This window comes from Thalia democratica, chromosome 5 (genome assembly GCF_965202585.1).
Source record: "Thalia democratica chromosome 5, ktThaDemo2.hap1.1, whole genome shotgun sequence".
Lineage (NCBI taxonomy): Eukaryota > Metazoa > Chordata > Thaliacea > Salpida > Salpidae > Thalia > Thalia democratica.
The window spans coordinates 57339355-57481727 of record NC_139169.1 but is presented as its reverse complement, the minus strand read 5'-3'; the positions used below and the strand labels follow the sequence as shown (position 1 = coordinate 57481727).

Below are 142373 nucleotides of genomic sequence, written 5' to 3'. Positions count from 1 at the left end.
TTTTAAGACAGTGGTATAAGAAAAATTTTACTTTTGTAAAAATTTTTTAGTTCTAATAAAACTTATTTTATTTTTTTAGATTTTACAATAATTATAACAAGTGTTTTTTAAGACGCTTTAAAACTCTAAATAATTTATATTTACTAAAAATAAATTATATTAACCTTTATACCAAGGGTCGTTTATTTCAAGGGTCGTAATGCGAACAGCAAAACAAAAATAAAACCCTCTATGTACTTTTCAGCCAAAAGAACAAAAAATTAAGAATAAAAAAAATTGTATGCGATAAAATATTACAACTAGCTGTTAGTTTAATAATTGTTAACTAATTAGACCTTATCATTGCTTATATCATTACATATACTATATAAAATAGTACTCTTCGTTTATTAATTAAATTAACTTTAAAAATTACGGCACTCACAAAACTTTATTCCATAAATAATACAAATTTTTGTTAAAGACTCGCACGTTACTTATAAAAGTCTACCGATCCCTAGTTTCTACTATATGTATATATGTCCTTAAATTTATAATCATCAACAGGTGTAAAATATGACTCTAGTAAAAAGTATATAGAAACTTAATATAATTTTTATATTTATGAAACAAGTTTATTTTCTTACTTCTTATTCTAGTTTAAAAGGTCTTAGGAAAGTTTTAATTTTATAAATTAATAAAAAAAACTTATATAGTTTCACGCCATTGAAAATATATTTTATACTTTGTGTTTTTTAATAAGTTTTGTTGTTCTAACTATTTGAAGATCATAAAATTTTTATTTTTTCATTGTTAAACTAGGTAATAACTTTTTGCATAATTAAAATAATATTTATTTTTAAATTTGAAACTTATGTTGTGATATAATTTTTAAACGATAAAGATTTTTAAATAAAGTTGTAAAACAATATTAGCATTTTAAGACAAAATTTATTTTTATTTTTATCAATTAAGTTAATTTTATTTAAGCTAAAAACATGTAGCTTATGTAAGAAAGTTGTACAAATGATATTAATCTATCGTTGATTCTAAAGCTTTTTGTTAATGATTTTTTAAAAGTATTTATACTTTATTTGGAAAAATGTATTGTAATTAGTTCTTAGAGTTTGTAATTTAATTTCAAGTAGTATAAACACAACTAATCAACAGAGAAAATATTTTATGCTGTAAGTTACCTTTAACACTTGTTCAAGTTTTAAATATTTTTTACAATTTTAATCTACTCGTACAACAATTTATTACATTTACAGAAAATTACTTTATAAACCTAAAATTTATTATATGTAAAAACCATTTTCATATAGCTCTATCGTTACTAAGCTTTATGATTGAATAGTAAAGTTAGTTGCTATTAATCAAATAATATGCTTAAAATAAACTTTAGTGTATAAAAAATAAATTTAATCCTAAACCCTTACATTAAAAAGTATAATAACTAAAATTTAAATAAATCAAAAATGTAAAATCATTTAATAATTTCCAAATATATTAAAAAAAAAGAGAGTAATCGATCATTTAAAATAAAGGAATGCACATAACATCAAAAATATTAACTGATCTTTATTCGATCACGCTCCAGTATTACTGCAGTTGAACTATTATCATTTTTAATTATCATACAAACAAGCCTAGCGCAGAGTCGCCCTTACAAGCGATACTTACCCGTAAATATAATTAACAGTTCTATCCTGTTTTTGATGAAATCTATGATATATCATCCTATCGATTTATCTAGTTATTTAATTTTACTACGTGCCTTAGTGGTGTTGAAATAAATGGTGATTCCCCTCTTTTTTCCCCGCCACCAGACCGGCTGGCCGCTTATACCTAGGAGTTTCTTTGTTTATTTAGTACTATCTAAGTAAATGGTTTAGTTAGCAAACAAATATTTCTATTTAGGTGTAATAACAACATTTTAGCTTACTTGTTTTACTAAGTTTAATAAGGATAAATAAATAAAGAACAGTTGATTTTTACAAGTACATATAATCAAAATTAAAACCTTAAATAAAAACTTAGGTTAGGATACTACATATTATCAATTTAATTTAATTTAAGTAAAAACCTAAAATATGTAAAAAATTAAAATTCTAATTCTGGTAAACTATTTAATACTTATTCGCTGACTTTAGTCCTCTAAAAATTACTCACAGCAGCATTTTTGTGTGTTTTCACCACTCATGATAGAATTTATTTATGAAGAAATACAAAACATACTTTTTATCTTATCGACGTTGAACTTTTCGTCTTTGCAACACAAGGAGGTCAACTCACACACTTACTAATAACTTTGTAGTTAATTGTAAATAGTATACATAAAAAAGTTTAATGAAAGTAATAAATAGGTTCTTTACAGATGTGATGTTATATGTAGATCAATACTAAGAGTTTAAAAAGAAACTAAATTTGAAATTTTACAATATTAGTTGTATACTTTCCTTTTTTTTTTTATTCTACACATAAGGGATTTTTTCTGTTTTAAATTTCTAACATATAGATGAATGCAATAAATGCTCTACATCGTACATCAAAAATTAAACAATTTAATTTTACAGATAAGTTAATATATTTACTTTAGGTCTTTTAAAATTTGCAAAACTAAAAAAGGAAAAGACATTTTTTGATGAAAATTTAAACGATACAAAATTAGATATTTTAAAATTTCACATTGTAAGTTGAAGAAAAACATAATTGTTTTTATTTAGTTTATTTGTTTTTGTTTTACGTTCATTATTTTAAACAATCTAAAAATAAAGTTAGTCATATGATAACAATAAAAACTCTCACTTCAGTTGTCGCAGCTTGCCTGCTTTTCTTCAAACATAGCTAAAGTTCAATCAAGTTTCTAAAACTGTTATTTGTAAGTAGGTAAAGAAACAAAAATAAACTTAACCCGAATTAGCACTTTAGTTAATTTTTGTCTAACTACTTGAAAGGTACAATTTAAAAACTTGTTTTTATTATAATTAAACATTTTGTAAAAAAACAATATTTAATGATTCAATAAACAATTAAAAATTTTATCATTATAATTTTTTATATAGATATAACCAAATACCAAATTAAAAAACAAAAAGTTAAAATCCTTCCTTCATATATCTAAACTTCGCAATTTAGCAGATTTTAACGTCTTCGTAAAATTAGCGAGGCACAAAAGTATTACAAAAGTTAAGTTTTTTGTATGCAATAGTACATACACAGCTTTGATTGTTAATCTGAACTAGTTATTAAACAAACAAACAGACACTATCGTTTTTTTTTAAGCAATTATAAATAAATCTTTTTATACTTTATTGTATTAATAAAACATTCTTAAAAAGCAGTCGCATAATTTCTATAAATGGTCTTTAAAACTAGAATATTTTATCAATGTATTACCGTTTTTTGTTTGAGTTATATGAAGCTCTAAAATTGTTTTCTTTTATTTTTAAAGTAAAATAAAATAATTTTATCTATCAATAAAAAACATCAGGAGTTTAGAAAAAAGCTTTAATTTAGATAATTGTGATACATAACTAAAAATTTAAAACTTATGTCTTTTTCTTTAAAAAAATTCTAAACAAAAGAAAGTTGTCTAATTAACTTTTTAGAATAAAAACAACATTTTAACTCCCATTAACTCACATGAAGTTAGATTAGGTGTACTTAAACATCATATGATGTAAGCTCTCTCATTTTTGATAAAACTTTTTTTTCGAGCTCAAAGATAAGTGATAACACATTTTGTTTGCAGTTTTTAGAAAATTTTAAGTTTGTGAACTCTGTTGTCTATTGTGTTTTAACTTTATACTGTTTTGTTTTAATAAAAGCACTATTAATATTTTTGCTTGGTTTTCAGCTAAACAAATTAAACTGTAAGATTAAGATTATGAAGTTTTTGTACTTCTTTAGTTTATTTTTTATCAAGGTTCGGTGTTAATTAGCTACTTCGTTAAAACTGTTATTAGTTTGAAAAAAAAGCTTGTAGAATATATTAGTTACAAAACTTGAAAATTAAAACGTCATAATTTGAATAAAAACTGTTTTTAAAAATGTAAATTCTTTTCAACAACATTTTCACGGTAACTGCAAATGTGATTTTTTTATGAAGTATATTTTATATTTCAGTTTTCATGCAATATTAAAATAACTTTTTTAGATTGTGAAGCTTTTTTTGATAAGTTTTATCTTATGTTTTTAATGTTTTATATTTGTATGTACAAAGTGTATCTATCTGCAAATATAGCAGTTATTTGTCTTTTGCTTAAATAAATCAATATGCCCTTGCAAACTTGATTGATATTGCAAACAAGATGTTTACCATATTAGTTGTCGTTATCACATGAACTTATTGTACATATACTTTTTTAATTTACAAAAAAAAAAGTTAAATTTATTTTAGTGTAAATTGTACAAAAATACAAAAGTCCATAACTAAATATAAAAAAAATTATGTAAAAATTAAATCAGATGATTTTTATTTCTTTCTAAAAAACTAAATTATAGTTTTATAAGCTTTTTTTTTTCATCATTTTTTAAACAAATTTTTATTAATAACATCATATATAATTATTTTCTAAATTCTTTTTAGTTTAAAATTGTTAAATTTTACTGATTAACAGTTAAAATTTAAAAATATTTATCTCAGTTCAAAAAAAAATTCGTTATACATTTACATGCATGCATTATATTATATGTTATACCACTTTAGATTATGCTATCAACATTTTAACCATAGTTAGTTTTTTTTTAGTTTATTGAACGACAAAAGAAAAAGCGCTCAAAAAGTTTGGTCCCAAGACCTTAAAATAGCTGCCTATTTTATAAAGTTTATTTTTATGACTTACTCATTTTTTTTGTTTTTTTATTGATACTTTAAGAACTGTTTTTCTTTAATGATTAGTTTAAATAATTTAATTTTTAATTAAGCTCTTTTTTTATTAGAAAATAAAATTTGTTAGCACACTAAATTAACGAAAATTGGTTAGAAAACACTTTTAAAATGTTTGTTGTTTACTTTTGCTTATTTTGTAGTACTTTTGTTTTTTTCTAAATGCATGTGACCAATTGAAAAGTTATATTGAAGGTTTATTGCTTTTCAAAATTTGACCATGATAGAGCAAATAAGGTAAATGACATAAAAATAAGTAAAAAAATACAATTTTAAATTAGTTTAAAATTGTTGCTTAGCAAAAAGTAAACTATCTTTTATATCTTAATTTATAAGACATAAGTTTTAGAACATTCTGCAGGATTTTGTTTTTATTGATATATAAGAGTAAAAGAAAATAAATCAGATTTGTAAGTTTTTGTTTTACTTTAAGAAATAAATCATAATAAATATTTTCAAACACAAACAGCTCTAATGTTTTTTTGGAAAAGTTAGTCTGATACAATCAAGTACTCAAAATTAATACCATCAAAGGTAAGATCAATTATCAAAAAAATAAATGAGAAAAAATTTGAGGCAGTTTCTATACAGTAGTGCATACCACATTACTTAGCAATTTATTGACATAAAGTATGTTTAGTATTGTTTAATTGTCATTTATAGCAGTTTTTTATAAATTATAAAAAAATTACTTTTCGAAAATTTATAAGTAGGTTTCTTTATATTAACTTTTTTGTATGACTTTCATCACAGTTTTTCAATTGTCTCTGTTTTATGTTTAAAATATCTGAATAAATTATCTATTTTTGCTAACGATTGTTTGATAGGTCTAAAAATACGTAACTGTGTTTTTAATGAATGACATCTTGGAAAAAAAGAAAATTTTCATAAATAAATAATGACTTTTTACACGGCAACTATAGACTAAACTTATTTTCAGAACTTTTATTTTTATTTTTCATAAGATAGGTTGTTTTGTAAATAATTTTTTAAGCATAAAACTACTACTTTTAATTTTTAATCATGTGATTAGTTTTGAGTTCTATTAATGTTGGTTATAAAATTAACAATAGCTTCTTTTATTTGCTTTTTCTAGAACTTTGTTGTTAAAAATAAAAAAAGTTATAAAAAATTCTAATTTTTACTAAATAAAATATATATTGTTTGAAAAAATTTTTACTAAATCTAAAATTTAAATCTTTTGCGAATGGTCTTAAAGAAAACTTTTATTTAGATGTATATTACTAGTATGAAGAATTTACTTATACTTTTTGGATGTTGTCTTCTTGGCAGACTTGCAATTGCAACATCTGCTATGCTAGAAGGTAATATTGTTTTTAAATAAAATAAATTTAGCAAAAATAAAACTTAGCATTTAAGTTAGAACTATAGTTTTTTTTTACTAAGTAAAATTTTACTTTTTTAAGAAAAATATTTTCATAATTACAACAAACATGATTGCAAAAAGCTTATGCAATATTTTAAACTATCTTTATTTTCAAGTGGTCCATATAAAACATGATACTGGAAATTACAAGATGTCATTCTGGCAGGCTTACGAAGCTTGCCAAGCAGAAGGCTGGGCTCTAACAACTCCCGAAGAACTCAAAAGTCTTCACAAAGACGGGTTTATTTTTGTTTAATTATAAATTATATAGTTGTTTTTTTTTGACTAAGAATAACAATAGTTTACCAAATTAAATTACTAAAAGGTACAGTGTAAAAAAATACTTTTACAAACCTTAGTATTACAAAAAGCATGTTTTAAGTTATTTCCTTAGTTCAAAATAAGAACATCTGAAAACCGCATTGTTAATGGTAGTACCTTAACATTTTTCAAAAGATATAGCGAATGTTCTTGCGGATGGTTAGCAGATCACACGGCGAGGTATCCCGTGATTGCAAGCGATTCTGCTGCATGCGGTATCAAAGCAGGTGTTCACACGTGTGACTGGCAAGATACCTACAATGCGTACTGCACAAAATGTTTGTTTGAACTTATTTTAATTAGTTATTACAACAAAGCTGATAAAACTTTAGTCTGAAGTTTTATATAGAATATAGAGTTTATCGTAATAGCAAACTTTATTTAAAGCGATCATCAGCAACCGAACTATAATTATTTGTGTTTTATTAAGAGTTGTTTAGTGAGTGATGATCCATTTAGGTGAAATGCTGTATGCATTAATATGAAAAATATGCTATACTTTAAAATCATAATAGTTTTAACTACTTTATATATGTAGTACTTATAAACAAAGTTTTTTTTTAAACTTGTTTTGTTTTACTTTTAACCTAATTCAACTTTTTTTAAATATTTTAAAGCAATAATAAGCATTTTTTTTTTTTTATCATATATCTATAAAAACTTGCAGCGTAAACTACACAAATTGATTTAACTCCCTGACAATAATTAGTTTTCAAGCCTGTTCTGGCAAGTATTTTAAACGAAGTACTCAAACTAAAACTTTATCAGATGCACCGTTGAAGAAATGCACCGAACCACTCGGAATTGAGAAGGGAGACCTGCCACAATCGAGTTTCGCGGGTTCTTCGGTCAACAAGGCGTGGTGGGGTGAGGTATGGCAGCCGTGGAAGGCGAAGCTGAACAACAACGGTTTGGTCAACGCTTGGATGCCTTATCACGATGACAGAAATCAGTATTTGCAGGTTTGAACGAGATGTTTAAAGTTTTCGTAAAATCGATTGTACTGGTATTTACTTAAATTTTCGCTAGAAGTATATGTTTAAGTTATAGATTTTTTTGGTTTATTGATTTAAATTTTCTTAGTAGAATATTAAAGTAGAATAAGTATACAGTACAGTTTTACCTACAATGTTATTTTCATATTAATTTTTTTTTAATCTTCTTCTACGTTATCTTCTATATTGTTATAAAAACAAAAATTTGATTTATAACGTTTTTATTTTTTAACTTCATGCAATAAAAAACTTTTAATGAAAATCCTACTTGTTTTCAACCACTTGTTTAAGAGTAATGGTAAGCAGAGTTTTATGGCCAACAACATAATGTTTTGCTAGAAAAAAGCTTGTGTTTAACAAACAAGACCGAGAACTTTTTTATAACAAACATTTTAAAATGTGCTCGTAATGTGATTTCAGTATACAGTTATGCTTATAACCATTTCATTATAACTTTGCTAATAAAAAGTTGTTGTTTTTATACTAAAAAATTCAAAGTTTATTTACGGAGCCAGCAAATATATATTTTTTAATAAATCCGGTCCATGAAAGATTTTTTTTTTGATAAATCTTTCCCGCCGACTAAAAAGCTTTCCCATCACCGTTTTAGAGTACCATATTTTTTTACTGAAATAAACTTAAACATGACTGACTCAAAAAAATTAAAGATAAGCTTCGACGAAGTGATGGATATTACTGGAATAATAACACAAGGTGCCAGCAGGTACACAAAGTGGCAGTATGTTACCAAGTTCAGAGTCCACTACAACAGGTACGATAACGGATGGATTCCTTACAATGATAACCAGGTTTTCAGATTTTTTAATTAACAAACAAATTTTTTTTAAACATTTTGATAAAGTAAAAAAACAAAGTGTTTTTTAAATTATCTTAAAGTCTTGCATACAATTTACTATTATTCAATTTGAGTGTTTTTAAACATTTCGTGTGTTCTAAAAGTATTTATAAACTTGTGAAATTCATTTTTTCAATGAGTAAACAAGAATAAAGTATTTATTTAAAGTATCTAGTAATATTATTAAAAGTTTATTTTTCAAAGTTGATTATTTGTACTTACCTACTTTTTTTTTTTTGAGGTCAATAGTCTAGACATATTAGTTCCAAAGCATCATAACATTTTTAATTTTGAGAAACTTAAAAACTTTTAAAGAAATAAAAAAGATGATAATAAATGATGTTATATAAATAGTATACGATAATGCGACACAGAGTGTCGTAAAGTGTAACTTGACCGAAAACTTGACACATAATAAAGTTTTGAAGATACGTATAATGTTGTGTACTTTTTACATTCTAGATAACATTAAAAGCTCTCGACCTAAATATAAGGACATTATCAGTCATGTTTAAGTTCATTTCTATTTGAATAATATTTTATTCAACTGATAATCTCGTTTGATTAGGTTCAAGCGAGTGAAACATTGTATTATTAATAAAATTTAAAATTTTGAATTGATAATAAATAAAATAAAGTTTTAAAATTTCAACAAGTACTATAATTATCTATAAACAAAGTACTAACTATTATTAATTTTCACTTTTTTAATATTTTAGCTACAATAGTATCGAAAACATCTTTTGTTTACTTAGCTAATATAAATAAACTGTAAAAACTTTTTTTTTTAATCACTTATTCAACACTAAAAAAGTTGAGTCTATCAAAATCAGCGACAAGTTATAGCTTTTTCTCTAAATTTGTTTCTTTTATGTTTACGAGTCCATTAAATACTATAAAATAAGGAGTATTTAAGAATGATAACAACATGTATAGATGTATATGTTTTTTTAAAGATATTCGAGGGTAACAGTGACAACAACGGCTTGGTTCGCAACTGGTTCAACCCTTCTATTAAGACGACCGCCATTAGAATTTACCCTTACGAATGGGTGAAACACATTACATTGAGGTTGGTTTTGTTTCAATATTTTATTTTACATAGTTTTACACAGTTTTAGACTTTGGTATGTGATTAAGAATGTTTTTATTTATTTATTAGAAGAAGTCAGATTTATAAAAAACAATATTATACTAAGAAAAAAATTAAACTTCATTTCATAGTCCCAAGATCATTACAAGATCGTTCACAAATCTGAAGAAAAATGTAATATTTTTCTACATGTAAATATAGTATACTTTTGGTACAGGTCATGCAATATTACGGGCAACTTTAGTACTCTAATATTAGTACTCTAAAAACCTTTAACGCAAAATAGTAAGAAGTTAAGAGTAGAAAATTTTGTTTTAACCTTTTAAAATAATTAAAACAAAAAGTTTATGAAAATAAAATTAAACAAATCACTAAAACTACTTTAGTACTTTTCAAGATAGATTATCTCTGTAAAGTTTTAATAGATAAGTAGACAGCTTTATCGACAAAAAATCAATTTAACTTCGTTTAGGATTTGGTATGTAATTATATCAAATAATTTTAATTTTTCAAATATCTAAAGATGATTAGGAATAACTAAATGATGCATAGTTTAGGCAAAAGCCCTCTTTTATATAAATAAAACGCTATAAAACTTTACGTATTTTAGTTCAAAATACATGTAAGCTAAAGGAGTATGTGATAGTTATATTTTTTAATTGAAAATAACTTAATCTAAAATAGTTACTAAAAAACGTGAACAAAAAGTTTGTTTGCTGTTTTTTATTTTTTATGTAATATAAAAACTAACAGTTGTTTTTTGTGTAAATTTTTAATTTACTTGTTTAGTTACAATTGGCACACTAATCTGCGAAAAAATAATGTGTATGCCTTATATTTATTGCCTTATTAACTAAAAAGTTCAAAATGGAATTCAAATAAAATTAATAAAAGTAATTAAACTGCTAAGCACTTTCTTTCAAGCAGCTAATTGAAAACATCTTTACAAATTAACTAACAATTTTATTTGATAATTGGTACTTAGAATTTTCCTTTGTAGTTTTAAACAGTGTAAAAGTTTATCGCAACGTTTGTTTCTTTAAATGCAATAAACACTTGTACTAAGTAAGTTTCTTTTTTTTTATTGTGCTACAGTATATTATATCAAACTACTTTTCTTTTACATAAACTTACTTTTTTAGCATACAGAAATACTTTTTTTGATGTTTTTGATCAACTTAAGAACTCAAATATATTTTATTTTAAGATTTAAATTTGCTAAAAAAGATAACTTTGTTTTGCTGTTTTATACATACACTTTTCCAAAATTAAACTTAAAAAATGTAACATGCTATTTTAAATAGCTTTATTAAGTTTTAAAAATAAAATTAAAATCAAGTAACATAAAAAAAAAAAAATTTATAGAGTTGAACTGTTCGGTTGCGACCCCTCAGTAGGCGAGGAAGAGGAAAGAAAACAAAGAATTGACAAACTGACCAACGGTAGCCTTTATTAATGTTACTGTTGATTTTCTAAGCACTTCCTACTCATAATTATTACTGTATAAAATTATTAAAACAAAAATTTTGTATATGTTTATGTTTTTCAAAAATAATTAAGCATATAATTAGTTTTAAACAAAGTTTTTGTATATGTTTACGTTTTTCAAAATTAATTAAGCATATAGCTAGTTTTAAGAAAAGCTTATATTGCAACTAATAAAATGTTTAGTTTTCGTTTTTGTCAATAAACTAATTATGGGTGTCTTGCGAAACACATGTACTATTTCAGCAATTATACACCTGTTTTTTATGGCTCACTGAGCATAAAAAAAGCATTCAAAAAACTAACTTTCAAAGTTCAAAGCAAACTAATTAAAGACGATATGTAAGCTAACAAGTAAATTGAGAAAGAAAAAACTAAAGTCAATAATAAAAGATCGTTAAATATCAAACTAACTAAGGTTTGCATAAAAAAAGCATTCCAAATGATAAATTTTAAAATTGAACGAAAGCTAATTAAAGACGATATGTAGGCTAACAAGTAAATTCAGCAACAAAAAAAAATTAAGTCAATAGTAAAAGATGATTAAATATAAAAATAATTTAGGTATATAAGCAATAAAAAAACCTTAATAATACTTATATTGATTTTAAATCTTACTATTTTTAAGTTTATTCTAAAATTTTAAAGAAAAAAAAACATAAATATTTTTCGTTATATTTTCTTTACTTTAAAACAAATTACTTTCTTTAACGTTGTTTTATTTATCAAGAAAAGTACCTTAAAGTATGAAAAACAATATTTATTTTATCTTTTTGATCATTACTTATAAATATAGTTTTTATAACTTGATAGGTTAAATGTACATTTTTTCAATATTTTTTTAGATAACTGAAAATAATGCCAACTAGTTTATTTAAATGTATTTTATTTCAATTTTATAACAAGTTTTTGTAAATAAGATGTTAATGTCAAATTAATCGCGCAAAATAACATTTATAATAAACCATAGTAAATTTCTAATATAACTAGAACTACTTGACTAAAAAAGTATAAAATTACTCACTTTAATATAATACTTCTATTAATAAGACTCATATAGAAAAATTTTTTTAATAAAAAATAGTTTAAGTATTTAAAAAGGTTACTTACAGATAATCTTAGTAGACTATACAAGTTTTTGTAAAAATTATATGTTTTAGATATATTTTTAATATTATTATAATTTGTATTTAAAGTATGTTTTAAAAAATATTACGTACTTATGTTAAAAATAATTTATCATTTGAAAAAACGAACTTACATCCCTAATTAAATTTCATCAATTTATATTTTATCTTTATCTTAAATGTCTTTGTATCTTTTTAGTTATTAAAACTATCGGAATATTTACACTACTTATTAAATTTTTTTAAAACAATATCATTAAACAAAAACTACATCACAATTCATGAAGTAATTTTTGATAAAAGCGATATTACGATGAACTTTAACATTATATTTTATCTTATTAAAAGTTTAAAGTTGCAATTAGCAAAACTTAAAAAGTAACTGAAATTTAAAACTTTATTATTTAGCTATTTAACAGTAAACAAAATTATAAACTCAAAAGAGTAATAAAAATTACGGCGTTTTTACAAAAATAAATTATTTATTTAAGCAGAGTGAAAGAAAAAAATCTTTAAATTCATGATTGATATGTAACTGTAAGATAAAAAGTTGAAACTAAGAATGGATTAATTTAACTCAAAACATTTAAACAGACATAAAGTTTGTAAGGGCCAGAGTCTTTTAACTTTTTCTAAGTTTAAGTCAAATATTTTACTTTATTTATCTTCATAATAAGTTAAGTCAAAGAAACTAATACTTACATAAGGTTCGTTAAAATAATTCTTGTTATATTGTTTGTTTCTTGTTTTATTGTATCACAATTTTTTTGTTAACTAAACAGTTTTAATAGTAAAAGTATATAGTAGTTTTGCAAAAAACAATTTAATTTTTGTGAGCGATAGTTTTCTAATGATTAATTGTGTATGGAAGAGAACTCCAATTAACTAATTTTGTGGATAAAAGTAAAATATATAAACTCGAAATTGGCAATTTTATCAACAACCACATGGCCGAGCGCTTTAAAGCGCCGGATGTATATTTATCAGGTAAGAGACCCAAGTTCAAATCCGCGCAGAGGCACATTATCATTAAATTAATTAATAGTAAATTTTTCTCAAGTAAAGTTTAGTTTTTTTTTAAATATAAAATTATTTTTCTCAAAAACTCAACAACTTCTTTCAACTTATAATTACAAAATATTGTTGATTATATGTTTGTAACTGTATGACTGTTGAAAAAAGTTTTTTTGAATTAGCTAAAAACTTTTTTACAAAAAATCAAAAAGTTACAACCACAACACAATAGAAACTTAAAAATTAAGGAATACATTGAGAGCGACCATGTTAGATCTGTTGAAAATTTATAATAAAACTATAGGAGGGTAAAGGTTTTTTTTACAAAAGTTGAGACATAGGGGGGTGTGCTTTTATATTTGAAGAAAAGGCCATAGGGTGATCAATAACTTAAAAAAAAAAATTGGCTTTAATATGAAAGCTTTAAGCACTAATAAATGCCTACTTTTTTTAAGAATTTAAAAATATCTTAAAAAAAAAAACAGGTAAACTCAAGGAAGTTTAAGATCAAGGGATGTTTCTAGTCTATTATTTGTTAACTTAAAACATTTTTGAAAAAAACCATCAGGTGACAACTGTTCAATAGCTTGCAACTCGTCCGCAATGTTATTTAACCTTCTAAACTTATTTTGATTAGTCTTATTATCATTAAAGGAACATTTTCTTTTCATATTATTTACTTGTTGCGTGTCCCTAAAAGTATTAGGGTTGTTAAGGAAAATTTTTGAGGGAGCAAGATCTTTATTTTTATAAAATATTTTTTGCTGGTCATGTATATTGTAACAAGTACATGTGGGTTTTTTACCAATGAACTGAATCAGTTTGTGTGTGCTTGTGTGAAAAATGTGCATTTCATACTGATTATTACAAATTGGTTTATAAAATTTATAGTAAAATTTAACAATATTTTCATTAGTTTCATTAACAGGTATTAAATTTGATTTTTTTACACGAAGTACTGAATAAATATTAGTTTCAGTATTATGAAAAACTTTAAATTTGGAATTATCAGTTCTCACACTTTTCCAGACACAAACTATATGCTTATGATCAAAATTATTTAATGTAATAAAATATTTGTTACATAAATCAGTACTTAAAATTTCATCTAAATCAAATAATTTTTTGCAATTTAAAATTAGACCCAAAGCTTCCTTAGGCTTAAATCTCAAAAATGAAATGTTGTGCATTGGGTTACTACTACTGGGAAGTAACGGTGAAAGACAGACATTTTCTAGAGGGTTTTGAGCTATTAAGTTATTATTAACAGTAGTACTTGTGGAAATAGATGTTATAGCTGGACTTAATGCAGGCGATGAAAAATTAGTTATAGAAGGTTCTACATTTTGGTTAGTGCACTGGGAAACTGTTTGAAACAAATTATCATTACCTATGTTAATAGTTAGGGGATTGTTAGTTAAGGTTTCAGGGGATGGTAAAAGAGAATAAGAAGTACTAGAAGAAGAAGAAGAAATTAAAGGTTCTACAGAGTTTTTAGTTATTACATTTTGGTTCTCAGTGCACTAGGAAACTGTTTTAAACAAATTATTATTGCTTAAGTTACAAGATGAATTAGGAGATTGTGAAAGAAAAGAAAGATAAGAAGAGGTAGAACGAGAGTCACTTACTTGTACTTCTGCAGCACTTAGAAGTATCTTAAGAGCTTCTAATATGTCTGGCCTCTGCTTCATTTCATAAAGCAATAAACCACAGGATGTACTTTGAATAGATTAAAAAAAATCTAGTACATTTTTGGACATAGCATCATTCTGTAAAATTAAAAAATACTTAATTTCTAAACTAAACGTAATTCAAACTAGTTTTATAAACAAATGTAGGTAAAACTTCTAAAAAAGAATGGGAAATACTTTATAATTATCAAAACAAAAAACTTAACTAATGCTCTATCTGCAAAGAAAAAAAAATCTATCTGACTTTAGATTATAGCACAGAAAAATAAACTCTTCATTCATTCTTATTTATTAAATCTTTAAGTACATATAAAAAACTAACCATATTTGTTTTTTAGCTGTTTTTTTGAATACTTTAAAATAAAGCTGTAAACATAGAATTATACTCAAAAAAGCTTAGTATTTAACAACAAAAGTAACTTATGCTTCTCAAAGAAAAAACTACTAAGTTTCAAAACAAATTGAAGTTAATATTCTACAAAAACTGCAAGTAAACTTTTGTGTAAACTAAAAATTTCAAAAAAAATTAAGGGCATAGGGAGGGGGTCCACCTTGATTTTTACAAGTTGATCTTATTTTATAGAGTTTTATCTGATTATTTGCAGGGTTTTTTTAATTTTAAGAAAAAAAATTATTAAAAAAAACCACCTACTTTTTTGTTTTTTTTTCATCTCAAAATTTTATTTTTTAATATTTTTAAAATCGCAACATTCAAAGTCTTTTAAACTATAAAAGCAACATTTCCTGAAAATTTGAGGTCTCTAGCTTAAAAAATGAAGGAGGAGATAGATTTTTAGTGATTTCAAGATATATTAGTTTTTGTTTGTGCCTCCCATTAGGAACCTCGGTCACCAATTGATCGCCTATATCTCAAAAATTACTTTGAACTTTATAAATATGTAAAAAGCATCTTGTAGCTTGTATAAAACTCTTTAAAATAAGATCAAGTTGTGAAAAAGGTGATTTACCCCCCTATGCCCTTAAACTATCTAGCTAGTATACTAAGCTTTTATTCTTAAAATAATTTTTTTTTAGACAATTTAATAGTATTAATACCCATGCTTTATAGTCAAAGGGGGGTCCTATCCAGTTTTTGACAAACATTTATTATTTGTTTTAACTTAGCTACTTGACATATTTTTCTAATATTTATAAATTTCTTAGGGTTGCCACTCTTTAAGTCAAAACATATTCCCTGAGTGACCAGAAACTTCTCTGAGTAACCTAAATTTCCTTGAGTTTCCCTGAGTTGTTTTAAATCTTGAAAAAATCAAAGAACTAGCCGCAAGGCTAAAAAACTTCTAAATAAGCATTTATAGAAAAATAAAACTATTTTTTTGATTAAGTATAGAAACTGGATTTACTAAATCTCATTCTAGATCCAAAAAAAAGTTTTCCTGATATTTATATATATATTTAAAACTTTCCTGAGTTTCCCTGATATTTTCTTTAATTTAAAAATTCCCTCAGTTTTCTTGAGTGTGTGGCAACCCTAATTTGTCTTTTTGCTTGTTTTCAAGTTTTTTTTTCTAAAAATTTGAGATATAAATCAACTGAAGACCATCTTGTTTAAACTTTGATTTGTATATATTTTTTACTCATATTATCATTTTATATCATATCATCTCATATAATATATTTTATATCTAAATTATATTTCATTGTACTAAATAAACAAAAATTGTGAACTTCAATGTTTTATATGGCTTGAGTAAAAAATTACAGGTTTTTTTAGGTTTTTTTGGCTGATATTTTTATTCACAATTTAAATTTCTAGGTTTTCTGGTAAAAATACAAACTTCTTTTTTAAAGTTAGATAAAAGTCCAATTTTTTTTCATTTCACATTTTAAGTTGTTTCACAATTTAGCTTGCCTTAGATGTCATTAGTGCAATTCTAAAACATTGCTATTTCATGCTCAGTGAGCCATAAAAAACAGGTGCATAATTGCTGAAATAGTACATGTGTTTGGCAAGACACCCACTAATTATGACGTTTTATACAAATTGAAAAAGATATTCATTAAGATTGTAAACATATTTTTCTTGTAATTTATTTTAATATAAGTTGATTAAAAATAAGCATTTTCGATCTAATTAAGTTCTGTATGTAGTTTGGTACTTTTAAGATGTTGAGTTTAAACTTTCATAAATATTTATTAAATATTTTAAGTTTTTTTTTTTTATGTTGTAAGTTGTAATAAACATTGGAAAGTTTGATACAAGAAAAATTTCGTCAAAAAAGTTAGATAAAATCGATAATGTTGTTTCGATACTAAAATTTAAGCTAGTTCAATAAGCTTAAATAATTTTATTAACTATAGCTTCATCATATAATCAAAAACTAACTTTTTTTAAGTTTGTTAAAAATTTGTTAAAAAGAAATTAAAATATTATTTGTTAATTAAGACTTATACAAATAATAAACTTAGATATAGTCAACAGCGGTTAGTCTGTATCTATACCAGGGTTTCCCAAAGTGGGCGATATCGCCCCCCTGGGGGCGATTTTAGTATTTTGGGGGGCGATAATTAGTAAGGGGGCGAAAGGGTGGGCGATAACTAGTAGTTAGACTAAGAAATAAAACTATACAGGGTTGCCAATTTACCTGGAAACCTTGAAAAACCTAGAATTTGACAATTTAAGCAAAAAAAAACCTGGAAAAAATCTGGAATTTTTAACAATTTTAACATATTAAGTAGTAAAATTTAGATTTGACACAAAAAAGCTATCATATAGATAAAAGTATGGATCCCTTCAAGGCAAATACTTTTGAAGTAAACGACTTACAGGAAACCTTTTCAGACTTACAAACTGACCTTGAACTTAAAGTAAATTCTTCCAAAGAACGATATGAAAGCTTTTGGACTCAACAAAAACTAAGGCAAAAGTATCCAATCATTTTAGAGGAATTTAGATTGTTCTTTAAAGCTTTTCCTTGTGGCTATGTTGTTGAGAAAGCTTTCAGTTCAGTTACCAACATCTTGAGCAAAAGGTCTAATCTAGATATATATAAAGGAGGTGACTTAAGGCTCTATTTTACTAATTAAGAATCAGATTAGAAAAACTTGCAAGCAGTCATATTCCTCATCCTTCACATTATATTAGACTTCAGTAGCATACATTATTTTATGAAAGTTTTTTAATTTTATTTGATCTTTTGAAGTATTTCTTATTTAACCTGGTTTGTATTGTATCTAATTAGTCTTTTTATAATAACAACTTCATTAAGCTATTTATTCTACAACAGGTTTGCATAATGAATAAATATTATTTACTGTAGACTTCCTCTTGAGTTCGCACTTTTTACCCAAAAAAAAGTGCAAATTTATATTTTCTTAAATTTACCTAAAGTAAAGTCTATTACTAACTAAATATTAATAAAACAAAAAATATATAATATTTAATAGCTTATATAGATCTTTTTTTTTTAATGAAAGTTTGTTTTATGTTTTAGTGGATTTCATGTTTATTCATAACATCATTGCATATAACATATTGAAATTTGTCATTTTGTAAAAAAAAATATGGTAATAATTTTTTGAGTTTGCACTTTTTGATTTTTTTCAAAGTGCGAACTCAAGCGGAAGTCTACTATATTTATTAAATGGTTTATGTTATAAAGATTTTAATAATTTTATTTTGACCTGGTTAATTTTGTAGTTGATATTCGTTGTTTTACATTACACTAAAAATTTTTATAGCATAGTGGTTAAAATATTTGTTTGAAAGACCTTTATTTGACAGGTTTTTGTTATTACTAGTTTAATCTGTATACAACTTATATCACTATAAAACTATTATCTGATTGTAATATTTTGACAACCATTAAAGTTTTTATTTCTAAAAAGATTTTTTTGGTTTTAAAAGAGTATAAATTTGAGGTCTCTATTTGAAATGACTTCTCCTTTTCCATTTAAAAGTTTCTTAAACACAATTTTATTTTCCAACTTGATATATTATTGTTCAAAAGTTTATTATAACATAAGGAGTTTTAAACTATTAATACAACTGTTTTTTGTTTTATCTGAATTCAATATATATTAGCAATTAGAATATACTTAGTTTATTTTAATACTTCAACACTAGCTTTTAGTTTTTCACTATTTTCCTCTGTTAAATTATTGTAGGATAATAGCTTGAAAAAAAAAACTTTTTAAACAGAATTAAATAAGCCATCAAAAAGACTGCTACAGTTACAAAACAAAATTTTAACCTAGTTAAAAGTTTTTTTTAATTGATTACTTTCTGTTCACAGAATTAACTGTAAAACATCGGATTTTTTTCAGAATTTAAATAAAGAAAAAAATTTGTTAGAATTAAGGTTTAGTTCCCTAAAGATTATTCCAAGTCAAATGCTATTTCATGGTATTCTACTACGAAACAAATAGTTTAAAAAGTTAAAAATTAAAATTTATAACTTTACAATTAACTTGCTTACAATATATCTTAGCATTGAAATTAGTAAATTTACTGCATTAACTGAAGCTGTGATGAAACCACTTTTCATGTGAGATAATCAACCAGTCGGTCAAACTTCCTTTAACTAGATCAGAAATAATGTTTTAATATTTATTTCATTATAAGTAAAATAAACTGTTAATTCTTTTAGAGTTTTTAAATCTCTGGTATAGATATTTTAAAAAAGCCTATTTATAAAGTAATTTAAGTATTTTGTGCGGCTTAAATAAGTTACTTAGTATTAACTTCTAAATTTCCGAAATTCGTTATATGAGATATTATCAAAATGTCAGGTTTAAGTTAAGATTTCAGGTGGGTAACGTACGGCTCAGATCCAGTCGCAGATCCAGTCGAATTTCGACCCGCTAAGTAAATTGAAAACTACTTGTGCAAAATAAATAAAATTTAGTTTTATGATAATTAATATTTTCATATACGCTTTCATTTCGTTTTCAGTTCACAAAAGTATTTCCTAGATCACAATAATACTAAATCATTTTATTACAATTTTGCTCGAGTTTTTTAATTTTCTTATTTGTAATTTTTCTAAATCATGCAGCCCGCAATTACTTTTTCTAACGAGTTGAAAATAGAAAATATTTTTTAGTAAATATGAATTGCTGACTACAAAAGTTGTCAACCACTGACCTAAAAGTTTCAATAGTTTCAAAACAGATCATATTTAAACAGGTTTGATTACAGATTACTCAAGGCTTTTTAATAATTAAGTATTTTAATACACTTTACTTGACTTCTAAGAAAATTACTGTAAAATTATTTTCTCAAGTCCTGTAAACTACTTTGAACACAAAAGTGCGTGCATAAGAAGTACAAGACTAAATTACATTTCGAACACAACTTTTTTTAGCTCAAAAGTTTGTACTCAAAAGAAAAACTACTTTGTAAAATCGTGGGGGGCGATTTTTTTTTCAAGTTACTGAAAAGGGGGCAATTTAGTAAATGAGTTTGGGAAACCCTGTTCTATACAATGAATTAAATTACCGAACTTGTTTTTACTACAACAATAACTTGGGAAAATTTAATACACGTTCTACAAAAGAATCACATCTACAGATATGTTTCTTAATGTGTGTAAAAAATAAATTTACCAGAAGCTAGTCATTCAACTATGCTTGAATTGTTTTTTAAACCACAAATAATTTTAATATATTAAAAATAAAAACATTACAGAATTTCAATAATATAAAGAAATTGTAAGATTTTATGAAGCGTAAAAAGTATAACTTTAAGAATTAAATAAGCCAAAAATTGTATTTTCATATTTGTTTAAAACTGAACACAAATTCTATAAATGACTTCTACAAGTTTAAATAGTTATTATAACAAAAGTTACAAAGTAGAAGAATCACTAAAGAACTAAAACTACAAAAGAGTATACATGAAAAAACTGAAAAGTAGTTGAAGCAAATTGTTTTAATAAAAGGTTACTTTGCCTTCTTAAGTGTTCTTAACAATCAATTAGCCTGAATGGTTTTATTTCGGAAAACTTTATATGTAAAACCAATTGCTATCTAGGTTAAAAAATATAATTTAAACACGTTTATCTTTTATTTGTGAAAAGTTTTGAAAATAAATACACAAAACTTTTGACCAGTAGCCCTATTTTTTTTAAAAAGCTTATGTTTTTGACATGTCTTACAATTTAAAAAGACTTATTACACTTTTAAAACTTTTAAGACTTTTAGTGATAAAATTTAATTAAGTTACGTAATTAATCAATAAATTTTTTGGATAACAAAATTAAACTAAAAGAAAAGTTTTCTGTGTTTTTTATTTAACAATAATAAATAATAAACTAGTCGTTAATTAAATTAAAGTTACAAAATGTTATAAATTTAGTTACGAAAAACAAAAGTGTTTAGCTAAATCAAGTTGTTTAACTATTTTTTTATTACTGTTCATTAAACGAAAAAAGCACTAAAATATTTGGCTGTAAGACCTAGTGTACAAAAAAACTTTCAGTTATCGATTTGTACACACTCGGATACATTTTAACATCTTGTCCAGGACAAGACTAATAACCAAGTCATGATCTGAATGAATTTCCTTGACAGTCGGATTCAGCCCATGATAAAAGTTTACCGTTTCTTGATTAAGGCTTTGTTAAATTACAAAACTTGCTTAAGTTAAAAAACAACAATTAAAGTTTAGAACATGAAAACAAATAGAAATACACGAACTTTATTTTTTAACAGCTCTGTTTAATTTAGAACCAATGAATTCAAAACATAAAAAAATATAATTAAACATAATAAAGTAATAAAAACTAAATACAAAAATAAAACCATAGTTTGAGTTTAAACTCGAAAAGAAAGGCTTAATTTTGGTACTTGTCAACCCTAAGTACCTTTATACTCTGCAAAATAGAGGGGTGTTTAAAAAGTATAGCTTTTTTGTTATACACAAAAATTGCCTTTTTGAGACGAAGAATTTACCAGAAAATTAGTTTAATAATAACATGTTTTATTTAAACGATTTACCATCAAAATATTATACTTTACTTACATGTTTTTAACGAAATACAATATTTTTGAAAATTTTTATGTTGCAATTGAACTGATCAAAAACTGTTATACAGTTTTGAAACTTAAAAATACTTATTATACAAAAAAATATTTTGTTGTTTAATTTTTGTATTACACATAATAAGTATCTAGTAGGTGTTACTATTTTACTGCAAAATGTCAGTCATCTATACTAAACGTATCCTTAACTAAGTAAGGGAGCCTTAACTAACAATTCTCCTAAAAGCATAATCTTTTTTATTTTTAAGTTACTTCTCTGCGTAATCAACTTGCGTGCTTAGAAAATAAAAATTTTGAACAAATTATTTGGAAATAAATTACTAGGATCACCAGAAATTGTAAGTTTGTGATTCAGAACATCATAGAATTAAATTTTTTATGTCATCGATGAAAGTACCGCAATTAGACGCTATATCAGAACCGTCTGTCATTCAAATGCCTACTCAAAACATTTAACAAATGTCAAAGATTTTAAAACCGCTTTGTAAAATTCTAACCACACCACATTTTTTGTCGCATGAAACAACAATAATTATGACGTTTTCAGTTACTATTACTTGATTTACCAATCGCAATCATGTACTTAAAAGCTAAATATGAAACATGTAATGACTTATTCTGAAAAAGCCGAAAATTTCATTTAATCATTAAGTTAAAATCATTGTAGATTTACTTTTATTTTTGAGGAAGTTGTCGTTGAAAAATTATTGAAGACGTACTAAATGTTCAAAAATCAGATTTTACAGTAAGGCAGCAAATCTAAAAAAAATAGTTATGTTGCTTAACTAAAAACCTTCTAAGAAGAAAAAAGAAAGGAAAAGATCTAATTCTCAATAAAATAAAGAATAATTCAATTATGTATTTTTCTTTGTAGATAAAACAGAACTATTTGCTAAACATCGTTGGTATTTACAAGAGAAGGACTTATTTTGTTGAATATTTGAGCGGATAACAAGTTCAAAATAAATTTAGCGCTTTTTGTAAAACAGCATGGACCTAGTAAAATAGTAAACTTACGAAGATTATCTTAATTGAAAAAAAAATCTATAAATTATAAAAGTGTATATGAAATATGTTTTCAAAGTATTTATAAACAGATATTGTGACATAAAAAACTTTTTTTTTAATTATTTACTAGTGTTTTTTTTTTTGATTTATTTTCTTAAAGCACCAGAGAAGTAAAAAATCAAGTTGATTGAGTCAAAAATTTGGTTAGTTTTTTAAATTTTTCATTGGGAAAACACAGTACCCTTATTTTAAAAATATTCAAACCCTTATTTTGTCAAGCAGTTACAATCTATGTGTAGAGTTGAGTACTCTTGCAAGAAGTTTTTCAAAAATAAAATTGTTGATCTGACAAAAGAAATAAGTTGAATGGTAAATAGTAAGAAAACATTTTTACAACTAAGGTTATATCACTTGAAGAAAAATGAAATAAAAACTTTTTTTAGACTAAATTTTTTTCTTTCAAAATTTCAAAAATAACTTAGTTTGTTATTATAATACTCGCTTAACGATGATTATGCATAACTTTGTAACATAAAATTGTTAAAAGATTATCAACTTTCAAAAGCATGAACGTTCATACATCATAACATATCAGCCAAACAAATAACTAAAAATAATTCCGCTCACAGCAGAGGCAGTCAAAGCCGCGCCCCCTTTCCACGCGATGTCTTCAAAGTTCTCCCAAAGTTCTCGCTTCTTCATTTCAGCGTCCAACCAAGCTCGGAACTTGCCGACGTCGGCCGCCTGGCCCGGCGACTCCTCACTGCACTTGTCCGCCATTTCCTCGCACGACGCCTGATGAATTCCGACGACGACTTCTTTTCCGTCTCGAACTTGCACAACTGGCGATCCAGAGTCGCCGCAAGCCGCCATCGAGCAGCCGTCGCATCCTTGGTGGCATCCGTAGCAGAGGTGGTGGTCTCCGTCGAAATCTTCTTCGAAATGCTCCTCGCAGACACCGTCGGGAAGCACGAAAGCTTTTCCTTTGCGGGCGACGTCCGTTTCAATGTTCACCCCGTCGTCGTCCAACCCAACACTACCCCACCCCACAACCGCGCACTCCTTGTACTCTTCGGCGTTCCAGCCCTCATGCACGAGATTGGCCGGCTGAACTCGCTCGCTCATCTGCAGGGGACTTTTTCCCAGAAAGATCAGAGCAACGTCGTATTGGTCGGCCGCTTCTCGGTACTTTTCGTGCCGGATTACAGCCGAAATGTCCACCAACTTTTTCTGAGCGAACCCTCCGACGGCCTTTCTGTTTTTGGCGCCCGCCAGAACCGTTATGGCGTCGGGCGGGTAGCTTTTCCCGCGGCGGACTTCGCTGTCGAAATTGTGGGCGCAGCTCAGGACCCATTTGCGCGAGACGATGACCCCGCCCCCTAGATACGTCTCCGGTTGCGTCCCGTCGAACTTGAACTCCATTTCGATGTAGACTAAGTATTTGAACTCGCCCTCTTCTGCCGCCACGGCTCCCACCATTTGGCACGCTGCTGTTCGGAAGAGCACGGACAAAATAAACATAATCAATAAGCTGTTTGAATTCATTTAGATAGGTGTGCATTCTATTTGGGATCTTCTTGCAGTACATTTTTGTAAGATTTTTACAAAAAAATTTCAGTATACGAATGACGTAATTAAGTGATCAAACTAGCGTTGATTGAATATTTTTTCCGTTAAAAAACGATCTTATGACTAAAATTATTGAATGACTGCTATAACAAGTTGGAAATTTGTGTTACGAATAGGTACCAAGGGTAGTGCGTGGTGACTCTAGGACAGCTTAAACTTGACTCCCTTGAATGTGTTGTATTTTGTACTTTATGGTGCAATGCAGTTACTTTAACACTGAAAAAATGACACATTAAGGTTTAAGAGAACTGTACTTAATACAGTTTACGTTTCTTCGCAACCGTTATGACGTCATTATGCTTTTCCACTTCTAGGCAGAATTATACAAAAAATGCTCAATTTTGAATTTTACTTCAAAATGATTTTACTGAGTTATTTTTCTCATTCAAATTGCTTAACAATGCCCGAGCTGCCATACATGTAAGTGTGTGAATTTTTCAGTTTTCAAGAAATCTGTTATTTTATAGCATTATAAAGTTTAAAAAATTTAATTTTGTTTAGATCAGCGGTTCTTAACCTTTTTTTCGTATTTTACCCCTTTATGGAAGGTATTTACTAAATTTGCTCCTAATATACAAAAAAAATATACTGCATTTAATTTACATAAACTTTACATGTTTAAAAAAAAAATTAGGATCAAGTACATCACTACTTTTTGGTTGCACTCAATCTGTGAACAAAAAATAATGTTTCGGCACACTTAAACTAATTTTTTTTGATAAACTTTATTAATTTTCACACAATACATATCACCATTGAATAGAAAACACACCTAACTCACTAGGGTCTATATGTTATCATCACAAAATCTTCATTTTAGCAATACTTACAATCCGAAAATATTAAAGGTAAGCATAGGTTAGTATTGCTAGAATTACTAGTGATCTACCGAATCCAGTATCAGGATACGGTCGGATGCTAATTTGAAAATAATATACGGATCCTAATTTAAATTATATATCCGGGTCCTAATTTTTGGAACCGGTAGATCACTGAATTAACTTATTCTCCTCAGTTCCTTTGGTTATACATACTAGATATAACGGAAAACTTCAAACTTACACTAGACTAGATAATCTGGAATTAACAATTAAGAGGGAAAAAATCTTAGGCGTATTATAGGAGTTATGAAACTTACACTAGATATTGCGGGAATATTTTGAAAATACATAGCCGATAGATCCGTTTAGATACTAATTCAAAACTAATGTTCAGATCTGGCCGGATCCTAATTTCAAAATAAGATAAGGATCCGGTAGATCACTATAAATTACTTACAACATCAATAAAACATGTTTAACTACATAAATATTTTTTTAAGTAGCACGTTATAAAAAATAAGTTGTTCAAAATATAAAGTTAAGAGAAAAAACATAATCAGTATAAACAGTATTTTTTTAAGCAATATCACCTTACCATAGATAAAGGGATTGACTAGGGGAGTAAAATTTAAATAAGAATGTGTAACTACGTAAAAAAATTATGTTAAATGGAGGTTTTAATAACTTAATTACTACTTTAAATATTAAAAAATTACTTAGGAAAATATTTAAAAAACTTATAGTATAAAAACAAATTTACATTAACTTACGTATAACTGTTGTTATAAACACTAATAATACTTTTTAAAGCTATATACCATTTGCAACTTAGTATTTACTAGAGATTACTCTTTTTTTTTCACAAACGTTTTCAAAGCTATACGAGTTTCATTTTCAAGTGGTAAATGTTAAATGAATTAAAAATTTTTTGGTTTGTAAAAATTTGTTTCTTTTATCTGTTCAATATTTTTAATTTTGTAAAAGCTGCTCGACTTTGCAACTCAATTAATTTGAGTTGATACTCCTCTAATACATTGATACACACTACATTGAAAAATAATTACTAGATAATTGTTTAAAAATTTCCAAGTTATAGCATCTGTTAATAAACTCAATGAAAAGCTACTACATTTTCATAGTTTAAAAAAAAGTCAGCGGTCAAAGGTGCACGAATGTTTCGAAAATCAAAGGAAGTTTTACGATGGCATCCTTTACCACTGCCAACAAGGCACAAACATATTTTGCTTTGTATACTTTTTGTTTTACAGTACCTAGCGCAGAGTTATTAAAACTTTGTTTTATTCAACAAACTTTTTTTTTTGCCAACCTGCTTTTAATATAAATTTAAAATACCACAATTGGTTTAGCTAAACAGTTTTTTACGAAAACTAACCTTACCTGTTTCAGATTCTTCTTCTAAATTTCTTTCATTTTTTAGACTCATCTGCGTTTTTATAAAATTATAGTTCGCAGCTCTTTTAACTTGTTTAAAGTTACCTACGTTTACAAAAAACACTCTATTTAAAAACGCGTATTTAAAAGTTTCATTACGTTTCAAAAAAATAATACAGATGATGTGTATAGCAAACTAGAGTACGACTGAAAAACTGGAAACAAACTTTTTAGATTATTTGTTTAGTTTACTTAGATTATTTGTTTTTACTTAAATTGCTTGCTGTTTTAAAAAATCTTAAATTAGAAATTTGTTACAATTTACAAATAACTAATCAGACTTTTTTAGTTTTACTTATGAAAGCGATTTTTAAATAAAAATTATATATTCAAAAAAAAGTTTTATTTCATTTTTATAGTATATTAAACCTTTTTATAAAGTTTATTTTAAGGCAACTTATATTACAGTAACCTCTCGCTTATTTACGCACATTGTGTCCACAGAAAAAGTGCGTAAAGATACGAGAGATCGTAAAGATACGAGAGGTACCAAATATGCTTACTATAATGGCTGTTTTTTAATATTGTTTCTAGTTAAAAGCAGACTGAGGACTTTTCCAGTTATAACAATTTGTTTACTTAATTTATAAATATGAAAACAAAAGCTAAAACTATATATATAAAAAAAAGGATTTAATTTTATATAAAATTATAATAGTTGTAGAAAAATTTTACTAATTTTGATAATAAGTAGATTTAATCTTTATATTTACTTATATCTGACCTGTTTGATACTTAACACTTGTGTTCTATTCTACTCAGAAAATTGCTGTGCAAGGCAAGTGTTACAGAAGAAATTAGAATAAATAAAAAACGTTAAATGAAAATTAGTTATATGTTTACTAAAAAGAAACAATTGAGATTTGTGTTGAGTGTAAACTCTGTTTTTATTAAGTATCACTGCTACTTTTTGCGAGGAAGTTTCATTAGATATCTTTTTTAGATGTTTATTCATATATAGGGCAAGAGTACTGTGTTATTTATTTGTGTTACAAACTCTCATTATTTCATTATACTTTCATTATTTAACACAGTCATATTTCTTTCAGAATTTTAATTTAATCTCTTATTGCTAACAAAATTTCTAATATACTGAGGTATAACTGAATGTTTATCAATAAGATAAGGAACATAAGTTTATAAAATATAAGATATAGAGATGTGAGTTAGTATTTAAAAACATATTTTACATTAAAAATTTACAACAAACCTAAATTGTGCAATATTAAAGAAAACTAAAATTTTCATTGTTAGAATTTTTTAGAATTCTAAAATGCGTAACTAAACGAAAGTTCGTAACGTCACGAGTGCGTAAAGATGCGAGAGGTTACTGTATTAGTATGTCGAATATAGTTTAAATCTTTCATAAAAGTCGGTGTTAAAAACAAAAACTTAAATGTTGTTCTATTTTTATTAATTTAATTAGTTTTACTTTTGAATAACATACTAAAAAGATATAACAAAAAATGAAACAAACACAAAACAGTTTTGCATGCTATTAAAATATTAAATTAATTTTTTTTATCTAATTACTCTTTTAGTTACTTTTCTTACTCACCAGTTTTACTGAGTTCTTTTATGTCATTTTAAAATAATTACCAAAAAGTGTTTCCTAATTAGTTTTGTTTCTCAAATGTTGTTAAAACTTTTATTATAAATTAACTGAATTCATTCATATGGTTTAAAGTTAGATTATGTTTTGATTTTAACACATCATATATAGTTTTCACAACTATTTATATTAATTTTTCTTTCAACACTCTTTCAAAAAAGAAATTAAACTTAATTTTTAGCTGATGTTAAATCTTATACATTTGACTATGATTTTTTTATAAGTAAATATGTTTCAAATCCAACTTTTTTTTTTGATGTGACTGTAAAAGTAATTTAAGTTGCAGTATTTTAAGTTTCAATAAGTTTTGAAGATAATTTTAGATAAAGTAAGTATGATCTACAAATAATTTGTTAATTAACTTTGAGTAACTGATGTTAATGTTGTATTAAAATAAACTATTGGTAACTAAACTATTCTTTATTTTATACTACTGAGTTTTTTTTAAGTTAAATACTTTAAGTATCTTCATGGTAGCAATCTAAACACTTATTACAATTCTTCAGCCTTGTATTCTTATCAAAATGTCTTCATGCAATGACGTCACAAAAAGCACTGACTCGTACCCGGATGCTGAAAACCTTTCTCGATCTTCGACGAGTCGCAACACATTATCCAGGGAAGTTCTTCAATCTTTCGTCCGTAACGCATCCGAACGAAGATCTCAGCTTTCACCTTGGGAAAATGTCCTGCGTCGTCAAAGCCCGCGGTCTCTTCAGATCAACCCTGACGGTTCACCTCTTCCGCCTCCTCGCAACCCCGACAAACCAATCGAGCAGGTCTTCAACGCGTTGAAATCGGTTGTTTCGAACCTCGGCGAACAGCTGCGCCACATCGATCGAACTGGCGAGAGTCACTATGCGGAAGAAAACCGCAATTATGTTATTGATTATCTGAAGAAGCGGGATGAGAGTACAGTATTGTATCAACAAAGCGTTGATAGGAAATTTGGAGAAATTTCGGCTGCCGTTGAAAATCTTACGGAGCTTGTTCGTAATCAGCGCTCAACGATCAGTATCAACGAGTTAAATCAACAAACCTATCAGCCAAATAATCAATTTTTGTTTCCACTTGTCATGTTTTCTGTTTCAGTTGCGTACTTTTTAGTGTTTAAAAAAGTTTCAGTTAAATAAGTTTATATATCAAACTATACATCTTTAAGTTTAGTATGAACAGTGTGTAAATTTTTTAACGTATAGATTTACTTTTTGGCTAAATTATGTTTTTACAATCCAACAAAAAATAAAAGTATACACGCTTTTCTTTTTTGGAACTTGTTTTATATTTTTTGATATGGATGCACATCACGTTGTGTAAACATTTGTAAATATTTTAATTTAAAAACTTGTTTAATAAAGTTTAAATGTTAAGCAAGTGAAGTTTATATATAAAAATTTATAAATTTTCAAGTATTACTTAAAATTTTTAGAATTAACATTTCAGTATGTTTAACAACTAAGTATATGATTTATTTATTAAAACAACTGTAAATGCAAAAGTGCAAATTAAGTATTTATTTACTACCAAACTTGAGTAAAAAAAGCGATCTTGTCAAGAACAATAAAATAGTAAACTGCACTAATTAGTTGGTAGTAAGTAGAATTCTTAGTTTGCAACTGTATATTTAAATAATTGCTTTACGTTACAATAAATTGCGCAATATTGTTTAGTAAAGATAAAAACTATTAAAAAAACTATATATAAATATATGATTAACTAAAGACTCAGATCACAGATAGGTTTTAAAAGTAATAAAACATCATAATTATTATGATTGTTGATATTATTTACGTAACTTACTTAAAAATCTAAAGAGGGACTCGTAATCTGAAATAGAAGTAACGTTGTCCTATAACAAATTTATGTTATTTATTATAGTGTAATATTATTCTTAACTATAGATTAATAACAAGTTGTGAAAAACAAAAATTGTGAAAAAAAATAATACTTTATATAGATGATTTTAGTTTAATTTCTAGTTGTATAAAACTATCATTTTGTAATTTAACTTTTAAATAGTTATAATTTTTATGAAACTTTGTGAAACTGGTCCGCAAAAAAATCACCTACCTTAACTAATAATTTAATTTTCACAAAATATAATTAAGCAAGTTTTTTAGTAGAAACATTTAAAAATTTAGTTTAAACACACAAACCTTTTGTTAATCTTAATATGTACAAGTGTTAAAAGCATTTGACAATCTAGTAGGTTTTAAATATAATTAATTAAACCTTTTTTTCTGAACTTAACAATAATAATTGATTAATTCATTGGTTTTAAATAGATTTATGGAAATTGTATATTTGATTCGCGACCGGTTTCGGTGGCAAGAGATTGCGACCTTGAGCATTCTGAGCCTTGAGCTTACTGTTCTTAGCGTTATAAGCCTTAAGCATTCTGAGCGACCTTGAGCAAATTGAGCATTCCTTTTTAACTATACACTCTTTGGTTTTAAACATTTAAATCCACAGTAAACTATTAAAACCATAGTTAGCATAAAGTAAATAGTTTAAACTCAGTGAAGCGTAGTATTTTTTAATAATGAAGGAACACTAAACGTTAGTAATTTAATTCTAGTGATTCAAAATAATTTTGGAAACTTAACATACGTTTAACCAAAGTAACATTTATTCAAAAGTATAGAATAATACTTTTCAAATTTTACTTCAAACATTGAACATATTTTAATAATTCGTAGAAATATTTAATTTACACTCTAGTTGCACATCTAGTTAATTACTTAATTGACACTCTAGTGGCACAGCGCATATGCACTTAAGCCCGCTTTATTAGGTCTCAACAGCGGTATCTTGCGACTATGCCTTCCTGATTCTTCCTTATAAGGAAGAAACCGGTTTTAGATTTTCTTGTATACTTTTGTTGACGGCCGTGTGGTAAAATGCACTATTTGTTATATTACTTGGTTTTTAACAGTTAGTTCTTGATAAAAAATATATTTTTCAAGGTTAGCTGTCAAACTTTTAATATTTTTTTAATAATAATTTTTGTTACTTATTTTTTTATCTTTATTTTTACTATCACTGTTACCTCTCCTAACCCTTACCCCCAGTCAGTAAGTTTTTGTTTTTTTGGTTTTTTATTAATTTATTTTTTAGTTTTTTGTTTTTATTTTTTTATTTTTTTTCACTCTCGGGCAAAATTTACTCTTTGTCTTCGTGCAATTTGGTAACCTCGTGCAATTTTGACCCGTTCCAATTTTTCAATAGTCGAGATAACCAATAGTCGACTCGTGAACTTCTTCAATATGAAATTACTTGAAAATTCCAAGAACATGATTAAATATTCTACTAGCTAATTAACTTTAAAATAGGAATTGAAATTTTCAAATTGAATTGAAAAAGAAGTATTGAATAAACAGACAACTTAATAGTATTGATTTTAAAGTTTTCATTTGTAGACTTTATTTTGACTCTAATTTAAGCTGTTTTTTTTTTCTTTTGTAAAAATTATATATATCTAAAAAAAGTCATGATTTAGATAGTCTATTCTTAGTCTGAAATCTGAATAAATGTTACATTTATAAAAAATCTATTATTCAGATTTCGGAACTCAATACGATAGAAAAAAAATTCTCAAAATACTTGGTCCTAGGATCTGGTTCACGAAGAACCTTTCGGTTATCGGGTCGCACAACGCACACCACGGATACCTTTTAAAGGGTTACATGACTATTCAAATTCTGACAACTCAAATTCCGACAACTCAAATTCCGACAATTCAAATTCCGACAACTCAAATACGACAATTCAAATTCCGACAACTCAAATTCCGACAATTCAAATTCCGACAACTCAAACTCCGACAATTCAAACTACGACAGTTCAAACTCGGACAATTTAAATTCGGTCATTTTAAATTTGGACAACTCAAATTCCGACGACTCAAATTCGGACAATTCAAATTCCGATAACTCAAATTCGGACAATTCAAATTCCGATAACTCAACTTCGGACAATTCAAATTCCGATAACTCAACTTCGGACAATTCAAACTGCGACAACTCAAGCTCGGACAATTCAAAGTACGACAATTCAAATTCGGACAACTTAAATTCCGACAATTCGAATTCTTACCATCCAAACTCTAACATTTCACATTTTTAAACTCTATTGTGGCAATTTATATTTCGATAATTTAAATTCGGACAATTAAAATTCGAACAATTCAAATTCCGGTAACTTAAACTCCAACATTTCAAACCTGACAATTTTATTTTTGACAATTCTAATGCCGACAACTAAAGCTCCGATAAACAAAACCAACACTATAAAATAAAGTTTCAAGGTTTATTTATTTTTATAGCAGGTAACCTCGTGTTAGTTTTTGCTATAAAAGCTTTTACAGCATTGACTGTTTAATTTATTATTATTTTAAAAATCAAAGTAAAATCAAAGTAAAACTATTTTTTATAAAAAGTTTAACAATAAGAATTTATTTTTATTTCAACTTTTGGTTGTTTACCTCCATACTTGTCGTTTTTAGACGATGTGTTTTGAAATTTGTTAAGTTTTGTTTTTTAGTCTTCAAGATGTTATGTTGGCTATTAATCTTCTTCTGTTATAGAGTAGGGTTTGGCAACGTATGGCCGCGGGCCGGATTCGGCCCTAAGAGTAATATGACCGGCCCACTAAAGTCATCATTACAAAACTTTTTATACACTTTGTATCATAGTTTCACACATAAAAAAACTGTATAAATTTGACTTGAAAGAAACATATTTTGAAAATTGAATTTTATTATATGTATAGTGATAAAAGACCATTTTTGTTGTAATATTTTGTTTAAATCAAAATCAGAGGTAATATTTTTTCTTATATTAAACCAATCTAAGAGACGTGCTTGGTTATATATAAGCGGTCCTGGCGGTTACTGACTATAACGCGCTAATAAAATGATATCTTTAGGTAGTTCTACTCTACTTTTTAGATTAATCTCGTTAATTAATAAAGTAGGTATATAAAATACTAATTGGACTAATACTATTAATCTAATAGGTTATAAGTGTTGATTAAACCTAAGTATCTGTTTATTGCAATAGTTTTACAAAGCAGTTAGATTACTTAAACTACAATTTATTGAAGTAGGTTTATAAGATTGTTAGAAAGCTTAAACTACTTGTAAAATGAAATCGATTCTATAAGTTTAGATTTAGACTGTATTTACAATGAATAAATGTGCGATAAACTACAACAAAATGTACTAACAAAATAGTTCGATAAGAAACACTTCGGTTTAACAGCCGAAGCGTAGAAAAAAAGAAATATTATGGATTAATATTGTGTCGTAAGACATTTTAGTAATTTAAAATTTTTATGAAATAAAGTATTACACTAAAATCAATAATATTTCTTAGTATTTAAAAATAATAATGTTTTTAAAATCTAATATTTTATTATTCAGAGATACTTACAACGACTAAATTTAATATCCCTTAATTTTTGTTAATAAAAAAGTAATAATTTATCAAGTAACTGTGGTTTTTTTAATACAAACAATAATTGTTTGACTTAGACTGATTTGAGTATTTGTTTTATAACGAAACAATACTTTTTAATTACATAACTAAATCAAATTGACATCCCCATAAGCATAACCACTATAAAAAAGTACTAAAAACGTATTCCCAAAAGTTTATAAACATTAAATTTTGAAATAAATAATTATGAAATATAATGCTTATTTTAAGAAAAGTTTGACTATAAAGTTGTATATCATTAAAGAATACAAACATTTTCAGTTTAGAATGTTGATAAAGATACTTATTTAAATCTTATTATCTAATTATGTTAGCATAAGAAAATAAAATAATAATGATATGGTAAAAAAGTTTTATCAATTTCAGCTATAAGATATCAAAACACAGTATTGTAATACTCGTTTTAATTTTTGCAATCAGAACTCGGGTTTTGGTCTTGTCACCGTGACTCGGTTCTCAACTTCTTATTATTGACTACAATGCATAAGTCTAGTTAGATTGGTAGAATAATATTGTAGAATTTACTTTTTTAAAATTATTACAGAACTATACAACAGTTTATTTATCTATTCAAATGTAAAGATTTTTTTTAATGTTCAGGTAAAATTATTAAATAAAATAAAAATTACACTTTAAGCACAAAATACTAATAGAATTAAACGTTAAAGTGTTTCAGCGTTTTATATTTTTACTTTTTACTATAGAGGTTGTTATTTATCATTCAAATAAGCACATGCTTGCTATTAGTATTGTTGGTCTCCTTTTATAAATTAATTTAAATTTATATAAGCTTATTAGTTCTTATGTAACTAACTAAACAAGTCTTTAAGTAAATTTTCAAACAAAAAATTCACTTAATATTTTTTAGCTTGCTTTTCTTTCATTTCGTTTAATTAATTGTTTTATTACTAAAGATTTAGATATTTGAATAATAAAAAAATTTGTCTAATAGCTCGTAAAAAACTTTATAAGTATATAGTGTACAACTCGATAACCAAAAAGCTCCTTTGTACCCCAGGTCTTTAGACCAAACTTTTTGAGCGCTTTTTTTATCGTTCATTAAACAATGTTAACAATGATAATTTATTTAATTACAAAAAAAAATATACATATCTTTTAAGATTACTTAATTTCTATGTTTAAAATTATTCAAAATTTTTTAAATAATATCTATATAGTACTTTATCTCAAATATAATATTATTTCTAATTGTTTGTTTATTATTTAAAAAAAAAAAAAATTTTTTTTAGGTAAAAAAATAATTCTATAAAAACTTTAAAATCTCAAATCTAAAAAGCAACGTTTGATAAAATTTATAATTTTCATTACATAATTTATTGTAACATATGTGTACATTTTAGTCTTCTTATTTAAATAGTTCAATTGTCGTAGTTTAAGTTATCCGAATTTGAGTTGTCGTAGTTTGGATTGTCCAAATTTGAGTTGTCGGAATTTAAATTGTCCGAGTTTGAGTTGTCGGAATTCGAATTGTCTGAATTTGAGTTGTCGGAATTTGAATTGTCGGAATTTGAGTTGTCGGAATTTGAATTGTCTGAATTTGAGTTGTCGGAATTTTAATTGTCGGAATTTGGACTGTCCAAATTTGAGTTGTCGGAATTTGAATTGTCGGAATTTGAATTGTTGAGCTTGAGTTGTCGGAATTTGAGTTGTCGGAATTTGAGTTGTCAGAATTTGAATAGTCGTGCACCCCTTTTAAAGTCCTTGTCCAGGAGAAAAAACTCCATGAACTTTATGATAAAAAAATACTTGTTTAAAAGTAAATTATTAAATATATTGATTTTAATTTAGGCTAAAATTTTTTAATGTTTTTTTCACTAATTTTGAATAAGTTTAATTTAATTAATATGTTGTGTAATGGGTGTATGATTTTTAAGGTTTGTGTTCTAGCTTTATAATTTTTTTCGTTTAATTGCTGAATCATTTTATACTTTTTCTATGTGAAACGCTTACATGATTTTATTTTAAGGCAAAGACCAACTCATAACTACAAATTGTGTGGGTTTTCTTATGCTTAAATAAAACAAATATAATACAAAAATTGTTAATAAATTTATTCTGATCAAATCAAACCAGTTAGATATGCTAAATAATTAATAAAAATCCAATATTATTCAATTTTGTTTAATGGATCTGATTATTTGTTTGTTTGATCTCAGATTTATTATTTTACTCTTTTTGTTATTTCCTTAAGTTTGCAGTTTCAACAAATTAAGTCACTTTTACAGATGTAAAATTGAGTTAAATTTTTGTCTTATAGTTTTTCTCAGTTTAATTGTAGCATAGGGTCTACCTGACAATATTTCCAAAACTTGCTAGTTGACACATACACAACAAAAGTATTAAAGACAGTTAGAAAAAATAATCATTATAGTTACTATCTTTATAAAATTAATAATATTAATTTGAAGAAAAATAAACAGTGAAGTTTTCAATAAAACTAACAATAACTATAGGCTGTTTTGAAATCTTAACTAAGTATACAATGTGCATTAAAACATTGTCCAAAACAGACAAAAATTTAAACAAATTATAAGAAAACTTCAACTTTAAATTTATTTTTCCTACAATTTTCTTTTTATAATAGTTTGAAAGGCTTTTCTTCCAAGAATATTGTTCAAAAACATCAAAAATTTGCTATTTTATTCAAAAAACCTACTTATAAAATTTTAATTTAAACTTGTCTATAAAAGCCTCAAATCAATTGACAATTAAGAAGGTTGCTAGTTCAAATCCTAGTGATTAAGGATTAAAACAAAATTTGTAAAAAAAAATTTAAGCACTAATAGCTAATAAAATAGATTGTTAAAAATAAAATAAAGTTTACATGTTTTTCCACAGTATCCATATATTTTTTGAAAAGTTAGAGACCATATAAGCTAAATCAAGGTGACCACTAAACCTGAAATCATGAAAAAACCTGGATTTATATTTTTTTTGATAAATCCCAGAATTTTGAACGAAAGTCTCTAAAAAAGGAATTTTGATTAATTTTTAAAAGTTAAATTAGATAATTATATAATTTTAGTTTTAAACAAAAAATCTATCATGTAGATAAAAAATTGTCATCACCAAGTTAAATGATAATCAAAATTAAACCACTATTTGAAATACATATGTAAAGTAGCTTTACAGTATCTTTTTAATGTTTTTATACATTTTATCACAGTTTTTAACCTTAAATTAAAACTTAAACTAAACTTAAAACCATGTACTTTCTAAAACCTGGAAGAAATTCAGAATTTCTCAAAAACCAGAGGCCACCTTGTAAGTTCAAAAAAAATTAAAATTAGATAAAAATAACATTAAAGTACTAGAGAAAATTTTAATTATATTAAAATAATGCTAAAATTAGATTTTAAGTATGTTCTATTTATTCTAATAAGTGTTGAGGTCTTTAGAAAAGTTTCAATTAAAATTATATAAGCCGATTTATTGGTTAAATCATTAAATATTTAAACATTTTTAAACAATTTCCCTGAAAAGAATATTTTATACATCAGAGGGTTGCCACTTTACCTGGAATTTGACAATTTAGACAAAAAAACCTGGATTTTGGGAAATTTTGAAATAAACCTAAAAAACATGGAATTTTGAACAAAAATCACTAAAAAAACATGGAATTTTCACTTGTTCACTACAGGGTTGCCACTTTACCTGGAAAAACCTGGAATTTTTAATAATTTTAACATTTTCAGTTGTAAAATTTTGATTTGACACAAAAAATCTATCATATAATTAAGATTTTTGTCATCATCAAAATTTTTTTTATTAAAAAGCACATTTAAAGTAACTTTACAGTATCTTTTCAATATTTTTATACTATTTAAGACAGTTTCTTAAATTGAAATTAACTTAAAACTAAAAATAGACCCAAAAATGTGTACTTTTAAAAACCTGGAAGAAATTTGGAAAACCTGGAAAATGTTTTGAAAAAACGAGTGGCAACCCTGACATCATTATAAAATTAAAGTTGTTAAGAAAAGAAGTCAGGAACTGTGTCATTAGTTGATAAATTTTTATCTGTAAACTTTTTTTGTTTATTTTTTATATAAAATTCTTACTTTTAAGTTTTTTAAAAATTCTTTCCAACAGAATTTTTAAATATATCAAGGAACATTTCCTGAAAGTTTGAGGTAGTTATCTCAAAATGCGTAGAAGAAGATAGATTTTTAGTGAAATAGTCTATTTTTGCCGTTTTAGTTTGCGCCTCCCATAAGGAACCTATTGTTGCCTCTGACTTTGATCGGCTATACCTCAAAAAATTATTTAAATTTTTAAAATCTGTAAAAAGCATCTAAAAGCTTAGTAAAAACTGTATAAAATAAGATCAAATTTCAAAAATAGTGTTAACCCCCTATGCCCTTAAATTCATGTATGCTTTTTGGCATGGTATTTTAATTACAATATTCATTTTTAGTTTTATAAGATAGTCATATATCCTAGTAAAGCCTAATAGTTGAAAGTTTAGACAAAGATAACTTGTAAAAAACTGGAATTTGATACTTTTCAAGAAAAAAATCTGGAATTATGAACAATTTTTACATGTCAAATTATTAAATATAAATAATAATTATGCACAGAATAAAATTTTGTTAAGATTTTTTTCTTTTAAAAGGCATTTAATGTTGCATTATAGCGTTATTAGATACATTTTTCACCTAAAGTATATTTTTTTACTAAAAAGGCAAGAAAGTTTTAATATTATAAAACTTGAAGATATTTCTAAAAAACAGTGGCCATCCTCTTTTTAATATTTTCAAGTTCTCGGTTTTATATGTTTGTTATAAACTGATGATGTTGTCTCAACTATAATGTTTTATTAACCATAACATTATTATAGTCAGTAACATTTAGATATTTTTTGTAATTTTACAGCTTATTTTATTTACAGCTATCAGGGCTTATTTTATTATTATAACTTTAGTTGCATTTCAGTCTTTTCTAAAAATTGCATTCCAACTAAAATACTATTTTATTTCATTTAAAAGATACATAAGCTCAAATTATTAATTTTTACTTTAGTAAATTTTCATTTTGGATTAATATAATTTAGACAGTTGATTGTACTACAAATTCTAATTGTTTGATCTATAAAAGCTTTTAAAAAGTTAAGACTTTATTGTTTGTTTTATTATAGTGTCATTTCAATCTTAAAAACTAAGTTTAAACTATTCTTTGAAATAAATTAACAATTATAACCATATCCATATTGTAGTATCATAGTTAATAAATTTAAAGTATATGAAATTACAGTTGCCAAATTTTAGTATAGACTAAATAAAGTGGTTGTAAATGTTATAGTATTTAAATTTAGGCTGCCAAGCGTCTAGTCTTGCTGCAATAAAGTTAAAAAGTTGAAGTTTTAAAACAGCTAAATTTAATATTGTTACTTAAAGCTGCTCTACTTATAAAATGATTTGGGAAAAATTACCATATTTAAGGTAAAGTAAATTTATTCTGGAAATACAAGTAAATCAGCACAATCAGTAAATGAACAAATAAGACTTTAAACTCAAAAAGAAAATCAATCAAAATAGTAAGATTATATTGAAATAATTATTTAATAAGCACTACAGTCTACTAAAAACCTAATAAAGAATCTTTTAAAGTAAATTTTTGTTGGATATTCACAAGTTTATTTTAAGGTAAAAAGTAAGTCATGGAAGAAAGATTTCTGTGAGCAGGCCTATATTTTCCACCATTTACAGGGTTGCCAACAAACCAGGAGTCCTGCTAAACCTGGAAATTGAGAAATTAAAAAAGAAACTGGAATTTTAAACAAAAATCACTACAAAACCTGAAGTTTTAAAGATTTTTTACATTTAATGTAATGAAATTTTGGTTTGACACAAAACATCTGTCATATAGATAACTTTTTTGTTATTACTAAGTTTTTTATTAAACACATTTAAATTAACTTTATGGTATCTATTTAATGTTGTTATACTAATTTAGACAACTTTTCTTTAACCTTAATTTTATACTTTGAGTAGACCCAAAAACTTATACTTCCAAGAACCTGAAACGAATTCAAAAAACCTGAAAGAAATTTCTCAAAAACCCTTGGAAATTCTACACTAACCTAGTAACTCAGATAATCTGAGTAAAATAAAACTGATTTGTAAACATTGGTCTCCCTATTATTGCCCTAAGTATACTAAGAATATATACATACTTAAAAGTGTTTTTTTGTGATTTTGTTCTGTGTTTTTGAGAAATACTAAGCAATGTTAACAATCTAACATTCATTATCAACAGTTTATAAATTGGTTTTTTAAACAAATAAATGACTGAGATAACAAAGTTTTAAGAATAAACTTTGAAAATAGTTTTAACGATAAAAAAATAAAATGCATTGTTTTAATGTGATCTAAATCACTTGAAAATTTGATATTTTACTTAGTTTTAATATTAATTATAGTTGTTTTTTAAAGTACAAGCTATCTTCTGACAATTTTTGAACAATTAAAGTTTAAATAAAGAAAATATTAAGAGACTAAAAACAATTTTTTTTAAATTCAATAAAATAAAACAAAAAACAAGACTATCTTCTTACATTAAGACCTAAATTGAGTATAATGTATTTTTTGTACTTGTTGTGATTATACAAATAATTATATTTTCCAATTTGAATTTTAAAATTTGAATTTTTGAGTTAAACTATTCAAAATATAATTTTAAGCGTTTGTTAATAAAGATCCTAGCAAAACAAGTTCACTGGAATATGTTATAGTAACAAATTTAAACAGTATCCTTTCTTTATTACACTTACACATGTTTCTTTGTGTTAACAAATTAACACACTTCAACGGAGCACTGTAAAAAAAATACTGCTAGGAACGAATAGAAGCTAGAGTAGGTGTATATATGTGTTTGTTAAAAGTAAATACCATAGATTATTGCAGATTAGGTTAATAATCTATGGTATTTATTATTATTATTTTGAATAAACACACACTTACACCTACTTTAGCTTCTATTTGTTCCTTGCAGTATTTATTTTTTTACAGAGCTCTGTTGAAGTATGTTAACTTGTTAACACACAGAAAAATGTGTAATTGTAATAAAAAAAGACTTTGTTTGAATTTGTTTTTATTATTCTTTTGTGTATATAAATTTTGTTTATTATAAAACAACTGAGTGAAAAGAAGAGTTTTTTAATAAAACTTTATAAAAAAAATATAAAGAGTATACTAGTTTTTTTCAACTTTTCTGGTTGTTACAATCTCACATGTTGTTAAATACAGAGTTGTTACAAAACCTGGAATTTGAGAAATTAAACTTGAGAAATTTGAGTAAAACTGGAATTTTAAACAATTTTTTATGTTAAGTAGTGAAATTTTGATTTGAAATGAAAAATCTATCTAAGATAAAAAAAAGTCGTTATTATCAAAAAGATTTAAATACACATTTATATTATAAAAAACCTATTTAAAGTAGCTTTACAGTATCTTTTACATTTTTTTATACTATTTAACACAGTTTCTAATACTCGAATAAAAATAGACCCAAAAACGTGTACTTCAAAAACCTGGAAGAAATTTATCATAAACCTTGTAAATAAGTACTTCAAAAATAAAAGATTTTGTTTGAAGTTTTGTTTTTTTATGTTCAACTTACTCATTTTTTATTCTAACACTTACATATTAAAAAAGAAAACTTTCTCAAAACTGTACCACCTTATGTTATTAGAACTTAATTTTTAATTATTTCCTAAAACATATTATAAATACAATAAAAGTATTGAAAATTAGACCCTTGTTTTGTTAAAACTGTTTTAGTGATATAGATTTAATACCAAAAAAAAATAATAAAGGTCTTTTTAACTTGTCTTATGTACCTAAAAACTATAATGTAGTTTCAGCATGTTTATAATTTATATAGTTTATCATAAAAGTTTTAAAATTAATAAAAAAAATGTCTTTAAATAGTTTGAAGATTGTAGATTAGCAGTTAATAAAAAACCTTTTATAACAATTAATTGCTTTTGAAATTAAAATATACTTAATAAATTATATATTAAGTATACTAAGATAAGATATAGTAACGCGTATTAGTAGCTATCAAAGTATAATAAAAACATTTATAATTTAATATATACTTTGTTATACCTACTTATATGCAATTTTCTTACTCACTCACTAACTATTTTGTTCACTAATTTAAATGTTGTAAAATAGTGTATATTTTTTATCTTGAATGTATTATGAAATTTATATAAGTTCTATAAACAAATTTTAACAAAATCTTATAACCAAATTTATTTAATAAAGCAGAATTTATAATACAAGTAATCTGAAAACTCTTAGTATAAAATAAATAGAATTTTAGTGTGCAGCTAGAGTTTAGTGACTAAAAATCTTTCTAAATATGTTCAGAAGTTTGTTGTGGACATGAAGTTAAATAGTAAGTTTTTTATTTCTTAACTTAATTTGATACTCAAACAAAGTTTCAACTATTTAGGCTATCTTGTGGCAGTTTTAGATTTTCAACATAACCTGGCTAACATAAGATAGCTTCAACTTTTTTGGTAAAACTTTAAAATTGTGATATGAATTACAAAACTTTTTTTGTTTAGAATTAGTCATTTTTTTAATTACACACCATAAAACTTGACTATCAACAAGTTTTATATTTTGTTACTAAAAATTTTAGTTTATATACATTTATAAGTTTAACTCAAAAACTAAGTTTGACTCTTGACTAGTTTTTAGTAACTCAAATAATTTTTAACAGCTTAAAACAGTACCTATCTATAGTATGTATTTTATGTTATTCTTATCTTTGATATGTTTCTAAAGTTATTTTTTTTTACATTAAAACATCCTAAGCTACACTTATCTTTGTAAATTTATTAAAAAATACTTAAGTTGATTACTAAGTTTATTAAGCTCTAGAAATGTTGAGTTGTTTTATTGGAATGATTTATTTTTTGGTTTTGTTTATGAATAATTTTGTATTCAGATATTTTAGGTTGATTCATAATCCTTCAAGTTTTTTAGTTATAATTTTGAAATTTGCAAAATATTTCCGCTAAGGATATACAAAAACAAATTTTAGTTCAACTTCAAATATGTAGAAAAATTAAAATTTTATGATTAATGTTTTATAATAATTTTTTATGGTATCATACTTTTTATAAAAAATTAAGAAAAATAGCAGAAGACAAATAAGTTATGTTTAGTTGAACAAAATTTAATAAAAATAACAGGGTTGCCACACACTCAGGGAACTCAGGGAATTTTGATTCTTTTTTTCAAACTCAGGAAAACTCACGGCAGTTTTGGTTTTTTCTAAAAATTTCAGGGAAATTCTAAGATTTTTAAAAAGATCTCAGGAAAAATATTTTCTAGATCTAGAATGAGATTTAGTTAATCCAGTTTATCAAAAAAGTTAATTTTATTTATTTAAATGCTTATTTAGAAATTTTTTAGCTTTGCGGCTAGTTCTTCAATATTCTTAGAATTATCATTGTAATTTTTTGATAAATAATAGAATTATTAATCATTTGAAAAAAACTCAGGGAAACTCAGGGAAGTTTAAGGTTACTCAGGGAAGCTTCTGGTCACTCAGGGAAGATGTTTTGACTCAAAGAGTGGCAACCCTGAAATAAGTGACAAATATTGTATAAATATAAAAGATTTGGTATAAAATTAATTTTTTTTACAATGTATTGACAAATACTATTATTTACAAACCTTTAAAAATATAAATAAAATCTGAACAAACTTTTGTTTATTAAAATAGGTATACATAATTAACACTTAATATGTCTGTCACATTATAAGTAATTTACGTTTTTATTAAATTTTATAGTGATATAATTATCAAAAAATATTGTTTACTGTGGTTCCCACATGTAATATAAGTTTGTCCTATTTGTGAAAAATGATCATTAAATTTAGATTTTCTCTTGTTTAATAGTATCATTTTATTTTTCTCAATATTTTTTTGTTGTTACACTTGTGTAAAGTTTGTTTTGTTTCACAGCAAATTAAATCAATTTACATAAACATTATTATTGTGTTCATTTTTTTTTATTACTATGTTAATTTTTTTAATGTTCAGATAAAAGTCATATATATGATACTTTTGTGTTTTTTAGGCTGATCATAAAATATCAGTAAAGTTTTGTTATAGTTATTAGTTTATACTCCATAGTAAAGTTTGTTTTTGGGCTAATATATGGATTTTTTGTTTGTTACTAAATATAAATACTTAAGAATCATTAATAAATGAATAACACTATCAATTTAAATTGCATAGTCATGTTTATGCTTTTAAATCATTTTTAGGAGGAAAAGACAACAAAGTAACCACTGTGGTTGCAACACCAGGTCATGGTCCTGACACCCCCCAAGAAGTTTGTTACACAGACACCAAAGTTATTGGTTTGTTTTTTTAATAATTTTGAAAAATAAACATCAACTTACAGTTAATAAAACCCTCATCAGATATTTTTAAGTTATTTAGCATAAGTAACACCTGATTTATTGTTAGTTTGACTTAAAAAAGCTAACCTTTTTCTACACTTAATAAATACTTGAGAGTTTTAACCTAAATATTAATAGTTTTCTAAATAGAAGTAGTTTAATGTTTTAAACTAAATAGATATTTTTAAAATATGTCATGTGCATATCACAAGTTTTATGTCTATTAATTTTTGTTTAACTATAAGAAGAATTTTTATCACTTTTTTCTTATAATAAGCATGCAATAAATATTAAAATTGTGCTATAAATCTGGTATAAGAATATTACTATATATTATTTTATTCAACAGTTTGACTATCTAAACTGCAGTATTACAAAATGTTATACTAATTTAGACACATTTAAGTTATTTAGAAATAATCATAGTACACAATTGTTATTATAATTTAAATTGAAAGTACAAAATTTAAAAGTAATATGTTATTAAACGTTTATAAATTACTATATTACTTTTGTAAAAAAATACCTATTCGAGATCAGTATGTAAATAGTAAAAAGAAATCTCACTGAGTTTATAAATCTCTTACTATAGATTACTAAGTAGTTGTGAAATGGTTGTTTTTCAATAAAACAAAATTTATAACAGCTTATCAAAAAGTTGTACATTACTTTTATATTTTAGCTCGATTGAAATTAATGAAAAACTGTTACTGTTATTAAGATATTTTAGAAAGTATTGGTCATGTTTAATCGTTTTCGTTTAAATTTGTTTTGTTCAGGATGAATATGTAAATGTAAACAGGTAATGGATCATTTGGTGTTGTATATCAGGCTCGATTAACTGAAACTAATGAAATAGTTGCTATTAAAAAAGTTCTACAAGACAAGCGATTTAAAGTAAGTTAAAAAAAAAAAACTTAGTTAGTATTAATGAAAGCAATTGAATAATTCAAATAATTTTAATTTAGAAATTTACATTTAATCTTAGTTAAAAACCTTAAGTATAAATTTTAAGGCACATTTTAAGAATTTGTAAATTACAATTGAGTTTTAAAATATAGTCATTAAAATAATCATGTACCAGTTTATGTATAATAACTTTAGTTACAGTTTTATAGAAAATTTGAGATTTTTTTATAATACATTTTCAGATTTAGGATATCAAACTTAAGGGAAATATTTCTTTGTTAAAAAATGTTAAAAACATCAAAATAAATCAATACTATAGTTAAAAAATTTTTTTTTAATAAATAAAATTACTTTATTTTGGAAAAAAAAACTTAAGAATAACTTCAAAGTTTTAATAAGATTGTTTAAAAATTTTAGGAAGTGATAAAATAAATTCACTGGTTTATTTTTCACTGTTTTAATTAGTGTGAAAATTTCTTATAAATTTTTTATAGGTTTGCATTCTTGTTCCCTTGAATCTATAAATGAATTTGATTATTGTTGAAATTTAAAAAAGGTTTATAGTAGGTAGAGAAAAAAACAATATCATCTTAAAAAAAAAAACTTGTAATATTAATCCTATAGCTTTTCTATTTATAAATTTAATTTTTAAATAGATTTTATCAAGGTCAAGGCTAGGTTTCAATTTAATAAATAGTTCTATTTAGTTTTGTTTCGACCTGTATTTAGATTAAAGATCCGTATCCAGCAAAGTTCATTTTGAAGTTGATTTTGGCTAGATCCAGATCTTTGATCTTAATTAGGTTCCAACCAGAACCAGATAGAAACGTTTAAAAAATAATATCCAGCCAGAACAGGACTCGAATTTAATTTTAAAGTGAAATCTAGTAAATATTGGCAAGTAATGGGCAGGATCCGAAGTTAGGATCTAATAGAACACTATTTTATGTGTTTTGATTAATGTTTAAATGTTAGAAGTAAAAAAATTAAGATAAGCAGTTATAAATAAACTATCAATGCAGATCACGTGTTCATGAAAAAAAAAAATTATGTCAAGTTAGAAAATATTTATATAAACTATCGGGGTTGCTAAAAAACCTGGAATGAAATTTTGAAAAAAAAACTTAAATTTAAATTTATTTTCACATGTATAGTAATGAATTTCGATTAGATACGAAAAATCTATTGTAAAGATAAAAATAATTTTGTGTTATAGTTTTTTTTTCATAAAGAAACGCATTTAAAGTAGATCTTCAGTATCAATGTTGTTACACTGTTTATTAAATTTTAAAATTTTATACTAAAAATTAACCAAAAAACTAGTTTTTTTAAACCTGGATAAAATTTATAAAATACACTTGGTAACCCAGAACATAATTCAAAAATCAAGATTTTTATTTAAGCTCAACTTGCTTATCCTTAGTGGTCCAAAAGTTTCTTCAAACTATTTAACAGTAGGTCACCAAAAAAAAAATTGTGCGAATTATATTATTTATTTTTTTCGTTTGTTTTATTAAAGTCTAATTGTATTTACTTGGAAAGACTATTAAAACTTCTTGGTTATAAATATGATAGAGAATTGCTTCGAAACTTGAAAGACATTACTAATTACTAATAAAATATTCCGTACACAATAAAACTAATGTTTTTCAACTAGTTTGCACACTTTAGTAGTTATTCTAAAAATAAATATATAAGAAATAAATAGTTATATAAACAACCAAATTTATGTTATCCAAATTTTGTTTATTATTTTCAGTATCAGTTAATTTTTTTTATATATTTTAATATTGAATATTTACCAGAATCGAGAACTGCAAATAATGAGAAAGCTTGATCACTGCAATATTGTCAAGCTGAGATATTTCTTCTATTCAAGCGGCGAAAAAGTTAGTTAGGTATTGTTTTAAAAAAAAAATTGTGGATAAGTTATTTTAGAAATTTATTAAGTTATGATGCAAACATTTGTTAAATCTTAAACTTATATTAGAGCTTTCAAAAAAAAAAAATTGTTTTTGTTAAAAAAAGTTAAGCTTTTTGACCATTTAAAAGTTTAAAGTGTAACTTTTGCAAAAATTTTAGGACTGAGTCTTTGAGCTTTTTTTACATGTTTCAATTTCTTGTATAATAACTATTACTTTTTAAATTTTTATTGTATACAACTATTCAAGTTAAATTTTGTTTTAGCACAACATATAATTGAAATACTGTAATCAGAAAGTCACAGAGTTTGTATTTTTTGAAGATTTACCCTGCTGTTTCTATTTGGTAGTAAAGCTAATAAACGGGGTACTATTGTTTGCTAAATATACTAAAATGTGTATAGCACATATTGTTTTATTAGGAACGGGTCACTATAGAACGTCACTTTTGCACATGCTTTAACTGTTCTAATTAAAGAGTATATATTTTATAACTTTTTTATTTAAGATGTTGTTTTTCAATAAATGAAAAAATAGTTTGGTAATTTATTTTAAAGTTGGACTTTTTTGATTATAAAACAGGGTTGCCACTTTACCTTGAAAAACCTGGAATTTGACAATTTAGGCAAAACAAACCTGGAAAAACCTGGAATTTGAGAAATTTAAAAAAAAATCTGGAATATTGAACTAAAATCACTAAAAATACCTAGAAAAACCTGGAATTTGAACAATTTTCACATGCTCAGTAGTAAAGTTTCGATTTGACTCAAAAAATCTATCATGAAAAAAAAAAAAATTGTCATCATCAAAAAATTTTTTATTAGAAAACATATTTAAAGTAGCTTTACAGTATAATTTTTTATGTTTTTATACTATCTAATAGTTTCTTACCTTAAACTAACTTAAAACTAAAAATAGAACCAAAAATGTGTAATTTTAAAAACCTGGAAGAGATTTGGAAAACATAGAAAAATTTTGAAAAATAAATTGCCACTTTACCTGGAAACCTGGAAAAACCTTGAAAAACCTGGAATTCGACAATTTAGGCAAAAATAACCTGGAAAAACCTGAATTTTGAGAAATTAAAAAAAAACCTGGAATTTTGATCAAAAAACCTAGAATTTTTAATGATTTTAGCATTTTCAATACTAAAATTTCAATTTGAAACAAAAAATCTATCATATAAATAAGATTTTTTTTGTCATCATCAAAAAATTTATTCATTAAAAAACACATTTAAGGTAACTTTACAGCATCTTTTAAACGTTTTTGTACTATTTAACACAGTTTATGTTATAGAAATTAACTTAAAACTGAAAATAGACTCAAAAATGTTTACTTTTAAAAACCTGGAAGAAATTTGGAAAACCTGGAAAAAATTGTGAAAAAACGAGTGGCAACCCTGTGCACTACTATGTTAAATATATTATTAAATACTTATTCCCAGTAATGTCAGTTTAAATGTACTAACAATATTAAAATCAATACAGATCAGAACTTTAAATCCACATGTCTAAAAACTTTATTAAATTTAAATTAAGTTAAAATAATCTAAAATCTATAATTTTATTACTTAATTCTAAATTTTTATTTTCGCCTATTTTAATAAAATATCAACCTCAACAGTAAATTTTTAAACCTAAATATTTTCAATATGTGTTTATTCAATATATTATAGTTAATTCTGAATAAATGTTTTTATCTGAAATAAGATTTAATGTATATTTTAAAAAATCAAGTAGTTTATTAAAATTCAAATTATTAATAATTACATTAAGAATTCTATTTTTAAAACTTTCAAAAATAAAAATATTTTTTAGATCATAATCAACTAAATCATAAAACTCTATCATATAAATTTTCAATAAAAAGATGAAATAAACTAACTAATTAGATTTTTTATTAATCTACAAGTATTTATTTTAGTCAACAGCATTACGCATTACAGTTCGAAATAGATAAAGGCTATGTATACTTTATAATAAACTTGATATTTTTTCTAAACAATGTATTCTTTTTTATACGACTTGATTATAAAAATACTTCATAAGCTAAAATTTAATACATTTATAATGCGTAACAAAAAAGCAGCAATATTTTCCATTTGTAAATTAGTTGTTAATATCTATACGTTTTAATTCTGTTAATAGATATATTATATTCTAGACAGTTGATTAATTTATTTTCCATAACGCTTAGACTTATTTTCTTTAAAATATCTTTTTTGAGTATGTGCTTGTAAAAATTTAACTAATTTAATAATTAAGTATAAGAGCGAGCAATTGCTTTCTACGTTAGATAATAAATCACAAATGCCAAACAACTATGTCATGTTGTGTCTTCAAAAAGCGATAATTGAGCCTACATTGTGTTAACGATTAGCTGTGGTCTATTTCGATTATTATTGTTTTTCGCTTTAGACATGTTTTCTATTTTGTTTCAAATATCTAATCATGATAAAATACTAACAAAAAACTTAATACACTGTAAGTATTAACTCAAACTTTTTTTTCAATATTATTCAAACGGTCTTTTCATTATTTAAGTAACAAAGTTTTTTGTTTTTAATGTCTTCCGTTGGACAAGAAAGCATGTTATGAAAGTTAATCAAGAATATTATAGCTATTAATAAAGATTGTTACTTCATTACATTCTGGTAACGTAAAACTAAGCTGTTTTTTAGTTTTATTTTTAGTAATTCAGGTAGTTAAGTTGATATTTCTCCTTGAGTTACTGTGTAAAGCTTATGTTTACATAATTACACCATCAAGGTATGAATTGTTATTAATTATAAAACAATAATTACTGGTCATTAAACTAAGTTTAAGACATAATCTATATTTTTGAAAACGGTTTCAACTTTGTATTGCACTTGAACATTACATTGCAATTGTTTTTACTTACTCAGCATAATTAAGCTACGCATCTATAATAAAACTTACAGTATTTTGTGAAATTTTACAGAAAGACGAGATATTTTTAAACTTGGTACTCGACTACGTACCAGAGACAGTCTACAGGGTGGCTAGACATTACAGCAAGTCTAAGCAAATTATTCCAATTATATATGTGAAAGTTAGTTTGTTTTATGTTAAGAGAAGTAAATTATGTACGCACTTGATTTATGTTATAATTGTGTGCTAAATAAATTGATTCGATATAATGTAGAAAAATATAGCTTACAAGTAGTTGATTATGTTTAATACAAACTTGATTTTTAGTGTTTAATTATTGTACTGAATTAATAAAGTTTTTAATTTGCTAATTGTTTTTATATTTGTAGTTGTTTTGTGTTAATACTTGTTTTCTCGTTAAATATAAAAGTTCTTTATTGTTTATAAATATACATAAAAGTTATATGTTTTGAATGAAATTAAATGGTACCCTTGATGTTGGTCATATTTTTCAACTGCAATTAATACTTGTTTTGACAAAGAGTCAATTTTATTACGTAGCCACAGTGATTTGCTTACTTTTTTGTTAACTTAATTATCAAAGGCAGCCTCGTATGAACTTTTTCTATGATCGGCTAAGCAAATACTTTTATTTCAGTTTAAAAACTGTTATTATGGGAACACAAAACTACCAAGTTTTTGTTTTATTCAGTTTAGATTTGTTTAAAACAAATTAGTATGTAATCAAAATAAATGCTACTATATACATATCTTTTGATTTTAATATATCAGTTTTTAAAAAATAAATTAATGTTCTCTTTGTTTTGTGTTACAATAAAATTATACATTGATTACGATGGATTTAATTTAAACATTATGTTTTTTCTCAAAAACTAAAATATGAAAATAATCTATTTCTAGAACTATAGAAACATACTTATATATGTGTCATCAAAAAGTTATACAAAAACACTATTGTTTTAGATAATCTAGATATAATGGTATAATTAACTTTTTAGTTTTTTAATTTTGTGTTTATCTAACTACTGTTTTATTTGTGTTGTAAAAATTAAAGCAAGAAATCAAAACAACTACTTTGTTTTTTTTTGTCACTTTTGTAACTTGAAGCCTCTTCATTGAAATTTTAAACTTTGGTTTTATTATTTTTAGTATATGCCTTATAAAATACAAATCTTAAATTCTATGTTCACAAATAATCTCAAAACTTTTTTAAATTAATAATACAAAACATTGAGTTGTGATCAGACGAAAGCCGCTTTGTTCATTTTTCCGAAAAACCAAAGTTGTCATAATGTAAGAAAAAAAAAACTGAGAAAAAAGAGAGCTGCAGCCGTTCGCATCCTTAAAATTTACATTCAAACGCCTCCGCTCCAAATTAACTAACTTGCTTTTTTCCTTCTCTCTCTCGTGCTAACTATCCTCTCTCGTTTCAAACTTTAACGTTGAAAGTTCACATGCATATGTGGGGAGGTGTTCTTATGTAAAATTTATAATTTCACCAGCACACTCTGTTGTTATTATGTCTGCCGTTTTTTTGAAACGTTTTTAATTTTGTTCGCTTTTGAAACTTTTTTTGGTTAAAAGTAGTATGTTGATAACTTTTTAATTAATACAAAAGCTATGAACACTTTTTAAATAAAAGCTTCTTTTTTTTTGAAAATTAACTTAAATAAACTTGTTTGAAAATTTATATTTAAAATAAGTTTTGTTTAAAAACGTTGACTGTTTTGAAAAGTTGTTGGAAATTCAATTTAAAATTAGTGGGCAATTTCCAAATAAAAAAGCAATAAAAGTATGCTTACTTCCCTGCAAGTTTTTTATTGAACTATCTTTAGTTTCTATTACAATACATCCTTTGTTTTTCTGCATTATTTAATGTTATCAAATCTTTAATCTTATTTAAATAAATATACTTTAATTAATAACTAAAATCATGTCAGTAGCTGTACAGACGTTTATTTATATAATTGAATTAACCTATATAAAGTATTTCCAAACTGTGTAATTACGTAATGGTAAAAGTATTTCTATAATCATTTTAAAAGCATTAACAATACATTCATTGAACATAAATATATGTACCTATTTTTGTTTTACAAATTTTTAAATTATTAAAATAGTTTTTCTGATAAATGGTAAAAATATCTTAATAAAAAAAAGGTATTACTTTCAATTTTAACTTTGGAATTGTAGTTTTTTCTTAAATGACTTGTAAAAAGATGTTTTAAGCAGAACTACATATTTTTATTTTTTTGAAAGTTACTATTTTAAAACTATTTTTGATAACTTACATTTACACATTAATACTTATTACTCTTTTTAGGAATAGTTTTTTTTATTAAATTGGTTAAAGGTTATTTATGAAATATTTATATTTTTTTATTATATACATTACTTATAAACCTAAAAACTTTATGTATACTTAAACTACATTTAAGCATTTCATTTTCTATAGCTTTCTATTGTGACTCCATGGTTTAATTTTGATAAGTTTTTAAAAGTGTTTTGTTCTTGTTTTAATTGTAACTAATTTTCTGGTTTTGATGGTTTTTAACTTAATTTAAGCATATTTTTTAAATGATATAATAAGGGAAACGGATCAAAAGTGCACGAAGGTACATTTGCACGAGGGAAAAAAATTGCACAAAGACAGTTTTGCACGGAAGGTCATTTTTGCACGAGAGTAAAAAAAACAGAAAAAAAAACAAAAAGATAAAAAAAAAAAAGTTACTGAGGGTAAGGGTTAGGGGTAACAGTGATAGTAAAAAAATTACTTGTAAAAATTATAATTAAAAAAAACAAGAAAAATGAGTAAATAAATAAATTAAAAAGGAAAAAAAAAGCTACCGACCGAGGGTAAGGGTTAGAGGTAACAGTGATAGTAAAATAAAATAAATAAAAAACCTAAAAAAAATTAAATTTATAAAAAAATTAAAATAGATAAAAATGTCTGCTCGTGCAAAAATGTCCCTTTGTTTAAAGTGACCCTTCGTGCAAAAGTATCTTCGTGCAAATTTGACAACTACCCTATATTAAAAAATTTAAGATTTTTTTTTATTATGTTTTTCTAAAATTTTTAAATTCTAGTGAATTGTTGTTATAAAAATTTATGTGTGTTCAGTTTTATAAACTACTACAGTGATTAAAACATAATATCTTATCAACTAACCTTGTCTTAGTCAACTAAAATCTCAACCTGAAATATTCATCTCAATTTACATTTATGTTAAAATTTTAAATTCTACCTAATTGTTGAACTGAGCTTCTATGATTATTTTCTAATTATTCTCAGATTAATACTTATGATTTCCTAAAAAAAATTTCAGCTGTACATGTACCAGCTGTTCAGAAGCCTCCACTACATTCACTCGCAAGGAACCTGCCACAGAGACATCAAGCCGCAGAACCTGCTGCTCGACCCAGAAACCGCTGTACTTAAGCTCTGCGATTTCGGAAGGTATATGAACTTTTTATTATAGCAGCTTTTTCTGTTCTTTACTGAAATTTTGCTGCAAATTGCGAACTAATTTGAACGTCACACGAATGAGAGTCGTTTAATTTGACAAACATCTGTAGAGCGCCAAAACCGTTAGAATTAAAATGCTCTTCTCTGTTGAACTTTATTATTTGTGTTTAAATTCTAAAATGTTAATTGTGATTAATTAGTTTCCCATATAGAAAATTATTGATTGCAAGAATAATTTCCAATTTTTTTAATTACTTAAATCCAATTAATTTTGAATTAGAATATATGTTCTTTTGATAAAAAGCTCTACATTAGATTTAATTAAAACTTTTTGGTGTGAATGTTTAAATTTTTTATTTTTATTTAGTTTATATGGTTTTAATTTTGTTTGTACATATTGTTTTTCTTTTTTAAAATTTTTATAAAAAGTAGTTTTTAATTCATGCTTACTGCAGATGTAGTAGTTTTTTTTTTGTTATAAAAGATATGTAAAAAGTTATTACTAGAAACAAAATAAATTGTTATTTGATTCTATGCTGTATAGTTAACTTAATTAACTTTTATATTTAATAACATAATTAATGTTAAGTTTTGTCACATAAATAAATATAAAAATTAAAAATAAAAAGCTAGTTTTTAACTGACCAGAAATATAAAAACTGTTTTAATGCCTTTTTGCTAAAAAGTATTAGTTATGTATAAATTTATTCCATTTATAACATTAAAATTGTTTTTAAACTTTTTCTTCTACATACTTAATAGTACATGAGTACACTCAAGTATATTTCAACAGTGCTAAGCAGTTAGTGCGTGGTGAACCAAATGTGTCTTACATTTGTTCGAGGTACTACAGAGCCCCTGAACTCATATTCGGTGCTACAGATTACACTAGCAGTATTGGTCAGTTTGTTATCTTTTGTTTCAAATCTAAATACATACAGTTTAGTTTTTACCAATTGTTCAGTTTGTTTTTGCATCATCCCTGTTCTCTTTTTATTTGTGATAAAATAATTTGTTCTCAGATTTTTTTGTTTTGACTTTTTTTACACTAGCAGAAGCCAAAAAGTATTTTGTTTTTATTTAAAAGCACTAGTACGTAGTAATTTATTAAGTAAATAGTTTCTGTTATTAAGCCTATACAGTTTGTCTACACTTATATTTTATACTTATATATTATCAAGAAGATAATAATTTTATACTGTATTTTTTTCATATGTTTAATAACTTTGTAACAGATATTTGGTCAGCTGGGTGCGTGCTTGCTGAATTATTGCTAGGCCAACCAATATTCCCTGGCGACAGTGGAGTTGACCAGCTTGTTGAAATTATCAAGGTTAGTTGTTGATAATAAGTTTATACTTTGATGTTAATCAAACTTTTCAAGTTTGTTTTATCAAGCTAGCAATAGTGAGAATTAGTGAGAAGTAAGCAATGGTCTGGACATTAATTTCACCATTTATAATGTAGTAAAAAAAATTGGTCAAGTTTTTGATCGTTTAAATAAGTTTCACTTTGTATTATAAATTTTAAGTTACACTTTGTCGTATGAGCATTTAAAGGTCCATTTTTGTGTAACAAAAATACTTTTTCATACTTGAATTTAACGACGTCTACTTTTCTTTAATGCGAGCAGTTTTCAACGTTTCAACTACCATTTTACAACCTTGCTTCCAAATATTTACAGCAGTTTAAGTTTAAAAACAAACCTTGTAATTAGGTGCTCGGTACACCTACCAGAGACCAGATACGCGAAATGAACCCCAACTACACAGAATTCAGATTTCCACAAATCAAGTCGCATCCCTGGTCAAAGGTTTGTCAATTTTTATATTTTTTACGTGTTAAAGTTATTTTATTATAAATTATAAAGGCAACATGTTTTTGCTCGGCAAGTCTATTTTTTGCTACTTTCATATTTTTCAACAAAAGTTTTTCTATTTTAGTAATTTTATTTTTATAAAAAGTCTCATTTTCACTTATATATAAAAAATCAAATAGGATAAGTCTTGTGTTTACTACTTATCTTATCTACTAAGCTTTTCTTACAAGATATTGTATTTCAAAAATTTCCATGGTTTATATAGTGAAATACAACACAAGTATATTTATAACAAATTTTATATTTCTACTATTGAAAAAAATAAGTATATTAACTCAAACCTACACTTAACATGTTTTTTTGAAAGTTGACTATAAGTATTAGAAACCATAAATTTTAGTTTACTGTTTTGAACTTTATTTTCAAAGGTATATTTTACTCAGTTAACACTATATACAAATTATACGTTTTTTTTTATTTTTTTTAATAACAAATCTACCAAATATTATTAACTATTGGTTTAATTTTTTTAGAAATTACAGCTAGATACTTGTATTATTAATTTCTTTGGAAAATAAACTGTCAAAACAAATTTATTTATGTTTATATACTGATCACCATAATAAACACTAACTAAGGAAATCAAAATTTTTTAATCATGCCTACTATTTAATATAAACAATTTTGAGCGTTTCAATTTGATGACTAATTATTAAAAATATCAAGTGGTTTGCCTTATTAATGCGCAATTATTCATCCATTTGGTATAAAAGTTGTATCACAATTTCTGAAACAATTTTACATGCGCCTATTTTGACGTAATAATCAAACATCGGCTAGCATATTGTTTAGTCATTTTCTCTGGTTTGTTTGTTTTGTTTACTAATGACTTGCACCGGTCACGATTTCTGTATGTTGATTCTTTCTCTAAGGCAACTTGTGTGTTATTGCGAGCTAAGTTTAAGAACCAAAATGTTTTCGTTTGCCTACTTTAATTAGCGGCTTTGCGTCCGTATTTTCTTTGCCAACCAACTTTGTTTTTGTACTTACTTCAAACATTGGTGTATAATAAAAACAATGTTGAGGCATTAAGAAAATTTAAGTGATTAATCATAGATCACATTATAAAATTGCAAAATAAAAAAAGCGCTTATAGTTTATTACAAAGTTCTTTACTTTTAATCTTTAGAGTTTTTAGGTGTATTATTATATCAAGTGTGACTTACTAAAAAGTTATAAAAAAAACCTATGTTGTACACATATAATCATAAAATTAACACTGTTCTGAATTTTGCTGAATAAAAATTTTGTTATTTTAAGTGGTCGTATGGTTTTTTCAACACACAATTGTTCTAATTAGTTTTAATTAGTGTTATATAATTTAATTTTATTTTATGAACAATAATTGCTTAATATTTATTAAAAACTTGACACAAACTGAAGATCTATTTGAAAGTTGTAACACAATATTTTTAAAATAATATATTAAAAACTCAAGAATTGCTGAATTTTAATTTCTTATTAAGAATTTATTTCTTTTTATGAAAAACATAGTAGTAATTGTTTCTAACGTTAATTTTTTGTAATAAATATTTTTTTAATTCGGATATCTAAGACATTTTTCGATTTTAGTTTGAAAAGAAATGAGTGAATGAAAAATGAATAAATATGTGTATGGGGATAATTTAACTATTGTAAACTTTAAAACATGTTGTAATATATGAAAAATAGTGAAAATAAGTTAATAACTAGTTCATCTGTTAATTTTTGCTTTAGTATTGCTACTAATAAATGTAACATTGCTGAAAGTTTGTAGCATATGAGAATATCTAGATGAATCGGGTTTTGATAATACAGGTTCTAAAGAGTACTTGTGTTACATTATCTGATTTTCTCATGTCTTCAACAACATAGATATCATTTTGGTACAGTTCCTTAAATATATTGATTCTCAAGCTTACACTCTTTGTATTTAATTATCTAAGACTAGATGCATCACAAACTAAGTTTAAAAACTTCCATTTTACAACCTTTAGATTAACAAAATAATGAGTTATGATTATTCTAGTCAATAGTAATTGATTTATATCTAAAATCAGTAATTTTATAATTGAAAGCAGCATTTATTCAAAAGTTATTATAAAAAGTTATAAAAAAGTTAAGCTTTTGAAGTTGTGTTACCTAGATATGACATCAGTTCTCAAGTACATGAAACAAAATATATAACATTTAAGTTGTTATGATATTAATTAACTGTTTGCTTTCAAAATTTTCTTCATTTAAAACGGATGTTTTACTGTTTTTTTTTATTTGACCATTAACTTAATATATGTTTCTATCATCATAAATTACCTTCCATTAATTATTTTATTTGTATAACTTGACTGTTAAGTACTGTTTTTATAACTTTTGACAAAAATACGGTATATAATTTTAAGTTTTTATGCTAAGTAGTTATTTTTATGTTGACTAATTCAAAAATTTTACAAAAGTTAGATTTTAGGAAAATTTTGTCTCATTTAGTTTGATGAGCTAAAATTTAAATTTGCATTAAACAAGCATCTGAAAAGTTTAAAATTAAAATTGATAGTTTTTTCGTGATTTATTTATATTTAATGTAAAGCTACATAATTACAGCTTGGTATTCAATTGGTATATTCTTAACTCAGCTTTCAAACTTTTCCAACTTATTAATTAGTTTAGGATGTAAAGCTTTTAACAACTTCTATAAATGTCTATAACTTTCAAAAGAGTTTGCGAAAATAACAAACGCAAGTTTGTATAAAGTTTGATTCTTACTCATATAAAAGTATTTTATTTACAGCTTAGGAAAACATCACTTTTGTATTAAGTTTTAAAAACTAATATACTAGTATAAAATGTAGTTAAATTTAAATTATCCTTTTTATTCTTTAAAAAATAAAATAAATAAAAGTAAAGTCTTTTAAAAATATTTCTTTTTATTACAAAAGTTACTGAATAATGATGATAATTAACTAATTTAGGTTGATTCATTAATAAAAAAGATATTTAATGAATTTTGAATTTTTTAATGTAATTTTATTTTTAAATTTATCTATGCTAGAAATTTAATTAATAGAAATTTTGGAACTATTTTTATCACACAAGTATACCTTCTTTAACTTCTAACTTTTATATAAAGATTTTCTAGATTTTTAAATTTATTGATTCTTATCTATAAGAAAAATCTTAGCTACTATCTTTTTTTGTTTTTAGTACAAAGTTTGTTTGAATTCAGTTTGAGTCATAACCTTGCTTTTACAATTACAGCATGTCTTAAAACGTTTTAAATTTTTTATTTTGACTCGTTGTTTGTTCAAGTATTATTCTCCTAACAAGTTTTAAATATTTTTACACATTCGAAGATTATTTTTAAATATTCTGTCATTACTCTCTTACCACTTCGATATAAGTTATATGTTTGTAGTTTTAAGCTTCAACCGTTGTTTTATTTTTTCACCAGTGAATACCAATTAAGCCATCATGTGCTAGCAAATAATTTTTATTGATTTTCAACCTTCACACGAGATGCTATTTTTTCGCTAAAATCATCAAATGTGAATCGCGTTAAAAAAAAACCTAAATAACAATTGCAGGTGTTTAGGCCGCGCACGCCGGCCGACGCCATCTCGCTGTGCGGCAGGTTGCTGGAATACTCGCCGCACAAGCGAGTCACCCCGCTGCAGAGTTGCGCCCACTCCTTCTTCGACGAGCTGAGGCAGCCCGGCACCACCCTGCCCACCGGAAGGCCCCTCCCTCCCCTCTTCAACTTTGATGAGAGCGGTCAGTTTAATTTGGATGTTTCTTATTGTATTTATTATTTTCCGGTTTGTACAATAGTTTTACAGCGTTATGGCAATAATTTTAAGTTAAAAGCGTTAAAAAAAATGTTTATCATGTAACAAAGAGAAGAAATAATATTTATTTATTTTTTATAATTTTGGTCGAAACTTCAATTAGATTAGTTTTTGTAAGCGCCAACAACTTGATATTTTTAAATATTGAATTTGGTAATATATGTTTCTGTTAAATTATTTTTTTGTACTAATTTTCGGTTTTATTTTCTTTTTTTTTAACTTTAATAACATGCGATATATTATAATTTTGTAGAAACTTAAATTGCATTAGTAATGATACTTTTAGCCATAAGCTCACATACTTTCTCAACTATTTAGGTTGACAGTTAAGATTAGTTTTTACAATAGTTTATTTTAAGCGGTCCAATTAACTTGTTAATGCACGTTAAAGAAAGCCTCATTAATCGATAAAAAGCTTATATTTTCACATTTGTCCATTATTTGCCGTAGTACTTTTTGCTTTGTACATTGCAAGATGCTATGTTGTTATTCAAGCTTGAAAAAATCACATCTAAATTATTAGATCTAGTGTAATAAGTTATTAAATATGACAATACTTGATTGTATTTTTATAAAAGTTTCAAGCAAGTTGATTAAAAAATATTAAAACCAAGTTAAATATTTTTCAACAGAGTTGCCACAAAAGTCGCCCCTATACAACATACTGATTCCCCCTCACTACAAAAACAACAGGCAGCAACCGTCTACCAGCAACCAAGCCAACCCTAGTTTGTTTCATTTGTAAATAAAATGAGTAAAATAGACGTCTTAAGAAGTAATGCTGGTGTTCTTCAAAATACTGATATTGAAATAGATGCAAACTTAAAAGTTTTAATATTTTCGATTAAATGTTTGTCTTAATTTCATACTCACCAAATTATCAGAACTTTTAACATCATTTAAAACTTTGTAAAATATCAGTCATTTTTATAATTTTAAACTTTTAGAAACTAATAACAAATAAAAAATATTTCTTAAACTTATGTCACTAAAATCCAGCAGACCTTTAATCGCTTTTGAAGACTTTTTTTTTTGATGTAGAAAATAAGAATATTCAGCATTTAATTAAATAGTAACATATTTGGAAACATGTTAGTTTTACTTTTATTTCCTCTCACAAACCTTTTTTTTTATAGTTACTTTTTTATAAAAAGAGCTTGACAATTAAATACTTGACAAAGAAATGATGTCTTAAAAATTTGCTAACGGAGGTTAGTGTGACTAAGAGTATGTATATTTATTTAAACATTAGCAGGGTTCGTGCGTGTCAGGCTAAATCAGTTTTTTTGAAAAAAGTTGAAAAACGTCAGGCTAAATCAGTTTTTGTATTAAAAGACTTGAGAACCCAGTTTTTCTCAGTTCAAATGCTTGAATATTTTTGGTTAAAAAAAATTGAGAAATCTTTTTAAGATCAAATTGAGATGTGAATTAATTCTAAATAAAGATATAGTTATTAAAGACAAAATCAGTCAGTATTTGTAAAAATAAATGCTTAAAACATTTTGTTGAATCTATAACCAATTTTAAGAATCTTCATTATTTTGTTTTGAGTAGGTTATATACGTAATAATTATAAAATTTCATAAAAAGATACAGTTTAAACATTACAGTTTAATTCAATAATTTAGCTGTTTGTTTGAATTTGTTTACATCAGCTATTTTTCTCAGAGCTTACTTGGTTGAACTGTTTTAATTTTCAATTTAAAGGCTTTATACCAAATAATTTTTAGATAAAGTATCTTAGCAGTTTATTCATATATTTTACTGTTAGTTTAAAGTTATTAGAGATATTCCCAACACTAAAACTTAGCTATAAGATATAAGTATAAGTTTTGTCGGAGTACAAATTTTAGGTACAATTCATTTTTCTTTACAAGAACAAAATATTAAAGGTTTTTTTTTTAATTTAAGTGAAGCTTTTTAAATTTGATATGACATCAACAATCACTGTATTTATTTAGAGTTTAGGATTTATAAATATGTTTCAATTTTAAGTATTAGCAAAATACTATAACAAACATTTTTTACTTGTTTTAACACTCGTGTAAGCATTTCATTTTAAATTTTAATAAAACACGACAGTGCACGTTGTTTTATTATAAATTATCTGGTTGTAATGTTTTAACTTAGTGCTTAATTAAATTGAACAATTGTGTATAGTAATATATAATATAAATTTTTACACTAGTGTTAGATTAGGTATAACACTTATTTTTAAACTTATCAATGAATTTGTTATGTTAAGGGCATAGGGGGATTTTCACCCTTTTCAAAATTTAGTCTTTATTTATTGAGTTGTAACTAAGCTATGAGTTGCTTTTTGCATATTTTTAAAGCTCAAAATATTTTTAAGATAAAGCTGGTTGAAGTCGAAGACTACAATAGTACTAATCAAGACCCCCCAATACCTAAAATAACTTCTAAAGGGGATTTTCCTTATGTTGAAAAAATTTCAGGCTAAATTGATCTCAGTCAGGCTAAATAAAAAAAAAATCGCGCACGAACCCTGCATTAGACTAAGTATTAAATAAACAGGGTTGTTAAAAAAACCTAGAATCCTGAAAAAAATCTGGAACTTGACAATTTAGGAAACGAAAAGCCTGGGATTTGAGAAAAAAAAAACTGTAAGAGTTTCGAAGTTCAAAGAATTTTCGCATGTAAAGTAATGAAAAATCGACTGGTTACGAAAAATCTATCATATAGAAAAAAAATATCATTGTTTTTTTTTTTATTAAAATTTCTTTTATTAAAAAACACATTTAAATTAGCTCAAAAATATCTTTTTGATGTTTTTACAGTATTCAAGACTGTTTTCCACCTTAAATTTAAATTTGTACCAAAAATGGACCAAAAAATTTTTTCTTTAAAAATCCGGAAAAAATTAAGAATACCTAGAAAAAAAATTTTAAAAACTTTTGACAACCCTGAATAAAACATCATAAGGAAAATTTGTATTTAATAAAATTGTTATAAATTTCCCTTTTAAATTTTTAGTTGCTTAACTCAAATACATAAACGTTTAATTTACATACATAAGACGTATTATTTATTGTTTCGATAAAGTTTTTTTTTATTTTTGAGTTTAAACCTTTGATGAATTGACATCTAAGCCCATGAAATTAAATTAAATTTACTGTCTAGCACCAGGGATCGGCAGAAATTCGGTGCTTTTGGGAATAAATTTCTAAAGTTAAAATTTTTGTTGGCCACAGTATAGTTTTAAATTTTTCTTCATAACTGATACCAAAACATTTAGTCTAAGTTCAGGATTGCCGAAAAACCTTAAAAAAATCTGGAATTCGACAGTTTAGGCCAGTGGCGTCGCGTGGTATTTTTATTAGGTGGTGCAGAATTTTTAAAAAATCCCCTACTTTAAAACTCTTTTTTATCTTAAATAAAGACTTTTTTCTATAACAATTTTATCATCTACTTTAGAATTATTTTAATGAAGTTAGTTTATACAGTTTTAATTTAACTAAAAGTCATCTTTTATCAATATAAAAAATTCATATTAATTTTTGAGATATGGTAATTCACAGTCAGAGGTACAAAAGAATCCTTATTAATATAATATAAACTCGAACAACAAATAAATCAAATCACTATAATAATATCTTTTTTTTATAAGTTGGCCTTAAAATCTTTATAAAACAAAACAATTTGCTAAAATAGATATTTAAAACACGAAGAAAAAAAAGTTATAACAAAAGTAATTATTTTTTGTATATATAAAAATATATATTGATACTTAAAAATTTAAAACTTCTCTTCAACAAAAGTATAAAATTTTCTAAAAAGTAGGATAAAAAGTTTGATAAAAATTGCTTTAAAAATTATGGAGAACATAGGTTTTCAGTAAAATTGTATTTTTCTGTGTTTTGGTTTGCTCCTTGTATAATAAATCATTGTACTCTTTGGCTTTGACCAGTTGTATCTAAAAGTTTAATTGGAAATTTCAAGTTTATTAAAAATAACTATTAGCTTTCTGAAAACGTTAAAATAAGAACAACATGAAAAAAGAGCCTATACACCCCTTCCCCCCCCCCCCTTACCCCTCAAAATTTTGCACAATTTTTTTTTACAAACATTTAGATTTTTATTAACTTTTCTCTAAATTTAATGTTTTTTTGTTGGAGGTTGAAAATTCAATAGTTCTTTAAGGGTATCTTTTCTTTATTTAAATTTAATTTGTTTTCATTTTGATGACAGTATTTTTCTCAGGAGCTCAAATTTTTTAAGTTTAGTTGGTGAGGCTGTTGACTTTTCAAGAAATTTGAAGATAAATTATAAATATGTAACCTTTATAGCATTAAAAAAATTGGTTAGTTAGTTTTCATGTGGCCATAGGGGTAAAACACTTATTTTTCAATTATAAATAAGCTTGTTATTTTCAGAGTAAAAAACTAAAACTGCTTTAGTCAGCCTGAATATTTTTCTAATTTGGTCTGTTTTAATTTATCTTGGGTCATCTTTAGTTTTTTTTTTAATTTCTAAGTTATCCTGATTATGAGGCAAGGCAACCATGTTTCAGCAATTTTATTTAAAATTTTTTCTTTGTTAATAAAAAAATTAAACCAAAAGTCATATAAAGTAGATTAAATTCTCCTAAAATGTTAAACTACTCTAAGTAATCGAAATTTCTAAGTTAAAGCTATTTACTTTATTTAAATATGTGACTGTATCAACTGTACTAATTTTTATTTAATATAAATCTAAATTATTTTTCTGTAAGAGTAAACTAGAAGTTTATATTAAACTTCTTAACATTTATTTTCAGCACTCAAATTTTATATTTAAATATAATTTAATTAAATATTTTATTAACTTTATGATAACAATAATCAGTTATAGTTAAGTTTATGTATGTAGATTTAAATAAAAAAACAATTTTTTAAGACTTTGGTGATTTAGGTTTTTTGTCTATTTTTTTCACAATATGTAGTTTATGACAAGTTTTGTTCTTTTATTGTTTCTTTTTAATAAAAGTGATCTCTTAAATTTAAAAAATCATGGGGGTACATAAACTTAAGTTTAATCCTTTGCACTTTGCAGTAGCTTAGCTTTGTTTTTACTTTATGTTTACAATAGCTTGTAGATGATACTTAAGTAAGTCCTGTTTTAGGGAATTTTCAACTTAACTTACTTACCGCAAGATATTGATTTTGCGGTAATTCTTGAAGAAATTTTGCTTTTTTGAGTTCATTTGCGGCAGTCAGCTAAGAGTTTGCGGCAGTGAAGTGGGCAAAATGGTCGTTTTCAAAATTGGAGTTTTAAAAGAGATTTCGTTTAAAAAATAACGAAAACGTTATATATACTTATTTTTTTTCTTAGAAAATTTCAAGGTGGTGCAGTTGCGGCAGTGCAACACCCCACGCGACGCCCCTGGTTTAGGCTAAAGAACCTGGAATTCAAGAAATTTTGAAAATAAAATTGGATTTTTTATCAATTTAAACATGTTAAGTAGTAAAATTTCGATTTGACTCAAAAAATCTATCATATAAATAACTATTCAAAATTTAGTTTTAATTGTTTGCTAACAAAAGATCCTAGTGAAGTAACTTCACTGGAATATAAATAAAAATAAATTATACAGTAATCTTCCTTTATTCTTCCAACATATGTTTCTGTGTGTCAACGAATCAACACACTTCAACTGGGTTCTGTAAAAAAATAATTACTGTAATGAGAGATTAGAAGCATAGAATAAAGTATGTGTATACATGTTTTCATGTGATATTTTCTACAGATAATAGTTATTAATAGGTAAAATACTTAATATTAAATCCTACTGTTATAAAACTATATAGTATTTATGATTATTGAGTCTAAAATAAGTAAAGTAAGCTAAATTACACAACAAAACAATTAATAAAATAACAATTGTTTTGTTGTGTAATTTAGCTTACTTTACTTATTTTAGACTTAATAATCATAAATATTATATAGTTTTATAACAGTCGGATTTAATGTTAAGTATTTCACCTATTAATAACTATTATCTGTAGAAAATATCACATGAAAACATGTATACACATACTTTATTCTATGCTTCTAATCTCTCATTACAGTAATTATTTTTTTACAGAACCCAGTTGAAGTGTGTTGATTCGTTGACACACAGAAACATATGTTGGTAGAATAAAGGAAGATTACTGTATAACTTGTTTTTATCATATAAATAAACATTTTTTGTCACCATAAATTTTATTTATTAAAAAACACATTTAAAGTAGCTTTACAGTATCTTTTCAATGTTTTTATACTATTTAACACAGTTTTTTACCTTAGACAAAACTAAAAACTAAAAGTAGTCTTAAAAATGTGTACTTCGAAAATTCTAGAGGAAGTTTTGAAAACCTGGAGAAAAATTGCCAAAAACATTTAGCAACCCTGTAAGTTTCGAATTCCCGTTAATTTCACCTAAGACCTATTTTTTATTATTTTCTTTCAAACCTCAAAATATCTAAGAGAAGCTTCTAAATTTTCTTTCGCGGGCCGCAACTTGCCTACTTCCTGATCTATCACTTCAAACATGGTTGTTATACGCTCTTGAATTCAAATCTCATTTAATTGTGTTTTTAATTAAGTCCTTTTGATATTACTTGGTATATTTCGTATTTAAACAGGATTTTAAAGGTATTTTTTACAATTTTTAGCTTAAATTGTTTTTTTTTTAACTCATGCTAGCTTTATTGCCTTAAGTAGTATATTTCTAATATCTAACTCGGTATTGAATATTTAGATTTGTTTTTGATAAAAACTTGTTTCAAGGTGGGGAATTTTCCCAGCAGAGCAACCAGCAGCCGTCTTCCAATCAGCAGCAAGCAAGTAGCCAATCTCAGCCGCCTGTGACGTCACAACAGCAGCAGGAGTCAGCCGGAATTTAGAAGTTTGACAGTTCAGATGATGAGTTTCTAACAAGCATCAAACGAACTTTTCCCGTGAAAATATTTCAAAACTTTTCGTTCGCAGAAGTTCACTTTTGCATCACCTTTCGACTGGCTAATTTGTATTTGAAAATTTATTTAAAAGTCAAAAAATATCATCAAGGCGCATGGTGTTAAGGCTGCTCAGTAACATGCTTAAAAATGTTTTTACAATTTATCTTTATACAAGTTGGAATGATTTTAAGACAATTAGTTGTTGTTTTTCAGCAAGGTAAGATAAATGTTTTTTAATGTAGGCCCTTGTTTTTCGTTTTCAAGCTCTCGCCGCAGGTTTTATATAGTATGACAGTCAAGTATGTAAATATGAACTTAAACTTTTGTTGTGTAGTTTCAAAATCCCCCGGACGAAACTTCTTTTTCGGTTCTTCATGTTTAGTTTAACAGATAATCGCATAAAATAATAACTTTTTTTAGAATATAAATACAAAAAACCACGTACTTTATTGGGAGGCAACTCGAAATTTTCGGCGGTTAATGTTGAGTTTTGTCTTCTATTATTTTCTATTATTTGTTTTTTCCTGTCTACGAGGTTTTTTTTTGCTAAACAAGTTTTCTACAATTAACAATATACGTGAAAAAAGTTACTAATGTAAACAAGCTCAGATAATGACGTCATACGAATTGTGACGTAACAAGCCGTCGTTATGACGTAGTGCACGGGAAGTTTTCAATGTCGTTTCGTCGTCGTGTCGTAGATTTTTTACATCGTTGTCCCTTTTGAATTCTTTTATTCAACTTTTTTTTGTTTTATTTTACTGTATACTCTATCTTTCTTATGAAATTAAAAAAAGATTCTTAAAATTGCGCACTTAAAAGTAATAAATTATGTAGCGTAATTAAAAGGCCTTTGTTATTGTTTGTAAATACTTTATTTTAAAATTTTTTCGATTAGGTTTCTATATCTTAATTTGCAAGACTTTCTTACGGTATAAGAACAGTTATGGTTACATCAGGTACCAAATAACATTGGAAGGTAGGGTTTTCAAATATATTTCACTAGTATTTAGGTTTTTGTAATGACCAGAATCTTCATTTTTATTAAACTTTAAAAAATTAATTCATATATTTTAAGCCATTGCTAGAATTTTTTTTTTATAGTTGTTAAAGATATTTTATGCATAAAGCTTTACTACTAGTATACAAATATGTTAAATATAAATTAGCTTTAACCAAATTGAGTTACAGAATAATATTATTTAAATTTGCATAACAATACTGAATATGTATCAAAAGATATGTTCATTTTATGCGGATACTTCAACAGTTTATAGCAGGGGTTCCCAACCAGGGATGCTCGCACCCCTTGGGGGTGCGAGGCAGCATTCCAAGGGGTGCGAGTGGCTTTTTATTTTTGTAAGATAATTAAGGAGATTTTCACTCTCTGATAAAATTAAAAAGTACATTTTGTTCTAAAAAGAAGTTGACGCTAATTTTCTGAATAAATTAGTTTCATTAATACGTCATACAGCAAGAGCGCTTTTTTAGAAGTAAATTCATTTTACTAATTTTATTTAATAGCTGTTAGTTTAGAATTAACATTTTAGTAAAGCTTTCTTAGAGTTTTACACCTGTGAATTTTAATCATCTATTCTTTAAATATTTTATTTTCTTAACTGGCCATTAATTGTTTAAAACAGTTTATTAGCTAACATCTATTTTAATTAAATTAGTATTTTTATTTTTAGATTAAAAATCGTAGATAAAAATTAGTATCTTCAGCAGGTTTTTTATTAGCTGTTAAGAACAGGTTATGTTAAGTCTATTACATTTATAATCTAATCTTTTAGTAAGCTTAGTTGTTGTTTACTAAGCAACATTTAACATCAGTAAATTGTTAAGTTCACAGCAATTACTGTATGTTTTACTATTAAAAAAAAACTTGTTTTTAGTTTTAGTGAAACCAATTTTTATAGATCAGCAAAAGTATTCAATGCATCAACTTTATTTCTATTCATTCCTTTTTTGAACTTAAACCGTTTACCTTTTTCAATCTACTTTTTTCTATTTATGTTGTAAAAATAAAAACTTTTTTTTGTATTTGCATTTATACATATCTTTTTTTAATTTAAGACTAAATATATTTTAACTTTTTAAAATCTTAACTCAAACCTTAATTATTTTTAAACCTCCTAACTGTTTTGAAAATAAAAGATTACATAAGCTTAACTTGGAACAGCTGATTTTTATTTTTTAAGTGCATATATTCATAACAAAATGTATAAAAAGTTTAGTTTTAAGTTTGAGCCTAATATTTATCACTTTTCTAGTGCTTTTTCCTCACTTCTAATACTTTTTCAAATCTTTGAAAACTAAATGACGAAGTCATAGGCTGAAGCATTGTTTTTGTATAAATTTTGTGATAGAAAAAATGTCTTAGTAATTTTATTTTTCTTAGAATACAGTTTATTTAATTAGTACTCAATCATGACAAAGATAAAAAAAAAAGTGGAATGATAGTTATGTTTAGTTTGGTTTTACTTGCACTGAAGCAGTTGAATACAAATTATTAATTTATTAAAACAATGATTTTATAATCAAATTATAAATAAATAATTATAGAATATAGTGTTAGGGGTGCAAGATCAAACTAAGAGACTTTAGGGGTGCGGGGCATCAAAAAGGTTGGGAACCACTGGTTTATAGTATTAAATGTGTTAAGTTGTGTATAAATTAAATAACTATCCTGTGTTTTAAGTGACTGTATTGTATTATCTCAATGTAGATGACAAAAGCATCAAGAAGCACTAAACTATCCGTACGACCGTCAATAAGAAAGTTATTGACATTCTACAACCCGGTCTCGTCCTCATCGGGCAGACATTGTACAATAAACCGTTATATCAATCAAACCAAATGTAATACAGTCCTTCCGCACTGAAGTGTTCGTTTGTTGTTCAGTTAAATTACAATTTTGTTTGAAATCCTTTGGTTAATTTATATCTTCTTAGAGCCCTTGGTTAAAATCATATGAGTCTTGTTCATATAAGATCGTTAGGGATTGCATGAACGCTTAACGAATTTACTTCTGCATTCCATGGCTTTTATGAAAAAATGCATCTACTAACGTAAATTCTTAAAGAAAGATAGTCTAATTCTGGAGCTTGAAACCATAAACTTTGAATTTTCAGTTCTTTTCTTCAATTCTTTTTAGAATCTAGACCGCAACTCTATTATTTCAGACTAGAAAATTATATAATTAAAATTTATTATACGAACGTATACAAATTTTATAGATATCTTTATTTTGTTTAGTCAAATTGCATTAGACTGTATATAAATATTTTCAAAAAATATATTGACCATGTTTATTTTGAAACTTAGTTATAAATCCATGAGTTCTAATTTAAACGACAACAATTATTATTTATTTGATTAAATTCATAGAACAATTAAAAAAAAAACAAGTTTGTTAGTTAACAAACGTACAACAAAGCTTTCAATTTGAACAAGATTTATAGCATTAACAGCTTTAAGTTTATATGATTTTTAACATGTCAAATTCTTTACTTGTTTACTAAAAACATTATATTAATTACTACTCAATTTTTACTTTTCTAAAACTTATAACTTGGTAACATCATTAATATTAAGTTGTCAAAAACTAAACACGAATAACCTTAAAGAAATTAAAATAACTTAAACTATCCAATAAATGACCTGTTTGAAACTAAGTGTCCTATTGTAAAAATCTGCTTTAAAAAAAATCGAATGAACTTACCTTTATATGAAACATTTAGCCTATAATTCAACTACAATATTTTTGCACTTTTAATACAAGGGTTCAGTACAACAAGGAAACATTTTTACTTCATTTTAAGTAATAAGTATAAATGTTAAAAACTTTTCTTAATTTACCAAGTACAAAAAGTTCAAGCTACGTATAGAATGACTAAAATTTAGTTGAGAACCGAGTTGAACTACAAATGTAAATATGTTTTGGAAGAACTTTGTTAAAGTTTTGTATGTGTTAAAAAAGGTTGTATTTTGTATCAACTAAAATATTTATGTAGTTTTTGATTAAATATACACAACAACGTCCACTAGAAATTTTTTTTTTAAGTTCTTTAGAACAGGGGTTTGCAGTCTTTTTTTACTTAAAGAGCTAATTTCTTATTGTCTACCAATCCAAATTTTTTTGATCCGGCTGGATCCGAATCGAGCAATTTAATAATTTGAATCCTAAAGATTTAAGTTGCTTTTAATTTAAATATAATACAAGTCTACAAATAATAATTATGTATTTTATTATTACTTGTTTAGTAAAAAAAAGTTTTTAACGTGTTATTAATATATCCTTTTTTATTGTAAGAACAGTTTTTATTAAAAGCAAAATAACCAAACAACTTGTTAAAAATAACAAAATATTAAGCTACATACACAAGAACTTAGTTTAAATAATTTTATATGCATGCAAGCAACATTAACGATTAACTTGTGTTTTTGTTTTATGTAAAATAAATAAATCATTGAATTTAATAAACGTTTTAAGAAGAAAACAAATCACAAACTAGTTTAAAATACTTTGCGTTTAACTTAACATTAACTTTTTATCGTATCCATATACGAACAAGACTATTAGTTTTTCAAGTGTTTATATTTATAAAACAAAGTACAATTGAAAATAACATTAAATACCATAATAAATTGAAATGTAGTATCAACTATAGTAAAGGCCTAAAAAGGAATACGAATTACAACTGTAATAAAAAATTAAGTTCGACTTAAGATTACGCTTTTACCACAACAAAAAATCAAATAAATTAATTTAAGCAGCAAAATCTAAAACGAACTACAATTGCAAAAAAATTCTCTACAGTCTACAAACTTATACTACAAAAAAAAAACTATTCTAGTTAATACCTGTTTATTGTTCATTTTTGTAGCTGTGTTTGATTCTATTTGAAACAAATTTTAGTAATTTAAAAACTTCTTCAGATCAAAATTTGCAGAGGGTTGTTGTTTTGGTTTCTCTGATGGCAATATAGAAGAATCACCACTTTGATCAGTCTCACAACAGATATTCTTTTTAAAATTTAATTTTAGCAGCTATTAGCAGTATTATTTTTGAGATGGAAGGGAAAGCGGAAATTCAATATCGTGGATCAACAGTTGTTGTGACTAACAGTAATTTGTTTTCCTTTAGGTTTAAGTTGTTGTAATTGTTATAGAACCTTCTTTCGAAGGTCTCTCATACTTTTTTGTCTAAAGTTCTACAAACGTTTGATAGTTCTTCTTAATTTTTATAAAAGTTAAAAACTTCGTAAGTTATCGTGCATGCGGGATCACACTTGAGAGCAGTGCATTGTTTTTACTACACTACATTATTACGATGAAAAATGGTTCAAGCAGTAGAATAATGTGATTAATCAGTTGTCATTCATGAGCTGTAATAATAAAATTTATATTATAGTAAGCCACGTAATGCTCGACAATTGATTTTAGTTTTTCAGTCTCTTTAGGATAAGGTAAGTTGAATTCCACCTTATACCCACATCTTGAACAAGAAGCAAGGCTTTTTGTTTTGTTAGTGCACGATCAAAATTTAACTGGATGTTTTTTAGCATTTTACACAATTTAGAAGAGTGGCTGAAGTGGCAAACTAATTTTTGAGCTATCGCTAATAGCAAATTTATACGATCGTCCACAAACAATAAATTTTTAATGACTAGCCATTTTCGATCACTTGCATGAATGTATTTTGTGTTAAAACTCAAACATTGAGATTATCTTTAAATTTACAGATATGTGTTAGAAGTGAGCTTGATAATGTAAAATCAATGCTGATCAAAAAATAAAAATCGAAGTTATTCTCAATGCTTGAGTAGCCGCGGGTAGGAGTCAAATATGCACAAAGGGACACTTTTGCACAATGGTTTACTTTTGCAAGAAGATACTTTTGCACAAAGACAGTTTTGCACGGGTTTATTATTTTTTATTTTTAAAAACTTTTTTTTTTTCTTTTTAAACTTTTACTATCACTGTTACCCCTTACCCTTGGTCGGTAACTTTTTTTTGTTTTTTCTTATTATGCATTTTATTAAATAATTTATTTTTTACTCTTGTGAAAAAATGACCCCTCGTGCAAAAGTGTCTCTTAGTGCATATTTGACCCTTCGTTCAAAAGCGTCTTCGTGCATATTTGACCCGTTCCCAGTTGCCGCAGATGAAAGGATAGCTTATAGGAACAATATGAAGATGATGGATAGGAAAACTTATTTTAGCAATATTTCAAAACCTTTTTTTCTAATTTTGCAATAAATAAAAATTGGTTGTAGATATTTATAAGACTTACATATGTATGTTAGAGTGGTTATAAATATGGCGACCTTTGAGTTAACAGCTGGAATTTTTTTTACACTTGGCAAATACCACAAAATCACCCTGTGCAAAGTTTAAATAAGTTGAAAATGTTTTTACAGAAGTTTATTAGATTTTCTCAAAACCACCCCAATGCAAACTGAATGGGACCCAAAAAATTCGTCTTTAGAATTTTTTGCTGAATTTTTTTACATGTGGCTAATTATCACAAAAACACATTGTGCACAGTTTAAGACGAATTAAAGAAAATTTTATTGAGGCAATTCTTGATTTTATGTAAACTTTTCCATTGTTGTAACTTTTCTTGAATTTCCAGTTTTTTTTTTCAAAAAACCCGAAGTGCCATCATAAAATTTCTTTATATCGTTTTAAATTGTGCACAATATGTTTTTGAGATAATTAGCCACATGTAAAACAAAAATTAGCTAAAACTTATGTTTAACTTTGATGACAAAAACATTACGGTTCAGCAACTTTTTTTTGGCGGCCAATATATTGCTCAAATAGAAAGTATGACAAAAAAGAAACAGAGTACACTTTTTTTTTATAAGTTTATTGTATTTTGTAAAATTTACATTAATAATGCTGTTGACATTTATTTTATGTCACAGGTTATAAATTAATAAAATAATTAAATAAAATAAAACACAAAACAATTTAATTTTCAATACTTATTGCAAATGTTTATATTATATTAATACAGTTGTACCTCAAAATAAAATGTTTACTATGTTTTTAAGAGCTAAACTGTAGCTAAGTAATAATTTTTTCATGACTTTAAGTTCTTTTATATCATATTTTAGACATTATTTTATTAATCAATACTTCATTCTATTTTTAATCTAAAATACACCTTTATAATTACCATTTTTAAGATAATATAATTTCTCTAAAAATATTGTTAGAGCTTTAGAAGATAGCCATTCGCAGGACACAATTGTTTACAATAGTTGTATTATAAAGAACAAAAAACTTTATTCAAGCCAATAGTATGATACAATAACCAACTATAAAGTTTTAGTTACTAATAGTTATTTAATTACTTATAGTAAATTTTGAATGATTTATAAGATTTTATTTTAATGAGTGAAATTTTAGCTGGATTTGAAAAACCTACAAAATACTTGTTCGTTCTTTATCTTAGAAAAATATTCATAGCTTCTAAGCAAATTTAAAGACTAAATCAAAAAAAGTTTTACTAAGGATTAATTTAGTTTAATGTTTAAATTAAATCTTTTTTCTTAATCCCTTGATAAAGTCAACAAATATTCGATAACTTCATTCAGACTTAAATAAAAGTTGCCTAGTAGAAAAAATATTAACCTCAGTCCCAGTAAATTTCATATTCTTAACAATCCTAAAAACAAGTATCACTCTAATGTTTTGAAAATAAACTAAATACACTTAAAGAACTAAATACACACCTTTTACATACTCTTTAAGGTTTATCGGATTTATACTTCTTATTTACTTTACCTTTTCAATTTTAAATTACGTTGATATTTTTTGTTCTATGTGTGTAAAAAATAAGTGATTTTTTATTAACCAATTCATTGTTATTTAAATTGGCATAGATTAGTATTAACTGCTTTCTGCGAACAGAAAAAATCTTCTGTCTTAGTTTTCTAATTCATTTTAAGTTAATAGTTTTTTGTTTAGAAAATTATATTCAGTAAATTTAGTCTATTCGACTTTAAGAAATATATGTTTTAGTAATCTGTTTACAATGTTTTTATGATAGTGCTGCTAGGCACGTAGCTTGGTACGTTTCTGCAAATCTACAGAAAAGTAAACATTTGTGCTTTCGATTATTCAGCCTTTAAAACCTTGTTTATTTAGCTTTAAGTATTCGTTTTACTTAGTTTTGCACTCCTGATAGATAATTGTTACACATTTACGGTACTCTCTAGCACTTTTAGTGTCGTAAATATTGAACAAATTGAATACATCTAAATTGTATACAAATAGGTTAGTCTAGCTTTTTGTTATCAAATAGCAAACTATTGTAAAAAAAATCCATTTAAAAGCTGTAGATTTGGTATAAATAGCGTGAGAAAATAAAAAAAGTAAGTGTGAGAGAGGATCTTGTACTATTGCAATGTTTGTGGTGAGTCAAAAAGAACTTAACATTTTTTAAATTTACATTTTTTTGTGTTACAAAAGAGCAAATACAGATAGAAGATATATATCATAGATAGATGAACTTTAAAGTAGATGAACCTCAAAATAAACTAACATGAAGAATTAACTTTTGTTTTAAATCAAATTGACTCTCTGAGTTGAATGTTTTAAGATTAAATCTCTGTGGTTGACAAATATACAAAAATGAAAAACTGTTGAAACAGTGATGACAATATCATTTCCTGAAATTTTATCAAGAAGATTGGAATCTATTATATCAGAAAAAATAACACAATAAGACAAATAGCTTGCAACAAGAAGACAAACTGAAAAACTCAATAATATAATATTTTTGCAAGAATAAAGTAAACAAATTGTTTTTTATTTATTTTCATTTTAGAACTTTATTTTTTAATTAAAACTTGTTTTAAAGATTTTATAAATGCTTACCTTAGTTAAAGGTTTTATTGCATTTTTTAGCAAAGTTGAAAGATTTAAATTGTACATTGTTGCAAAACATTCAAAGTATCCTGGATAAGTCTAGGATATTAGAGATTTACTTTTGAACTCAGGCTGACTCAGTATAGTTTTTTTTTGTCTATGAAAAACTAAGGACATTTTTAGGTTTGTTAATAATAATGTCATAACAGATGTTTTTCTAGATTTGAATGAGATTTTGCTGGTTAGTTTGTAAAAAAAAAATTGATAAATTTGAAAAATTAGTCTTATTTCAATGATATAGAAAAAAATTAGGACAGTTAAAGGTCACTCAGGACAGTTTTTTTAAATTGACATGGTAGCATTGTATGTTTAGATATATCTTAACCCTAAGAGCTTATTTCTCTTCGCTATTAACAAAGTTTATCAATCTGAAGTTCAGTTTGTTACAAAAAGTTCCAGATAAGTATTCAAGAAAAAGCTTTTTGAATGATGTTTTCAGACAACTATGTAAAATATAAAGTTTGTTTCAACTTGTTTTTAAATATAACTGTAAATTTTATTTTTCGACAAGCATTGTTGTTTACAATATGAAGATTTTTGTATTTTTTTTCACACGTATAAAGAATATGTATTGTATCTGTTGTTTTAACATAAGTTTATAAATTTTAGAGTGGTTTATTAAACTTATAAAGTATTTCAGTTTAATTCTTTGATCTATGTTTGATAAAAGTTTTATATAACTTTTTCAATCTAAGATTAAAAAGAATATGTTAATATTATTTATTAAAATAAGTGTATAGTTGTATTATTAATTCATAACAAGTATAAAAAAAAAGAATATATTTTATGTTTAAAAATTTTTATGTTTGAATTTATTCATATATTTTACATTGTATCTGAAAAATATTGATGTTTAATATTCAAAGTTTGTGGTTATTTAACTAAGTTGTTTTATTTAACAAGTTTGTTTTGTAAAAAAAAAGTTTGATTCTTTTTTACAGCTTTTATTTAACAATTATTTTTTTAGTAAGACAAAGTTTTGTTCTTTTTTACAGCTCAAATCTTTATGCTACCGAAGCTAGTAATAACATTTACAAACAAGTGTACTCTTCCTTTCTTAAATGAATTATTTTTTTGACAAAATAAAGTAATATATCAAAGTTATCTATTTTATGACTATTAGTAATACTATTAAAGTTAAATTTTTAATTAATATTTTTATTTTAAATGTAAGGTTGTATAGGTTCATAAAAGTCTCAACACTTAAAGAATTATAGGGGGGTCAAAAGCAGTACAAATTGCTTTGTATTCAGCTATTCATTATACTTCAACATTCAATTTATTTTTAAACTTTTAACAAAACTGCACACTTTCATATAAAATTAAAGGTAGTTAAAACTACTCTATTCCCGTTATGACGTCATCACACGTTATTCTTGATTTTTTTTTTTTGCAGATTCTTAACTTTTTTGAGCTAACACTTGCTTAGAGAGAGAACGTAGTTACTAGTTTTGAAGCTTTATTCAGCTTTATTTATTAAACGACATGCAACAATTTTTATTTTGATAAATTTGATTTTTGTTTTACTAAAAGCTAAATATCTTTTAATTTAATTCTTCAACGGTATAAGTAAAACCATAGAAGTTAAAAATGGTGTATATATATATACATACAAAGCTAATAGATTTAGTAATCTACTAAGATCTCATCTTGAAAAAAGATCCAAATCTGGATCTTAGTTTGTAAAAAGTATTCAGATCCGCAGGATCTTAATTTTAATAAGTAGCTTAAGTACTAAATTAAACCAAATAGTTTTAATATCTTGTTACTGAAAAATACATTAGTGTTATGTTTGACAACAATTTTTTATGTCATACTTGTAGTGCTAAAAAAAATTTAAAGGTTCTAAAAGCGAAAATAAAAATATCATTGTAAAATTAAAGTTTTATAGAAAAATTTGTAGACGTACAATACTGTTTAAAATAATTTCACATTCATGATTTATTTCGATACATAACAACAAGTAATTAAAATTTGTTTTATGAGTTTTTTTAAAGGAGACATACATTAATATGGTTTAAATTTGTAAATTGGCTGATTATCTTTAATAAGAAGAAAAATAATTTTGCAGAGATTTGTAAAAAATTATAAGCTTAAAAATTAAAGTATCTCGTTTAAGGAAACTAATTGTAATGATAAATTATATTAGCTAAAATGCTAACGACTATAAATTTTGGAGACATGCGTTATTAATTCTAAAGGTGTTTCGATCAAGGTTTTTATTGAATTGACCAACTTTTGAAAAAATTTATTAACTACTTTTTTGTGCAAGTATCATTTTATAGTTCAAACAGGTTAAAACTAAAATAGTACCTTTTATCATACATTTGTTTAGAACAAATTTTTATCTTTAAAAATATACTAGCAAGCCAAATTTTACCTTTAAGTTATATTCTATCCATTGTTTTTCTATAACAAAGTTGATTGAAGTAAAAACGAGCAAAACAAAAAATGTTTATCTAACTTTACTTAATTATTAACTACAACATGATCACACGTTAGGAACGTGCAACACACGGCCATCGGCTGGACTTAGCCCGCCAAGCAAAAAGGTGTGATACGTAGTTTTTATTTTGAGAACAAACTTGTATTAAGCAACTAACATTGAGTTTTCTTAAAACAAATGAGCTACTTTCCAAAAACTATTAATTTGATTTTTGTTTGTAATAGTATAAGATAAAGTTTAGTGTTAAAAATTTTATTCATATATCTATCCCGCAAAAGGCTCTTCCGACCTGTGGACTAAAAAGTTTTGTACAGTCTATTATAAATTTTAAAACATAGCAAAATTAGAAGTAGAGTTTACCTTTAAATACTTGAAATTTATAAATTAAAAAAAGTATTCAGATCTAGCCGGCTTTCATTTTGAAAACGATCTGGATGCAAAATTGTGGATCTGGTAGATTTTAACTAATGAAAAAAAAAATTTAAGAGTAGAAATTATTAGATCTGTTAATCTAATTTAAAACAATGAGTTACAAATTAGAGCAGGGGTCGGCAGCCTTATCTAAGTGGGCCGCACAATACAGAAATAAAGTATTCGCATGTCAAGTACTGTAATAATTAATACCATTTTAAACCAAAATATGTGACAAAACAAGCTATAAAAGAGCACTAGCAACGCGTATTTACTTAAATTAAACCCTAGTTGCAAGTTATTACCAGCAAAATTTTTTTCTATTGTTTTAAAAAGTCATGTTTTTAGCTGAAATGTACCTCACGGACCACAAATTTTGTCTTCAAGGGCCGTATTGTTTTGACCCGCGGGTCGCAGTTTGCCAACCTCTGCATTCTGTAAGAGTATTTTTTTATTTTGATATATTATGTTCATAATTACGTCACATTGTTTTTTGTATAACCTTTGTTTTAATTTTTAGAAAAATATGTTCTTTTTAATATCTAATTTTTGCAATAGATTATATATAAATTTATTTTTTAGTAATGCTTCGTCTTCTATTCGGCCAGTTTTAGACGAGAAGTTAATTTAATTAATTGATAAAAAATAAGTGTTTCCACTTTGAAACTTAAAACAGATATAAATTAATTTGTTTATGGTGTGATTTACTTTCGTTATTTTGTTTTTAAACTTTATGAGTTTTGTTTAATTTTTGTCTATTTAAATTGTTTGATTCCTTTATAAGAATGAAATTGCATTAAATTAACAAAAATGCATTAACTTTATAATATGAATTGTATGTTGTAAGAGGTAGATATCTCAAAGAAAAAACAATGTATTGTTGTTATCCGGCCTTAAATTCAAAAAAAAGCTTGCCAAACATTGCCTGATAGTAGAGGAAGCACTATGATATCAAGAATATTATTTTTTAAATTAGTATGTAAACTTAAAAAATGAGCTTTTAGAACATTAAAGTTCAATAGTTTCCTACTATAATGAATTAAATGAATCCTACTATAAGTTCATGAATTAATAATTAAAATATTCTAAAAACAAGCTGTTATACTAGAGACAATTTGCTCAAATATACGTTATTCGGCTACAAGTTTGTTGATTTACTGGTATATTTTTATTCATATCTGATTTTTATAAAAATTAATAACTGTAACTTAAATATTCAAATTAAGACAAATTCAGTAAGTTTTGGTGTTCCCAAATACACCTTTAATTTTATTCTATAAACAAATAAATTTATTAGAAACGAAAACTAACATATATTGGATATTGATAGTATAAATAAAGGTTAACTTAAAATTATAAACAACTTTTTAACGATTTTTAAACTTTGTTACAACAATACACAATACTATTTTAAGAACATAGCTTAAATATATATCTTATAATTAAAAAAAAAACTTATTAACTTAAAAGTTAATAACGTTGTGGTATTTTTAAGAATTTTCTTAATGAAACAATGTAAAAACTTATTACGCTTTTTTTTTAGTTTTATCTAACCTAAGAAAAATACTAACATATAAAATTCAAATAACTTTGAAAATAAGTTTTATGTTCTTTTATATCAACATATACAAGGAAGAAGATAGTTGAAAGAATAATAAGAAAAACTTATCGCCACATCATCACTTTCAGCGTCTCCTGCTTCGGTCTCTGGATCTGTGAAAATAGTTATAAATACAAAAAATATTACTCATTTAAACTAGCATTAACTATATAGTTTTGATAGAAAGTTGTACAAAACTTAAACAACAAATTAATATTTTTGTATTAATCTAAGTACATTTATAAAAATACTGATATATTCCATAATTCTTGTAATTGCAGTATATTATAAAATATTTTACCTGCTTCTCCTTCTATCACGTGACCTTTTTCGGTCGTCATGACGATCTCTGCGAGAATCCCTGTCACGTGACCTGTGATAAGTATATTGTAAGAAAAAAGTAGTTATGCATTTTATGGACCATTTTTAGCTTAGAGCTTATACTCTTGCATCAGAGTCTAGAACTTTTAATGTAGGATTGATTTTTTATAAATAAAAGTATATAAAAATTTTGAAAACAGTTAAGACATCTAGCAAATACATTTAAATATATAGTTGAGTTCAACTTGGAAGATTTATTACTCTACACGCATTTCAGCACCTCCTGTCTCTGTCTCTTGAAGATCTGCGGTCCCTCCTGTCGCGATCCCTCGAAGACCTCTTGTGATCCCTGTCTCTGGAGTACCTTTTTCTGTCCCTGGACCTTCTCCTGTCCCTGGAAGAGTCTCTAGATTTTCTTCTATCCCTGGAAGAGTCCCTGGATCTTCTTCTGGGACTCCTGCTTCGGTGGTGGCTTCTTTGTCTGCTCGAGGCTTCGCGGGATCTGATTGTAAGAATTTACATTAATTATGTGCAATGGTTATTACTGAATAAAAAACAACTTGGTAAAATCTAAAAGTTTCACTAAAATCATATGTGAAAAAAAAGCAAAAAATGAACAAAATAACAAAAAAGTACTAAACATTAAAATAAAATAATTGATTTGTACAAAATAAAATAAGAAAATTAGATTTCATTCATAGTTTTTGGTTTAGTGATAGTGAATTCTATAGAATTCCCGTTTGGCACTATAAACCTGGCTAAGTGTAAGGATAGTTTGAAACAAATTCTGGAAAAATGTTTTAGTACTTTGTAATTGATAAACAAATAGCAAATTACATACATAAGTCTATTTAAATTTTATGTAGGAGTAAAACTTATCATTTTTCTTAAATACTTTAAATTTTATACAACACAAAAACTACTCAACTAGTAGTGTGGCTTGTTTACAAACTTTAGTTAAAAAATTTTTCATAGATAAATTTTAAATAGTATATTTGCAAAAAGTTCTTAAATAACTAAATGTAAACACATAGGTAATACTTTTTTAACATACTGGTGTAATATTTTATTTATTTCCAAGTATTGTACTAAAATGTATACTTATGACTTAAATAAAAGCTTTTTTACATTAATCAAATTGAACTCAACTCAACTTATTGTAATAAAATTAATTCAGTCTACTATACAAACGTTTTTATTTTATCAACGTGTTAATAATCATAAATTTCAACGCAAATACTTAAGCTCTTTATAATTTTACATTCTAATAAGTACTACTTTACTTAATACAGAACAGCAAAAAACCTATCTCTACTTCCGTTTCTACGACTATCATAATCATCGTTGCCTCTGTAGCTTTTTCTGTGTTTCATGTCATGTTCCTAAACAGATTAAAAAAACATGTTAAAACTTGAGACTAATTTATATATATATAACATTTAAAGAAAATTAAGTTGATATTTCAAAACTATTTTTGTACTTTAGCCAATGTAATCTATATTAAATAAATAAAAAAGTTGAAATTTCCATGTAAAATCTTACTTTTAAAGCTTAAATAATAATCTAAAATATATTAGTGATGAAGTTAAAAAAAATAATGCCTATATTAACCCTTAGACTGTTTTCAATTTGTTTCTGTATTGGCACGGGAATCCTGGGGAAGAGAGTGGAAAACCATTCTAGTTTGGTGAGCATTTGCCTGACCATCTGTCCGATTGTCATGTTACACCCACCGCCTGCTTTCGGGTCAATTTCCTGTAAAAAATTATTATTGACTTAAAAACATATAAATAAATGAAAAACTCAACTAATAGTTTTCATATGTGATAATAAATTATAACACTGAGTTAAATTTTAAAAATATTAATTACTACAAAGTGTTAGTATAAAATTAAATTAGTACAATTTTTTTTGATATATTGTCACGTTCAATTACCAATGTAAACAGTATAAAATCTAACCATTCCATTCGAAATTTATTAGGAACAACTTGATATTATCAAACAATTAAATTTTTATTATTCTAAGAAACACAAGTCAATTACTTTGTTTCACAGCAGAGCGGATTTTCAAGTTGTAAATCTTAATAAAATATAATTATCAAGCAATGAAAGATATAAATTATTTTATTTTTTTTTAATCTTTACTAAGTTTAATAAAGCAGTAAACTCAGTCAGCCAATGAAAAACTAAATATACTAAAGTGTTGTTGTAAGAAGGCTTAATATAATAACCTAAAATATAAACAAATACCAAAGCTAATCATAACTATACTTACTTGGTAAAATTTAAAATTTACAAAAAATTAGATGTTATTATTTACTTATGATTAAAATTTAAAAATTAGATGTTTAAATTCTGACTCCGTTTCAAGATCACAACATTTTTTTAAATTGCTATATTTTTTATAGATTATGCATAAAATACTAAATATGTAAAATAAATAAAAATTCTTGTTATTCAATAATTTAATATTAAAAACAAATCATTCTAGAAAATTAAGATAAAAGTTTTAAATATCTCAAAAGTATCATGATATTTTTAAATGTATGTTAACATTTACTATCAAAACTAGTTGTTAGTTTTTATTTAAAAAACGAAATAAGAGATAAAACAAATATATATCAGACTTACTTCCTCATCATCTAAGTATTCTTCATACCAATTCCAAAGATCTTTAGGATTTTGGGTATATCTGTTTTTTTTTCAATTTGATTACTTTAAAAAACTATTGCAAAAACACAGTAAAACTATCTTTAAATTTCAAGCACCAAAATCAAGTTCTTTTGGATTACACAATGCTACAAATTTACTTAATGACTACTTTATATAATAGTATAGAAGTCTTTTGTAAAGTTAACTGTATTTATGTACTTTAAAGATAAATTTAAGTAAAAAAAAATAGCTATTTATAATATCTTAAATCTGCTAACCTGACATACATGATACCAAGACCTCTGATAAATGGAGAATCAGTGTGATTCAATAGACCGTTAACTTGCTTTCTGGTCAATTTCAGGGTGTACAACTTATACAATATGCAGAATGATGATGATACAACTCCACCTGTGCCAACACCTCTAACCTGAACATAATTATTTGTAAAATATACTGCTTCAAATACTTCACTATGAGATTGTTAACTATTTACCTAGTTGAAATTTACACTTATAAGTTTTTTTATAAAAGTTTTTTTTCAACTGTAATTTAATCTTTAATTATTCTGATATACTAGAACATATTTCAGAAATTCAATTTTATCTATTAAAATAATTAACTTTGCATAGGTTTGTATTTATACTATGATTTTATAATGAATTTTTAAATTTTTAAACTAGTTTTAAATAAAACTTTAAAGTATTACTAGTCTATTGCTAGTTTATTAGAATATCCTTTATGATGCTTAAGATAATGTTGTGTTACATAAAGCAAAAATACTTTGATATTTTAACTATGATTGTTATAATGAAAACAAAAAAGGTCAAACTAGTTTGGTGTTATACAACACAGTTAAAAACTTGTTTTAAAATTACATTTGGTTGTAAAATTTCTTGAATTGAGCCGCAGTTTGGTCTTCAGTCAATTGACACTGTAAAACATTCTGTCATTTTCTGTAACTAAAAAAGATAATCATAATAATTTTAATTTAACTACTGAGTACCTAACCAAAGCTCAACAAATATTAAACTTTAAATACAAATTTTATATTCATGATTAAATCTATTTGAAAAAGATTGTATACATTTCAAGAGTTCTAATGAATAGAAAAAAACAAAACAAGACTTAACAAGCACTAACCCCACCACACATTCCAGTGTTACCAGCAGTTTTTCTTGTACCTCTCTCCCAAGGCTCCAAATGACCGATCTGCAAAAACAATCAGTTAAATATAAAAAAACAAATATACATCTAGAAAGTTAATAATGAAGAAAACTTGTTTTTCCACTTACTGTCATGTACGCACCTTATAGTAGATTTCGTCAACAAGGGCATGGTAAGTCTTCAGCTCATGCAGTCTGACTTTGAAGTATGCAGATTGCTGAACGTTTGCAAGCACCAGCCTGTTCAGGTTCATTGTGTTTTGATTTCCAAAGCATACCAGATTGTTTCCAAGTTTTGGTTTGACAACCGTATAGTCCTCTTCATAGTTATCAGCCATATTATTTAATATAAAATTCTGTTTTACAAAATTTAATTTTAATCATTATTATATTTTTTGCATAAAACACTAACTATAAATTTTGCGAAGTAGGTTATATAAATTTTATTTTAATACATAAGGTAACTTATAAATTATACTATGCAATTACTCTTGACCTAGGTTCTTTTATTTTGAAATGTAGCACAGTACAGTAGACTACCGCTTAAGTACGCAAATTGAACCCGACCAAAAAGCGCGTACTTAGCACGGGTAGTGCGTACTTTTTGGCGACATAGTATAATATGAAATTTAGTTATTTTTCTTCTTTCTTACAACTAGCCACCATATACTTAAACCAAATAAACAAGTCTTTTTATTTTAAATAACATTTAACACATAATTCTAATCTGCAAAATTTGTTAATAGAATTTTAAATGATTTATTTTTTCTATAAAAGTTTCTACATAATTAATACATACATTTAATATAGAAAGTCAATGTCAGTCAATGATATAAAAAGAATATTAAGCCAAATTTTTCATATTTTGTTTTGTTAGAGGGATAGTACCAAACTACATTCTGTTTACCAAACATTTTCAAAACATCAACATTTAAATTAAATTATGACTTAACTATGTTGTATTTGTAGGTTTTTTTAACATTGTCATCTAGATTTATTTATTTTATGGCATTACAGCTCAAATATCATCATTCTTTTCACTTTTCTGCAACCACTACATAAGTAGTTAGTTTATTAACATTTAATAACAGGACTGCCACAATCTTAGGCCACTTAGACTACTCGGAATTACTCACCCCAGTTTAAAAGTTTATCTTAATTTGATATTAATATATAAACAATTTATAAAAAAATATAAAAAAATTAGAATTTTTTTATCTTTCTGGATAAATGGTACTTAAGGCGGGGTGCGTACCAAAAAAAGTGCGTACTTAAGCGGTAGTCTACTGTAATTAATTTGAAAAATATAAAAACAAATAAAAACAAATGAATGTCTAAACACTAAATACGTTAATGAAATAACACAATTGAAAATATTAATACTCTTCACTAAACTCAACTTACTCGCCCACTCAAAACGTTCTTTTCAAATTCAACATACTAAGTTATTTAAAAATTAAACATAGGTATGCATATAACAGATTTACTCAAAATCATTTATACATACTAAGCTTCTTTTTTTTTCTTGTATTAGCTACAGATGTATTCACTAAAAATATTACGTAAGATCTTTTTAGTTATTGTGACATCAAACAGAGTTTTAATATTGAGTTCAAAACAAATAAATAAGACACAGTAACCTATCAACAAGGGAGTCAAAGTCAGCCCTCCTTTAAGTCAAAAAAAGTGAGCTTAAATTGTCCCAAGTTTCTACACACTCTTAAAGAAAACTTTTATATAAAAATATATATTTAATATTTTTTTTTTAATTACTAAAAATAATAAAATACTAAAAGCCTAAATTAATTAATTTCAATCAAGTTTTAGCAAAAAACATGTCTTGAGATTTTTAAAAATCTTAAAACTATCCTGAGTTGAAAACAAAAATTATCTTAAGTAAACCTAAATTTGAAAAAAAACTTTATATCCTGAGTTAACTCAAAATTGAGATTCTCAAAACTTTCAAAATATCCTAATCAATACAATAGTCTTTTTTAATTATATTTAATTATTATTTAATTACAACTTATAAATTTGATGTGAATTTATATCACTGAATGAACCCATTAAAAACTATAATATAACAAATTTCAAAAAAAAATAAATTAGCAAAAAATTGAATTAAATTACTGCTATGTCAACCAAGTTTTATTACCTTAAAATAAAAATGGAATAACAAACTGACTAAAAAAATAAATTTTTCAGAAAAAAGGAAATGTTGTAATTAAAAAAAAAACTAATAAGATTCAGGAAAAATATCCAAATTTTCAGGTTTTACAGGTAAAAAAAAGCAGCCTGATAAATCCTTATACACTCTGTTCTGAATGTAACAGAATGTTTTAAAGTTTTATAGATTATTTTTGATGCAACAATATAACATAGTATTCACTTTATATCCTTTATATATAATTATCTTTATAACTAGCTTAAAACTATTTTAAATAGTTTTTAATTAGTTTTTAAACTGCTTGTAAAAAGCACAAAATCTACAATATAAAATCGTATATAACAGTAAAAATTGGACTAATTTGAATACAATTTTTTTACCGCACTTAATTCTTTTTCAGGGTTGCCACTGGTTTTTGGCAAAATATTTCCAGGTTTCAAAATTTCCTCCAGGTTTTTAAAAGTTCTTATTTTTGGGTCTATTTTTAGTTTAAACTAAGTTTAAGGTAAAAAACTGTGTTAAATAGCATAACAACATTGAAAAGATACTGAAAATGGCTTTAAATGTGTTTTTATAATTAATCAAAATTTGATGGTGACAATTTCTTTTATCTATAATATGATAGATTTTTGATTTCAAACCAAAATTTACTATTTAACATGTAAAAATTGTTTTAAGTTCCAGGTTTTTTATGTGGTTTTTGTTCAAAATTCCAGGTTTTGCTGGTTTTTTACTTTTTAGCCTAAATTGTCAAGACCAGGTTTTTTAAGATACCAGGTTTTGTGGCAATCCTGCTTTTTAAACTTTAATATAATCTAAAAAAATAATTTAAAATAAAAAAGATACAGTAAAAAAATGAGTGGTTCAAGTTTTCTTAAAAAAATACAGTAATACTTTTTTGTACCATATAAACTAGGGTTTCAAAATCTTATTTTCATAGTTATCCACTTGGAAAATTTTTTTTAAATAATTTATCTCTCTTAAAAATATTATACCTTAACTATTATATACACAATTACTTTTCAATCCCAATAAAAAAATTTAAATAAATGCCCACCTTGTGAAACCCTGTTATATTCTAATACTATTTAATTGCTAATTTTTAATGCATTAAACCTAAATAACAATTAAAACCATCCAAAATAAAATTAAATATATTACACACAAATTAAAAACAAAATTGACTGAAATATGATTTATTCTTTTTGATGGTAAAAAAAACATCAGTCTCAAACTCCACCTCTTGCAACGATAGAAAGAAAGAAGAAAGAAAGAAAAAAGTGAACGCTCACAACTATGGTCAATGGATTGGTGTGGAGAAAGACCTTTCGGTCATCAAGCCTCACACCATATATGTATAAATAACTTTGATAAGTTTTATTTAAACTTTGATAAAATTTAATTTTAAGTTAAATACAATTTTTTTTTTTTTAATTAAACTAATTAAAGAAATTAATTCTTAAAGGAAAAAAAAATGGTATGCACTCTTTTTTAAACCCATTACTGCCAATATTAACCATGAAAATCATAGTCTACCATGGGCACCACACCGTCTCCTCCCAAAGATTTCAATTTTTATGATCATGTACGTTCACATTTTTCTTGTTGCCCTCTCTACAAGAGCAACCCTGAAAAATGCAATAAAAAGGTCAATAGTAGAACAAAAAGGGAGAAGTTGTGAAAATGCTATAACTAACATAGTTTCTTTTTCTAAAAATAAATGTGTTTAAAAAAGAAAACAAAAATAAGAAAAAGACTTAACAACTACTAAGTAAATAAAAAAAATTAATTGGTAAATCTCACTTAGAAATAAAAATAAACAAAGTAAGTTTAAACTATACCTGTTCAAAAACCCTGTTACTCTAAAACAAACTCAACAATTGTTTTTAAAAATTTAAAAAATAATAATATATAAATAAAAAAAATACTTAATTATAAACTCACATTTAAAAAAAAAAATTAAGTTAGTAAATAAAAACTGCTTGTTCAAAAACTATACCAGAGACCAAATCAACTCTGCTCACACCCAGCCAACACAGCTACCATTGATTTTTCTCAAAAAAATAAATAGAGAGCAAAACCTAATAATTAAGGAATCATTTTATGAGACACTATTTAAAACTGAAAATTAAGATTGACTTTTGTCTGATTGATTTCTGAGCAATACATTTTTCAGTCCAGATTGAAATGCTATAAGATAGTTTTGTTCTTTTAAGCTTTTTGGAATTTCCTCCCATATCTTACATCCAAGATATGACAAGGACTTAGAACCGTAAAGACTATTTACTCGAGGAAAAAAGTAATTTGTCTCTGAAAATCTCGTTGAATGGTTGTGAATCTTGTTTATACTTGTAAAGTAAGGATTGAAATTAACAGGCAACATGCTTTTTTTGAATTTGTACATAAAGACTCCTAGTTCATACCAAAACATGTTTTCAACATCTAAAATTTTTTTTGATATTTTTATACTACTAATATTTTCCTTCCAACTTTTAAAATGTATGCACCTTACAGCTCTATTTATAAGTTTATTGATCTCAGAAATTTTGGTTCTGCTTGCTCTACCCCAACAAAGTAATCCATATCTAACATGACTCTTAAGAAGTGAGTTAAAAATGTAATACAAAGAGTTTTGATTTAAATAGTACCGTGTTTTGTATAAAATACCTATTGTCTTTAATAATTTTGTTTTTAATGTTTCAATATGGTTAGACCATTTAAGATTACTGTCAATTGTAACACCTAAATATTTATAATTGTTTACCTTTGATATAGTTGAATTACCAATTTTTATATCTAAGTTTATGTTTTTCCAAATATCAATCTTGCCGGAGTGGAAGAGCATGTATCTTGTTTTATTTACATTTAGTCTAAGCCTGTTGTCCATTAACCATCTTGATACGTTTTTTAACTGGGAGTTTAGGTATTCATTATCTTTTTTATAAGTGTTTTTCTTAAATGTTGTATATAATAAAGTATCATCAGCGAAGTTTATGATTTTTAGTGTTGTATTATTCTGTAAGTTATTGATGTACACCAGAAAGAACAAGGGTCCTAAAACCGAGCCTTGTGGCACTCCTGCTTTGATACTTTCACAAGTTGATGTGTGCCCTGCAAAATCTACAAATTGTTTTCTTTCAGTGAGATATGATTCTAAAAATTTAAGCATTTTCCCCCTAACTCCATAATATTCCAACTTGTTTAATAAAATTTCTCTGTCCACACAGTCAAATGCCTTACTTAGATCTAACAACACTCCACAAACAGCATTACCTTTATCAAAAGAAGTTAGTGTAAACTCCACAAACTCTGATAAGGCTAGAGTAGTAGAATGTCCTTCTCTGAAACCAAACTGGGAGCTATTAAGTATACTATATTTACTAAAAAAACTATACAGACGACTATATATAGCCTTTTCAATGATCTTATTGATATTTGATAGGAGTGAAATAGGTCTGTAATTACCTGGAACTGTTTTTGAACCTGATTTAAATATTGGTAACACTTTGGCCAATTTTAAACAACTAGGATATACACCTTCTTCAAATGCCAAATTTATTAGTTTACTAACTATTGGAGCTATATGAGAGTTGATCAGTTTTAGCATTTTAACAGAGATATTGTCAGCACCATTTGCTTTATTTGAATCTAAACTTTTAATTATATCATATATTTCTTTTTCATGAATCTCAAACCATACAAAACTCTTATAGTAACTTCTTGGGCCATTTATAGAAAATTTTTGGTTATTTATGGAATTTAGACAAGTTTGTTTTCCAATATTTGAAAAATATAGGTTTAAATTATTTACAATCTCAACTGGGTTAGATAAGGATTTGTCATTAATTTCAAGTTTGTGGGGAAATTCATAGCTTTTCTTTTGTCTGTTAGTAATTTCATTAATAACCTTCCAAGTATCTGCTGAACTTTTATTACAGTTTTGTAATCTTTTTTCAAAGTAATTTTTTTTTGAAATAGTTTTAATTTTAGTTAATTTGTTTCTATATGTTTTGTACTCTTTTACTTTCTGTGTATTACTAAAATTATTTTTGCACAGCATTTTATACAGTCTATTTTTATACCTAATAGATTTCAATATACCTTTAGTTATCCAGGGTTTCAACAATAATTTTTGTTTGGATTTTGACAGCTTTTTTGTAGGAATATTTTTTTCAATTATTTCCTTAAGTTTTTCTAACAAACGTTCAAACTTAAAGTCTATAGAATCCTTGGAGTTAATTATTTTATATATTTGGAATTTATTAAGAATATCAGAACTATCAGTTGAGAGTTTTTTATTGTTAATTTTAGAATAATCCTGGTAAAGTTGAGTTTTAACACTTTTTTGAGATTTTGAAAAGTTACAATTTTTAAGTCTTACATATAATGGAAAATGGTCAGAAATATCAGATAAAAAAACTTAGGTATCTAGAACTCTTTGAGGATTAGTATAATAAAAGTGGTCAATTAGTGTTCCTCTTTGGTGGGTAACTCTAGTTGGGACATTAATCAAGTTTGTAAGGCCAAAACTAACAATTTCTTTAAAATAGTTTCTGATTGATGTTTCTTTATCTTTCTTAAGTGAATTTATGTTAATGTCACCAAATATGCAAATTTCCTTATTTTGAAGTATATTGTTCATTAGTAAAAAATCTGAGAACTCTTTAGTAAAGTCACTTATTGAATTTCCTGGATGGCGATAGATTAATCCAACTAAAACATTTTCATTATTTTTTCCTATTAATATCTCTAACCAGACAGATTCATAATTTTCACTAGTGAAAATAAGATCTGTTCTTAGTGTATATGTTACAGAGTCATTAACATATATACCAACTCCTCCTGCTTTTGATAAGGAATTTGTGCAATGAAATGTGTATTTGTTTAATTGTATAGAGTCCAGATCAACATTCTTATTTAACTTTGTCTCACAGACCCCTATTATGGATGGTGAAATTTTATAAGATAATATTAATTCTTCTAGTAAAGATATGTTTTTGGATAAGCTTCTTATGTTTAAATGTAAAAAACTAAAGTCATTATCAACTTCTTTGGTATCTAATTTGTCTGCAGAGGTGTACTGGGTATAAGCAGAATGTGGTTCAGTACAAGTATCTGTAATAATATTTTTAAAAGCAAGATTATAATTTAACAGCATTAATTCTGTATTGTTTATTTTGTTAAAGGGAAACATGGCATTATAGCAAAGTTTACAAAAAAAAGTATCATTCTCATTTAGTACATGGTTTTCAAATTGGTTTGATGTTAAGGCTGAACATTTAAAGTGAGTCCATACGTTACACAAGTTACACTGAATACAGTTTGAGATATTTTGCATGCATTATTGCATACTTGACATGGATATTTTAACTTTTTATTATCATTTTTATTGCAAACATAAAGATCATTAAACTCTTTTTTATTTACTAAACTAAAAGGTATTACCTTCATTAAACAACTATAACAAACGTTTTCTAAGGATATTTTTTTAGTTTAGTATTATTTATGAAACTTGTACTGTATACAATGGTGCATATTTTGAGAGATTTATTTAAACAATATTTTTGGTTATAATTAAGAAAGGTTTTCAGAAATAATTTTAATATAAATAAAATAAATTCTGAAAACCAAATTTTTTTTTTCTATCAGATACAGAAATCTTTGTTAATTCAAATGCTATTAGATGATCTATAAACAAAGTTTAGTGATCTTAAAAATTCTGTAAATTTTAAACTATCCTGAGATAAGCTTGATATTAAAAAATCATAAAACTACCTCAAATAAGCCTAAATAGAAAAAGCTAATTGCAACATCTTTTTTATAACTTTATTTAATTGTAATCTGTTATGGAATCTTTATTGAGAATCTTTACAGTTTAAATTTAGTAAACACTTGTATTTAACTGTCATTTTCAATTTTGAATAAAAATATGTGTGTGAAACTAAAGAGATATCACTAACTTTACTTTTTGACAGTATCTTTAGATATTCCTATATTGTTCTTCTTCAAAGAGCTATTCCACAATCATACTTAAATTATTATCCTTCCACCTTTTATTTTTAACATCATCACAAATATAATTTTTGAGATCATTATTATTGTAGAATTTCCTTATATTTTTTGTTGTGGTACTAGCTTTGAATTAAAAATATACTCTTTACTTTTTTATTAAAAAAGCCATTTTTTACTATTTTTTTAAACCAGGGTTAAAGACGAAAGGTTCATTTTAAACTTTTTTTAATTAACATTTTACAATTAAAAAAAGTTCAAATTTCAAAGTGGTGTTGTTTTTTTTTTTTGTTTTTTTTTTAATTAGATAACCATCAAAATATTAAAAATTAGTCTTTACTTTTTAGCGTACGTTTAATAAACCAAAAGGTTAATTATTTTTCAAACTATTTTAACAACTTTTAAACCGTAAGAGTAAGTACAGCTGGTTAGTATATTTCAAAATAAAAATAAGAAAGTGTAAAGTTTTATGAACTTTAAGAAATAGTTAATCCAATTTAATTTTAAAAGACTTCATTAGTATTAACTGTAACTTAACTTTTTTTTAAACTGTACTATTTTTAGTTTATGTTTGACTAAAAGAACTAAAAGTTTGATAGATCATAAATTTTAAAAGTTCGTATTTAGATCTAGTTCAATTTTCCTTTTCTAAAATTTTCAAATTTAATTTTTTGCTAAACACAGTAATTAAAGCATTTATTAGAAATTGATACTACTTGTTACTAATTGTGTTTGAAAATATTTAATGACAAACGTTTATATTTAAATATATTAAACACAACCTCACTAGCAGGGCTGCTAGAAATTAAGAAGCAGTAAATTTGAAATATGAATAATTGTTATTTAATTTAAACTGCAATTCTTGAGTAATTGTAAGGCAGTTTTCATTGCATTTTGACAACTAAGCTAAGTACGTAGTTTTAAAAGTTGCAAAAGAAAGTTTCTGTAAAATTCTTGCTACAATAACATGTTGGAGTTAGCAAATCGGGATTTGCAGTACTGTTTTTAAAGTAGTTGTATATGGCTTACTAAAAAGGTTTTATTTTATTATCTAGTAAATCAATAAGGTGGTCAAAACTGTGCTGTTTTTACTACTTTAAATTAGCCCTTTAGCTACTAATTAGTTTTATAATCTAGTAACTAAATTAACGTTATCTGACTAACTTATAAGCTTGAAAAAATTTATTTTTTTTAATTACTTTTTTGTTTAGTTAGTTTACTACAAAAAAAAATTAGTGTTTACCGTGAAACAGCTGGTACTAAACTTATGAGATGGCTGCAATTATCTAATATTTATTTACTGTGTGGAAAGACACAGTAAAAACAAAAATAAAAATGAAACAGTTTATGCTTTATAAATCTAACTAAGTTATGAGCATTTATTGTTGCTATAAGTAAGGGGTGGGCAAAGTACAGCCTGCGGAGTGAAAATGACCGTTCCGCAAATGATTAGCAAATTAAGTTAGCAAAAGGTAAAACTGCAGCCCGCAAGATTAGAAATCCAGCCCGCATAACCAAGTTTTGAAGCTTATACTAGATCAGAGGTCAGAAAACTGCGTCTGATGATGGGTAGAATATAATGTAACTCATCAAAGGTTTTAAAGGCCCGTGAAATTATGAAACTTACGCTTGGTATACAAAGAAATAAAGTAATGATTTAAAAAAAAGTTTCTTAAAATTTCAGAAAAATTTAGATTTTTACACTTTACACTGTTAGTTTAAAGTAAAAAAAAAACTTCCAAAAAGATTTAGATAATTAAGTAATTTTCTGGACTGAATTATACAACATATTGCCTGATAACTGAAAACTTTGCCCACTCCTACCATAAGTATTGGTTTGTGGGTCCCAATTATAAGACGAATTTTTTTTTTGGTTCTTACTTTTAGTTGTACACTATTTTTCAGCTGTGTATATTTTCAACTAGTAGTAGTTTTTTGGTTAATTATTTAAGTTAAAGTTTCTTTTGTGTTTTGAATCAGTTGAATTTTCAAGTTCATTCAAAGTTTTAAAAATAAAAATTATAGAACAAAAAAAAATCATTCTTTTAGCACTTTTTCTAAAAAAACCATTATTATATTATGTTCTGGACATAACGTTAAAAGGTATCCATGGTGTGCGACTTTATAACCGAAAGGTTTTTCGTGCACCAGGTCTTAAGACCATATATATTGAGCGTCTTTTTTTGTCGTTAAATAAACTATAATATTTTAAACAGTTTCTAATAAATTTAAGCAAGTATATTGTTTATTTGTAGTTAATATTATTAAGTCATATAGTATTATAGTTTAATTCATAAAAGGATAAATAATTTACAAAGTTGCCAAATATATACTTTTAAACCAAAAAAAATTTGCACGATGGGTCATTCTCGCACGAAGAGTCACATTTGCACGGCGTTTATTTTGCACGAAAGGCTATTTTTGCACGCATACGGTTTTCATAACTTTATTATTATTTTATCAGTTTGTTATTATTGTTTTATTATTATTTTTGCTTTTACTATCACTGTTACCTCTAACCCTTACCCTTGATCGGTAACTTTTTTTCTTACTACTTTTTAATAATCTATTTATTAACTTTTTCTTTTTATATTATATGTTTTTTTATCACTATTACCCCTAACCCTTACCCATGGTTCTTAATTTATTTTATAACTTTTTGTAATATTATAATTTTTGTTGTTACCTTTATCTGATTATTTTATAATTTGGTGCAAAAATGACTCCCCGTGCAAAAGTGTCTACCTGCAAAGAGTTTTTAAAGTAATTTGATATAATAGAAGTTCATAAATATTAGAAATATTTATTATTAAGAATTATCGTTTACAAAGCTTTTAAAAACATAATAGTATTTTAAAGCAAAACCGAAACAACGTTAAGCGAAAAGCAAAAACAATACAAAAACGAAAACTATTTAAATGTAACCTAAGCTAAATTTTAAACATAGTTTATAAATTTGATTACAAATAAGCATTAGATTAATAGCTCTAATCTAAGCAGGATTGCAAGATTTACAGAAACAAAGGATTTAAGGTATTTAATAACATTTTTTAACAATAAAATTTCATGCTTTATGTAATAATAGGTGGTTTTATTAGAAATCTGGCAACTATTGCTCCAAGCAGGGTTGCTAGAATTAAAGGAGTTTTGAAAACCGAGTAAACGTTTGTCTGTTTCAAACTTCTAGAATTCTTGATTCACAGTGATGAGTGAACATTAAAAAACATAAAAAAATAAAAATTAAAGTAATATAATTTGTAAAAAAGTTGAAAAATAATAATGTAGGTCACTAAAAACTTTATTAACTTTATTAAACTTTTGAAAGCTGTATAATTCATATAATTCACATCTAATTTAAGTTATAAAAAAATATCTAATTATAAATATAATTACGAGCGTATGAGCTTTTTTGCCTTATCTTATGCCAAGTGTCTTAAACTGAATTAAATATTGCTTACAGATATTATAATTATATATTGTTATTTTTTTGTTTGCTTTAAAAAACTGGCAACATATCTTGAATGTAAACTTTTTAGGAAATGTCTTTCATTCATTTTAGAAAACTAAGTGTGCTCAAAGAAAGTATCATAAAAAATAAGATAAATACTGCATAACAGCGAAAAATTTAGATGATTTTAAAATAAAAGCATAGGTTTTTGTAAAAATTTCATTCACTTCAAAGTATTTAAAAACAGAAGTTCGAAAACTTCTGAAACAGCGAGACTAATTCCGAAACAAATTTAGCGACTAGGGGTGAGATATCGCCCACTTTCAGAAACTGTCATCGATTTTAAACTAGAAACTTGTGAAGAATAAAATATTTTTGAACTAAAGCGGGCGATATGTTTGTTTAGAGCAGGGTTTACTAAAGTGAGCCAAAAGTAGCGAATGGGGGGGGGGGGGGGGCATGAGCAGTTAAGGGGTCACAGGGGGCTATGAGGTCATAATTAGAAACTTACACTAGATATTATGGAGTTGATGAGAAAGAGCCAAAAAAAAAGGTCTTAGGCGTTTTTAATTGTAATTTTTTGAGAAATCTGGTTAGAGGAGTCCATAATTTTTTGAATTTCTTTAAAGGGACCTTTTTAAAAAGTGTTTAGAAAACTCTAGGTTAGAGAATTGTCAGAAAAAAAAATTAAGTAGTCAACCTTTTTTTAATCAAATCTAATTTAAAAACCAGGAGTATGTTCCGAACTCGAAATGTAAATGTGGAAAATCATTTACAACCTTGATTGTTTGAGCAGAAATGTTTTATATGCGCATAAACAATTTAAAGTTTTTTTTTTTTGCGCATAAAGCTACAACAACTGTTATTTAATGCGCACTTTCAAACTATTTAGTCGATGAAAGAAAAATTTATTTAAGAAAACCTTATTTTTTTAAACAATATTTATTAGTTATCAAATATCATAACAATAATCTGTTTATAAGTAGTTGAACGCTTTATAATTAAATTAAATAAAAATTACTTGTATATCAAACTTACAATCACTACAAAGAAATTTGATTAAATTTTCAAAATAGTACTAAAGCTAATCAATACTTTCAACTTAGCTAAGACAAATTTTTTTAATCCACTAATTTATTGCACTGATATTTGAAATACATTAGGAAATGCTTATTTTATAAGCAAAATAATCACATATTTTTTGTTTAATTGATTTAATATAAAAAAGGTAATAAAAAACAACTACTCATCTATCCTCCAATTGCATATTCTTATGTACCTAATTATGTAAAACATTTTAAATTGTTCGACTTAAAATAATAAGTTTTTATAGGTTCTATGAAAACTTAGTCAAACAGTGTCAGTTTCAAACTTTGTACTTTAAACCTCTTCCAAGTAATCTCATGCTTTAACTCAGACTGGTTTTTTGCTTAAAAAGGCGGCAAACCTGAATTTAAGTACTTTTTTTTCAAGTATAGACAGTTAAGTTTATTTTAAAGTTAGTATATAAGTTAAGTTTATATGCAAATGATGCATGTTGTACTGTATATTTTGTCAAAGTCAATAAATTAGAAATCTGGTGACTTAAGTTTTTGTTTTTCTTGAATTTAAAAAGTAACATGTTTTAATCAAACGTTGCGAAGTAATAAACTTTGAGTAAGTATGGTAACAAAAACTTCTAGTTTAAACTCTTATAATGACTTTAAAATCCTGCTTATAGACAAGTTTTCAAATCATTTTGTTTTACTTATAAATAAATGTTAACGAACGTTGATAAAATAAGTTTAGTACAAATAAAAGTCAGTGAATTTTTATATCACTTGTAATAATCCTCAAAGATTACATTTTTTAATTAGAACTAAAAAATTAAAGTTAAATATTTATTTATTGTGAAACATTAGCTTTTACCTTTGAATAATTTTAAAGTTCTTATTTTTGCTGATAATTGTGTTAATTGTTTAATGTGAATTTTTTTTACCGGACTAAATTGTTTATCATTAAGATATTTAAACTAAAAAAAACTTAAATGGTCATTTTTAATACTGGCTAAGTTGTTAAATGTTTTAAATATATGTTTTTCTTAAAAAAAAATAATTTTAAAATCTGTAATGAAAATAGATATTTTAGTTGTTTGTACCAAAAAATTCATTTATTTTTATAATGTACAGTAAGAATATTATAGTTTTAAGTATCTCCAATCTTCCCTTGGTTGTGTGTTGTTCTTCGTGATTTTTATTGTCTTTATCAAAATCGTTTTAAATAAAAAAGTTTTTTTTATTTAAGAAAAAAATCTACAAATTTATTAGTATTCGTTATATTGCCTAAAGTACTTTCAAATTCTTCTTCAGTAGGCAATTAGAACTGAATTGATTCAAAATTTTCTTGCATATAAAAAGTTTAAAAAAAATATTATGACGTAACTATAAAAGTAAACTTTGTTTTAAAATGCCTGTCTTTGAAAAGTTTTTCAAATAGTAAATCTTATTAGTATCTCTAGTTTAAACTCGCAAAAACTAAATTAAATAAAATAAAAAATAAAAAAGTATGAAATAAAATCAAATCAAAGACAAAGGACTAAATGAAATTAAATTGTTAAACTTTGATGTGTTTGATTTAATGTTTTATAATACTTTAAAATGTAAAAATAAAATAAAAATAGTAATCGAGCTTATTGTTGGTTAAAGTTAAAAAATCAAAAATAAGTAGAGTAAATAATCATAATAAATAAGACGATAAAAGTAGCAGTGCGTATTACCTTAACTTGTTAAGATATTTAGAAATGTAAAATCAAAAAATTTTAAAAACATTAAAACATGTTAAATAGTAGTAACCTAGTCAATTATCTGTAAAGTGGTAATATATTTTTGTTTATATTTATTGTTGCTTCGAGTTTATTGATCAAATTACTTTCTAAATAATCTAAGTCTGAATAACTATTAGTGGTTTCTACAAAGATAATTGAAAAAGCTTCTTTTAAATCTTTTTTTGATGTTTTGTGTTTTTTGGCGTAATGTATGCGTTGTAAAAAGTGGGTTGCTTAAATAAGAGGAGCGAATTCATATTGTCTTATTGACATATGAAAAAACTCATGTTTTTATATTTACTCTAAACCAAGTCTCGGCAAAATGCGATCCAATAAGCAGAAATATGCAGTCCACGCGGTACTTTCTAGCTAAAAGTGTACCTTTTTATAATAATACAAACAAAAGTTTTTGTTTTAAAAACTTACAAATAGGCTCTTATTTTAAAGATAACACTTTACTTGTGCTCTTTTTTCTAAAGACTTTTTTCTAAAGAGGGCTACCCGCGACTTAAAAAGGCTGCCGACCCCTGCTCTAAACCATATAAAAAACTGTATTAAAACCATTTTTATGATTTTTTAAATTTAATTTAGCAAAACAGATGTAGTTTTTGACAATTAGTCAGTTTTCAAACAAAAAATTTCTCTAGAAGATAATGAATAACCAACTATTTTCAAATTCATTTAATATTTATCACTTGACATTGAAGCTAAGTGTAATTTTGAAAACGTCCGTGTAATAGAAATAAAAAACTAAATGAGTAACCTATGCATACTTTCTTGCAAATAGTACATAAAAATAAATATATACAAAAGTATATACTAAAAAGTAGGTTGGATTATCAGATAAAATATTGTTAGACACTTTACTCTTTAATTAAATTTGTTTGAAAATGCTAAACATTGACGCTTTTGAAATTTTTGCTTTTGCTAGATATATTTTAATACGTATAAAAATTTAATTGTAATATTATATTTAATCAAATTTATCTTGAAAAAAATACTAATTATATGTAAGTTTTTTTTAATATCTTGTGTAAGTTTCAAACCTCCCGTGAGTTGTACCCTATACCTTTTTTTTTCTTTTGCTTTTCATTTTAAATTAAGAGTATCTAGTGTGCGTTTCAAAATCTTGTTAAGCAAGCCAGATTTACATGCTCGCGAGCCGCAATTTTATCTTTAATTCTGTAAGCGTTGGCGAGTCGGCCAGTCCGCCAATTCTGTTCTACCAACTGGATAATTTTTTAAAGCTATTAAAACTTTAATAAAAACAAATTATACAGTAGTATGTATGTTGGTAGAATAAAGGAAGATTACTGTATAATTTGTTTTTATTTATATTCCAGTGAAGTTACTTTACTAGGATCTTTTGTTAGCAAACGATTAAAACTATATTTTGAACAGTTATTAAAACTTTATAAATTTTCAAAAAAAACTTTGTCCCAAACATTTTGCGCATGAATTGCCAACCTGCGGCTCTCAGGCATAAATCTGCTAACCAAAATGTACTACTCAGCCGGATATATACTTTTCTAACAAACAAAAAAAACTAAGTGGTTAAAACTTATAGTAAGGCTCTTAACTTAAAAAATAGTAATTGTCAGTGCCTTTATATTAAATGCTTTATGATATTTTTGTATGATATAGTGTGTTTTTATTGATTACTACAAGTATTTTTTTCAACTTCGGCATGCGGAAAACTTTTTTATTTACAGTGCGGCCCACGAGCTAAATTAATTAGGAAAACTAGTCTTTTACTTGTAAAAACAAAGCTTTCTCCCTAACATTTTGAACAAATTCATAATAAAATGCTTTAAAAAATTTAATTATTACTTGAAATGACGCAACAATAAATAAATAAGTTTGATTTCTGGAATTTTTTAAATAAATAGTTTTGTGTTTTGTATTTTATTTTTGCCGTTGAAATTTAACTTTTCAACTGAATCAAGTTTACTGTAGCACGGTTTTTTAATGAAGAAATTAATATTTTTGGTTACTTGTGCCTTTTCAGGCATCTTATACAGCCGGAACAATGCAGATACGACAGGAAGTTACGTTTCAGACTTATCACCATTCAAGCAAGCTGAAGAACTTAATAACTTCGAATTTGATGAGTATTATCATGATTATGAAGGGCAAAACAACTTGGAAGCTGATGACTATCAACAACCTACGCAACACAATGAGCAAAAAAGATACAAGTATCCGGACAATGACAATTTAGAGTATTCTGATGCAGAGAAATTGGAACTTCCAGAACAAGAAGACTATTTCTATACATACAAAGATTATTTTCAAGACCGAAGTACTTTTGACTTTTACGAAAACCAAAAGAGCGATTTGGAACAACAAGAGCTGAACAATAAAAACTATTTGGAATTTTTCCCGGATAACTCTGACGATACTTTAGCAGAATATCAAAACCTTCAGGAAGAAAAAGAGCAAGTATTTACTGAAGAAAGACACAAGAAGAAACAAGAACACCCTGAAAAAAACTCTTATAATAAACAGCAAGACAAACTCGAAGAAAACTTCTACGATGAAGAGCTAGACAATTTGGAAGACTTCGATGAAGATAAAGAGTTTTCTTTAGGTGAAAAAGTAGCAGAGTACTTGAGCCTAATCGCTGAAACAACATCAAGTTTGCAAGTTTATCTTTTAGAGCTTATACCAGGATGGATTTCATCCAAGCAAGCGAAAGAAGTCGTTGATTCTGAACTTGATGATTATTTCGATGATTATAAACAACCATTGCAATGCGAAGAGCTAAACAACCTTGAGCACCTGGAAAAAGACAACTTAGAATACTCTGATAAGGACGACTTTGAACTTCCGAATCAAGACAATTTTGAATACCAAGAGCAAGAGGGTTATTTTGAATACCCAAAACAAGATGAATATCATGAGATTAATGAGGAAAGTTTCAAATACGGAAGTAGTTTTGACTTTCAATACGAAGACCATGACAACTTTGAATTTCCTAACCGAGACAATTTTGAACGCGAAGACCAAAAAAATCTTGAAAACTCTGATCAAAACAGTTTTGAGCACTTTGAACAAGAAGCTTTAATTAATACGAATGAGAAAATTTCTCAAAGCCGAAGTAGATTTGACTTATACGAAAACCAAGAAAGCTATTTGGAAGAAAAAGAGCTGTGCGATGAAAACTACTTGGATGGATCTCAAACTTTTCAGTATGAAAAAGAGCTGGCATATACTGAGGAAAGACTTAATGGGAAGGAAAACGAGTACCCTGAAGAAAGCTTTTACCAACAAAATCCAGAATTTACTGAAGAAAACTTCTTTAACGACGATATAGATTATCTTGAAGAAAGCTTTTACGAACACAATCAAGAATCTTTTAATGAAAACTTCTTTAATGACGATTTAGACAGCCCTGAAAAAAACTTTGCTGAAAACGAGCCAGAAAATTTCGAAGAAGACTTCTATGATGAAGAGCTTTACGAACTTGAAGACTGCGAAGAAGAAAAAGAGCTTTCTCAAGATGAAAAACCAAAAGGATACTTTGAAATGGATTACATTAAACTCGCCTTCATTTTGTTCATTCATGCTGCTTACATTTTCATGGCTTCAAAGTTTGTTGTCTAATGTACAAATGGTATTAAGTAATGTTTCAAGTAAATTACGAAAATTATAATTCAAGCAGATAAATGTAACAACAAGCTGCGTAACGTACTCTAAAATTCAATTATTTGTATTGTATGCTGTTTGTTTTGTTTGTAAATATAAGTAAACTTTACCAGTATTCTATGTCATAAAAAATATGGTTTAATTTATAAGGTACAGTGTGAAAACTTTTTTTTCAACTTTTAGGTCTATAATTGTAGTAGAAATAATTTTATCGACAGTTTCAATTTAACAACTTTAAAACTGATTTTCTGCAGATGGGTGTCAACCAGAATGGCAAGAAAAAAACCGGAGGAAACTCCTGTTGAAGCACAAGTGGAACCTTCAATGTTAGGAAAAGAAAACGACGAACTTGAGGTTAGATTTTAAAAGACTGTATTATTAAATACAAAAACTAATTATAAAGATTAAATTCAGATTGCGCATAAGACAAATTTTCTTGAATTTTTAGGATCAAAAATATACCATACATCGAGTTTATAAAACTTTATATTGAAAATCTTTAGTACTTTATAATAAAAATAGCAAAAAAACATTCAAAACATAACAAAATTTTTAGTAAGAAACTTTTTAAATATTTTAGGAAGAGGAAGATGAGTTTTTTGACGGATTAATGGATTTAACCAGTGGAGATTCTCAACTTCCAGAAATTTTTCAGGAAAGCGAAGCAGTCATAACAACGAGCGTTGACCCCAAAAATTTTACCGAAAGTAAACATGTATTCGAAGAAAAGAAGAATGTAGAAGGTATTGTGGAACAAGAAAAAAAAGGTTGATGTTTATTGTTAATATCGCTTTGTTTATGTGTTTTAATCTAATATAAAATAGTATATATATTGAAAATAACTTTATGATAATGTTCTTCCCTAAAAAAAAAGTGACTTTAAAACTTTACAAACTGAATCAAAACATGCTCCATAATTTCACATTGCACGTAAAACAAACTTCAAAGCTAATACATTTTTATAATTCCAGCGCTTCAAAGACCAAGAAGGTTTTTCAGGACTAGAAACCCAGGCACACTAGTTGGTACACCAAGGATGAAGATAACAAGAAACCCCGATAAAATCGACCAAACAAGGATTAGAGCAAGTAGATCAACATTGATCAAAACAAGCAGAAACCCCAGTGCACCATTGCGCAAAGTTTCAAAGACGAAGTATTAAGTAAAGAGACATTCAGAAGCTTGAGAATATTAATTTAAACAGCTAAATTTAAATACGTAATTAAGGAGTTAAATAAACCGGATCTAAATTAACTTTGGTTGTTTGTTATTTAATTTTAAACTTTAAAATGATATGCTAATTTGTTAAAAAAAAAACGGTTTAACTTAATTTTTAATGTTTATAAACTAAAAACTATATAAGTGAAACATGTCGGTAATACTCTCTATGCTAGGTTGAAAACAATTTTTTTTAGCAGACCACATTTACTAGTAAAAAGTATTTTGCTGGTCGCCTAATAAAAAAATACTGTAAAAAAAATAATTTTAAGAAAAAAATCAAATAATCACTTGATAAGCATTACGGTGTACTGAAAATCAATAAAGGTAAAAGTTTAACAATTTTGTTACAAAACAACTTCTTTTGATTATATTTGCACAAGTTGTTTTCAAGCTAAAGAATACGCCACGAGCCATATATTCTAGTTGGCAAGCCGGATCCATCATTGCAATAGGGATTTCGTACCCTTGTCAGGGAAAGAGATCTTAACACTGCTAAGTTAAGATTTCAAACGCACAGCCTTATTGATGCAGTCAATCTTAACCTTAAGTATGCGACCTACATCCGACTTAAAAGTGTTGATTAATCTACACTTGGGTTGTGTCAAGAAGTTTTTTTATGGTCTTTGACCGTTATGTATGCGTTTTTTAAAGGAAGATTTTTAATCCTATCATGTAATTTTAAGTTTTTAATTAAATTTTTAGCCTCTACATCAGGGGTTCCCAACCAGGGGTGCTCGCACCCCTTGGGGGTGCGAGGCAGCATTCCAGGGGGTGCGAGATGGCTTTTAATTTTTGTATGATAAAGAAAGAGATTTTCACTCTCTGATGAAGTTTATAAAGTTAAAAAGTACAATTTGTTATAAAAAGAAGTTGGCGCTAATTTTCTAAATAAATAAATTTTATTAATACGTCATAGAGCAAGAGCGCTTTTCTAGAAGTAAATTCATTTTACTATTTTTATTAATAGCTGTTAGTTTATAATTAAAATTTCAGTAAAGCTTTCTTAGAGTTTTACACCTTTAATTTTAATCATTTATTCTTTAAATATTTTATTTTCTTAACTGGCCATTAATTGTTTAAAACAGTTTATGAGCTAGCATCTATTTTAATTTAAATATTTAGATAAAAATTAGTATCTTCAGCAGGTTTTTTATTAGCTGTTAAGTCTATTACATTTATAATGTAATCTTTTATTAAGCTTAGTTGTGCAGAAAGTGGTGCTTAAAGATTTAACATCAGTAAATTGTAAAATTCTCAGCAATTTCTGTGTGTTAAACCATTTAATAAAACCTGTTTTTAGCTTTAGTGAATCCAATTTTTATAAATCAGCAAAAGTTTTCAATACATCAACTTTATTTCTATTCATTCCTTTTTTGAACTTAAACCGTTTACCTTTTTCAATCTACTTTTTTCTATTTATGTTGTAAGCATACAAACTTTTTTTGTATTTGCTTTTATACATATCTTTTGACAACTTAAGACTAAGCATCTTTTATTTTTTTAAAATCTTAACTCAAACCTTTATTATTTTGAAACCTCCTAGCTGCTAATAGTTTTGAAAATAAAAGATTACATAAGCTTAACTTGGAACAGCTGATTTTTATTTTTTAAGTACATATATTCATAACAAAATGTATAAAAAGTTTAGTTTTAAGTTTAAGCCTAATATTTATTACTTTTCTAGTGCTTTTTCTTACTTCTAGTACTTTTTCAAATCTTAAAAAACTAAATGATGAAGTCATAGGCTGAAGCATTGTTTTTGTATAAACTTTATGAAAAAAAAATTCTTAGTAATTAACTTTTTTATTTTTTTAAGAATACAGTTTATTTAATTAGTACTCAATCATGTCAAAGATTACGAAGTGGAATGATAGTTAATTAATAAATAATTATAGCATATAGTGTTAGGGGTGCGAGATCAAATTAACAGACTTTAGGGGTGCGGGGCATCAAAAAGGTTGGGAACCACTGCTCTACATTAATATCATTTAAAGTTTTATCAGTAAATTTTCGTAATCTTTAGTAATATTGTCGTTAAATAATTTTTCATAATCACTTACTGAAATTTCATTTAATTTAAAATCTAAACTTATGCAGCAGACTGAAACAGACCCAGTCTTAAATTGGTTCACTCGTTTGGAAAAACAAACGTATAGCTTTTTTAAGTTTGATGTAGTTGATTTTTATCATTCTATCAGCGAAGAATTGGTAATAAAAATCACTAAAGTTTGCTGGTAATTATACTAGCATATCTACTGAAGACTTAAGTCTAATAAAAAACGCATGTAAATCAGTACTTTATGAACAAGGAAATGTGTGGCAAAAGAAGAGAGCAAATAACACCAGCTCTCTTTTTGATGTAGCGCAGGGATTGTTTATAGGTGCAGAACTATGTAAATTAGTAGGACTTTTTTTGTTGGACGGGTTGAAAAATATTTTTGGTATAGAAAGAGTTGGGCTGTACAGGGATGATGATCTAGCTGTACTGCCTAATTTATCTGGCTTTAAAGTTGAAAGGCTAAAAAACAAACGCACGCATTATTCAAGTCTATGGGGTTACGAGTCACTTTTGTCACCAATGTTGACCAAAAGTCAACCAAAGTCACCAATGTTGACGACTGACTACCTGAATGTGAAGCTCAACTTGTATGATCTCTCCATTATGCCTTAAAAAAGCAAAACGCAAAAATTATGTATATAAATAAATGTTCTAGCCACCCAAAAAATAATATAAAACAAATACCAAATACAACTAATCAACGTTTAAATAAAAAATCAAGTAACGAAGAGAACTTTTTAAAGACAAAGCATGATTACGAAATAATAATGAAAAAATGCGGTTACAATGATAAACTTAATTTTGAAACAACGGAGCAAAAAACTAAAACGAACAATAAAATTAAAAGAAAGCGATATATAATTTGGTATTATGCCTCATTCTGTAATTCAGAAAAATAAATATTGGCAAAGAATTAATAAATCTAGTAAAAAACATTTTAACAAAATAACCCATTATCTTTAGCAAACATAATATGCGAATTAGTTAATCATGTATTGCAACTTTGAAGAGATTAATTAAGTCACACAATTAAAAGATATTATATAAAAGTAATTTAATCCGGAATCAGTGTAATTGCGCTGGTGACAGCAAATACGATTTGAAAGGGGGCAATTGCCGTTTGGAGAACATTATTTACAAGGCAACAGTTAACTCTGACCTTAAAAATAAGTTCTACATCGGCTTATGCTCAACTCAGTTCAGATTACGGTATGATAACCATAAAAAATATTTTAAGGGTGGTGTATACGAAAATGTGACTGAGCTTTCAAAGTATTTTTGCAGCCTAAAGCGCAAAAACATTGATTTAAATTAACTTAGGAAGCGATAAAAAGAGCACAGCCAACAGCAGATGGTAACACCCTGTTTGTTGGTTGTGCTTAAAAGGGGACACGTCAAAATCCACTCGCGATCAAAATCCACCTGCGTTCAAAGGCCATCCGATCAAAATACACCCAGTCAAATTCGAGAACCGCTTACCGATCGAGGGTAAGGATTACAGGTACAGCGATAGTGTTAAAAAAAACGCCAGAGTATATAAAATAAATTGATAAACAATAAAAAAATATAAAAAATTGCGGGGATTTTAAACGCGGGTGGATTTTGATAGTATACCGCTTAAAAGAATCAACAACCGTAGTGTATGCGTTGAAAAAGGAAGGTTGTTTAAATAAGAGGAGTGAATTCATATCGTTTTGTCGACATATGAAAAAACTCCTCTTTAAATACAATAAATTTTAAAGTATTTTATGGTCACTTAACTGTGGTTTTTGTGAGTTTTAGTTGCTTGTTTACTTAGATGGAAGATATATTTTTGCACCAAATATTTGTAATGTACAATATTCAATTCCTACGTCATGTTGATTTTTTTTTTTTGTATAACTTTTGAATCTCTGTTTACTGAAGTGCTTTTTGTTCTAAATTGAAACAGCTGAAGCTTAAAGACATCTTTTTTGTCTTTATGAAACATATGTCCTAGAATTAAAAAAAATTCATTTTCATAATAAATTATTTAGAAGCCCTTCAAGTGGACTCTGTAGAAAGTGATTAAGTTTGAATAATCACCTTGTTTTCTATATATATATATTTATTTAGTTCTTATGTTATTAGTTAAAACACAAAGTTCAGTTAATTTTCGTTTAGTTTTCTTTTTTTTTCAATTACTTTAATTGATTGTTTTATTACTAAAGATTTAAGTATTTAGACGATAAAAAACTATGTGTAATAGCTCGTAAGAAATTTGAAATTTTATAAGTATGTGGTGTACGACTCGATAACTGAAAGGTTCCATTGTACACCAGGTCCTTAGACCAAGCTTTTTGACCGCTTTTTTTATCGTTCAATAAACATTAAACAATATATTAATTAGTTTTATATTACCCAAAATTTATATAGCTTTAAATATCTTAGACCAAAACTAAATGATAAGTATATAACATTGCGAATACTTTAGCTTAAATTTATTAATTAGTTCTACAAGTTTATTAATAAAAGTTTGTTATTTTACTTCTTTTTTGAACCATTTATAAAAGTAGGATTTAATAACATGGACTGTACCTATTATTAACTTTTAATTTATAATTATAACTTATTTTTAGTATATAAACATCGTGTATTACACATTCTCCCATTTTATATTCTTCTCTTTCCTTACAGCAATATTTTTTTTACAAAACTCCTTTGAAGTGTATTAATTCACACAGACCTTCTGTAAGAGAAGCAAAGTGAAAGAGTACTGTAAAAATTTGTTTTTAATTCATTTTTTTTAACTTTTATTTTTTACGTAATTAACTTTTTTTTTTTTTTTAATATCACTTTTTTTACTATCACTGTTACCCTTAATCGGTATTTTTCTTTTGTTTACTCTCGTGCAAAATTGTCACTCGTGAAAAAGTGACGTTGTCCATAAATTTTTTCTTGCAAAAGTGAGCTCACGCAAAAAGCAAAAGTGACTTCGTGCAAAACTGGCCAGTCTCGGTACGGAATAGTGTGCATATATATAGTATTTATGTAGCATAGTTTTTAGAGTAGATGTCAAATATGCAAGACGAGAAATTTTTGCACAGAATGAAATTATTTAAAACTTAATTTGTATTTTACTAATTTTAGTTCTTTTTTTATTTATTTTTTATTAAATTTAATTTTCTATTCATTTTACTTTTACTATCACTATAACCCCTGACCTTTAACCTCGGTCGGCAATTTTTTTTTCTTATTATTATTTTATTAATTTATTTATTAAATATTATTATTATTTTAATATATTTTTTTAGTTAAGATGATTTGTTTTTTATTTTTACTATAACTGTTACCCTCTTACCCTTACCCTCGGTCGCTAACTTGTTTTTTTTAATTAACTTATTATCATTTTTAGTTTATATTTATCGTTTTTTTAAATATCATTTTTGTTAGTTCTTTATTTTTTTTATTTTTTGATATCACTGCTACCCCTAACCCTTACCCTCGGTCGGTAAGTTATTTTTTCTTCTTCTTTGTATTATTATATAAATTTTTGTTTTAGTTGTTTATTTTTATTTTTTTGTATAGTTATTTAACTTTTTTTTACTCTCGTGCAAAAATGACCCCTCGTGGAAAATAGACCATTCGTGCATATTTGACTCTTCTTTCAAAAATATCCCTTCGTGAATATTTGACTTGTTCCCTAGTTTTTAATAACATCAGTTTTTCAATAATAAACTTTCGACCTCTATTTTCATTGAAAACTATAAAAGTATATTTTATAATATTTTATGATAAAATACTAGTGATACGCTAAATTTTAAAGATATTTCTATTCACTTTGAATTGTAGACTAGTTCTGTAGTTTTAATAAAGAGCATGTGTTGTTATTAAGTTAAATAATAGGTTCATTGTGATCTTTTTAAATCAAAATGATTAAAAGTACAGTTTAAACAATGAAAGTTCAACAACTTTTGAAATTAAATTTTCCGAACATTAATGAGCTTCACTTTATTAGAATTATTTTTTGTTAGTGTATAAATGAAACAATAAGTAAGTTTTTTTTTTTTAATCATTTAAAAATATATAGATTAATAAATTAGTCAACTTTAAAGTTTTAAGATCAATATAGCTGGTCTGATATTAACCAAACGAAGTTTATATAAAAACTTCAACCAAATTTTCAAAGGATTAATTTATACATCAAAATATACTTCAAAAAAAAAGACAAAAAGTTTATAAAAATATCTTTAGATGCAGACAATAATTTTCCTCTTCAAACAGTATAAATTCCATCATAAAGTTCCGTAGTTTTCGTTGTAGAAATTGTTGCATTTATCTATTAAAAAACGTTTGTTGGAATAAAAGAGTAATGGACTAGTAGAAGAAAGAACTTTTATTAATATGGTAGCTCGTTTGTTTTATATAAACTTAAAAACTTTTTTGATTAATTTAAATGCTTTAAAAGTAAACTAAAATGAATCACCTTAAATTGTAGTTTAGTTTTAAGGCTCTAAAACTAAGTAAAATTGGTTTAAAACCAAGTTTTTATTTACACATAAGGTAGTGAAGCACTTTTGTCTTTTTAGCTGATAAATCTTCAAGAAGTTGCTTTGCTTTCAAAACGTCAATCATTGAGTATCCTGTTTGCAAAAATAATAAAATTAAGTATAAAGACCGTATTTTTTTCATGAAAAAATAATTAAAAGTTGGTTTTTGTTGGCTAGTTTTTAGAGTTTTACAGTTTATACGTTTGGTTAAGGCTAAATTTATTGACTCTTTCAAGACTTCTATACTGTTAAAATTTATTATTCCAAAACCAAATCTTTTTATAAGTTATGAAAAAAATAAAAAGAATAAAAATTAAATTATTTTTCAGCTGCAAATTTTAACAGACCTTTGATCACAAAAACAGCAGGTTCATTAGTTCTATGTGATTCTTTTTCCTATATCTAAATTAAGTTATAAATCTCAAAGAAGATGTACCTAAAACTTTTTTTTACTCTTCATTTCACTCTAAGAATATCTATCGTAAGATTCAAAAAATGGTTTAGGGTTTATAGTTATATTATCGAAGATCAAATCTTTACCTTTCCTGGAATTCTTTTAGATTTTTAAGCTTTAGCTAGCCGGCATGTTGACCACACTTTTTACTAATAAAAATGTGACCTTATTTTTTTGAAATTCGCAACTTCAACAAGAATCCACTCTTTGACTATTCGAACCGACTTCTGCGACCCGCAAACAGTAAAGACCGATTCCTCGCTTCGACTCGGACTTTTTATGTACGTGCTCGTCAGGCGTCGCACTTCTTTTATTTTACGACTTGAATATATAATAATAATATATTTATTTTTGTACAGGATAATAATCAAAGCTAAGAAGATTTTTAAAATATTAAAAATAAGGATATATATATAATAACATAAAAACTTTTAACGGATAATAAATTGTAGTAAAATGCTGTTGTTTAAATAAAAAATCTTTTATTTTAAAGTAAAAACTATTCTAAAACATACTACTTTGATTATTCAATGTTGCTAATTAGTTTGAAAAGTATTAAACAAAATCAAGTTTTAAATGAATTTAGGCATGCAAATGACTGCTTACCCCTTGATTGATAAAAACATTCTTTAAAAGATTAACTATTTAAGGTTGCTAATCTGTTTGAAAAGTATAACTCTAATACAGTAGTTTCAAATGAACTTATGAAACTGACCTTTTACCCCTACAATTTCAGCTACTAACTTCGAGCTTGGCACTCTCACTTTTTCTTCCACGTGATCACTGCTTATAACTTCTCCAAGCTGCGAGGGCAGAAGCTTCAGATCGGGACCGGAGCATTTCAGGAAGTTTTGGCACAATTTGTTATCACCCGCACACATCATTGGAGCTGCTTCAGTGGTTGGAGAAGCTTCAATTTCCTGGAGTTTGTTGTTAAGTTTATCAAGAAAAAAACAGTGAGTTAATACTTTTAGTTTTCTCATTGTTGATTTTTTTTAGGTTATTTCAAAATGAGTTTGTTTAAATTATATAAAAATATTATTTTATAATAAAAAAGACCTTACTAAATCTTAGTTTGGAACTGTCATTTAAGTTTAAAAAACCAAATTAATTAGTTTACGTTTCAGTACCTAAATTGAAAACTTGAAGTCTATCTAAAAACCAAACTAACTTCTTTAAGTGCAATATTAAATTAGTATTATCTTTATAAGAGAAAATTGTTCTTCAGATATTGCTACTAGCTTGTATAAACGGTGTAGTACAGTCTAATGAAACACTTAGTAGAATGATTTAAGGTACAAACTGAAAAATATATCAAAATCTAGCCTGCTGATTGCAATTAGAACCGTCGCAGTTTTGTTGCAAGCAATTTGACCTACACAGGCGGTCAACTTTCAGCCCATAAGAATAAACTTTCGTCGCTTCTGTGTAATATTTACATAGAGGCTTGATCACCGGATGATTCCCGTAATATCTAATGTAAGTTTCAAATCTACCCTAAAATACGTCTAAGACCTTTTTTCTTGCTCTTCATAATGAACTCCAGAATATTTTGTATAAGCTTCAAAAACCTCAAATATGTCTTCCACATTTTTTTGCAAAAAAATATATCAAAGTGTATTCAGTTATTTACCGGATCCATAACATTAGGGTTTAGTTGGATCCAGATATTTCAAAAAATATTTTTTCGGCCGAGTCCGAATAGTTTTTTTTTAAATTAGGATTTGGCCGAATCAGAATACTAGGATCTGGTAGATTACTGTTAATTATTCAAGCTTAATTCGTAAAGTTATGTATGAAAACGTATTATTTGTGTATTTTAATTATACTTTTTTTTTAAACAAATAGCTAAGAAAACTATTTTTCAGTGGGTCTCATTCGAGACTGTGTTAATTATTAACCTATTTAACAGCTTTGTATCTAAACTAAGACACTTATAAATGACAACTAATCAGAGAAAAGAAAGTAGTGCATTATCAAAAATTTAGCATTAGTTTTGATTATGGCACGTCAGGGGGCTAAACATTGAACGCATTAGAGTAGGGCTTCGAAAAGCTCGGCTTTAATATTTAAAAAATCATAATGTGATTATAGTTTAAATAACATCTAAAGTGGCATATCTTATAATAATGTTATATAAACATAAGTTTGAAAAAGATTTGTTTTCACTAAAATCTACAATTTTTGAAATATAATAAATTCTAGTAAAAACTATCACAAGCAGCTTCCACGTGTCTAACATAAAAAATAATCACTTAAAATGTTTAGTAGGAGTTCTTACTTTATATTTAAGCTGTTTTAAGACCACTTTAGTTTAACTTTAAATTAACCATCTAAAACAGGGGTCGGCAGCCTTATGTAACTCGCAGGCTAATTTTCCTAGTAAAAATTGCTCGCGGGCCGCTTTAATTTAAAAAAAAGTATAATAATCAGTAGAAAATTATTATTGAAGATCAAAAACATGACAAATTAAGCAATATTAAAGCACTAATAAAGAGTATTTGTTGAATTAAGAGCCTAACTGTAAATTTTTGTTAAAAAAACTTTAATTTTTACTATTTTAATTATGTATATTTTTGCCTGAAAAGGATCTCGCGGGTCGCAGTTTGCCGACCCCTGATCTAAAACTTTGAACTACCGGTTCTCACTTTGAAAAATTTTAATCAGTATAACTTTAAAGCTAAATAAAAGTTTTGAATATAAATATTACTATTTCCCAAAACAGAGAACTTTTATAAGAACTAATTTTGTTTACTTTAATATTAAACATTTTCTTAGACTCAAATAGACTCTTTATTTTTCTACAAATAGCATAAACTACGTTAACAATTTCCTATGTATATATATAGGCAGGTTAATTTTTTCCAGGTTTTCAAAATTTCCTTTTGGTTTTTAAAAGTACATACTTATGGGTCTTTTTTAGTTTAAATTTGAAGTTGAAACGATGTTAAATAGCAGAAAAACATTGAAAAGATACTCTAAAGCTACTTTAAATGTGTTTTTTAATAAAAATTTTTTGATGATTACAATTTTATCTATATGATAGATTTTTTGAGCCAAATCGAAATTTTACTTCTTAACATGTTAAAATTGTTATAAATTTCAAGTTTTCCCAGATTTCAAGGTTTTTTGGCAACCTTGTATATACTTACATACGTTTTAATTTATTTAAATTAAAGTATAATTCAATTAAATAACTTTGAATACGTATCAAAGACCTTTTTAAATACAGAATTATTTTATTTTTAATAAGAAGTTTTAGTCACTTTTAACGTAAGCTAGACCAATAGTTTTAAAAAACGTTTGGTCATTAATCACGACTAACTAACTACAAATCTAAATTAAAAAAATCTTAGTTTGTAAATAAGACTTACTTATTTTAAATTAATTATTTTATTATTCTTTAATAATCACGACAAATTTCAATGAACACTTTAATCAATACGAAAAAGCTTAGTTCTTGTACAAAAAGTATAGAAAAAAAACAAGTTTGAAGCATTTTATGCTAAACGTATTGCAAAATAAATAATGATTATAAAATCAACTTAATTTTAGACACAAACAAAACAGATTCAAATAAACTCTTAAAGTAATAAGAACTTCAACATATAAAACAAACATTAAAATAAAAGTCTAAATTGAAAAGACAACCGTCTTTCACAAATAAAGAATTTGTATTTATGATTCGGAAAACTAATAAAAAAAACTCAGACACAATAAGAAGAGTTGTAAAACAGTAAAAGAGTCAACTAAAAACATTTCAAAACAAACAAAGTATGATTAACTCAACTGCAAAAATAAACGTGCAAAACAAAATTTATCTAAAACAAAAATCTCAACCATAAAAATATAGCAACAAACTTCAAACCAGACCTGGTAAAAAGCACTGTGTTCGGTGTTAAAAAATCACCAGCAGTAGAGTTTAAATTATTATTTTAACTAAAGGAAGTTTTTCAAAACTAAACACAGTGATTTTACCAAGTCTACTTCAAACTTTAGCAGTCGTTTTATCAAGTTTCAAAGTCTTCGGCGACTTAACATCCGGGCAATCACTTGCCAGAATTTTCATGACGCACACGTACTTGGCAATGATGCCGTCGTCTTCCACCAGCTCCAGTGTGCGGCTCTCAATCTCCAGCTCGTCGCAGTGTTGGCGTACACACGCGCGAAACAGACGGTTGTACGTTGGGCTGAAGCAGAGCGTGACGAAATTATGATTGGTTTGAATGTTGAAGTTCACGGTTGAGTGACTTGTGGCAATGAGTTTGTGGTGGTCGGCTTGGAAGGCGTCGACGACTCGCTTCATTTCCTTGGCAAGCTGCTGCTGCGTTGGTAGAGAATTCTGTTGGAAGTTTACTTCAAGTGAAATCAACTAAATAATTTAAAGAAGTCATCTCATTCTGAAGTCTTTTATTCAATTTTTTCCTCCTTACAAAACTTATAAGTTCTAATACTAGCTATATACATACAAACATTATTATTACTTGAACTAAAATTTTATAAAAAAAAAATATATACAAGAATTTATACTATGTTAATTTTATTAATGTGTTAAGTGAAAATAAATCTCAGCTATGACAATAAACATAGACTTCTGATAAATATACTTTAGAAAAACTCTTTTGTTAAGTAAGGAACTAACTGAATATGTAAACAACTATTTTCTTTTTAAAATTAAGCTTTATTAACGGATTTATTTAGTTTATGGATTTTTGTAATCTTCAACACTATCCTAATTATCTTTGTATATTTTATTTATATATTTAAATAGCTTTTCTATACATGTAACTTATAACAAGTTAAGTTGCATTGTATACTTTAACTCAATTATTATCTGTTAAATACACAATGATTTCCTTCATTTACGCTTATTTCTTTTTTTTGAGAGAGTTTCAAACAATATATAAAAGATAATAAAGCATTAAATCCTGCAGGTACAGACACGATAGCAAATGAAACGCAAACACGTTATTTAACTAACGAGGTCTGGCTATCCATAAAAAATGAACAACTTAAAAAAATTTTCACATGCAAATAAATTATAAAAAGAACCACTTTTTACAAAATTCAATTATAATTAACATTTTTCAAAATTACATATCAAAATATTCTATATAAAAATGTTCACGTTTGTTAAAACAATTTTTAAACAAAATCAATATTTACTTTCATTATAAATATTATAAAAAGCGAAATTCACTTATACTTCAGTTTTTTTTATCTGGATTAGTTTTCTTTGTATAGTGTGAATTGAGATTAAGCTTAATAAGAATAGTTTATTTCAATTCAGACACTATTACAGGGTTGCCATTGATTTTTAGCAAATTTTCTCCAGGATTTTTCAAGTACTTATTTTTAAGTACTACTTCAACTGTGTTTTTTAATAAAAAAACTTTTGATGATGACAAATTTTTTTCTATCTATTTGATAGATTTTTGTGTTATATTGAAATTTTCTACTTAACATGTAAAAATTGTATAAAATCCAGGTTTTTCCAAGTTTCCAAGTTAAGTGGCAACCCTGTATTATCACTTTCAAAAATTAAAATAAAAACATGAACTATAAAAATATGGTCAGCATCTTTTTCTAGTAATGAAAGTAATCAAATCAACATATAAAATATTTTGTACTTTAAATGAATTTTTTTTAAATTTAATTATATTTTGTTAAAAAATATTAATATTTTACATATAAATTTATTTCTGATGCTCACCGTGCACAAATTTTCAAAGCTTGTAAAAAAACTGGTTTAAATATCAAGGTTTGAGCTTCTTTTTTTTGAACTAATTTAAACTAATATCAATCAAAAACTAACCAATCTTTGTATAAATGTGAGGCAATTTTTTTCAACGCTGTTGTTAAAAAAGACACTAGCTTGGTGTGGATACTTTTCAAGAGTTTTACATTTTTGAACTGATATCGGGATTTCTTGAATTTTAAGAAGAAGTCCATTCTGCACTGTGTGTATAACCAAGTCTCTGTAAAAAAAAAACAGCAGTTTTTTATAAAAAGCTTTTACGAACATTTAATAATTCATACATCAAGTGTAAAAAATAATTTTCTCTTCATGATAATTTTTTAAAATTTTTACAAAAAAAAATTCGATAAATTTTTTAGTTTGTGTAACTTAAAAATTCTAAATTTGTCAAGAACTAATTAAATACATATAATTTTTTGAAGTACTTTAAAATATTTATACTATTATGAACATGATTCTTTTTAATCTCAAGTTATTTAACATCTTAACTATTTAAGTTTTGAAACACTAGAATAAAAAGTATAAGTTGGTTTTTATATGAAGTCAATACATATCTTAACAAAAATACGGAAATATTCTGAGTTATACAAAACTATATTAATTTAAGTTAGTTAATTAACTATAAGAAAATTAGCATAAACAAAATCAAATTTTTAAGCACTAAAAATGTTTAGTTTTTTTAAACTAAGGTGAAAAATCCTGTTTTTAAACGAAAAGTTTATATTTTGTAGTTATAAGTTAATATTTTAATTAATTTGATTTTAATGTATAATTAAAAGAAGCTGGTTAACCTTATGTTCTTGTCATGGCAAACAGTTTGAGTGTTGCAAATCAAGCAAAGTTGGCTTTTTGCGCGCGTCACTGCTACGTTCAAGCGGCGAATGTCGTTCAAAAATCCAATTTCTTTGTTTTGGTTCGAACGAGTGAATGATATTATTATTACCTCTTTTTCCTGACCCTAATTTATGTTTTAACTTATAAATTAAATTTAAAAACTTAACATAGTTTAATTTTTTTAGGTCAACTTCTGAAAAGGACTTCAATTGTATAAATTTTCTGCACCAACATTAATTTGCTAAAAAAATTTGGACAAAGAATATAGATAGTAACATTAACAGCACTTATGTAAAAAATGTTTAAAATAAAATTACTTCGAAATAGTAGTAAACTCTTAGCATATTCTTGCAAAAAAAAACGCTTTATCCCATTTTTTAAATGTCTCTTAGCATGTTTTACTATCATATTCAATATAAAACTACAATTAGAAAACACTTTGGAAAGATTTACTATTAACTATAATGGTATTTACTTGAAAGCTATCTATAGTATTGACAACTCCACGAGTTTGCATTTGAAGAAGAAACTCCTTTTGAGCTGAATACGGACAGATGATTCCTATATCACGACTCTTCACTCCTAATTGTTCGCAAAGCATCAACGAGTAAGCGTTTGCTATGCACGCTTCATACTCATTGTAGTACGACTCTTCTTGACCCTAAAAACATCAGCTTTAATTATACACGCTAAAAATACAGCAGTTAAAAAACTTATTTAGGAAACTATTTAAGACATTTAATTATGATAAGTTTTTTAAGCGCGAAATAGAAAAGAAATAAAAAAATCTTATGATAAATATGTTAACCTTTGTTTCAGAGCAATGTATCATTGAGGTGTCGATTATTACCAAAGGTGTTGCTGCGAACTGCTTGCTTATATCAGTATTATCAATACCTGTTTGATTTCTGTTAAAATTTGATTAATTTAATGCTACCTATATCGTACCAACATATCATTTATTAATTAGCAAATAGATAGCACATGTATAAATATAAACTAACGAAAGGAGTCTATTTTCAGCACTTTTATGGGCAACAAGACTTTTGCTGTATAATTTTTTAGAAGACCACTCCATAATTGATTTATTCATTCGGTATTGCACATTAAGATGGCAAACAAAATTTCCATCATCGAGTAAAAAAAGCCGCTCTAAAATACTCTTTTCTAACCCTTCCTTGGCAGCTCTGAATATTAAACATTCAGTAATCGATTTAGAACAAAGCAAAATTTGTATACTTTTATATGTTGTTATTTTTACATACAATGATTGTTTAGCTACTAGTTTATTTTTGAATACTTTAGCTCTTTAAAGAACTTCTCTTAATGCTAGTTAATTTATTTCAACACTCTGCATTACAACTAGACTTTTTACGGGAAGTATTCTTAAAGACAAATAAATGCTGTAGATTATTTGAAATTGTAAATAATGCACCACAGGTACAAAGTTTGAGAGCCACTTGTTTGTATACTGAAACAAAAAACTATGAAAAAAAAATCCAATTGAACAATATGTAGTTTAAAACCAAACAAGAGTCTGTTAAAAAACAAATATATATTTTTTGACAAACTACTTTATGCACAACTTATACTTAGATATAAAATTTTGTTGCTGCTTTTTTATTTAAATAGTTGTTTTAGTTATTAATGCTTTATGAAGCAGAAACTTTTATAGTTATTAAAAAAAATACTAAATTTTTAATGGTCGTTGTGGTAATTAATATAATTTTATTAAGAAACAATTATTATTTTGAAAACAATAATTTGTATTAAGTTTTGAGTAGCATTAGAAAGTAAAAAATAATAAATTGTTTAGTCAATTAATTAAGTGAAAATTTTTCATACTGACCACACTTTTATTATGTAATAATGGAATGTTTACTAAGTCTACAGTGCACGTTTTAATATTTTTAAACCATTGCCGTTATTGTTAATAACAAGCATATACTGAATGTAATTATTTAACTTAATTTTTTCAAATGAAGCTCAAGTTAAAAACTAAAGAAAACTTATTTTTATAAACAGATTTATTATGTACATTAGACAATGTTTGTTTGTAACAAAAAAAAAAAAACATAATAACTTCTTTTTAACTTGTATTTAAACTTCATTTTATTTAAAAATATATATATACATATACAATATAAATAAACAAACTTTGAAGACTTGATGCAAGGAGGTAGTTGATTGTGGTCACCGGCAACAACGACTTTGCAGTTTGTGTTGTGAATTGCAATCCAAGATTCAGCCTCTATTGCTTGCGTGGCCTCATCAATAATTACAAGCGAAAAATCACCTTTCATCATTTCTTCAAAATTTCCTCTTCTTGAACCTTAGTTGTTTAATTTGTACGAAAATTAATTAAGTAATATCATAGAAAATAAAACTTATTTTTGATTATACTTAAGTTAGAAGATTTTACTCAAAATTTAGATCACTACTTAGCTTAATATTTTAGATTAGTAGTTTTCCTAGCTCACAAAACTGCATATTTACTTGCAAGCGTCGTACAAACTATTTTAGCATGTTTTAAAAGCTCAATTTTCTTTTCCAATTCAAGTTGAGACCTCACAGTTTGTTTGTTGATTTGTATTCCTTGCATTGCAGTAGACTAAAACAGAAAGTTATATATAATTATTTTACTACCACTTTTTATATAAAACTAATTTCATACTAATACAATATAAACAATGAACTTTACCGCAAGATCAACAACAACAGTATCCGAGACAAAAACCTCGAGAGGATTGTCTCGGATACTGTTGTTGTTGATCCTGGGTAAAGTTCATTGTTTATTATCGATGGCATGAAACATCTCAACTTTGTTCAAAAATAATGGCCGAAATAAATACTGGCTAATATTAATACAAGAAATTTTAGAAGTGGAACGAACGAAATTTGAAAAATGCTAAAACTAACAGTTTGTTCGAGTATTTTTTTGTAAAATTCAGGCAATTCTTTTTCACTTCGTTTTTCTGCTATGTATTCTAGACATATTTTTCTCAACTTTTGACTCAAGTATCCTTTGTAAGTTGGTGAACATTTTCGCAATACAAAATACTTGTTTTGCTCTTGGAACTTCTTCAAAGTATCACTGAAGTGCTCTAAATGTAACACTGGAGTATTAAAACCTTATTAAAAGAATAAAACGACTTCTTGATTGTAATCTTTTAATTTTAGTTATATTACTGTTTTAAATTTTTTCTTTAAGTATTTAATTATTGTGGTAACTTTTTAGGTCATTCTAAAATAAAATTAAAACTAAAGGACCTTAATTTCTAGTTAAAATATTATTTATCTTTTTGTGTAAAATCTTACTTGTAATAAAAAAGTTTTTTTTTTAAAGACAAAGTTGCACTAGTTCATTTATAATACAATAGCTAAGATGAATTTAAAAGTTTTAAATATTTTCATCTAATTCCATTAGTTCAATACTAGATATACGAATATGTTTCAAACACTTTTTATATATATATATAAATTTGGAGCCCTTAAATTTTCTTTTTTTAATTGAAAATTTGTCTTCGACTATCCTGATTTATTTTTTTTTAATTAAATTTATTCTTAATATTTTATTTGTTTTCTGAACACCGGATTTTTTGAGAACATTTTCTGTTACGGAGTTTTAATAAATTCAACACTATTCAAACTAACTACCATACAAATCTAATATGTTGAAAAGTTTTAAAACTGTTTACTGAAAACTTAAAATATACAGTTCATAATTCAAAAAAAAAAATCTTATATAATAAGTTCTAGTAAAAATGTAATTGCTATTATAATTGTTAATGCTACTAAGATTCAAGGACTAATTAAAAATTCAAATTCAGAACCTATGAAAACTAAATTTAAATTGTAATAATAAACAGTTAGGATGTTTATATTATTTTCATCTTAGTTCAATTTTCTTAACATTCATGTTAAGCTGGAATAAAATCTTTAATAAAAAAAAACAGTCTAACAACAGTAACTTTTTGATTTATATTTTTACAGATGGTAATAAATAGCTAATACAATAGTTTTCTATTAATGTGTTCATACTTATAAACTTTTTTTTGAGAACTTTAAAGACAAGATAACTGTAATACTATTTTAAGTTAATTATCAGAATAGACTTCTTATTAAATGATTGTTACAATTGACTATAAACAATTAATTTAGGTTTTTACTTTACACAATGTAATTGAAACATACCATCCAAAGCATGCATGATTTCAATATTTATTTTATCCACCGCTGTATTTGAAGGTGCACAAATCAAAATCTAGAAAGAAAAAACTAACTTAAACCTATCAAACAAACTTACATCATTAACAGAATGCTCAATTATAATTGAAATATATATATATATAAATTTGTATTTGTTTCTTACTAGATAGTAGTTAAAAAATTTTAATAATAAACGAAATAAAGTTTTGTTTGAAATTAACGTCATTTGTAATATGAACATATATGATAAATACTTGGTACATAAACACAAATTTATTTGTAAGTTGTCCCAAGGTATGTTTTGATCGTTTAAGACCAAAAAACCTACCTTTTTCAAGGACTGAGAAAAGCCATTAGTCGAATAAGGTACTTTTGTTTTAAAAACAATTGTTTTCCTTACCAAAGAAGTTTACTAGAATTTAAGAGTAACAGAGTATTAATAAGTAGACAGTTAAACAGCACTATTTAGGTTAAATTACGACTTCAGTTTATTTTTTTCCATAAACAAAATATGTATCTAAATGCATTTTCAAATTTGTGTTGAGTTTGTTTTTAAGAAGGCTTTTCTTTTTTAATAACTTAAAGATTAACATATATACTTTTTCTTACTTTTAAATTTATGCAGCATAAAAACGTACAATTGTTACATACTTTCCTTTAAAATATCAACCGAATACTACAAGATAAAGAAAAATTATTTACAGTTAAAAAGTATTGTTATTTCAAAAATATGATAGGGAATATTTAAATATAATTTATTGAACAACACATTCAACATTCAAGCAATAAAATAAAATAATTTTGTTGAAACTGTGCACTGTTAATACCTACTTTTTCTTCAACAGGCAGTTGTTTTACAGCTTGCATAACGAGTTCAACAAGCACAGTGGTCTTGCCAGTACCGGGAGGTCCGTACAAGACAGCGAGGTGAGGTTGCTCGTTCATGAAGTAAATTGACTCCTTTTGCCGTTCATTTAAGCTAACGTTGAAAAACTCAAGCTCTGTGAAAGTTTAACGAATTTGTTTCGATAAAGGGAATTAGAACTTAGATGCTTTGCTTATAAGGCTGAGTTGACCTAACTGTAGGACAACATTTTTAAGAGATTCATACTTCGAGCATATGATTTTTTAAATTCTAAGACTAAACTGTAAGTATTTTGTTAAGTTTTATCGTCACTTAGTTAATTTAATAAACCATCTAAAAATCTTAAGTCTCCAGCTTTTCATATATAACAGACCAGTTTACATTTAAAAAAAACTATGATTTTTATGTGTACGAACAAAACAACTAACTTTAGGTTAAGCATCGAAAATGAATTACTAAGCATAATGTTAAGCATTTGACTTAGAAAAAGTGAAGTTAACGATACACTTGTTAACCTAAAAAAAATTGTTAACAGTTTTAAGAGGTTTTGTTTAGAATAGTAAAACTTAAGAAAAGCCGTATTTTTTTTTAAGAAACTGCTTTAATTTAAATATTTTGAATCACATAATTTACTTAGTGAAGGTAATTTTTTTCATGTTTATCTTATTTACAGATAAAATTTACCTTTATACTTTTTTGTTTTGATTTAGTATGCTTTCAAACCTACAAATTTTGCTAATTTATCCTTAACTTGGCTAACGTGTCTATAGTTTACCATATAAAAAATTTACTTAATAGTATTTTGTTTCATGCATTACTTTCGCAAGATATCCAGTAACAATAAAACTATAAAAATTATTTGTATTTTTTTTTATAGTTTTTACTCAAGTGAATTAGTTTTTAACTTTGGTTTTTATTAAATTCCTAAACATACTGAAGAAATTTACGTACTATAACAATGTAATAAAATCTATCTAAACCAGGGTTTCCCAAAGTGGGTAGTATCACCGCTTTAAGTGCTATTTGGGATATTATAGGGTATAATTAGTAAGGCGGTGGAAAAATAGTTAAGTAGTTCGCTCGTAAAACGGCAATTATTTATATTTCCAGGGGGCAGATATGAAAATGAGTTTGGGAAACCCCGCTCTTAATGTTTAAAAACATAAACTTGAGTTGAAAGAAACTTCTGCATTCAACTTTGTTACATTAGTTAAGGTAACTTACTAAAGTGATAATTAATTGATTCACAAACTAAAAAAAGTTTATAAAACTAGTTGGTTAACAACTTTTTTATATCATTGTTCATTTCATTTATTTTCTACAGTTAAAATATTACTTATGTATTGATTTAGATTTTTAAGAAGTATAAAAAAATGTATATATGCTAAAATTTTCAAATCCACCACTTCAAAATCTCAACTAAATTAATTTTTTACGCTTATTTTATTTATAACGATTTTATCAGTATTATTTCGCACTGTGCTGAAATTATTGAGTAATTTATTTTTTTTTAAACATCGAACAAATATTTAATAAGTATATAAAGTAATTTAGTTTTTTAGTGTGTCAGAAAAACTTAAACTTATTTAGAATATAAATTTGTACAAAAACAATGCCAAATAACAAGCACTGTACAGTTACAGATTTATTTCAAACTATTTTGAATAAGTTTAATTTAAAACCGACGAAAAAAACTTACTTCAAAAGGTTAATTCAAACATATATTCACTTTGAAGGAAAATTAAGTTATTTGGCTACAATAGAACTCAAGTGGTTGAGAAAAAGTTTGGTAAAGAATGTTACGTAGCCTAATAAACTAAATAAGCTTATATTCAAAACCTGATTTTATCTACAAAATTTTACCTACAAAAACTAACCATTTTTCTGACTACAATCAACAACTTTAGCAGGAAGAATTCCGAACAAAGATTTTATAAGAGGTTGGTTTACTTTGGATAGAATTTGTTGAACTGCTTCCAAGTGGAAACTGTCAAAATATATTATTTGTAAATACATTAGTATAAAAAAGTTTTTTTGGCAGTATGTGTTTGAAAAAATATAAAGGTGGAGAACTTAAATAAAGGTTTAAAATTGGTAAATAAAAAGTTAATATACTTTTAAAGTCATATTCGCGATATGATCAGTTCACCTAATGTTACAGTTTAATATAAAATCATAATCTAGGTAACATTTTATCAAGTCATGAACACTTTTTGTAAATTTATTTTTTAAATATGCTACTAGTTTACAATTATTTACCTTCTGATCAATTCCCAATAACGTTCAAGCAAAAATATACCCCATAAATTAGACATATAATAAAAAAAAATTCAATTTTTATATTTTTTTAAACAAACTTAACATGAGAAAAACTAACATATATGCTGTGGACAAATTAATCAAACATAAACACGTCAAATTCCTACTTACTTTAACTTTTACAAATTTTGACTTTGCATATTTCTTATTTTATTTTAAGATAAATAAAAACTTAATTTGGTGATGTAGTTATCAAACGCTAATTGAATACTTACATCACGATACTGTATGACAAGTAGCTGGTATTTAATTTTTCGTAACTAACAGATATAACTTTTATCAAAAGTTGATAAAAATTCAGCCATTAGGTGTTAACAGATACACTTTTTTTACAAATAGATATTTTAATAAAATTTTAAACCTTATTTTGGAAAAAAAACTAGTATGAAGTTTAATTAATCATTTAATTTTCATCTGAAATCTTTAACATAAGAATTGATAAAATGAAAATTATCTAAATTAGATGGAATTAGTGGGGATTAAACTAATTTTAAGTTTAAAAGAAAAACATATTTCAAAAACCAACGTAATAAATTAAGCAAAAATTATATTTGCTAGCAGATTGTTAACATTTAAGTGATTTACGTACTTCTAACACACGGATAAAACTAATCACTCACTCGCCATCACAAAATTTAGCGTGTACAAGGCTCAAGACTTCATATTGGTAGTTTGCTTTAGATATAAAAGATTCTAGAGCATCGTCCTTATCCTCAAAAACGATCACGTGATAGCAAGTGCTACTATTTTTATCATGCTTTAATTGCACGTACGTTGCTCTTTTAGTGACACTAACAGGACAGCTGTTCTCTTTACCATTAAAAAACAACAGCTGCACTGCCGTACCTGATGCAAAAGTTAATTTAATTAATATAATAATTTTAATACTACCTAATAGAGTTTTTATGTTCTTTAGTTACTTAACAACTACAATATTAATTTGTAGAAAAATTTTATGAAAATGTAAATAAATCTTTAAAATATATGATTTGGTTGTGGGAGAAAAAAAAAGCCAGTATTAAAGTACTTCAGTCTTAAAATATAATACTTTTACAATCATCGTTAGAGTTCTATTGAAGAAAAGCCAACTAATCATTACACAATGATAAGTTATTCTCCAAGTATAAAACTAATAAAAATACTAATTACGTTTTTAATCAAAATGAACTTAATGAAAAAAAAAATTTAACTTCAACCAAATAAATAACTTACTATATTTTACTTTAACTCACAGAATCAACTTATTTAATGTTTGGTATTTTAGTTTTAAAAATAGAGCGATTTTTTATTATTAATCTTACAATTTTACCTTTTTTTTTTCAATTCCTATGAATTTCAAATGTAAATAAAAACTGAGAAGTATTCTACAGTAAAACTAGAAAATAAATAACAAAAAAACTATGCTAAGTTCCATAAGTAAAACATTTCAAATCAATCAATAAAACTTAATTCATTATAATTTTGAGAATAGATTAAAATAATTTAAAAAATAAATTTTTATTAAATCATTAAGAGTGAAACTTTTTCGATTATTTTAAGAACTAATATTATTTAGAAAAGGAAAAATAGCTTTTCTATTGTGTTAGTTAACACAATACATCTGTTATCAAGTTATCCAGATAGCTTTAATTAAGAAACCCAAAATACAAAACATACCTTGTTCGACTTGTTTTATATCTGTAGAAGTTATTTCTTTGATTTCTGTAAAATTACGTACTGTTAAAAACGTAAATTATTATTTTATATTTTTTATGAAGATGATCAAGTATTTTTTTTATTAATTATACTATTTTTCAAAAATAGATTAAATACCTCCATTAAAGTCGAAAATTTTCAGTTCATTATCGTCTTCTGAAATGTAATAATAGTCAAACTGTTCATTTTTTTGGTTTGGAATACCTCCTTGTACCAAACAGTCCTATGGTTTTATGAACAAAAATTAAAACTTTATTTTTTGTAACATATCAAGTTACTTTACAAAATTTTCTACTAGATGTTAAAATTTTTTTATTTTAAATTTTAAACAATTGTGGTATAAGTGCAACTATGAGTTTAAAAAACACTCATAAAGACTTTATATGGTTAAGACATACCTTATAACAGAAGACTTCAAAAAGCTGTTCGCTACCCCGATAGAGCCATTCTGTATAATTTTCCTTGGCGTAATGTACCTTTACCAAGCTGCAATCTACCGACAACACAACAGCTTCATAGCTTGTGTTTCTATATTGAACCTTTAAAAGTTTTCAATACTGTTACTAAATGTTTTAAATTGAATTTTTTTTTTAACAATTAACAATTTCAAAACACTTAAAGCAATTTTTACAACAAACTATTTGACAACTATTAAGTTATAATACTTTAAACGTTCACTTTGTTTAATAAATTGTGTTACTATTTTATCTCTTTTATTTTTGAAAAAAAAAATTATAATTAATCAGACGGAAAAATATGCTGCTATGATTTTTTCATGATGGTAAATGAATATTTTTAATAAATAAAGTAAGCTGTGTTTGTTGAATTTTTAAGATATCATAATTTATTAACATACAGGAACTTCTAACTAAGTAGAAGAATTATAAGTGTATTTTATAAAAAGTTAAAAACAAACTTTTGTCTTACTGTTAACATCAAGTTTCATTAGAACTCTAACAGCATCGTTCATTAAATTGTAAAGAACATCTTTGAAACAACTGTAAAAAAGATTGATCAACTATTTTTATATTGTTAAATTAAAAAAGTTTTTTTTATTCTAAGGGTTAAAAAATAGTTCTTTTTTTTACTTAATAAACTTTGTCAGTCTAATTTAGTTTTTACTTTCTTTCATAAAAATAAAATTTATTTAAACTCGATACCAAAGAATATAGTATTTTTAGTTAGTCAGCATAGTTCAAATACTTTAATTTAATAGTTTAATAAAAACAAAACTTAAGAAATCATCATCTAAATGCTAATTTCGTTAAAAATAAATTATATCTATCAAAAAATGGAAAAAAGTATACTACTAGGGCAACTCGTGGTGAAGAGTACTTTAGCAGTTTGCTTATATCTAATTAAACTAATAAAAAGTTTAAGCTCTTTCTATGTTTAATTTATCTTGAGTTGTTTTTGATTTGGCTAATGTTGCATTGAATTTTACATTTTTGACTTATACTAATATTCTTATAATTTAACATTTTTTAATTTAGTTTAAAAATCAGTACACATTTTTAACATGGATACTTTGTTTTAATAAAAACTATTTCTACTCATCAACCTCTTATACCCATGACTCACGCATGGCAACTAGTTCTTTAAGAAATTCAATACAAATCTTACTTCTTTACGTATTTCCAAGCATTTTTATGTGTGCCATATCGAAGATAAGTATAATTTGAGTCTACATAACGACATTGACCACCATCGAAAAACACCAACAATCGATGTTTATTGATTGTACATTGCAGTTCAACTACAGTTCCAGAATAACATTCTGTATGATATTTAATTCAATAAATCTCTATTGTATATAAAATTTAGTTTTTAACTGCCTCTTACTTTTTTTTAATTAGTAGCTTTAAGAAGTTTATCTATCAAAATGTATATAGTATCGCTAATTTTTATAATGAACATGTTACTTATACTCCTCAAAAACACACAGTTTTATGTCTATAGCTAGTCCAACTTCTACAAAATTATCAATAGTTTAATATTTCATTAAAGTAAGAAGGTATACCTTGGCCTTTTTTTTTTAACTATCAATTTATTATTACAAAATGCCTTATGTACTTAACTTAGAACATCTTTAAGAAATACAATTGATCCAAACGCTAAATTCATCATAAGATAAATTTTAAAACTTAAGTCTAATTTGTTTGTCAAAACAAAATCAACACTTCTAATTGGTTTTATTACAATGTTAGCTCATTAAGAAAGTATTAATAACCTGTTTAATTAAACATTTAAATTTATATAAATTACATACGAAAAAAGTGTAAAATAAATTACAAATTTACAAATTAAAATAGCTTTTTATAAATAAACATACATTTAACATAATATTCATTATAACAAGTTTAACAACTTCAACTATGAATAAATTACTGCAATTACGATCAAACAAAAATAAAAACAAACAAAAAACTGATTTACCTTTATTTAAACCATACGAAACTGCTACCCTTGCACCAATAAAAAATTCTTTTTGGCACAGATCATCAGATTTTTCGTATGAAGCAAGGTTGTACAGCTTCACACATCTCGAATCTATTTCAGGTTTTAAAAACGCAACCTAGAACAAATGTTTATTTTAACTGGTTGAGTTTTTAACAAAAATTGTACACAAAATAAAAAAACTTACCTTGTACAAAACCTTAGCAGGATCGGAATTTTCATAAACTCTTTCAACTTCAGCTATATGCCACAAATCTTCAGCCTTGGCAACTACTTTGCTTCCTACTTTTGGTCTAAGAAGCTCTATGATATTATTTTTATTATATTATTATTAGATTTTAAAGCAGCTACAATACTCAAGAATATTTTTAAACACCAAAATAAAATTAACTGAAAAGTAGGGCGGGTTAACTACAAAAACCAAACACTTTTTTTTTACCTTAAACATTGGTATATTTTTTAAGCATTTTTGTGTTGTTTTAAGAACGTAATAATTTCTACATGACATAAATCTTTTTTTTTTTAATTTCAAAAGTATATTTAATTGATATATAGCAAGCATGGTTGCCACTGATCAAGCTGAGAAAAATTTTCTGACTTTTTCCTGACTTTTTACCAAAATTTTCCTGACTTTTCTAAATCAAGCTCTTAAATTAAACTTATTCTAATATACATAATCTAACACTTGAAACTATATAAAGCTTTCAATCTAATTTTAATACAGGTTAAAAACAACAGTTTTTTGCTGAATTCTATCATCAAACTTCCAGTACATCACTTAAACCATCTGTGTATGATTGATGTTTGTAATAAACAGCTCTATCAGCAAAATACTTGTATTATTACCTTATAAACACAGCTTGTCTGAAAAAAGACACAATTTTTTAGCATTTCATAGCATAAATGTATCTAGATAAACAAACGATATATAAGGAACTTTTAAAAAGTTTTATAAAAGGTATTCTACTAATTTATACCAGGTGAAGGCATTGGAAACAAAATTAAATATTTTTGTAAATTTCTAGGGAAATTTTGGAAATTTTTTCTGACTTTAAAGGACTTTTAATTAATTTTTACCATTTGAAGGCTTTAGAAAACAAAGAATTTTGTAAATTTAAACTGACAAAATCTGATTTTTTTTTGTAATTTTATCAAATTTCCTGACTTTTTTTCAAAATCCCCCATTTTTTCCTGACTTTTCCTGACTTTTGTCATTTTTTTAAATCTCTCCTGACTTTTCCTGACCGAGTGGCAACCCTGAGCAAGTATCAATTACAATTTTAAAAGCTGATACTATTATTCTGCTAACTTTTACTATGATACAATTTTTCTATTCACATTAAATTTTATCTTTTTTGCTAATACTTAGTTTTGAATTTTTTTTTTATGTATTTGATTAGCAGTTCTTTTTGACATACAGACTAGCTTCCAATAATAATTTTTCTAACATTCAGAAAAGTCTGTTTAAACTTTTTTTTTAAAAGAAAAACCCAAATAGTAAACCAATAAAAACATTTGTAGCTTAAGTAACCAAAGTATGTAGTAAGTTTAAGTATTTTTTGAAAAACAAGTAAACAAAATTTTAAATCAGTCACTATTAAATGAACTTTTGTTAAAATCAAAATAATTTATCTGCAACTATTTGTCATTTTTATACTTATAAAACAATAACAAAATTGTGTGTATATCAAAAAAATGCAATATAACAAGTTTAATTTTTTTTTCACAAACTTCTTCTTTCTTCTCTATCACAATACTTCTTGTTACATATTTCAAGCGTTACTTTTCTCTCACCAGAATCGTTAATACTTGAAATTTTTACTTGGTCTTCTATCATACGAAAACTGTTTTTGTTTTATGAAAGTTTATTCAATAGTATAAACAAAAAGTGAAGTTGAATTGTTTAACAAATTTACACAATTTTATAAAAATTTAATTCATTATCAAGACAACTATGTAACTACAGGGTTGCCAAATGTTTTTAGCCAATTTTTTTCAGGTTTTCAAAAATTCGTCCAGGTTTTTTAAAGTACACATTTTTAAGTCTATTTTTAGTTTAAAGTTAAGTTTAAGGTAAAAGACTGTGTTAAGTAGTATAAAAACATTAAAAAGATACTGTAGAGCTACTTTAAATGTGTTTTTTAATAAAAAATGTTGATGATGACAAAAAAAATTATCTATATGATAGATTTTTGTGTCAAATCGAAGTTTTACTACTTAAAATGTAAAAGTTGTTAAAAATTCTAGGTTTTTTAGCCTTAATTGTCAAATTCTATGTTTTTCCAGGTTTTTTGGCAACCCTGTAACTAGTATGTTGCATTTGTTAACAAGTTTTAATTTAACTGATGTGCAACTAAACAAAGCACTTTAAAAAACTCTACTTTAGAATAATATGAAAAAACTTTAATTAAGTTTTAGTTTGTAACTAAGTTTTACATGTCTGAAAACTAACTGCTAAAAACTTAGCCTACTTAGATTCAAAAAATCTATTTGAATTTACTGCCTACTTTTTAATTCATTTTAATTTAAGTACACTAAAAGCATTTACTTACTCATTCTTGGATAATCTTGTTTCAAGCTGTTCAAGTGAAAGCAAATATTCCTGCTTATTTACAAACTTTTCGATCTTTTTTTTAATTTTCTTTGAGGACATTACAAAAAACTTAACTGCAATTTTCAAGTTTTATAAAAGCTATACAGTAATAAAATGTCTTAAATAAAAAAAAAAAAAAAAAAGTTTACTATTTTTATTAAACATTTTAAACATATTAAGAAAAAAAAATTATCAGTAAATATGTTGATAACTATATTTTGAAAAGTTTAACTTCTTACACAATTTTTTTTTTCAAGTTTTGAATTACAAGCTTTTCTTATATTTCACAACAAATAACTAAATATCTAAAACCATATATTTTGCCAAGTTGAATTTTATAACTTTTTCAATTTATGAAAGATGTTCTAAGCTAAACACTTAAGGATTTTTATTTATCATATAATAGTTTATAATTTAAAAAGTTAAAACAAAGTATTAAAACACATAAAATGGATATTAAGTTGTGCGTTGTGTACTTTGTCTAAAATTAAGTTCGAGATAAAAGTTTACTTTTAGTACTTAATGGAAAAAGATTATTTGAACTACTTATTATAAAAAATATTCAAGTTTTTTTGCAGACTTAAACAGAATTTACAGTTTTTATTTCAATGTTTTGAAATTATTTTATTTAAATTGAATTAAATTTTCACCAACTAAACAACCTAGTAGTTAAAAAAAAATTTTTGATTAACACTCAATATTAAAACAATTCATGTACAATTTCGTCTAGAAAATACTGTTGTTGCGTTGTAAACAATTTGTTAGCTATTTTGTTATAATTTAAAACAACACCTATTCAACTTTTTTTGTTTAGCAATTTAGTGTGGTAAATTAAAACATTTTGTAAAAAACAATATAAAAATATAATAAGACATGATCAGATAAGTTGAATATATTATTTTTTGAATGTTAGTTTTGTTAGTTTATAAATTTTGTATTTTTCTTAACTACAGTTTAAATTGTTTTGAAAAAGCATGTTATCTTTAAAAATTAATACAATATAAAGTTGTTAGGCTAACTTTATGATTATTGCAACTGGTTATTCAACTTAAGGAATTTTGTTCAATGAACAATTCTTTTTAATAATTAGGCCCGAGACTGCACAGAACAACCATCAACACTATTCTGCAACTAATATGGTAAAAAACCTTAGTTTTGCTGATGGTAGCTCAAGTATTAATACTGTTTGTATACTAAATAAATTTAACTATAAATTTGGTGTTTTTTATAAAACTTCTTAATTAAAATTAGAAAGAGGTTCTAGTAACTAATTTTGCAACATAATTAGCTATGGCTTAAGTGATAAAACAGAAAACAGATTTATCATAACATCATCAAATATCACATGCAGTATTAAAATTTAGTTAACATATCAAAACTTTAGTTATAAGTCAGGTTCTAACAACATAAAGAGTTTTTAAAACTTAACAAGCAATATACTGTAAACACTAAAGTGAATGTAATGCTTGAATTATATTTAAAAGCATCTTGCATACACTCGAAAATTAGACCATAAATTACAATATAACTAAAACTGCTTACACTATAAAATATAATCATCAAGTCTTTTAAAGTACAGAAGACAGCCTAGTTATAAGTTAAAGTAGACAGAAGTTAGACAACTAATGATCCAATAAATCTAATATGATGCTTATTTTTTTAAGCTGATAAAGTAAAGAGCTGAGATAAAAAATAAAAAACAAAACAAATTTTGGACAGATTGAAACTGATCTCAAATAAAATACAATTAACTTGTTGGTATGAATAAAAGATCACTACTTATAATTTTATAGACTTGAGGTATGTAGTGACTTCTTTGTAGCAACTTTAAGTGCCACTGCGATATGATTACGGGTCTTAAAACAGCTTAGCTCTAAATACTTGGCAAAAAACTTAAACAATAGTAATAGTTATCAAAGTTACATTAAGTAGCTGAAAAAATTAATTTAAAATCAAATAGACTTTGATACTATTAAGAAATTATAATTTATTAAGATATTAATAGAAATAACAAAAAGGTTAAACAAAAAAATAGTATTTCTAATTACCAGAAATATAAAAGACATGTTCTCCAACATTAATTCAAAACTTTTTTCTTCTTTTTTGATAGATATTTAAGAATTTTAAAACTTTATATTTTATAACAAGTTTTTTTAATTTTAGCACAAAAAGACTTAAAACAAAATTGTAGTTAATAAAAATTGTTATCAAATTACAAAAAATATCTTAACTGGTTAAGTTCTAATATTTCTAAAAAACTGAACATATAGTATACTTAATAAAAATGCTTAAATAAATGTTGAAGTAGTATACGATTCAAAATTATTTTTCATTTATATTTAACAACTGATGGAGCTTGGTTTTATTAATGCCAGCGAACAAGTTTATCTCAAAAGTGTAGTATTACAATCAAATTATTCAATGAGTATATCTAATCCAATTTAGGTTTGTTTCTCCAACTTATTGTTGTTGTTTTTAAATAATGTAGCATTTTTTTTATTCAATATCAATAGTCTTATATCTAGTCTAATATACTAACAATAAATTTTAGTTCAAAAAATACTATTTGAAAAGTTTATATAAAAATCTTCTAAAATTATTCTATCTATCATGTCAATAAAATGTTACAAAAACAAAAAGCTTGAACAACCTTATCAAGTTTAATATTAAACACAAAACTAATCCTCATAGACACCTCAAATTACAAATTTAGCTCTTTCCAAATTAAATTCTTTAAGGCAACTTAAACAAACGTACCTTAACAACAAAAAAGGTGCAAGCCTTCACTGGTAATAAAAATTCTGAGATATCAGTTTCTACTTATTACCTCACATAAATTCATTTTTAAACTGTTTTAATATAAATCTGTTAACATTTTTATTAATAGCAATAACTGTTCAAATATAGATTTAAATGTTTATTAACAAAAGAATATAAATAAAAACAAATTATATGGTAATCTTCCTAAATTGAAGCAACATATGTTTCTTTGTGTTAAAAAATCAACACACTTCAACTGAGTTCTGTAAAAAAATAAATACTGTAATGAAAGAATAGAAGCTAAAGTAGGTGTTACAAGTGTTCATTAAAATTAAAATAAAATAATTTCTACATATTTATAGTTAATAGTTAATAATAAGTACAATAATTATTGTTAAATGTGTCTGTTATAAAACTATGTAATATATTTAAATATTAAGTCTTTTTAAGTAAAGTAAACTAAAATACACAACAAAACAACAAATCATAAACAAACCATTTACTTAAATGGAAAAAATAACTAATTAAAATTTATTTTACCGTTGCCAATTATTGTCAAAATATATATGAACAATAAGACAGCTATTAAATTTGTAATGTAAAGTTAGTTAATTTAGTCATTATGTTTGGGAAAGCAGTAAAGCACTTTACTATGAAAAGTAGTATGTGATCTATTTTGAATAAAAGTGAAAAAACAGTTGTTGTAGAATTTTATTGATTCACTAATTAATGGTTATTGTTTTATTTATACTCAAAATAGATCACATACTACTTTTCATATTAAAATGCTTTACTGATTTTCCAAACATAAAGACTAAATTAACTAACTTTACAATACAAATTAAATAGCTGTCTTAATGTTCGTATATATTGTGATATAGTTATTGGATGCATTTTGTTCAATCATTGGCAACGGTAAAATAAATTTTAATTAGTTATTTTTTCCATTAAAGTAAGTGGTTTGTTTATATTATGATTTGTCGTTTTGTTGTGTATTTTAGTTTACTTTACTTAATTTAGACTTAATATTTAAATATATTACATAGTTTTATAACAGTTAGATTTAATAATAATTATTTTACATATTATTAACTATTAACCTCTAAAATATGTAGAAATTATTTCATTTTAATTTTAACGAACACATGTATACACCTACTTAAGCTTCTATTCTTTCATTACAGTATTTATTTTTTTACAGAACCCAGTTGAAGTGTGTTGATTTTTTAACACACAGAAAAATATGTTGGTACAATAAAGGAAAATTACTGTATTATTTGTTTTTATTATTAGCAATATATATATATTAGGGTACTTATTTTTACAGCTACTTTTGATTTTCCAGCTGGAAAAAATCTAATTAAAGAAAGTTAAATTAAAAAGTGTGTTGATTCGTTAACACACAGAAAAATATGTTGGTACAATAAAGGAAAATTACAGTATTATTTGTTTTTATTATTAGCAATAAATATATTAGGGTACTTATTTTTAGATTTTCTAGCTGGAAAAAAATCTAATTAAAGAAAGTTTTATGGTTGAATTACTTTATTTTATGCAATTTTTATCACTATCATTTAAAACAGTTTATTTTTGTTTATTTTTTATATAAAATTTTTATTATTTAATTAAAAAAAAAAATTCTGAAGGAATTTTCTAAATATATCAAGGAACACTTCCTCAAATTTTTAAGTAGTTATCTCAAAAAACGTAGAAGGTAGATTTTTAGTGAAATAGTCTGTTTTTGGCGTTTAAATTTGCGCCTCCAATAAGGATCCTATTGCTGCCTCCAACTTTGACCAGCTATATCTCAAAAACTATTTTGAACTTTTTTAATCTGTAAAATGTACCTTGTAGCTTAGTAAAAACTATATATAATAAGATCAAATTTTGAAAAATGTGTTTTACTCCCCCCCCCTATGCCCTTAATTTGTTTTAAATATTTCAAAGTGTGTTTGTGTGACAATTAGTCACTGTAAAAAAAAATTAAGCTTAAAACTTCAAGGTCCCAATTTTTGGATCCCATACATTTTGCATTGGGGTGGTTTTTAGAAAATTGGTTGGTGCTAAATTAAAAGTTTCTTAAAATCATCTAAAACTTTGTACAGAATAATTTTATGATATTAAAAAAATTTCCAGCTGGAAAATCAAAAGTAACTGTAAAAATAAGCACCCTGATATTTATATATAATTAAAATTATATATAATAAAAACATTAACAACCATAACTTCTTTTTAAAAGAAAGATTTGATATATAAAAAATATCTAGTAAGAAACAATCAAAAAAATTTGAAAAAATAATTTATTCATTTAAATACAGTAACCTCTTGCTTATTTATGCACATTGTGTCCAAAAAATGCGTAAAGAAGAGGTACCTTGTATACTTACTATAATGGCTGTTTTTTCATATTGCTTCTAGTTAAAAGCAGACTGGGTACTTTCCCACTTTTAACAATTTGTTTACTTAATTTATAAATATGAAAACAAAAGATTAAACTATAGAAATATTAAAAAAGGGGATTTAAATTTATATAAAATAATAATTTGTATAGAAAAATTTTACAACTTTAAAATTAAGTAGATTTTATCTTTATTTATATGTGACTTACTGATACTTAACATTTATATTCTATTCTACTTAGCAAATTCAATTTACAGTTAAGCATTTGTTTACAATTAAAAAATGGTGTGGTGTCTATACTAAAATTTGTTTTTATAGCCTTATACAAAAATATGCATTTGGTGCTTGGATTTCTTCTTTTGAACAAAAATATATAAAGTATAAGAAAAATGTTTAATAAAAATTGTTTATGTTACTACAACTTTTTTTAAATTTGAACTTTACCCACAAAGGATAAATGTGTCTTGCAATGTATTAAAAATATATTAATGGATTATTTGAGTAGGAATGAAATTTCATGCCATAAGAATTTTGAGGATTTGAAATTAAAATTAAATTTTTTTTAATTTTTTAGAATTGTAAAATGCGTAACTAAACAAGAGTGCGTAAGTCAAAAGTGCGTAAAGATGCAAGAGGTTACTGTACAGCTAAGTGGACTAAAACTAAGTTACTAATTTATTTGCTTATTATTGTTTTTGAATCTAATGAACTGTTAAACAACCTTTTACTTGAAAAGTGTCTCTAAAATATATACTTTTTTCTTTAACTATTTCTATTAGTATTACAAACATCACATTTTTTTGAAATACAGGGTTCCACTAGTTATTTTTGTTTAATCTAGTGTGGAAAACGATAGTCTAATTACATATTTTTTAGTTTATAATTTGCTAAAAAGCCTATTATTGGATAATATACACTTACAATTTAAAAAAAATGAGCAGAGTATCCTTTACAATCTATATTAAAATAAAAAATACATTTACTTAAAGAGTTAGCAAAGCATAAGTTGAAAAGCTTGAAAATACATTTTTTTTCTTTGCTGATGATGCTGCATTCATAGCTCACTCTGCCTAAGATTTTCAGAAAATTCAGAGTTTATTTTATTGTCTGCTTGCTAAGATTTTTAGCCTTACCTTTAGTATCTGAAAAATTTACGCTCTAAGACACATATCGGAGGCAACAATAGGTTCCTTATGGGAGGCGCAAACTAAAACGGCAAAAATAGACTATTTCACTAAAAATCCATCTTCTCCTACGTTTTTTGAGATAACTACCTCAAATTTTTAGGAAATGTTCCTTGATATATTTAGAAAATTCTGTAGGAAGAAATTTTCTAAAAATTAAAAAATAAAAACTTTAAATAAAAAATAAACAAAAAAACAGTTTTTTTTTTTTTTTTTGTTATAAAATTTTCATTTTTTAATTTTTTTAAATTCTGTTCAGATTTTTTTAAATATTGCAACGAAAATTTTCTGAAAATTTGAGGTAGTTAACTCGAAAAACGTAGGAGGAGATAGATTTTTAGTGATTTCTAGTTATTTGCCGTTTTAGTTTGCGCCTCCCATAAGGAACCTATTGTTGCCTTGGACTTTGACCGGCCATATCTCAAAAATTATTTTGAATTTTTAAAATCTGTAAAAAGCATCTTGTAGCTTAGTAAAAACTATGTAAAATAAGATCAAAAACTAAAAAAGGGTGTTTACCCCCCTATGCCCTTAACACCTTTTACTTACAATGTCTACATTATATCATTAGAATTGGATGAGAACAAAAGATGACAAAGTGTTAAGATGTACTGGTTACACCCCTATGTAATTTACCTTCAGCCACCATGAACTTTGCTGGTTTGGTCTTGTTCAAGGCAAAAGGCAAATTCTAAACTATGCACAAATCAGCAAAATGGTTATCAGCAAAAGCACCAACTCTGTGTTTTTAAGATGTGTGCAATAGGATCCTTATAAAAAGGCAACTTTTGAGTTTTTACCTCAAAAAGTCTTTATGTTTTGCAAATATCACAACACCCTGTGCAAATTTTTAGATGGTTTGAAGAAATTTTTAAGCTGGAAAATTTTGATTTTCTGATTATTTTACATGTGGCAATTATCACAAATACAAATTGTGCAGAATTTAAACAATTTAACAAAAGTTTCCTCAAGGCACTTTTTGATTTTATAAAAAAACATTTCAAAAAGTTTACAACAAGTACCTCTGTGACACTTTCTTTAAATTTTCTTAAACTCTGCACAACATGTTTTTGAGATAATTGTCACATGTAAAACGTTATGCAATTAAAACTCAAAGGTCACATTTTTTAGGTCTCATTCAGATTGCACTGGGGTTCATTCAGAAAATAAAAATATTAGAGCATGAAAGTTTCTTCAAATCATGTAAAATTTTGCATAAGATGTTTTTGTTATAATTGCCATATGTTAAAAAATTTTGAGCTGAAAAGTTAAAGGAAGCCTTTTTTATAAGCACTCTAGTGTGCAAGTGTAACCTAAAGAGCTTGAATGTCAGTACTGTTGCATAGGACGAGCTTGCTAATCATACAAATTTAGCAATAGTTTGTATACAAAAGACTAAAAGAGAGAGAAAAGTTATAATTGAAATAAAAGAAACAGATGAAAAATTAAAGATCAGAATGATTTATTTTATAAATATTTATTTCAAAATTACTTTATACTTACTTTATCAAAAATTTTGTTGCATCACTTTATTTGTCTTTGTATGTATTGTTTTGTATTCTGTACTTAGTTGTTTACTTAATTGTAGGTCAACCCTTGATCAATCAGAATTACATGTTTTTGTCATCTTTAATAGATTAATTTTGGGTGAAACATAATAATTTTTTTTTAATATAGTGTGAATTTTTGGATGATAACTTATGAAAAAAAATAAAATTATGAATATAAGTAAGTTTCATATTAAGTTTTTTTATAACATATCTTAAAATTTATGGAAGGTTTGCTTTGGACAAGAATTTACAAGAATTACAAAACTTTGGACAGGAAATTACACTTTATGTTTTACATAGTCAATCTTTACCTATTGCAACAATAATGTTTTTTAGGCAAGAACGAGTGTGCTACATTTTGTTTAATTTTATCTAACCTATTAATATTTGACTTATAATTGTCCAAGTGTAAACTAAAAACAAAAACTATCTTATTAAATAGTGCATGAAAATAAATAATTAATATGTTTTTATTAATTTATAAAAGTTAGGGAAAACTTAGAGCTTGAATTTTGTAGTAAAAACTGTTCAGAATTTTAGTTTAAATAATTTTAACAGATAAGACTAATGACCAAGAATTTTCAATGAATGACACAACCAGGCTATATCTTAATTACTTTACCATAAAACATGTGTAACGCTTTTAATTAGATTGAATTTTCGTTGGTGTTCGTTGTTCTAAATTTTTAGAAACTTTAAAAACTTGCTACTGTACTACAGGTAGATAAGTTACCGTAGAGTTTCAGTCTAGGGAACGGCAACATAAGGTACGGCTAGCCGGATCTTGCCCACGAGCGAAAATTACTGTCCCAATAATTGTTACAAAACTAAGGTCAAATTTTACCCAAGAAAGGTAAAGTTTTGGCCCGCGAGCGCGTAAATCTTTAGTGCTTAATGAAATTTTTAGTTAAACACTAGATGTTCTGAGATTTGAAATGAAGAGAAATAAAAGATCTTGGGTACAAACTATGAGAGATTTAAAACTTACACAGTAAAAAAGGTCACATAAAATTAGCATATTGTCGACATGAATTTGATAATTTAGTAGTTCTCCTAAATAAATTGAACTTTAAATGCTTTAGCCCGCCGAGAACTAATTTTTCAACATTTGGCCTGCCAACTAAAAGTGCTTTTCACCCTTATCTTAGTCAGTTAAACACAGTTATTTAGTTTAAATAACAAGTTTTAATAAAATAAGCAAAGGTATAAGCAGTTTAAAAGTTTAAACAACTATTTAGCTTTAAATTATCGAGAATAATTTAACTAAATTAAATTATTTTACTAGAATTTTGTTACAACATTGCTTTCATCTGTACAAATCACAAGCAGATACACTGTTGGCAATAACCTCGTTTTTATTTGTTAATAAAACAAAGCTGTTATAAATAAAGAAACTTTATTTTCTAGCAATTAAATTGTGCTTTATTCGTTAAGTCTCGGTGTACGTCGTTCTAAATTTACTAAACAATATATTTCACAACCGCTAAATTTACAAAATCTAAAATTAAGGAAACGTTGAATACAAATATCAACAAACATTTTAAACTTAACTTATATATATATATATATATATTAATTTATTGATTATGGTATTGTTAACTTTTTCTAATTTCATTATATAAGGAAATTTATATTTCAGTTTTAATAACAACGATTTGCACAGTACTTTTCTTTATTGAACTAACATATATTTCGCTGTGTTAGACAAGTTAACACAGTTCCACGGAGTTCTGAAAAAGTTTTAGGCACTATAAGAAAAAAAAAAGATAAAGCATCTGTGTTTACTAATTTATAATCCATAGTTACTAAAGATTACTATATGTTAGTAGATAGAATATGTATGTATATGTATTTTACATGCCGACCCGATTTTTTTAATTTTGAAAATGGAGTAGACAAATAAACATTGATATAGAATTATACAAACAAACTAAATTAAAATAAAATAGTATGCATCTATTATTTTATTAGAGTTTAACATTTTTAAAGCTATATAGGTAGGAGCAGTACAAATTCTATAATATTTGTGTTTATAACTTATAATAAATGGATTATATGACGTATAAAGTATCTACAATTTAATAATTATCTATAGTAACTACAGCTTATATTTTTGTAAACGCAAGTATTCACCTGCTTTAATTTTATCACTTTCTTGCAGTACTTTTTTTTATATGACTCCGTAGAACTGTGATAAATTGTTTAACATAAAGAAACATATGTTAGTTCAATTTAAAAACAATAATGTAGAATTTTTTTTTATTAAATATTCCGGCGAACTTGCCTCGCTAGAAACTGTATTAAGAAACCATTATCTAAATTTTTTCAATATCTAATTTAGTTGTATTTATTTAAATGTACTACGTTTAAATCAACAAAACTAAAGCTCAATAGATAATCCAAAATCATTAAAAAAAATTATATATTACAAATATTAAATAACACTTGTTTATAAGTAGATATAAATAAATTTTCTTTTTTTTTTCAACTTTACCCACAAACGGTCGCTTCAGTACTTTGTACTTAACCCTCTGCTTGGTTAGTTCTTAACAGCGGTTTCACGCGACTATGCCTGCCTGATGAGTCCTTATTATGACGAAACCGGTCGTAGGTTATCTCGGATGTTATTGATCTTGCGGTAAAGTTCATTAATTGTTATAATTAGTATTTATACAGCTAAGTTTTTTTAAATTTCTGAATTTATACATTATTACTTAATTTAAGTATAAGTACCTATCTAAAAAAAACACTTAACAAAACTCTTGCCAATTTAATTTTAATTTTTCTCGATACCCGGTAGAAGTGTATAAATGTTAAAGAAAATAAAGATTTGTACTACCGGATAGACATAAATAAGTGTAAAAAAGAAACTATAGTACAATGTTTTAAAATAACTTAAACAGCATATAGCTTATTTTTCTGCTGTTTTATCTATTGAGCTACTAATAAAATTAAGAAAAATTATTGAGAACATTATTCAAAGATGTTATTGAGAACAAAAGTTATCTACTTATATTTACAAATATAATGTTTTTTTTTGTATATACACTTCGATTTAAAAAATCTAATATATTAAAATTTTTAAAAGCATTTACTACTAAAGATTATTTTTTGTATATTTATTTCAAATTTTAATAAAATAAAACACCGTTTTAATTTAATTTCAAAAAAAAAAACTACCAAAATCTTAAAGTTATGAAAGTATTACTATAGTCTGGTAGTAAATAATAAACTAAAGGTGGTAATAACATTTACTTAATGTTTTATAAGTTGATTATCCTTGAATTAAAGTATTAGTTTTATTTTTGCATTGCTTAAAAAATAAAAAGCTATACTACAATTTGTTTAATTTAAAGTTAAAAATGGTTAACCAGTTTAGAACTTAAGTTTTGAAATGCTAACTACAAGACTTATTTATACGGGAACGGTTAAAATATGCACGAAGGGACACTTTTGCAAAAAAAACTTTTTTGCACGAAGAGACATTTTTGCACAAAGACACTTTTGCACGAAGAGTCGTTTTTGCACGAGAGTAAAAAATAAATAAAATAAAAAGTAAAGTTTAAAAAAACCAAGAAAAAATAAATAAAAAGATAGACTAATAATATAAAAAGTTACTGACCAAGGGTAAGGGTTAAGGGTAACCGTGATTGAATAAAAACCTAATAAATATTATTTTTTTAAAGTAAGAATAAAAAAACTAATAAAAGTTAATTATAA

General features: G+C 25.5%; 4 protein-coding genes across 5 annotated transcripts; 2 read left to right on the top strand and 2 right to left on the bottom strand.

The window, feature by feature from the left end:
• Positions 1-6380: 6380 nt before the first annotated feature.
• On the top strand, positions 6381-10978 carry LOC145836667 (EGF-like repeat and discoidin I-like domain-containing protein 3). Its single transcript, XM_082944452.1, has 6 exons — positions 6381-6497; positions 6714-6856; positions 7347-7540; positions 8242-8382; positions 9386-9501; positions 10888-10978. Exons 1-6 carry the CDS (start codon positions 6409-6411, stop codon positions 10976-10978), a joined length of 774 nt encoding a protein of 257 aa, XP_082800578.1. The 5' UTR covers positions 6381-6408.
• A 12465-nt stretch (positions 10979-23443) lies between these two features.
• Positions 23444-24373, bottom strand: LOC145836666 (granzyme B-like). Its single transcript, XM_082944451.1, has one exon. It carries the CDS (start codon positions 24371-24373, stop codon positions 23444-23446), a length of 930 nt encoding a protein of 309 aa, XP_082800577.1.
• A 17782-nt stretch (positions 24374-42155) lies between these two features.
• LOC145835920 (glycogen synthase kinase-3 beta-like) lies at positions 42156-67010 on the top strand. Its single transcript, XM_082943676.1, has 12 exons — positions 42156-42291; positions 44181-44276; positions 45121-45215; positions 47033-47116; positions 50114-50224; positions 53391-53521; positions 54324-54430; positions 54766-54863; positions 55248-55343; positions 58967-59153; positions 59860-59955; positions 65999-67010. The coding sequence occupies exons 1-12, from the start codon at positions 42279-42281 to the stop codon at positions 66112-66114; spliced, it is 1230 nt and encodes a 409-aa protein (XP_082799802.1). The 5' UTR covers positions 42156-42278; the 3' UTR covers positions 66115-67010.
• Positions 67011-79299: 12289 nt separating this feature from the next.
• LOC145835681 (pre-mRNA-splicing factor 38B-like) lies at positions 79300-84061 on the bottom strand. 2 transcript variants are annotated; one of them, XM_082943376.1, is made up of 9 exons: positions 83856-84061; positions 83690-83758; positions 82825-82976; positions 82526-82586; positions 81504-81647; positions 81198-81274; positions 80173-80394; positions 79873-79944; positions 79300-79684 (listed from the first exon to the last, which is right to left on the bottom strand). In XM_082943376.1, exons 1-9 carry the CDS (start codon positions 84048-84050, stop codon positions 79657-79659), a joined length of 1020 nt encoding a protein of 339 aa, XP_082799502.1. In that variant the 5' UTR covers positions 84051-84061; the 3' UTR covers positions 79300-79656. The 2 variants fall into 2 exon arrangements, with proteins under 2 accessions (XP_082799502.1, XP_082799503.1); XM_082943377.1 differs by having other exon boundaries at positions 83842-83964.
• Positions 84062-142373: the final 58312 nt, after the last annotated feature.

Excerpts from the sequence above, each read along its gene's own strand:
- LOC145836667 (XM_082944452.1), top strand. The coding sequence starts at position 6,409 with ATGTCATTCTGGCAGGCTTACGAAGCTTGCCAAGCAGAAGGCTGGGCT. Across the intron at positions 6,498-6,713 it reads AAAAGTCTTCACAAAGACGG|ATATAGCGAATGTTCTTGCG; the intron begins GTTTATTTTTGT and ends ATTTTTCAAAAG. Across the intron at positions 8,383-9,385 it reads TTCCTTACAATGATAACCAG|ATATTCGAGGGTAACAGTGA; the intron begins GTTTTCAGATTT and ends GTTTTTTTAAAG.
- LOC145836666 (XM_082944451.1), bottom strand. The coding sequence starts at position 24,373 with ATGTTTATTTTGTCCGTGCTCTTCCGAACAGCAGCGTGCCAAATGGTG.
- LOC145835920 (XM_082943676.1), top strand. Across the intron at positions 44,277-45,120 it reads CACAGACACCAAAGTTATTG|GTAATGGATCATTTGGTGTT; the intron begins GTTTGTTTTTTT and ends AAATGTAAACAG. Across the intron at positions 50,225-53,390 it reads TTCCAATTATATATGTGAAA|CTGTACATGTACCAGCTGTT; the intron begins GTTAGTTTGTTT and ends AAAAAATTTCAG.
- LOC145835681 (XM_082943376.1), bottom strand. The coding sequence starts at position 84,050 with ATGGCTGATAACTATGAAGAGGACTATACGGTTGTCAAACCAAAACTT. Across the intron at positions 81,275-81,503 it reads AAATTGAAAACAGTCTAAGG|GAACATGACATGAAACACAG; the intron begins GTTAATATAGGC and ends TAATCTGTTTAG. Across the intron at positions 79,685-79,872 it reads CGTGATAGAAGGAGAAGCAG|ATCCAGAGACCGAAGCAGGA; the intron begins GTAAAATATTTT and ends CTATTTTCACAG.